General features: G+C 37.1%; 4 protein-coding genes across 8 annotated transcripts; 1 reads left to right on the forward strand and 3 right to left on the reverse strand.

Moving 5' to 3' along the window:
- Positions 1 to 2094: 2094 nt before the first annotated feature.
- On the reverse strand, positions 2095 to 8818 carry Amy (alpha-amylase). Its single transcript, XM_089729049.1, has 9 exons — positions 8593 to 8818; positions 7223 to 7394; positions 6012 to 6163; positions 5108 to 5288; positions 4860 to 4975; positions 4042 to 4549; positions 3583 to 3783; positions 2941 to 3102; positions 2095 to 2202 (listed from the first exon to the last, which is right to left on the reverse strand). Exons 2-9 carry the CDS (start codon positions 7391 to 7393, stop codon positions 2191 to 2193), a joined length of 1503 nt encoding a protein of 500 aa, XP_089585175.1. The 5' UTR covers position 7394; positions 8593 to 8818; the 3' UTR covers positions 2095 to 2190.
- Positions 8819 to 9717: 899 nt separating this feature from the next.
- On the reverse strand, positions 9718 to 28397 carry LOC149502489 (alpha-amylase 4N). 4 transcript variants are annotated; one of them, XM_089729045.1, is made up of 11 exons: positions 28174 to 28390; positions 24408 to 24593; positions 23711 to 23868; positions 22055 to 22226; positions 18750 to 18865; positions 17650 to 17839; positions 13709 to 13882; positions 13100 to 13231; positions 12333 to 12533; positions 11768 to 11929; positions 9718 to 9835 (listed from the first exon to the last, which is right to left on the reverse strand). In XM_089729045.1, the coding sequence occupies exons 2-11, from the start codon at positions 24588 to 24590 to the stop codon at positions 9806 to 9808; spliced, it is 1518 nt and encodes a 505-aa protein (XP_089585171.1). In that variant the 5' UTR covers positions 24591 to 24593; positions 28174 to 28390; the 3' UTR covers positions 9718 to 9805. The 4 variants fall into 4 exon arrangements, with proteins under 4 accessions (XP_089585171.1, XP_089585172.1, XP_089585173.1 ...); XM_089729046.1 differs by lacking the exon at positions 28174 to 28390 and adding an exon at positions 25055 to 25152; XM_089729047.1 differs by lacking the exon at positions 28174 to 28390 and adding an exon at positions 24953 to 25094.
- A 4847-nt stretch (positions 28398 to 33244) lies between these two features.
- Positions 33245 to 58773, reverse strand: Fbxl4 (F box and leucine-rich-repeat gene 4). Of its 2 annotated transcripts, none has more exons than XM_089729051.1 (13): positions 58420 to 58773; positions 57245 to 57338; positions 56262 to 56451; positions 55562 to 55722; positions 50065 to 50189; positions 44118 to 44270; positions 43193 to 43290; positions 39697 to 39806; positions 38646 to 38801; positions 37228 to 37393; positions 35499 to 35684; positions 35034 to 35103; positions 33245 to 34562 (listed from the first exon to the last, which is right to left on the reverse strand). In XM_089729051.1, the coding sequence occupies exons 1-13, from the start codon at positions 58642 to 58644 to the stop codon at positions 34452 to 34454; spliced, it is 1845 nt and encodes a 614-aa protein (XP_089585177.1). In that variant the 5' UTR covers positions 58645 to 58773; the 3' UTR covers positions 33245 to 34451. The 2 variants fall into 2 exon arrangements, with proteins under 2 accessions (XP_089585177.1, XP_089585176.1); XM_089729050.1 differs by having other exon boundaries at positions 56262 to 56454; positions 58420 to 58772.
- Positions 58774 to 64802: 6029 nt separating this feature from the next.
- Spx (spliceosomal protein on the X) lies at positions 64803 to 68827 on the forward strand. Its single transcript, XM_089729052.1, has 6 exons — positions 64803 to 64943; positions 65221 to 65304; positions 65386 to 65483; positions 66601 to 66777; positions 67717 to 67901; positions 68334 to 68827. Exons 1-6 carry the CDS (start codon positions 64910 to 64912, stop codon positions 68782 to 68784), a joined length of 1029 nt encoding a protein of 342 aa, XP_089585178.1. The 5' UTR covers positions 64803 to 64909; the 3' UTR covers positions 68785 to 68827.
- The last annotated feature ends 75352 nt before the right edge of the window (positions 68828 to 144179 follow it).

Consider the following 144179-nt stretch of genomic DNA (forward strand, 5'->3'; position numbering starts at 1 on the left):
TTGTTAGTCGTTTGTTTTGTGTCTCGTTAATTTGTTAATAATCTGTTGTGTATCGTGTTGTCGTAATATAGAACTATTTCTCGTATTGTTTCGTTTAATTTTTTATATCCAGTAAACTCCAGTCGTGCGTCGGAGCGGACACACACACTTTTTTTTTTATTGCTTGGATGGGTGGAAGATGTCACAGTCCACCTGGTGTTAAGTTGTTATTGGAGCCCATAGACATCTACAACGTAAATGCGAAACCCACCTTGAGATATAAAGTTCTAAGGTCTCAAGTATAGTCACAAAATGAAAGAATAGCAACTATCCTGACAGCAGCGATCATACATCCTACTAGTCTCGGATTCGTTGAACTTTACCGTTGAACTTAAGCCTTATCTAGTCATTTCAGGCAGACGTTCATTTGCATGTAAAAAGAAAACCTAGCAAAGGCTTCTGCGAATTTTTTCCCAAAATAGCCCATTTATTTTAACTGACAAAAGTGAGACAGCTTGCATAACCTTTACTGTTGGATTCTTAAACATTTTTGGTCACAGCATTGTTTGATGTTCTAATCATAGAGTGTGCATATGGAGCTAAATTATCATTCAAACGTGCACGATATATGAATCGTGCACATTTGAATGATAATGATTTGAATGATATATGAATATCGTGGAAATAAGTGCCGATAGTTGTTTTAGATTCAGGGCCTCCATTTTGCTATATTATTTACGGTAAGGAGAATGTGAGTAAAGCGATGTTTGAATATACTTTTAATGAATACAGCGGGGTTCATCTATTCATATGCCAAAGCCATTTTACAATGAGATTATTGGCGCTAGATAGAGTTTGGATATTTTTTTTATAGAAACTTAAGAACTGATTTTGTGAAATTTTGTGATATACTTACTCTAAAAACAATTTTGGTATCGAGTCTCATACCGTACAGCTAACACCTTTTTATAATCTTTGAAAACAGAGCCCGACCATCACCGTGCTTCACCGACAGGTACCGTTAATAGAAGAACAGCTTGGCTTTAATTAAACAAGCAGATAACTTTGTTTGTTATCTTCAATTGATTCATCAAACGCTATAATGACTAATAGGTTTCACAGTAACATTTTTTTTGTCTAATTTGGATTTTCGAAGTCATAATAATGTATCCTATATTCTTATATTGATATTGGGAATTACAATATGAGAACTCAAATGAAGCACTCGACCCAATACAGTTAAAATTAAAATTTATCAGCTTTTCTATTTGTTTTTTTTTTACTGTGGATATTGCGGCCTACGGTCCACTTGGTGTTGAGACTTAAGGTCAAAGTCGGAGATGTATTTAAAAACAGCTGATCTACCTTAAAAGATGAGGCGAAGTAGTCATGCAGTCCGGTTTTTAAACTGGCTTAAACCGGTGCATGAATGCATTCAGGAAAAATGCAGGATGGTATTATCTACATGTGCGGACTTACAATACGACCAACTAACAGTAAATGACGGTAGCAGTACGTTTGTATAAAACTTAAAAACTCTTCTTTCCATTACTCAGATGCCTTAGTCATCTTTAACCTTTAAAATGTTCCATTAGCCCGGTTTCCAATCGTAAGCAATGAATTCTGTTTGTTGTTGTGGTTATCATAAAATCTGGTACGCAATATTGTGATGATATCATCGGCAAATAAGTTGATAAAGTATTATATTTCTTTAATAAATCGATTTGTAATAATATTGAAATATATCCAGATATGAAGTTGTAAGTGTTTTAATTTCATGTAGGAGAGTTACAATACATTGTGTAGTGACGTCAACGTTCATATGTGCTATACAAATACTATATGAACACTCGCTTACCAAAAAAAGAATTTAAATTTCCTCAGAAACCTAACTAAAACTTTTAAAAGATTTTTTTATTTCTTTAATGTGTGGACGAGCTCACGGCCCACCTGGTTCGAAGTGGTTACCGGAGCCCATAGACTTTTATTAAATTTTAATATTTTCTAAAAAAAAATTTAAATATTTATATGTACTTATTAAATCTTATTATTTATAATCTTAGAAAGCAATCTTCTTGATAAGAAGAAAATCGCTTAATCATAAAAATTAAAACATTATTTTAAGAAAGACATAAATGTATTTCACAATTATTCATATTTACAATTTTCAGATTTCCAGTCTTCAAAATATTTGCCAGTATGGTTCCCGTTTTACAATCTCGACTGTAAAAAATAAGAAATAATTAATAAATAAAATATTTAATGCTTAAAAAAAATCTATTCAATTGCTTTGAGCATTAAATATTCTGCACACAGACAACTATACTTGTAAGCACTTAACACCTATTGTAACTATACTTGAGACCTTAGAACTTATATCTCAAGCTGGGTGGCGCATTTACGTTGTAGATGTCTATGGGCTCCAGTAACCACTTAACATCAGGTGGGCTGTGAGCTCGTCCATCCATCTAAGAAAAAATTAAAAAAAAATCCACTGAGTTTAATCTCAGTATAGTTACAACGACTGCCCTACCCTTCAAACCGAAACGCATTACTGCTTCACGGCAGAAATAGGCAGGGCGGTGGTACCTACACGCGCGGACTCCCAAGAGGTCCTACCATCTGTGTCTATGGGTTAATTCACTCGTCAAGCCCATCCTCGCAAGCGACGCGTTTCACCAGGACGCTGACCGGTCCTTGTAGTACCTAAAAGCACCGTTAATGGATCGGGATGACGTGTTTAGGGCGACATCGATGTTTACCATTAGGGCTACAAGATCGGGTATGTGGGCAGTCAGTAGCTACATTAGCTACATATAGCCTATATTGACGCGTATACAGATTGGCCACTCACACAACGAAGGGCGGCGGGCAGTCGTACTTTGCAACAACTATACTTATGATTACTTTTACATTTACTTAGAACAAAGAAGAAGATTTAAATCAATAAAAAATACTTACGTCAGCACCCCTATGGATAGCAACCATCATGTCATACTCGTTGCTGCGGTGGATGATACGAGCGCGACCATCGCTGCCTACTACAATAGATTTTCCAGTGCAGCGGTTACCAGACCTGGCGCCGGAAATAATATCGCAGTATGTTCCGGCGGGGAGACAAGTCTGAAACGGAGACATTGAGTTATGCTTTACCGGTACGTAATATAACCTATGAGGTTTAATTTTTAGGTGATTCCTTCTAAAGCGAATGATGAATGCAAAACATTTTTTTTTACAATAAATAATAGCTTTAAAAAAAAACAAAAATAATACGCTTTTATCGAAAATCTAACTAAAAAATAGAAAATAAATTGCAATCAATTTGAATTAAAAAAAGTGTAAGAAAAAATGATTTTACTGTAAAAAAAAGCGTAGGGTGCTTTTCAGGATATTATCAAAATAACCCTTCTATTCATATATGTTCATAAAATATTTATAACTATTGATACCATGCACTATTAAAAAACAAGTTCAACTGTCTTATCTGTGTCAAAGAGCTTAAAATCAAAATGATTTGATCAATTCTCGTCATACTTAATATATCTACCAAACCGATATCACCTACGATATCACCCATTTACTTAATAAAAATAAAATAAAAACCTGAAGAGTCTGGTCCATGTCCCATGCATCGTTGTTGAAAGCAATGAAGGCCTGGTTGCCGCGGCAGAAAGCAATCTGGTTGCTGCCGTTGTCCCACCAGTTGGTAAGGGCACCGTTACCAGCGGTGTTCCTGAAGACAACCATGTTGTGGATCTGACGCCAACGGTGCTCGCATATCCAACCATTGCCGCAAGTATTATCCTGTTTCGGATAAAAAAATACCAAATAACCCGTTGTAAAATAGTTGGTCACTAAACACTAGATCGATAACGCGATAAAATTGATTTTTTTCTTGGTGGATACAAAGCAATCTTAACTTTATCTAATCGAACGATAGCACAATTATCCGTTGAATAAATGTAAATTAACCTTTGAAATGTGAAATAGACTTGATTACTTAATATTAATGAAAAATGCACTAACATATGACTTTTAATGTAATGTCATGTCAATACGTACAGCGTTGATAGTAGGAGAGGTGATATCACCCCTGCTGTTCATTGGAGGTCCAGCTTCGGTATCCGTGAAGGCGAAACTACTCATCAATTGAGGGTAGCCATAAGGATGTGCCAACATGAAAGCGATAGCGCCCTTGTATTGTCGGGATTGCTTGTATGTCAAAATGTTTCCACCAGCGCCATGACCTCTCTGGTTGTCGTGGTTGTCAATGAAAGTCAAAGCGTCTCCAGAAGCGAGAAGGCCCCACTGTGGACCCCAGTTAACCAACCATCTAAGCTGGTTTCTTCTTTGGAAAGCTTGACTGAGTTCCAGTCCAAATCTGAACTCAGTAACGGCAGCAAGTGGAGTGTATTCGTTGCGACTGATAGCTTCACCACCGAGGTCGATGACTTCTTGGTAGATGTAGGGACGAGCACCGGATGGGAAACCGTGAGCAGTATTTAAATTGCGGAGACGATCGTAGATCACTCGCAAATCGTGAGGCCACATGTGCTTTGCAGCATCAATTCTGGAGAAACCATAATTTATTTAAACCAGTAAAGTTGGGGAAGGTAAATTATAACAAACTAACAACTGGTGGTAGGATCTATTGTGAGTCCGCACGGCCGCCTTACCTATTTCTGCCGTGAAGCAGTAATGCGTTACGGTCTGAAGGGTAAGGCAGCCGTTGTAACTATACTGAGATCTTAGAACTTATATCTCAAAGTGGGTGGCGCATTTAAGTTGTAGATGTCTATGGGCTCCAGTAACCACTTAGCACCAGGTGGGCTGCGAGCTCATCCACCCAACTAATCAATAAAAAAAAGTCACTATCATACCTGAAACCAGCAACACCCATGTCAATAAGACGGTTCATATAATTTAGAATCTGCTGTCTAACATAATCAGAGCCCTGGTTCAAGTCTTTCAGACCAGACAATTCACAGTTGCGCACCTAAAATCAAATCAAATCAAATTAATTTAGGATTATTTAATTTTGATTCCCATAAAACTCAGTTCCCGTAAAGCTACATAAATTGAGCGTTTTCCCAAACATCACTACAAAAATAACATAAGATGCTCGTACTCTGTCAGGGCAGCAGTTGTAGTCGTTGCCAGATATGACACAATGAGGCCAGTTGAAGTCATTTCTGCCGTAAGGAACAGCAGGATAGTGCCAGTTTCCGAAATCGGCTGTGCTACCACCTGTACCAACATTCTCATTCCAAGTTCCAGTCATGTGGTTGATGATGGCGTCCACATAAATCCTGAAAGTCAAAGCGTAATTAAAAGTGGAAGCCGAACTTTCCGTAACATTCGTTTTTCCATGAGTACTTTAAAACCTAACTTTAAGAACACTCGTTTAAGGTTTACGATAAGATATGAGTAGTACCCTATCACTTAATACACAATTTTATTCGCTTTCGTTAATATCTTTTAAAGTTACAAAAAACTAAAACCAAAATTAAAAAAACTACAATTAAGTTTCTTTATTGGCATATTTAACGTATTTTTTTAAAGCATTACCACCCTGGACAGGACGTACGACTACTTTTCACTGCCTAAAAACAATTGGTACCTGGCTCAATCCCACACACCTTTATACCAACCCACCAGAGTAGTCCATGCATATTAGATTAATTATATACGGCCACTAATAGTAACCAACCCTAAATATACAATAGATGTGCATTGTTAATTGGAAAATCAAGAAAAATGTATGCAACGCAAACATACCATAATACCAAATGTAAGTAAGTAGTATTGTAAGCTATTAATTCTTTTTTATATCTATAGCTTTCGGTAATATTTTGGGAGCAGATAGTCTGTGACCACATTGATCTATCTAGCAAAAAAAAACTTTAATTGATGAGCTGGCTATTATATTTTTTATATCTATGATTTGTATTTTAGGCCATCTCTACGGTGTCTTATAAATTCTATCAATTACTAATTACAAAATTTTGAACCAAAGTCGTAATGCAACAAACCTGACGCCAACATTGTTGCAGCGACGCACCATATTCGAAAATTGATTTTCATTTCCAGATCTTGTTACTAGACGGTAGGAGATTGGTTGATAGCGTTCCCACCAAGGACGGTTGCGGGACCAGATTACCAAATTTTCGTTTGGTGGCGAAACCTATGAAAATGAAGATCAAAAAATATTGAATGAACTTTCTTTTTATTGCTTAGGTGGGTGGACGAGCTCACAGCCGACCTGGTGTTAAGTAGTTACTGGAGCCCATGGACATCTAAAAAGTAAATGTGCCACCCACCTTGAGATATAAGTTCTAAGATCTGAAGTATAGTTACAACGGCTGCCCCACACTTCAAACCAAAACGCATTACTGCTTCACGGCAGAAATAGGCAGGGCGGTGGTACCTACCCGCGCGGACTCACAAGAGGTCCTACCACCAAAACTATCTATAACTGTCTTAGAAGGGAATATTGAAGAGAAGGTTTCGATCTTTATGACGACATTCCTCAGCTACGATATACTCATATATCCATATTATAACTAGAACTTGAACGTACTGGTGATAAGATAGGCTATGAGCCGACATTAATTAGTATCATGGTTTTGTTTCCGCAGCGAACTAGTGCTTAATGACTCAAACGGTAGGAGAGCCGTTTCAAAAAAAGAGCTTATTAAAGAGTCCCACAAAGACATTTGGATAATGGATTATACTTTATGATGCTTACGGGATCCAATAACTGATTTAAATCATCTGGCTTGTAAGTGTGCCTTTTTAATAGGTTGGGGAAAAGTTTCTTCGCATTTCAAAATTCACAACATTTTTTAATATAGTTTATTTACATTTAACTAAAGTATGTAGGTACCATTTTGTTCGATAGCTTTTTATCATCTTTTAGGTAGAGACATGATCCGATTGCTATAGAAATTTTGGGGCCTCTTATCAAAATACCTCGACAATTGGTTTTGGCAGTCATCTCGTAATGTTAACCTTACACTGCCTAAAGAATTCTAAAGAGACCGAAATGGGTAGAAATTTGAAGGTGCAAGGTCAGGAGTCAGAACTATACGGCGGATGCATTATTATGATAATTACAGAAACGATATTGATGAATGATAAGACGAATAATAAGAACGTCATCATTTTTTTATTTAGATTTAATGTGACGTGCACGGTTTTTAAATTTTGAATTTATGAATTCATAGTCTTTGTCATTGCTTACCTGAATACCACCAAATCCTCGGGGTCCAAGGAATCTTTCGCATTCAGCAGCGATGTCATCCCATTTCCATTCGAAGAGATGTACCATGGTGGTGCGACCCGATGCATAGTGAGGGTTTTTATAGGCCAACGCCAGAGTCACGGCCGAAAGCAGAAGGATGTACCGAAACATCCTAACAAAGGGAAAGTTTTGAAAGGTTTCATCATCATCATCAACAGCCCACAGTCGTCCACTGCTGGACATAGGCCTCTCCCAACCACTGAGCCCGGTCTGCTGCTCTCCTCTGTGGCAGTGGGCTGGCCATATATGCCGTAGGACTGACGATCGCTGGAGCAGACGGGTCCTCGAGTGGAGACCACGCAGCGGAAGACGTAACGTGGGACGCCCCCTGGCTAGATGGTGCGATGACCTCCGCACGGTGGCCGGCAAGAAGTGGATGAAAGGTTTAGTAGTATGAATATATGTACTTGTGCTTCTTCTTTTTCTCTACCTTATCCCACTAGGTGGGGTCGGTACAGCTAATTTTTCTCTTCCATTCTCTTCTATCAGCTGTCATCTCAAAACTCACTCCTCTCTCTCTCTCTCTCATATCGTCATTCACACACTCCATCCATGTTTTCTTCGGTCGACCTCTTCCCCCTCTACCTTGCACTACCATTTCCATACAAAAAATAGCGCATGAATAAAGTGCCTAATCTAGAACTAGTCTCAGTAGCTTAGTTATAATTATTTTTTTATAATTTCCTTCGTATAATATACACTTTTTTTCAATAATATAACTTTAAGCAATCAATATAACTATACCTATTACTAAGCATACTAGCATGAGTAATATAATTCTTTTCATAAAACCTGAGAACTAATTCTTCAGCCTGTAAGCATGTCCCAAATCAAGAGAAAAATATTTGTATTATAATATAAACGAGATGTTTAGCCGAAGCCCTGAATGTTCTGGTCTTATGAAAATAATCCGTCATTTTAAAAATTATTACTCATACATAGTATACACAGATGCAAATACTTCTTCATTTTAATATCAATTTTTATTCAATTTTAATCCCCTTATAAAGAAGAAGTTATTTATCCAATGCGTATATTTATTTGTGTTCATTGAGAATGCGAAAGTGAGTGAGCGCATTTAGTGTACTTGATGAAATTAGTCTTAAGTCACACAGTTTCACACTTACAACTTAAAAGCGCTTTTCGGCTAATAAGTGAAATTTATAAAACTAGCTGCAACTATGAATAAATTGCGATTCCAAATCCGATACATGATAATTTATTGATTTTTATGTGCGCACATTTTCTCTATAACTATATGAGAGTTTAGTCCATGGAATTAAATAATATTTATAATTTAAATTGCTCACCTTATCTAATATACTGGACCTCCTGTCGTGTGATATAATTAAATAAATCTGATAACAGCCTCCCGTACCCAAGTTATATATACTTGAAGATAAAATCTCAGTCTGTGTTGCGATACACGAAATTTATCGACATAATGAACATAATCGTTCGATAAAAGTTCAAAAAAACATTGATAAATATTCGGCGCTCCGTATCCAAGATGATTTTGTACGATAAAAATCAAATTTTCACACCTAAAACACATTATTTCGGCCAAATGATTCATTCGTGAAATCATTTGTGTTTTGAAAGCGGTTATTTGAAGGAACTGTTTTTTAAAAAAAAATGGCTTTTCACAACTTTGGAATGTTGACTTCTTGCTTATAAATAATCCTACTAATTTGATTTTATTAAATTTGTTATTTTTAATTTTACTATTCACATTTCTTCGTGCTCGTCCCAATGTACCGTATAAAAATAGTTATGTATCTATGCTGTGATTATTAAAAAAAGTCTGTGAGCTCATCTGCCCATGAGATCTGCCCAAAATACGCAAGTTTCAATTTAACTTATGAGCATTCTCCACCTTATCTGATTAATAAGATTTATTTTTTACTATTTTCTAGTCTACGCAATAATTATTTCATTATTTTTGAAGTGAAAACTTCTTTAGAATTGTTGTGATTTCAAACCGGATGCAACGGCAAAAACGACAGGTAAGAGACACAAATACAAAAATGTGTAGGATGAAGCCAGCAAAGAATGAGACAGAAATATACATACTATTTAATACAGCGCCATCTGTGAGATTTTTTAATACTAACGTGTGTATGAAAGCTGTTGTAGTGAATTTTAATTTAGGATTATACGTGAAATTAAAATATCAATTCACAGAGGGCGCTACCTTACAATTATTTACTAATGACAAAATTTTACATATACTTAAGACGTTTAGGATAATTGTATTTTAATTTTGGAAGGTTTCACTTCTACCACGTGTGAATTGCACACATGTATTTTTTTTTTTTATATTAGTTTATATCTAAAAACCACAAGCAACGTTAACGTCAGTTTTTTTTTCCTTAAATAATCGATTTTTAAATTGTAGATTTGTTTTTTGTACCTATAATTTAAATTAAAACTCATTTTCAAATTAATCATTTATTCACTAAACAATCTTAAGCTTGAAAAGTCGTCTTCAATTTGTTCCAAATGAAAAACAGGCACCCGCTATCATATCTTCTGCTTGATCTGGAGTAATGACTGTATTGAAATTTAAGTACGTCAATAAAACAGATTAAATCACACACACTACTTTTGACTCACACACACTTTTGAAGTTGTCGTGGCCTAACGGATAAGACGTCCGGTGCATTCGTGTTGAGCGATGCACCGGTGTTCGAATCTCAGGCGGGTACCAATTTTTCTAATGAAATACGTACTCAACAAATGTTCACGATTGATTTCCACGGTGAAGGAATAACATCGTGTAATAAAAATGAAACCCGCAAAGTTATAATTTGCGTAATTACTGGTGGTAGGACCTCTTGTGAGTCCGCGTGGGTGGGTACCACCACCCTGCCTATTTCTGCCGTAAAGCAGTAATGCGTTTCGGTTTGAAGGGTGGGGCAGCCGTTGTAACTATACTTGAGACCTTAGAACTTATATCTCAAGGTGGGTGGCGCATTTACGTTGTGGATGTCTATGAGCTCCAGTAACCACTTAACACCAGGTGGGCTGTGAGCTCGTCCACCCATCAAAGCAATAAAAAATAAATAAATAAAAAATTACTGTGTGCAATTCACACGTGGTAGAAGTGAAACCTTCCAAAATTAAAATACAATTATCCTAAACGTCTTAAGTACAGTCAAACCTGGATAAGCGAGAGTTCAAGGGAGCACAATCTCATTCTCGCTAATAGAGGTTTCTCACTAACCCGAGTTTCTTGCTAATGCACCCTCTGAATTTAAATTCGCGATTTTCCGGATTCAAACGCATCCAGTATTTTAAGTTTATCACTTATTGACAGTACTTTAATTTTCCGTTTTGACATGATGGAAAACAAAACTTTCTTTGCAATTGATTAACGATAAACTGAGTAAGTCCGACAAACAGGACATTACACAGGGACACGTGTCCATTCGAAAAGAATGCGATAAAATAACTACGCTATTTAGTTCCACGAAATAGAATAGGTTCAATATTGACGAGAAAACAATTCAAAAACAATGTTATGAAGTTCCACGAAAGTTAAGAACGAGTCATAAAATAGCAGATGTTAAATTTGTAATTTGTTTTGTCATTTGTTCCTCCTAATAATATAAATAAATAAAGCTCGACTGTCGCTTATAGAGGTATAGATAAGTAGCAGTCTCACTTACAGAGGTCCATGAGGGAAAAATGACTCTCTCTTACAGAGGTTTCTGTTTCTCGCTAATAGAGGTTTTAGGAGCTAAAAATGACGGGTCCTGGCTATTACTCTCACTTATAGAGTTTTCTCACTTATCCAGTTCTCACTTACCCAGGTTTGACTGTATATGTAAAATTTTGTCATTAGTAAATAATTGTAAGGTAGCGCCCTCTGTGAATTGATATTTTAATTTCACGTATAATCCTAAATTAAAATTCACTACAAGAGCTTTCATACACACGTTAGTATTAAAAAATCTCACAGATGGCGCTGTATTAAATAGTATGTATATTTCTGTCTCATTCTTTGCTGGCTTCATCCTACACATTTTTGTATTTGTGTCTCTTACCTGTCGTTTTTTCCGTTGCATACGGTTTGAAATCACAACGATACAAAAAAAGTTTTCACTTCAAAAAAAAATTTCGTGATATTGATATTTCATTTTAATATTTTTTTCATTTCCAGTTCTACTTGACTAAGAATAGTTAAAGAAGACGACTACACCTATGAAAATGAATCCCGGCGCTCACCTCAAACATATGATCAAAGTTTCAATTATAACAGTCGGTTTTTCTACCCTTCAACCTAATGTATAGTTACAGCAAAAATGGACGAAAATCTGGACCCAATTATTGATTATTTTATCACCCTCTTGTGGATATTAGAGCAGACTTTGCAATAATAAAATTTCGACTAACCTAAACGACGCCCAAATTAATAGCACACAAAATAGCATAACATCAAAATAGGACGAACTAAAAAACAAATATTCTAGTTGATATTACCTCCGGCCCAACATGTATGGCAAGATGCATGTCCTCCCCGTCTTTGGATACATAAATATGCGCACGACCATCACTGCCAACTGTTATTTTTCTTCCGGAACATTCTTTGCCTTGAATTTTTCCGCTTATAACATCGCAATAAGTACCAGATGGAAGACCAGTCTGCAGACCAATAAAATAAAAAAAATCAACTGCCTTTTTAGTTATATTTGATGAGCAAACAAGCTCGCAGTCCGATTATCAATAGGTTATCGGAGCCTATAGATTTCTCAAGTTATGATTTCATTGGCTTGCGGTATAACATGTGTGCTATAAAATATATGTCTTGTTCCTTAGAGAGCTAGAATATTTCGCATCGAAATTGGCAGAGTGGTAGTACCTACGTCTACGCGGGCAGACAAATTTTTCGTAACGCCAATAAAATGAAGGAGAAATCAAGGGGAAAGATTGTAACATCGAGAGGTAGCCGTGGTCACTCATCTATCTCCAATGATGTACAACCGTTGCCAGTTCAGAATACTAGCTCTAAAAACTCGTTAATTAAAAAGTACCGCAAGCAAATTACCTGTAAAATAACATCCAAATCTCGACCCTCGGCGTTAATGGCGATAAAGCCTTTATTTCCTCGACTGAAAGCTATCTGATTAAGACCGTTGTCCCACCAATTTTCAACTCTAGTATCCCGGACGGCATTTCTAAATGCGACCATTTGATAGATCTGTCGCCAACGATGCTCGCAAACCCAGCCATTGCCGCAGGTGTCGTCCTAAAATTGCATAGCACTACTATAACCCGTCTGCTGGTCTAGATTAAGGCAGCTATAGTAAAAAATATATATTTAAGGGCTTGACTTTTATGTCCCGATGCCGTTTTTTCATGGTGGAAGTCGTCGGTGAGCATGTGATAAGTTTTCGCTCACAAAAATTCGTAACCTCCTGGTGAGTTTGAGTCTCAGTACAATCGTATCGCGAGTAATATAGCGGACATCGTATGTTTTAGGCCACAAACGCTTCTAGACTTTGTTACCAGTCCACAAGGTAAATTTTTGCCAAACTGTTATTTTTAAAAGTTGTTCTCCATTATGTCTTTGAGTTTGTTATGTTCATTTTATAGCCTCATTCAGACTGCTTGTCTGTGATTGTGGTGGCTCTTCTTATGGCACTTTCCATTCTATTATACGACTGGTGACGTCATCGATGCCAGACATACAGTGGCACGCACCGCTTTATCGTAAAATAGGTTCATAAAAATTTAAATCACACAATCATTGATATCTTTAACGATCAACAAAATCTCAAATATTTTATAATTTAAATTTCATTTCGTACTCACATCATTTATGATTGGAGATAAAATTTCCTCGTTACCGTCGCTTGGTGGACCTTGGTCGGTTCTGTCGAAGAAATAACCGCTCATCACGCGAGGTTCGCCATATGGGTGTGCCAGTGTAAACGCTATAGCAGCCTGGAATATGTTTTAGTTTTATTAATCACACACAAACACACACACAAAATTTTCGTTGGAGCATTTCATTTATATCTACTCGCTAATTTATTTAATTATTTCAATTATCCCTAGAGAATATCCACATTATAAACTCTGTCGACCAAGTACTAAACTAATTTGAATTATTATTACAGTCAGTTCATCTCGAGTTCAATGATTGAAATCGAAGCTATATTAATATTCTTAAGCAGGTTTGGCAATTCAGTATTCATATATATACGTAATTAGATAGTAGGATCTACCGAATCTGCAATAATGGAGTAATAGCTGAATTATTTTTCACATGTAATAATTATTACAGTGGACATCGCTGCTCCGTGTTTTCAAAGTGGAAAAAATACAATAGAAGAGTACTCAATCCAGCATTTAAACAAATAATTTTTTTTTTTTTACGGGATTACCCTCTTACAATACAATAATTAACTTTAAAAATACCTTATAAGACTTGGCATTTTTGTACGTCAAAACTTCATTCGACCTCTGCGTGTCGTGATTGTCAATGAATACAACAACGCGGTCACTGGGTGATAAGTTCCAATTCTCGCCCCAGGACTTCAACCATTTCAATGGATTTTTACCCTCAAAAACTGGTTTTAGCTCGTATCCGACCTGAGAAAACAGAAGGCTGAAAAACGCTGATCAATGACAATTTTATTTGTAAATCTCAAATTTGTCTTTTTGAAGTCAACAATGTAAGAAAGATATCAAGTATGCAAATAATTTGTTTATTATCAGAATGGGGGTTAATTTTTGTAAAAGCTAAGCCAAGGCCAACCTCGGTCAATAGAACCGCACGCAGCTTAGGCTATCACGCTGCCTCAAAGTCTTTCATACAGAGATATGACTTTAACGAAAGCTCTAGTTTATAACTCGAATATAGGCACTGATAGGCAAATAATGTCTTACAAGTACACCATCGCCATTTTTCAAAAGGTAGTGAAGTCCGCGTATATACTTGATCCCTCAAAAAATACTTTGTTACTGCTTCTAATGGCTATTTGTTACATACAATACACGTCTACAGTATGATAACTTAAAAATAAACAAAAGGATGACTTTTTAGACATTTGTTAATAATAATAAATATTATATTTAGCTGCGCAAATTCCTCTTTTATCTTAAGTACTTTTGAAATATTTCGAGTTTATTACAAGTGGTCTCAAACTTTTGGCCGGCAGTGTACATTTCATTAACCACATTTAAGGCAAAGAACGCTTGATCTTTTCGTCATCAATTAGATAAAATTAAAACACTTTGTGCGAATAAAAACTGTACTCTCTCATTTAAATTAAATTATAAGACTGGCTCGTATTTCGTATTCCTCATAATAAAAGCTAAATATTATGAAGAGTATTGTAACAACCGCATTTTAGCTAGCGCTGCGTCACGTCTCTGAAATATGGATCTTACATTACTTACGGTGATCCATACCAGAATGAAGAAAAAAAAAAAAAAAAATTTAAGCATATCATGCAACTTTATAGAATACTAGCGACCCGCCCTCGCTTCGCTTCGGAAACATTAAAACACACATGAAACCAAAAAAATAAAATAAAATAAAAATTAAAAAAAGTAGCCTATGTTCATCAGGGACAATGTCGGCTTCTAATGGAAAAATATTTTTTCAAATCGGTCCAGTAGTTTCGGAGCCTATTCGAAACAAACAAACAAACAAATCTTTCCTCTTTATAATATTAGTATAGAAGTATAGATTCTCTCAACTATGGATTCCAAAACTTTAAATTCTACTAAGCACTATAGCGAATTTTGACGAAATCCCTCCGCCACGTAAGCAACTGGTTGCTCCTACCTTCGGAGATGCCCATGAGAAATGGTGACCACTATCAGATGGCCCGTATGCTTTTTTGCGCATAGGGCAAGTCGTCGTGGCCTAAAGGATAAGAGAAGTCGTCGTGGCCTAAAGGATAAGACGTCCGGTGTATTCGTTGTTGCGATGCACCGGTGTTCGAATCCCGCAGGTGGGTACCAATTTTTCGAATGAAATACGTACTTAACAGATGTTCACGATTGACTTCCACGGTGAAGGAATAACATCGTGTAATAAAAATCAAACCCGCAAAATTATAATTTGCGTAATCACTGGTGGTAGGACCTCTTGTGAGTCTGCACGGGTAGGTACCACCGCCCTGCCTATTTCTGCCGTGAAGCAGTAATGCGTTTCGGTTTGAAGGGTGGGGTAGCCGTTGTAACTATACTGAGACCTTAGAACTTATATCTCAAGGTGGGTGGCGCATTTACGTTGTAGATGTCTATGGGCTCCAGTAACCACTTAACACCAGGTGGGCTGTGAGCTCGTCCACCCATCTAAGCAATAAAAAAAAAAAAAAAAAAACATTCACCCAAATAAGATCCAGCCTACTCAAGAAAATCAAGATTTTAAACCAAAGGACCGTGCAAAACCCCGCTATTTGCTCAATGAGTTATATGGCAAAGTGAGGGTCGTTTTTTCTAAAAAAGTTCTCTTATGCAAGCGCATGTCGATCTAAATGGTTTCCTAAATAAAAATTATTATTGTCGGATTTAGGGCCTAGAAAATCCTCACGAGATCCACGAGAAGCAGATGAATCAACAACGAACAGCTTTCTATTACGAATTTTGGTAAGGCGGTGTGATTGAACCTCATTTTTTGGACATAAGGCAGATATTGCTTTGACTAAACGGCATTCGATACAAGAAAATGACCATGGAAGGACGGCGCCAACTGCTGTACCGCAAAGATTTCCAGACCAAATCATCTAACAAATTCATAAGTCAACTGGCTACAAAAAGTTATTTTTTTTATTGCTAAGATGACTGGACGAGCTCACAGCCCACCTGGTGTTAAGTGGTTACTAGAGCCCATAGGAATCTACAACGTAAATTCGCCACCCACCTTGAGTTATAAGTTCTAAAGTCTCAGTATAGTTACAACGGCTGCCCTACCCTTCAAACCGAACCGCATTACTGCTTCACGGCAGAAATAGGCAGGGTGGTGTTACCTACCCGCGCGGACTCTAAAGAGGTCCTACCACCAGTTTCTCTGGGGTGTAGTAAAATTTCACGATTACGTGAATAAATCAGATACAATTATTACGCTCAAAACCGAGATCCAATACGTCATTGGTAAGATATAGCCACATTTTTGTGAAATAATCATCGAAAAATTTATAGAAAGACATGCCGTCAGTTCCGCACTAGTAATTTGCCTAATATTTTATTACTAAATCAGACATATTCTGGTTCTTACTTCTGTTCTACTTTACAATTTTTTATTTTTAAAAGAAAGAGTGCCATATCATTGAGAAGGCCTATATTTCCGACTGGCTGCGCTAAATCATTTGTCATCGTTTTTCACTCCGTTGCATCGTTAACACCAACAAGTTAAATCATATCGATCAAACAAAAAGTTAAATTACCTTAGACACTAAAGGTTTGTTTTTATGAATTTGTTTATTATTTATTCTTTCCTACCTATGTTGATAGCCTTCAGAGGCTATTTCAGCTTCTCCTTGACGTGTAGGTGAGCTCACAGGGCTCAAACCGGAGCGTTGCTAACACTGGCCCTACCAGGCAGTGCTTTGCAAAATCTACCACCGGAACGTGACCCACTGAGAAGATCCGGCAAGAATCCGGAGGAGGAATCCGGTTTATGGGTTAATTTACTCGTCGAGCTCCTCGTCGCAAGCGACGGGTTCGGCGCGGACGGTGACCGGTTGTTTAATAGCACTAAACAATTTTATACTGTATCGTAATGTCTACAGCTCAATACCTGCTTCATTTTCAGAGATGAATCGTTTGTCATTCTTAGCTACTAAAACGAATTATTTATTTACGTCGACTGACAATCGAAAACGGTTCAAGACTCAGCGATAGAAAATAAAATTACATTATTACATCCATGTCTTAGAGATAACCTAAAATAATTTGTTGGTTAATCCACAATATACTTGTGAAGTCATGAAAGGGATCTTTGTGGCCTATAACTCGCTTCCCGTACAGAAAGGGTTGCTTGGAAAATTTTGTTTGCCCGTGAAATGTTTTGTTGGTGCTCTGAAAGGATTTAGGTCTGTTTGAGATGAAAATTAGGATCGTGCGACATAACGTTACTTACTCGTTAACCGGCAGAGTTCGTGAATATTTTAGAACAGGTAACAAATGAAAGATTAACGTAAGGGAACGTATTATTAATGAATAACGTAATTTCTAAAGTACTACTGCACCAAAATGCTGAATATACTGCATTACCTAATAATATTATAGTAACAAGAATAAGCCATTTAGTTAATTAATTTTAATATTATATAGAATTCGTAACGTTATCAATATTGAGACAAAATATAATAAATAAAATCAAATTTACAAAAACATGTACTCACCCGAAATTCTGTGACGTCACCAAAGGGTGTGTATTCAGTATGTTGGATAGGCTCATTCCCTCTATAAATTACTTCTTGGTAAATGTACGGTTTTGTATTAGGTAGGAAACCAAAATCTACATTGAGATTATTAAGTCTATTGTATATCTCTTTGAGGTCGTTTGGCCACATATGTTTTGCTGCATCCACTCTAAACATTAAAATGCTATTGATTAGCTATTTTTTTAAAACTAACTCGTGTGGAGTGTAGTATTTTAATCTGGATTCAACGTTTTTCTTTCTTTTCTTTTTCTTTCAAAAACAGGAAAAAAGATGGTCTCCGCTCTGACGTCAATCTTGTATTTGCTGAATTGTATGTACACGTTATTTCTTGTCATTTAAGAAGAAAAATATCAAATAAAGATGAGTGTATTATTTATTACATAATATAAAATGGGCTTAATACGTGTTCACGAATGACCCCCACGATGAAGAAATTAAGTACATCCGTAACCCTACACGTGTAGGTACTACCATCCTGGCTATTTTTGCATCAAGCATTCCGATTTGAATTGTAGAGACAGTCACTAGTCACACACAGTCTAATACATCAATTGTATTCGGTGAGCAAGGTTTAAATTCGACGTCCAACTTGGCCCAAAGACACAGCCTACTGAGTTCTCGCCGAATCTTCTCAGTGGGTCGTGATTCCGATCAGGTGGCAGATTCAGCGAAATATTCAGCTAGTGACTAGTTTTAGCAATCGTCTCAGATTTATCTCTACAGTTAACCTATCCGCGGGTTGCTGGAATAACCCCTTAAGCTACCAGCGATTCAGAAAAAATGGTTGGAGAGCTCACATCCCACCTGGTGTTAAGTGGTTACTGGAGCCCATAGACATCTACGACGTAAATGCGCCACCCACCTTGAGATATAAGTTCTAAGGTCTCAGTATGGTTACAACGGCTGCCCCACCCTTCAAACCGAAACGCATTACTGTTTCAGGGCAGAAATAGGCAGGGTGGTGGCGCCTACCCCTGGGGACTCGCAAGAGGTCCTACTAACAGTAAAACGCACAAAAAACACAAGTTCGAAAAGTTTCATAAAACAAATGTCGTTACCTGAATCCGGCAACTCCTAACGCAATAAGCTTGTTTAGGTATTCAACGATTTTGTGACGAACATACGGCAAGTTGTGATTCAAGTCCTTCAATCCAACTAAATCGCAGGCCCTTACCTGTGGATTCAAACAATTTGTTTAGTAACTTTGCAGCGTTCGAAAGTACGTCTAACAAGAAATACAATATAACCTATAAGTACTACGGGATATTTCAGGCGTGGATCGCTAAGTCCCCAAAAACGATTTCATTACTTTCGATTGCTTTTGACATTTGTTCGAACATTTGTCTGTGCTGATTTGAAGATTTCGATAAAACCATTACCGACGATATGGAAAAAACTCTCTTTTCAACCCTTCCCTAATGAAAGCTCTTCATATCACCTCTAGTCAAGCTATAAAAGGTAATAAAAAAATTTGAAATCCACTTAAGGTTGCGACAATTCTATAAACAGAACGATAGACTTAAATTCGTACAATACAAAGCGCGTAATCAATTCCCATACATGAATTATTAGATATTTGGCAAGATCCGGTTTACCCATCACGAAATCTGAGACAGTTATATTTTTTTTAAATACAGTTATCCTTTTTGAAAAGCCAGAAGAATCCAATGAAGGTTTTTTTTTGTATATTCTGACCTACCAAGTGGATTCGACATAAACGAATGAGATCCTGTAATAAATTTAAATCAACAAAAGTTAGCCATATTACAATAAATTTACGACTCGACCTCGCCAGGGGCGAAGGCATGGAGATTCTGATATTAAAGTCAATATCCGATAACCAATTACACTAGGTGGGCAGTGATCCAAATTTTTATAATATCATTAAAAAAATACGGGCGTATTTCCGATAAGTACTGATAGCTGAATGGAAACTTTAATCCATACATTCAAACGATTAAAACGAAACAATTTAATCTAAATATATTATGTTATATTCACTGACACTCGATGGTGCAAAGGATGCAAGAGGATAGAGAAGATCCGACGAGAAACTCAGTGGGCTTCGTTAGTCTCTGGTACCTATAACACAAGGAATCCTAAATGGGGGTGTGCGTGATTTGTTTCCACTAATGATAATTTTTATTATATCCATCTGAAACTTTCTCGTTTATTTTCTATATCTATACGTTTGTTGGGTATCCCTAATACTACAATTATTATTACAGAGTGAGCTTGGTTCTGTAAATTTATTATGTAGTTGACAATCTTGTTGTAAGCCGTAATATTGTTTTATTTTTTCAAATCTCCCTCCGCAAAATTCAAATTGTAGTTTCAAAAAAAAAGAAAAAAGAAAATTCCCAATGGTCACCGAGTATTGAACACACTATTTCATACAGGGTGTCTCAAAAGAAAGTTCACATTTGTCTTGGTTATTGCGTGAACCCAACTATCCTGAGGGGCGCGGGGGGGTCTCAATCGGTAGCCTGACTCTTGGGAATTTTGTCGCTATGGAGCGTTACTCTGGAGCGGACCGTGCGTTGGGCGTACGCGAGTTTTATAAAAACGGTAATTCGGCGACTAAGCGCGTAGAAAATTCTGCAGCATTCGACATATTCGTCACTTGAATGATGCGCCAACCACTCGACTCGACGAGAAGTTTAAAGAGACCGGTTCAACACTGGAAAAACCAAAATTCGGGCGTCCAAGATCTTTGAGAACGGTCGAAAACGTAGACAGTGTCACCCAGTCCACGCCCGGAAGCGTGCTGTGGCCTTAAACGTGCATATATCGTCGTTATGTCGCATTTTGCAAATGAAAATTAAAACTGCACCCGTACAACATGTTGTGATGCAAGAATTAAAGCCTCAGAGTAGTGGTCAGAGCTCAATTTTTTCCTGGCAAATTGATCTCCAGGAGAGGTGACATAAGTTGGCCTCCACGCAGTCCCGATTTTACACATATGGACTTTTTCCTGTGGGGTTATGTCAATCCAAAGATTACGCCAACAAAACGACTTCCCTGGCACAATTAGAATAAAATATCCGTCACAAAAGCGCAGCCATCACGGAGAGCACCTTGAAATCGCCGGACTTCCGCCCTTTTCTGGGGATACTGGGCGGGGTATGTCAGAGTCGAACTGACTAAAACCTCCTGTCGCTCAACAACCAACGTCCAAACCTCGCATGAGACAGAACTCATGACAAGGCAAAGGGGGGAAAGTGAAGCGTTTAGTGCGGAGCACATCTCTCCCATCACCCTCTCCCTCGGGACGCCGGACTGGCGGTCGTCGGCGCCACGACCACCAGCCCTCTCGGTCGGCAGCCGAGCCGTCATAGGCAATTTTAGTGCTCGATTAAACGAATGCCGCAAACGCAACGGTTTACATTTGGATGATGTCATTTTTAAAAAATAAATTCCCAAGCAATGTATTTTAATAAGTAATACACATTTTTACTCCTTACTTTAACTTCTTTAACTCCTTACTTTTTTTTAAATTATAGTTTTAAATATGTCATTTCTTTTGAGACACCTTGTATCTATTTTGAAAATCTGTGGGTTTGAATAATATGTATATTTTGTTATTATTGAATTTAAAGTAGATTCAATACATTAAAGTATATGATTTAAAATTATTTAAAGTTTTCCTCTTGTGAGTCCGCACGGTTAGGTACCACCGCCCCGCCTATTTCTGCCGTGAAGCAGTAATGCGTTTCGGTTTGAAGGGTGGAGAGGCCATTGTAACTATACTGAGACCTTAGAACTTATATCTCAAGGTGAGTGGCGCATTTACGTTGTAGATGTCTATGGGCTCCAGTAACCACTCAACACCAGGTGGGCTGTGAGCTCGTCCAACCAACTAAGCAATAAAAAAAAACATAAATTAAGAAAGACGTAATAAAAATCAAGTTTGTGTGAAGTCATCAACTGTTTCACTGGCCCAGTCCGAATTTAAAACCCCATATATGTAAAATAGGGATCGCAGAGCATAAAATAAAACTTCCACTCTTCTAAAATCTTCTATTATAATAATAATTAATAATTAATGCTTATACATAATACATCTTGGTCAATTTTCAGCCGTCCTCGCCGTCTTCCAATTCTCTGTCATTGTCTGTCATTCTCTTCTCCCTTTCTTTCCGTTTTCTCTCACTCACATCTTAACGCTCTGTTTCACACTCTGTCATACGTTCCGTTCTTACCAATCCTATATATACTTAGTCTGGCCATAAATACTGTTACAATTAAAAATAAACAAAATTTTACATTTGAATTTGGAATCTGTCATTTTTATATGATTGCTATTATATGATTGAGGTATATTATATTTTATGAGTTTAATATTCGTCCAATAGTTACATACCTGTGCAGCATCATTATAATTATTAATAGAGCAGGACGGATGATGGAAGTGGTCTCTCGTGTACGGCACAGCGGGGTAGCTGTACTCTTTATAGTTGGCTGTACTACCCCCTGTACCAATAGATTCCCTATTGTCACTCGTCATATGATTAATTACCACGTCAGCGTAAATTCTGTAACATCACAAAATTTCCGAAAAGTTCACATTCAATTTCGCAAAGGCGATTCTTAAAGTTTTTATCGACTGGTAAGATAGTTCGAACAATGCTATACATGCGCTACTAAAGGAATAAATGTTGTCTCATAATTAAATACATTAATGAAGCTTTGGCCCTTATTTTAGTAATTATTGTGTATGTATCACAAATGTTGACAAACAATAAGTAACAAGAACCCAAAGATTAATTAATTAGCAATATTATGACACAAATTATGCGTCTCTTCTATTTGCAAATTGATATTTCTCCAATGCTATGATATCGCGTTCTAGATTTAGCAAAATGTTCATTGTGTTATAATACAGCTAATGCTAATGTTATGTGAGGGATACACAACACGCGGCTGCGGTCCGCGTTCCGTTGTCGTTGTCGTCGCCGAACGTGCTATGGACGAGTAACCCGGTCGGTGGTATATCGCATTCCAACCCGGCAGGCTGAACAGAAATACGTACTCAACACATGTTCTTGATTGACTTCCACGGTGAAGGAATAACATCGTGTAATAAAAATCAAACCTATTTTAATTTGCGTAAATACTGGTGGTAGGACCTCTTTTGAGTCTGCGCGGGTAGGTACCATCACCCTGCCTATTTCTGTCGTGAAGCAGTAATTGCGTTTCCGTTAGAAGGGTGGGGTTACCGTTGTACTGTAAAAGCTGAGGCTTTAGAACTCATGTCTTACATGAACTTACGTCGTTGATGTCTATGGGCTCCAGTAACCAATTAATATCAGGTGGGCCGCGAGCGCGTCTACACCCATATAAAGAATTAAAATAAACTCTGGTAAAAACGGTTGTTCACTAAAAACCTCTTACCAACAAATTGTCTTTAAGACTAATAATATTTTTATTGTTTAATATTATTTGGCGGATGTTGTTGCAATTTTCCACTTTTAATCGCTGATCGTTTGATTATCGATTTATTCAGCGCGATCGAATTGTTTTCGCAAGATAAAACATACAACATAATAATAATTCCATTTACGTAGCTTATTTTTGCATTGTTAAGCATAAAGTACTCAGAAATATTAGAAGACTATGCTGCCGTAAGCCTCGATACTTCATGAGGAAGAATAATTGGTGCAATCATCAATGCTGATCGTTAACGGTAATTGACAGAATTAATTGGTAGAAAAAGGGAGGACACTAGTACTTACTGTTCACAATATATGACAGACCATGTGACAGATTAGGCAGACTTTTATTGTTCACAAATACACAGATAGATCCTTCATTGTAATCATTTGTAAGCTTACTGGTGGTAGGACCTTGGTTAGGTCGGTGACGCTTTTACGTTGTAGATGTCTATGGGCTCCAGTAACCACTCAACACCAGGTGGGCTGTAAGCTCGTCCACCCAACTAAGCAAAAAAAATCGCATTCCGGTATATAAATGCATCAGAATTAATAACTAAACGCTGACATGATTTGTCCGTATTTACCTTATCCCAACATCATTACATCTTCGAGTCATATTCAAAAATTCCTTTTCATCCCCTGATCTGGTGATCAACTTGTAGGACATTACTTGGTAACGTTCATACCAGGGTCGAGTACCGTCTGATAAACGAATGATAACATTCTCCGAAGGTGGAGATACCTGTGAATATATTCCATTCCCAAATATAAAGCGAAACTGATAGTTCATTTTGTAAAACAGAAGCTGACGTCCGTCGTTTTCAATGACTTGTTTGATTCCCTTATGTTCGCAAACCGTGCGACCGTGCGATTGTGTTAAGTGTCTCCTAGACTTGGCTAAAAAGGACCTCTATCTCTGGACTGCGAACTCTCAAATAACAATGTGTCGTACATCAAATCTATCTTCTATTTAAATAAAAATAATTGCTGTTCGTTAGTCTCGCTAAAACTCGAGAACGGCTGGACCGATTTGGCTAATTTTGTCTTGAATTATTTGCGGATGTCCATAGAAGGTTTAAAGGGTAGATAAAATATGAAAATGCTCGGAATTAAATAAAAATAACATTTAGTTTTCCCTTTGTTGTGTCCCCCGTCGGACGAATTCCTTTTGTTTGTTTTAAGTTTGATTTTAAGCTTTTATTTATCGATTGAGGCACTACGAAGTCTGCCGGGTCAGCTAGTGTTAAATAAAAATATTAAGTCGAAACTACCAGTGCTTACTTGAACTCCACCGAAGCCTTTCGGCGCAAGGAATCTCTCGCATTCATCAGCAATGTCCTTCCATTTCCATTCGAAGAGATGCACAATTGTCGACCGGTTGAGATCTTGATTCGTCCTTTTATGATGATTGCATAGCACGTAACCCAAGATTAAGCACAGGAGAAGCAATCGCAACGGAGGCATTTCCTAAAAAACGACAAAAGAAATACCTACAGCTAAGAACTATAAAATATCTATTGTAAATGTTTTTGATATTATTGATAGGATAAGCTAATCGTATTTTATAAGACAACTGGTAAGGCTTTTCCGTTTACAATAATTGTCGGTCAGGGGGATTACTTCAAAATAATAACATTATTCTATTGTCACAGGTCGCTAATAAGTGTGAAAATTTTCAAGTTAATCCGAAGTCTTAAATATAGTGAATATTGAGTTGAAATATTCAGTCAGATAAAAAAATAGAGCTGATGAAAGTTTTCATAGCATTGTCTGACAGACAAGACGCAACATGAACTTTTTACAGGAGAAAATCACCGGATCCTCACCCTATAACTTAGGAAAAAATTGCACCAATATTCTTTCAGTACTTCAGAAGTGTACAAAAGTCTGTCAATTTAAGTAATTTTAAAACAAAATGAAATACATACGATACTTTGATACCGCTTACGTACTTATCTAGTGCAATATAATGTAGGGTTAAGGTAAAAGTTCACCTGCATGTATTTATACTAATTTATCTAACTACCGTCTAATTATTATAAAATTAAATGTTATTTCTTGACACTTGCGTTTCGTTTTACTCAGAGAGAACTAGCATTATATTGAGGTCTGGCAGTTCAGTTTTCATTACGATAAGAAGATTTCAAGAATTAAATAAGCGTCAACTATCTTCTCAATAAATTTGGTTATTTTTAATTTAATTGACTTCACGTATAGGTATAGTAAGTAATACGTAGAATTAATTAGTTTTGTGTATTGTCAAATCTTATATTGTTAGCACAATATTTAACACCTTAGTTCTTCGTAGGCTAGAAAACGATATACAAAGCGTCGGAAATTAACTGTCTTTACGGCTTAATCTCTCGTTAAGTCGTAAAGGCAGTATTAATTAAGTTTGTTAATTATCATAGACTGAAAATGAAAAAGGCTACTAGCGACAAGTATTGTTTTTATTATTGCGTAGATGAGTGGACGAGCTCACAGGCCAACTGGTGTTAAGTGGTTACTGGAGCCCATAGACAACGACAACGTAAATGCGCCACCCACCTTGAGATATAAGTTCTAAGGTCTCAGTACAGTTACAACGGCTGCCCCGCCCTTCAAACCGAAACGTATTACTGCTTCACGGCAGAAATATGCGGTGTGGTCTGAAGTCGTCGTGGGCTAATGGATAAGACGTCCGGTGCATTCGTGTTGAGCGATCCACCGGTGTTCGAATCTCAGGCGGGTACCAATTTTTGTAATGAAATACGTACTCAACAAATGTTCACGATTGATTTTCACGGTGAAGGAATAACATCGTATAAAAATGAAAGCCGCAAAATTATAATTTGCATAATTACTGGTGGTAGGACCTCTTGTGAGTCCGCGCGGGTAGGTACCACTACACTGCCTATTTTTGTCGTGAAGCAGTAATGCGTTTCAGTTTGAAGGGTGGGGTAGCCGTTGTAACTATACTTTAGACCTTAGAACTTATATCTCAAGGTGGGATTTTACGTTACTCAACGCATTTTACGTTGTGGATGTCTATGGGCTCCAGTAACTATTAAGCACCAGGTGGGCTGTGAGCTCGTCCACCCATCTAAGTAATAAATTACCCGTGCGGACTCGCAAGATGTCCTACCACCAGTAATTACGCAAATTATAATTTGGTGAGTTTGATTTTTATTACATGATGTTATTCCTTCACAGTGAAAGTCAATCGTGAACATTAATTTGTTAAGTACGTATTTCATTACAAAAATTGATACCCGCCTGTGGGATTCAAACACCGTTGCATCTCTCGATATGACTATATTATTATAATCCTCTATCACGTACACATGTCAGATGTTACACTTTTCTCTTTGTTCTGATACTACTTACATTTTGATACATCTCATAGTTCCTAAAATAGACAAGCTAAAGCAAAACTAAACTAAAAAATATGTTAAGTATCAGAAGTTTGTAAATGCTTTTTTTTTATATTAATCAAGCACAAAATACAAATAAAACGTATGTTCTCGTAATGTAATCTTATAGACTGTTCCAATTTAAGAGTCCATTAACGCTACTAAAACCCTAAACATATTAATTAACTTTGGATTAACAAACTAAGGACTTTATTATCTAATCTGTCTTGTAAATTACTAGGTGTCTTTATCTCCGGATTTTTAATAGGTTATTAGCATGTGTACTCCCTTAATGATAGTAAAATACAGCATTCATAGAAATAAAACTAACACCCATTAAGAATGAAGTATCATCTAGCAAAACATAAATAAGTATGAATCAAGATCTAAAAAACATGTATCAAATCAAACTAAACCAAAACCAAGAAATACTCAGAAAAAAAGATGCAATTGACAATAAAATTAGTTATACCTAATAATATTAACGATAGGCAACGACTTGGCAGTACCCCTAGCATTCCTGACGTGCATGGACGACGGTAACCACTCATCATCAGGTAGACCGTAGGCTCGTCACAAATTAGCTTTTTAAAAAAAATATGCTTAGGCACCTGAATTTTAATGATTAGAAATGATGTGGTATTTTTTGTGTTATCTGTATTGAGTTATGATTTATTTACAATGAGTGCTCAAAAACTTCATTCATTACGTGTAGTGATTTATGGTAGTTTATTAGGTATATTATATATGTAAGGGAGTGGCTGCCGGTAACATGATACAAAGCGCACTAAATATGCCAATCTCTCTGGTTCAAAATATAAATTTAGAACGAAACGAATCCAATTCCTCTAAGTCATTGTGGGCTAAAGAACAAGACGCAAGGCGCCTGATGCGATTGCGCCGGTGCTCAAATCCACCCGCAGGTATAAATTTTTGTAATCTCTTTTACTGGTGGTAGGACCTCTTGTGAGTCCGCGCGGGTGGGTACCACCGCCCTGCCTATTTCTGCCGTGAAGCAGTAACGTGTTTCGGTTTGAAGGGTGGGGCAGCCGTTGTAACTATACTGAGACCTTAGAACTTATATCTCAAGGTGGGTGGCGCATTTACGTTGTGGATGTCTATGGGCTCCAGTAACCACTTAACACCAGGTGGGCTGTGAGCTCGTCCACCCAAATAAGCAATAAAAAAAAATAAAAAAAATGAAACTCAAGTTTCACGATCGACTTCCACGGTAAGGGAATAGTATCGTGTAATATAAATCAAACCCGCGAAAATTTGAATTGGCATGATTAATGGCGTCAGGGCGTGTTATGAGTCCGCACGGTTAGATACGAACACCCTGCCTATGTATCTCGTGAATCGGCAATGCCTTTCGATTAGAACTGAGACTCAGATCTCATGTCTCATGGTGGGTGACGGTATTCATGTTGTTGTCTATGAGCTTCGGTAATCACTTAACACCAGGTGGGCTACGAAATCGTCATCCATTTATATAATAAAAAAATAAAAAAATCCATGTTACGATTTAATTATATCGTTGTCACCTAGTAACTTCTCTTTATCAAATCGATAATGAACGCATTGATATCATTGTTGTTTTTGTATACCAATTGTGAAATTCATCCTAATAATTCAATCTATATTTTGTTACTTACCCAAAATGTTCACTTTTACTTGTTTCAGATCTAATTCGTTATTATATTTTGTTTAAAACACTTTAGTAGTTTCTAACTTACTGATTTCTTAAGAATCCAAACGTTTCTTAAAACAATGCACTATCGGCTTGGTATAATAACATAAACAACACAAATAAAATACACGCTCTCGCATTAATAAGCTGCGTAATGCGTAAATATGTAACGTTACATTAAACACTGAGACGTGGCCAAGTTGAGAGATGTGACAAACGACAATCATTACAGACGATTTAATCTTATTTACAAGAGCGCGTAATTTAATTACTCCACAATATCGCATTACGACAGTAAGACACTATGCAGAAATCGTTAAAGATATTTTTTTTTTGTTGCTTAGATGGGTGGACGAGCTCACAGCCCACCTTGTGTTAAGTGGTTACCGAAGTTCATAGACAAGAACATGAATGCCGTCACCCACCATGAGACATGAGATCTGAGTCTCAGTTCTAATCGAAAGGCATTACCGATTCACGAGATACATAGGCAGGGTGGTCGTATCGAACCGTGCGGACTCATAACACGCCCTGACGCCATTAATCATGCCAATTCAAATTTTCGCGGGTTTGATTTATATTACACGATACTATTCCCTCACCGTGGAAGTCGATCGTGAAACTTGAGTTTCATTTTTTTTATTTTTTTTTATTGCTTATTTGGGTGGACGAGCTCACAGCCCACCTTGTGTTAAGTGGTTACTGGAGCCCATAGACATCTACAACGTAAATGCGCCACTCATCATGAGATATAAGTTCTAAGGTCTCAGTATAGTTACAACGGCTGCCCCACCCTTCAAACCGAAACGCATTACTACTTCACGGCAGAAATAGCTTTTTTCAATAAGAGTACTGTAAAAGGGTAAGTACATTTGTAACAAATGGATGTTTTTCAGACATTAAATGATTGTCATAGGGGAATGTAGTTAGATTTTAATAGTTTTAAATGAAACACAGAATAATTGTCATGAACATTTTAATCAAAAAATACATTTAATAACTAAAAACATCTTTCTAAAACCTATGACTGATAAATAACATTTATATTAGACATTCTTACAAACAATTACTCATAAAACATATTTTTTCATTGAATTAGTTTTATTAATTTGTATTCATAAACATTGTATTTATTATCTTTTCAACGAACATAGAATTAAAGGTTTTGTATTGCCGCCAGGAAATTGTATTATATTTATTCCATTATTCGAAGCGAAAAATACGAACTTTTCAAATTTTGGAGATCATTTATATTAATAATTTTTAATTTAATAATTTATTTGAAAGTTCTGAAAATTTTTAGTTTAGACCGGGAATGTTCAAGCTAAGGATTTTGAGGAACCAAAACAATTGTGATTGAAACTGGGGGACCATATAAACTAACTATTGATTAAAGTATTCAAGAAGGATAATCAGTTCAGCCGATAATTTCTTACATTTTCATATTGAAAACTGAGCTTTATAACAAATGTATTATATGTATTACGTTTATTCGTTTTTAAGCGAGTTTTTAATATGTCCTACGGGCAAAACTGTGATGCGTGCCGCATGTTTCCCGAGGGCTGTGCCTGGGTTAGCTCTGGTCAAAACTAGAGGACCCCAGAAACAGACACAGCATCTGGACAAGGCTGAAAGCCAATTTTTCGAAACATACTTTTAACCTTGTTCTTGTGGTTTTGTGCTGTGACATTTCATATATAGTGTGCACATATGGACCGTTTATTTTGAAAGTGGTGTAAGTCCATTTTTGAGAAAAATGAGCTATCACGTAATTTATGCTTAATTTAATGTATTTTTTTTATATATAACTAGTCCGTGTTTAATTTTTCAAAAAAATCCCATGTTTTGTACAACTTAAAATCGGTCGGTAAATGAAATTGCATAAGCATCGATTATGAAAGTGGTGTAATTCCAATTGACAGAGGTAGGTGGCATAGCCAGACCTCATATGATTTGCCTGTATTTTTAAATCAACAAATATAGTAACCTTTAATTTTCTCGAAATAAAAGAAAATGGACCACTTTCAAAATAAACGGTCCATATCTTTGTATTTATTGTCTCAAATTTTAAATGATCACTTTTGTCAGTAGGGATGCAATACGTATGTATACCTTTTATTTTGTTCTCTAGATAAACGGCTTCACTGCCTTCACGGTATTAGTTGTTACCGGTTACAAGCAAGAAAATGAGAACACGGGCTTTTAACCAACCAACTTTGTACCACGAACTCAAGTGGAACTCTCTACAAACCGCAACCCGTAAATGCTTCGCAGCAGTAATAAGACGGTAATAACAAATCATTCCGCCTGTCCTAACTAAAACTTTTTTAATGACAAAATATCCAACTGCCAATGCCAATTCATCGATAATCGCAAACGACAGTCTACTGTAGAAACTTTCGAGATAAATGTCACTCACACGAGATATGTGTTGGTATTATAAATTGACTTTTGGACGAATTTATTATTTTTATCTAATCATTAAATATCATTTAATTACCACGGTAATTATTACAATTGTATGAATAATAATTAATCGTTAATGAGACTAATTGCTTAATAAATCAAAACAAAATATGTTTTTGTACTACCCACTAAATACGCCGCTGCAATAAATTCGATACGATTATTTAAGTTTTTTTTAATCAGTGTTGAATATTTTACGATAGATAACTCTGTATCTCACAAAATAATTAATGTTATCAGGATTTTTTTTTCCTTATCATCTGAACCGTTGGTCAACCAGACTTTACCATAGCATAGTATATAAATAAACCTCATATATTTGTTAAGCTAGATCGTATACCTACGTAATATCATTATTTAATACTAACAATTACCTTAAAATATAGATTTTTACGATAATTTTATATTATAAACGTTGGCATTGGACAGATTTTTCTTTAGGAGTCTTAGTAATTGTCAGCGCAAAGTTTGTATGAAAAAAAGGTTTTTTTTATAGTCCAGTTTACGTTTTTCATATAATTAGATATTCACAGGGGACCGTGTTTTATAAGTATAATTAAAATCAATACGTAACCACTAAAATATTAAATAAATAATTCTTATTTTTATTGGCGTATAGGCAGACGAGCATACGGCCCACCTGATGGTGAGTGGTTACCGTCGCTCATGGACGTCAGCAATGCCAGGGGCAGAGCCAAGCCGCTGCCTACCATTTAATACTCTCCACAAGCCTCGTTTGAAGAAGGACATGTCATAACGCTCGGGAAACACCGTGGAGTGGAGCTCATTCCATAGCCGGATGGTAAGTAGCAAAAAAGACCTCTGAAAACGCACTGTAGATGACCGCAGTGGCTCCAGGTAGTATGGATGAACTCTACTCCGGTGGCGGGCGGTGCGATGGTAAAAACGAGATGTCGGTATCATCTCGAACAATACGTGTAACAGTAAGTGAAACGTTAAACAATAGAAATTTCTTCAGTTAATTTAAAATGGGAATTACACGACATACCTATTTGAAACAACGGAATTTAGTCAACTAAGCATCCTTGAATATTCCTTGCTGTATCTATTCCATAACATTTGTACCATTACAAAGCACAAATTGAACTATTCTCTTCATAGATCCAAAGGTTTCCAAAAATCGTAAGCCTAATATAATTGATAAGCCGATTTTTTTGTATTCCATTGTCGAGTCAAATGACTTTGAATTGCATTGCGTGCCGTGAATATTTTTACGCTATCATTAAAATCACCGACACTGTTTCCGGAATATTATAATTGATAAGCTAACATCTAATTATGGAATAGCAGGTATGAAAACAATTAGCATCCGCGGGAAGGTTGGCAGATGTTAAGCAATGATATTATTTTGTACAGGTTTTTAGCTGCATATTAATATTAAGAAACAGCCGCATCCGTATGCCTCGTCACAACGTACACACCTACTTAAGCTCGTAGACTGTATATTTATACGATCATATAGCCTGGCGACGCATCGCCACTGTTTTATATATCGACGCTTGAAAGGCAAACGTGTCTAAGCGACAATAACTGCTTTGTACATAAATGATAGGCAATAACCATATTCAATGCGCAAAAAAATATATTTCTAGGTCTATTAAAATCATTTCAATCCTACAGCTACTAGCTAGATTCTACTACAGCTAGATTCGATAAAATAAATTTTGTTTTCAGGTATTTCAACTTTAAATTAGTCTACTGTAAAGTTCACGCATTGTCGCTTAGTCACGTTTGCCTTTCAAGCGTCGATATCAAAACTAAGCTAATTATTAAGGAATTCTTAAAACGATACAACATGTCATCACAACGTTATGGAAACTTAATTATGTATGGTATAAGGCTGTTTCACTGGCCTTTTTCTCGGTCTTTGTGGAGATAAATTTGTAATTTTATTTTTAATTACTTAAGCTTTACTTGTCGTGTATTAACATATTTTTAATTGCATCCGTAGATAGACGAGCAAACGGATCATCTGTTTGTGAGTGGTTATAGTTGTTCACGGACATGAGCAATTTGCGGGACACTACAAAACCAGAACCCACGATTTTGTCAGGGGGAAATCACCGGACTTCCGCCCTCAACCCACGACTAAGATATTTTCTTCGGTTAATACATGTTAAAAATGGAAGAATTGATAACGTTTAATAATATAATACCCTTATAGACGTTTCTTTAGATTATATGCGTTCGCAAAACCCTTTAGTGGATTAAGTTGAAGCTTCTTCTAGATATTGTTGACATTTCGAAGGTTCCTATCACAAAATCGACAAAACAAAAGATTAACGATCCTCGTTCATTCAATATCTACATAATATGGTTATTATGTTATTTATTATAATATCAATGTCTAATATACAGGATATCAAAGGACAATTGCTAAAGCCACAAACACGGCATGCCAAAAATTAAATTATTATTTTCATATCAAGCGTTATTATCGGTCTAGTAAACATATTTTGGGGCCCGCATTGGACGCGCGCAAAACTTGGGATCAACGACCGCTGGAATTTAAATGGCGGCTGGGGAACGAAATAAGCACGGAAACAGTATGTAGTAAAATATATTTTTCCATATATTTCTCATATTTCCGTGGATAATCGTTTCTGGTAGCATTCGAATAAATCATGTATTAAGAGCCTTTCCTATTTTCATATCATTCTTTCCATACAATATCAGTCTTTTAGTTTAAGATCATTTTAAAGCCAAATTATAAAATTAATCAGTTATTGTGTTAATGTAATACTATTTTCTTTGTTAGAACAACACATCAACATTTTTCGTACATTACATTACTTATTACGAAAAATCATACCAAATTCTACGAAAGTAATTTGTGATAAATTTAAAGCAATCTAAATTACGTAAGATGTACATTCAATAACATTCGTTTAGTTGCACTTTTTTTCTCAATTAATTACAGTAATCCCCACTATAACGCGGTAGATTGGTTCCGCGTTATAGAAAACGCCTTATAAGGTTATTCCCGTATAACGCGTTTTTGCGACCTCGTATAGCGCGTTACGTATAAATGATTAATCACGTTTAAATTTTAATGGTTAAAATATTTTTATTTTAAATTAAATTTATAAAAATAAAATTTAACCTACACCTTCTAATACACAAATTTAATAAAATAAATTAATTTTGTAATAACACAATGGACACATATGCAAAGATACGCAAAGCGAATTATGAACTGTACAAATCATTATAAATTTCACAGTAAAGAAATTTGTATATGGGAAATCGCTGCGTTATGTGGGGTAATGCCCGTGTTATACGGGGGATTAAATCGCGTAATATGAAAACGCGTTATAACTTTACCGCGTTATAGGGGGGATTGCTCTATTAATGAGTTCTAAGTACGAATTGAAGTACAGAATCATAATTACTTACCGCTACTACTAACTTACCGCTTTAAAATTTCAAATTTGACATAAGACATTTCGAAACGTCATGAAATGTCAAATTTATAAAACAGAACGTGAATTAAAATTTTGTAATCTCCTTCCATAACCGATACAGTCGTTTCAGGCAAAACAAGTTCGCTTAAAAATCGGAACAGAGTTACGTTTTTGGAACGAAGTTCCTTATGGGACGATGCGGAGGGGTACCCTAACCGGGAAAAAACGTCCGTAACGTAAGTTTTTTTTTTAAAAGAATGTTTTACTGAAACACAGATATACTTAACCTAATTAGTTACATATATAAAATTTAATGTTCATAACAAAACATAAATGCGAATTTGTAATCGATTTATTCTAAGCTGGGCGCTAAAAATAAAGGATTAGGATCGGTATTCAAGTTGGCCGACTGAAAGGACCTTTTTATATTGACGTGAGGATATTGTTCTCGCCATTCTAATACCTGAAACCGAAAAGAAATTCAATGTGGATCATGATAAAATAATAATGATAATCATTATAAAAATACTATTGGTTTACTGGTGGTAGGATGTCTTGTGAGTCCGCACGGGTAGGTACCACGACCCCGCCTATTTCTGCCGTGAAGCAGTAATGCGTTTCGGTTTGAAGGGCGGGGCAGCCGTTATGCTGTCAAAAGTCAACTCATGTCTCGAGGTGGGTGGCGGCGTTTACTTTATAGATATCTATGGGCTCCGATAACCACCATAGCACCATAGCATCCGGTGGGCCGTGAGCTCGTCCACCGACCCAAGCAATAAATAAAACCATCATACTGCGATACTGGAACTGACATTTCGATGGTGGAATGCGCTTCCCACATGACCACAAATTTTATTCAAAAATCAAATAGTTTTTATGTGTTCTAAAATTTATTGTAATAAGTTTATTGTATGATTATTATTCTTAACAGTACCTGAGACTCTTGAATCTGATCGCAGAAGCTAACGTCCAGAAGCCTTAACTCGCGACACTCTGCTAATATTCTGTGTACAATAAGGAAAATTATTTAAAATAAGTCAGCATAAGGATTAATACGTAAAGTAGTTACAATTTTATCTACGACTCGCAAACACTAAAGATAATAGTATTATTTTTTTATAAGTTTTTCTTTATTTAAAATTAGATAACTATTAAAAGAGTAAGTATATAGGTAAGCAGTCTTTCTCAAGACCTTCTCTTTTAAGATGAACACTTCGTTGCAGGCATAACATGTTTTTTATTTCACGGTAAAATGTAATAGTTTTTTTTTCTCAAAAGCGCAGATTTATGTTATGTAAAATTCAGATTTTAAAATATAAAAAACAATAAATAAATAAAACGCTTTCGCGCGCACCAGTACTCTGTCGACATCGTTATCGAATAAAAAAGGAACACTCACGAATCGCACACGTCCGACGTGACCGCCCTGACGCCGAGTAGGTCGAGCTGCGTCAGCTTCGGCGCTCGTGGTAGCAACGAACGCAAATCTCTATCGCAGACACCGCGCAACGCGCCGAGGAACAACTTACGTAGCTCTGTGCCGGCGAGCCACGCCAGCCATTCGCCCGAGCCGCCGGCCTGTAGACTGCCAATAAAATGTACAGTGAACACCAATAGTCATTAAGCTCTGACGGCCATAAAATGTACAGTCAATACCAATAGGCATTTAGCTCTGACGGCCAATAAAATGTACAATCAACACCAATATGCATTAAGCTCTGCAGGCTAATAAAATGTACAGTCAACACCAGTAGGCATAAAGCTCTGACAGCCAATAAAATGTACAATCAACACCAATAGTTATTAAGCTCTGACGGCCAATAAAATGTACAGTCAACACCAATAGGCATTTAGCTCTGACAGGCAATAAAATGTACAATCAACACCAATAGTTATTAAGCTCTGACGGCCAATAAAATGTACAGTCAACACCAATAGGCATTTAGCTCTGACAGGCAATAAAATGTACAATCAACACCAATATGCATTATGCCGTAACGGTCAATAAAATGTAGTCAACACCAATAGGTATTAGGCTCTGACGGTCAATAAAATGTACAGTCAACACCAATATGCATTAAGCTCTGACGGCCAATAAAATGTACAGTCGACGCCAATAGGCGTTATGCCGTGACGGTCAATAAAATGTAGTCAACACAAATAGGCATTAAGCCCTGACGGCCAATAAAATGTAGTCAACAACAATAGTCATTAAGCTCTGACAGCCAATAAAATGTACAGTCAACACCAATAGTCATTAAGCTCTGACAGCCAATAAAATGTACAGTCAACACCAATAGTCATTAAGCTCTGACAGCCAATAAAACGTACAATCAACACCAATAGGCAGTAAGCCCTGACGACCAATAAAATGTACAGTCAACACCAATAGGCATTTAGCTCTGACGGCCAGTATACAGTCAAATGTAAAGTCAAGTCATTAAGCTCTGACAGCCAATAAAACGTACAATCAACACCAATAGACATTAAGCCCTGACGGCCAATAAAATGTACAGTCAACACCAATAGGCATTTAGCTCTGACGGCCAATAAAATCTACAGTCAACACCGACAGGCATTAAGATATGACGGAATCCAATTTAGGACGGCCGTGTAAAAGCTAGACCATTCAGTGAAATTTAGCAATTTTAATGGTAACGAAATGTTTATTTGAATTTTCGTGCTAAAAAGTAGCCTATGTCACTCTATTGACTTAAAGCTGTCGCTTTGTATCGACGTAAAAGAGACAGACAAACACAATAATTTACTCATTGCAGTATTAATTAAAGTCAAGCTAAAGATGAATAAAACTCACGCGTCAGTTCTGAAGAAACAAGAGCTCTCTGGCCCGTCATTACCAATCACATCCTTTACAATAAATAAATAAATCAGAATTAATTGCAATCAAATCTGACATTAGGTCTCGAGCAACGAAATGCAAAATCAAATATTGTCTATTGACTATTGGCATCGGTGAAGGGATCCATTTTATTTCCCTCCATTTGCCTACCCACTAACTAATATCTAGTTCCTGTAAATTGTTATGATATAGGTTCCAATCGCCTGATACGCTTATATGTCAGAGAGCTCGCAAAAAACCCACATTCAACTTCATAAAGAAAACTTACCACCATCCGACATCCAATTCTTGTAGTTTCTTACAATTTCCCAAGGCCCTTATTCCGTTTGGAGTCAAAGAGTAGGATTTCCAGAAGTCGACCGATATCAGGTTCGGGCAATTCGCTCCCAAAGCTATGGCCACTTCGTCCATGGCCGATATCATCTTGCACGAACCTTGAATTTGTTTTAAATTATAAATTAAAGGCCTGAAACGACTCTGTGGCCCCACAGTTATGGATCCTAGCAGATGGACTCAAGGTCCTGGATTAGATTACTACATCGTATCGTCTTTTATATATAATTAGTCTTGTATAATAATATATATTGTAAGTGCAATAAAATATTGACTAATTCACACAGCCATATACACAAGCTTTAGGGGCACAAGGGTATATATACATATACGATGACGGCTCGAAGATCTTTAGGGTCAATTTTTGGCAAATTATACTATTAATATTAATAATACGTGAAGCAAACATTTTGTACCCCTTTTTACGAAAATTGCGCGGACGGAGGAGTATGAAATTTCCATAGAGAATATAGAGAAGGAGTGCAGAATGTCAATATTTTTTTTAATTATATATTAATACGTGAAGCAAAAACTTTGTATCCCTTTTTACGAAAACCGCGCGGACGGAGGAGTATGAAATTTTCCACACTTACAGAGAATATAAAGAAGAAGTGCACAATGGTAATATTTTTTTTAAATAATTCATAAAAGATACAATAAATCAACAAAGAAAACATTACACACACTACATACCATGTATTTGACGCACACACGCATACATACTATTTATTGTCAAACTTTTGTTCTTGACATTTGTTGTCAAATTGAGAACAGATTAATATTGTTTGTCTTTGTTAATATTTTTTATAGTGTAGTCTTGGCGAAATTTGTGATTATAGAAGTATAAAATACAATCATAATAGTGTACAAACTTACAAGTCCAATTAATTATAGTCGAATTTCGACTACTGCGGGACCTCTAGTTATACATAAAAATACATTAAATCCTTCGATATAATTGTTGATCGAAGATTAAATCAATAAAAAAAAAATACACCGACAACCATGTTTTTGACACACGTATGCATACTATTTGTTTATTCAGTTTATTGTCAAACTTTTCTTATTAGAGAATAGATTAAATATTAGTTATTACCATTAAAAATAAGTAATCTTGGCAAAATCTATGATTATACAAAATCTATGATTATAGAAGTATAATAGTCTTTGACAATAGAATCATAATAGTGTACAAGCTTAACTTCAATTTATTAATTACAGTCGTATTTCAACCACCACTATTATTATTAATACTGCGAATGGATAATTTTGTAGTAATTTTCGCTTCGCTTAATTTCGTGGAAGTTATGTTAATATGGAACAAGAAATCATTATGAATAAATTGATGCGTACCGACGTTAAGGTGCTCCAAGCCGGGATTGAACCTAATGATGTTGACAGCTGCCGCCGTGTTGATGTCGGTTCTGTATAAGTCTAAGCGTCGTAAGTGCCTCAAAGACGCCAAACAGATCCAATCGGTGCAGCCGACTACTGAACGTAGGCATAGCTCTGTGTGTATATAATATATACATATATAGGTTATTCAAAAGTAGTCTTTATGTAGTCCATACGAAAGTATTATTTTAAAAGCTTATTTCAACAACTCAATATTTATTGCGTATCAATATGATTCACTTGTTATGTTAATAAAATACGATAATAGTCTAAGAGAAGGACTTTTACGTGTTTAAAAATTACATTTTATTTTATACACTTGTAGGTGTGCTATAGACTTATATGGTTTTTTTTTTAACATGAAAAGAAAGCGGATTTCCTTTAAGGTTAACTTTTTCCGCGCTTGTGTTGTTTGCAAATCACTCAGACTTAAATAAGACTTCAGACCTAAAAATTATATCGATAACTACAATTAGAAGTTCGTAGATCTTATACACATGTAACAAGTGGATCATTGATATGCTTCGCTACGATTTCCGCTTTTACGTTATATTAAGGTAAGACAAAAAAACAAATTTGTAGATGAGTGAACGACTTTAAGCTCTAGTTTGAGCTAAGTGGTTACTGGAATCCACAGACACCACACTCTACTATAATTCATCATTCGTCATTCGTATTGTATAACGGCTGTCTCAATCTTCAAACAAGAACATAATCATAGTTGCATGACAGAAAAGAAGCAAAATGTTTGTACCTACACATGCGAGCTCGCCATACAACCGGTAATATCTCAAATAACCAACGCGACCCGCATCGGCATAAATAAAACAGGCCTAACACGAATCACCTAAATTACATACAAAATAGAAATATGTGGTTTGTTAGCCTACCTACCTCCTAGACTACGCTTATGTAATCACATCAGAAATCAAATCCGTTTTTTTTTTATTATCAATATCACCTAGCAAATTTACATATGGATTTAATAATGTAAATTGCAAACACGTACCTTGTAAGAACGGCGCTATGTCAACAATCGTTCGAAGCACGGCGTTGTCCACGAATTTACAACAATTCAATCTTAAGTGCGTTAATTCTGTGCCGCTGTCTTTTAGGAAACTGCAAATTAATACGATAACATGTCAATGTTGCTACGTGAACGTCAAACGTCGATATTGCATCTTGAACCTTAGCAACGTTTTGTGCGTTATCGGTGGAACCCATTGGGAGCTGGTGTGGGCACGTCCTGTTATATCCTATAATGCTTAGAGGACCATAACTGAAGTATATAAATACTCCAGCAGTTGCATGTGAATGTAGTAAGTCCTAATGAAAGGGATTGAACAAGGTCAGCTTTTTACAGGTGGTAGGACGTCTTGTGAGTCCGCGCGGGTAGGTACCACCACCCTGCCTATTTCTGCCGTGAAGCAGTAATGCGTTTTGGTTTGAAGGGTGGGGCAGCCGTTGTAACTATACTGAGACCTTAGAACTAAAATCTCAAGGTGGGTTTGAAGGGTGGGGCAGCCGTTGTAACTATACTGAGACCTTAGAACTAAAATCTCAAGGTGGGTGGCGGCATTTACGTTGTAGATTTCTATAGGTTCCGGTAACCACTTAACACCAGGTAGGCCGTGAACTCGTCCACCCATCTGTGCAATAAATAAATAAAGCGTTTTGGTTTGAAGAGTAGTGCAGGCGTTGTACTGTAAAAATGAGACTTAAAACTCATATCGCTAATTAGGTGACAGCATTTACATTGATGTCTTCCGACCTAACAATAAGTGTCAGACTGGTCCATCCATCTTAGCAATAAAAAAATAATATATTAAATAAATAAATAAATTAAAAAATAAATTATACTAATATATAAATTTGCAGTGGTTTTTACGGATGTTCCGTTATAACTACTGAACCATGCATCCGATTGACTTGAAACTTGGTATCCATGTAGAAAATACATGTACTTAATGGATAGGCTAATATTTATATGAGTGTTGGACTCTCTACACCAGTTGCGGGGGCGTTAATGATGAGAATATTTGTAAGGGTGAGAAATAATAATGTTAATTTTAAATGGCCAGCGAAGGGGACGGGTACAGCTTGTCTCTATATATAAAAATGAATTGCTGTTCGTTAGTCTCGCTAAAACTCGAGAACGGCTGAACCGATTTGGCTAATTTTGGTCTTGAATTGTTTGTGGAAGTCTAGAGAAGGTTTAAAAGGTAGATAAATATGAAAATGTTCGGAATTAAATAAAAATAACAATTTTGTTTTTCCTTTGATGTCCCCCCCCGTCGTTTGTTTTAAATTTATTTTATACATAAGTTTAGGTATTTTATTTATCGATTGAGGCAATACGAAGTCTGCCGGGTCAGCTAGTAAACTTATATAAACCGCCCTGAACCTCTATCCACGGAAGCAACACTAACCACAGATCGACACAAGTAGCATCTCTTAAGTTTGAAGACCATCTGTAGCTGAGACGGTAATAACGCGAAAACCTACTGGAAACGTCATTAATCGCGTGATTCCAACAAAACTGATCTAGATTGTTCAAAAAAAATTTAACTAGTACCTAATTAAGCAAATTTTATTCGTGCCCAATTATTTTAATACCTCTTCAATTATAACCTTAGCGTGTTTTGTGACGATTCACTGATAATCATAATTATTTTTGCGTGAGAAAATAGATCAGTCTTTATATCGATTCCTTTGATTTAATTATGTAAACGAGCAATATTGAAGGCAATCTGTTTTAAAGTCACGACCACTTTTTGGAATGTGTTCAAATTATTTTCGTGATAGATAAAGAACTCTAAAGGTAATCTGGTATAATTCAAATTGTATAGAACGTTCTTCAATGTAAAGTATATTTACTACTGTATTTCTGCACGCAGCTTCGTTTGTATGCCTAATAATTTATATCACATTGTAGCCACTTAAGACCGGTACTCAGAAATGGGATGAAAGCTTATTCAAACCACTGAGTTTCTCGCCGGATCTTCTAAGTGGTTCGCGATTCCGATCCTGTGGTAGATTCTGCGATGCACCGCCCTTGCTGGAGCCAGTGTTAGCAAACTTTCTCATATAGCTTTCTCTTTCTCATAGCCCCTGTGAGCTCACTTATCAGCTATAAAGTAACTGGAATAGCCCCTTAGGCTCCGAGAAAATAGGTAGCGAAAAAAGGGTTAATTTTTTTCGCTGATTTTAGGCTATATCCATACCGAAGTAAAATCTGCAACTTAGTCGAAAGTAGAGGTAGGCAGCGGCTTGGCTCTGCCCCTGGCATTGCTGAAGTCCATGGGCGACGGTAACCACTCACCATCAAGTGGGCCGTATGCTGCTCATCTGCCTACAATAGCAATAAAAAAAAACAGTAGCATACGCAATCATATTTGAATTTATACTATTAGTATCGATCGAGAGGAAGAGGTAGACCTAAGAAGAAATGGATGGATTGTGTGAAAGACGATATGGGTAAGAGGGGAGTGAGCGAAGAAATGGTATATGATAGAAGAGTATGGAAGGAGAAAACATGTTGCGCCGACCCCAGGTGACTGGGAGAAGGGCAGGATAATGATGATGATGAGTATCGATTGACATTCCTGTGCTATCTGACTCTTTGGGAGTTTGCAAATAATTACCCAAAATTTCGATCGTACATATGTTTTGCGGCATTCGTGAGGTTTATAATATAAAACAAAATTTTAGAATACGTTACTTAAATTTATAATTTTTTTTTTTTTTTTGCTTAGATGGGTGGACGAGCTCACAGCCCACCTGGTGTTAAGTGGTTACTGGAGCCCATAGACATCCACAACGTAAATGCGCCACCCACCTTGAGATACAAGTTCTAAGGTCTCAAGTATAGTTACAATACAATAATACAATACAATACAATAATTCTACTAAAAGTTCAATCTGGTCGAACATGTACGATATTAAAAACAAAATTATCTATTAAAAAAATTCTACTTCGTTTTCTTAAACTATTATTCGTTTTGATTTGTATTTTTATGGGCACATTAAAATTATGTAAGCCGGCAGACAATCTCAAGGTCCACTTAGTCAGTATTAAACGCTATCCAAGGCCGCAATTTCTTAGCAAAATTAGTACTGAACTGCGAGATTTTAACCCAAACGATTGAGTCATACAAAAGTTAACTACAAAGAAACATATCTAAAGAACCGGTAAAATTAATCAAAATGTATTAAAAACAAATGAGGGTATGTTAACATTTTCCGTCAAAACAAAAACTAAGAACACGTAATCAACTGAATGACAGGCTCGTCACTCTTCTAATTATATATCTTTCTCTCTCTCTCTCTCTCTCTTGCCTCTTTCATAATTTATTAATGTTATTAATTAAATGAACTATTAATTAAGTTAATTAATTATTACTAATTATTAGAGAGGGTATTTAAATATGCATTTTTTTCAGCATTACCTACTACAAAACCCGGTACACCACCTTAAAATAAATTAGAGACACTCAAAAACTTACTTGACAACGTAATGTGAATGTATCATGCGATGACTCCCGCACCACGAGAGGTCTAATTTCTGCAGAAACTTGCATCTCAAGGACAGCGTCACCAAAACCTGAAGTCGATACGCACATTCTAGTTTGAGAAAATTTCACAAATTTACAAAATACATACACACTAGATTCATTACAAATATTGTTTGTAAACTCAATTATTTGTACAAATTAACATGGTCTCACCAAAAGGAACTATGTATAAAATGTTTTATTAATGCTGTGTCAAAAATTTTTTTTCATTCTTAAAATATTTCTTCTTTCCACTATAAAAAGCCAACGATGATGTAATTTTTATAGTGCTAATACGTGCAAAGCAGACCAATTTTATTATGCTTTATATGTCGCAATACATAAATTCTCATAGGTCCGCGTAACATGAACACCGGTGCCCATTGATCTCAGCAAAACCGTCATTTGTTTTTTTTTACACTGTAAGCAGACGAAAATGGTAAGTTGACGCCGTCAGTCATGGAAATCAGCAATGCCATAGGCACTATTAGGTCGCTGCCTATTTGTGAAGATTCTCCTCGAATACGCCGCATAAAGTCGAAGGACAGGTCCTATTAAGGCTCAATTTGGTGAAAGCGAGATATTAGATTGGTTGAGAACAAGAAAAAAAGCCCAGATTCGAACCTGTTTATTTAAAAAACGAACACCCTGTATTATATTACCAAAATTTTACTGTGTTATAGATTCTACTTATAATTACTCAGAAAACAACTAATTGTTCTAATCTAACATCTAAGCTTCGTCTAACCTTTGTTACATTATATTGTTTTTAAATTCTATTGTTTGCGATTTATTGTTATTAATAGATTAAGTTTGTCGTAATAAAGAAATCAGCGATCCATTACAGATTGATGTTGAAAGAAAAACTTAGCCTTACCTTCGATTGCACACAATGCCAATATGGCCTCAGATCGATGCTCCGATATAGTATAGAGTCGTAGGCCAATCTGTTGAAATGTCTGTTGACTTGTGCGCATCTACAAAGAGATTGCATATCTAAGAACTTCATTACCGATAGTATTGTTTCGTCCTGAAATGAATTAAAACTGATTACAAAAAAGTTTTTTTTTTTTTTTAAAGTTGTTGTGGGTACGTCTAATTATCATCCTCCCTCGTGGATATCAGCAACGCTAAAAGCACAGTAAAAATGCCGTTATCTAAAATCAAATCCGAATAATCCCGTGCGAAATTGACGTTTACATTCAATTTCGATTTAATGATTTAAATCTGGGCGACTGACAATTTTTTTTATTGCTTAGATTGGTGGACGAGCTCACAGCCCACCTGGTGTTAAGTGGCTACTGGAGCCCATAAACATCTACGACGTAAATGCGCCACCCACCTTGAGATATAAGTTCTAAAACGGCTGCCCCACCCTTCAAACCGAAACGCATTACTGCTTCACGGCAGAAATAGGCAAGGTGGTGGTACCTACCCGCGCGGACTCACAAAAGGTACCACCAGTAATTACGCAAATTATAATTTTGTAGATGTATATGGGCTCCAGTATTCACTTAACACAAGGTGAGTCGTGAGATCCTCTACTAATTGGGGTTTAAAGTATGAAATTGCTACGTATAAAATGATTATAAATAAAAAGATTTGTACTGAAAAATTTAAATTCGTTTTTTTTTTCCATTGAACATAATTCTGCAGCGTTAATTCCGGCGTCGGAACCCGTATTCAAAAATCACTAGAATTTTCAAACTATCCATCTTTCTCATATAAGCTGAATAAAAAAAAACAACTGAAAGTCCATTATCGAATGTTGCCCTTTGAAAAAGTTTCACTCAAAAATCTCAAACCATGAAGGTTTTATGTCAATTCGAAGTACATATTACAATAAAATGGCAATTTCATACTTTAATCCCTATTATCTAAGAAATAAAATAAAAAACAATCACAAGCTACACAATCACAATCATGACCTTATTCGATCTCATATCATACATTTTCTACCTAGCTGAACAAAATGCGCGTACAGCCGTTCGTCTTACTAGCTAAGTGCTAATTAAATATGCAACACTCTACATACTCGTTCATATCGTCTTTTCGCATTAAAAGTGTACAATTTCCAATAATATTCGAAATTGAGTTAATATGCGGAATCATTTGGCATCACCAGTATTTTTTTCATAAATACTGTCAAAAGAGGGTAGTTTAGTTTTTTTTTTTTTTAGTTTACCTATATTTTGACTACTCCTAACAAAATTAATTCATAATTTTATCTTACTTTAAAAGACAGATAATGTAACTGGTAAATAATAAAAAATAAATGTGCTGCAAAGATGATTAATATTAAAAATATCACAGTCATGTTAAACCTTTAAAACACCCTCCTGTAAAATTAGTAAGTTTTGAGATTATACAGTTTTAATGCGAGAAGACGAGTTATAACATTTTGATCAGAAAATCTCGGGCAACATTTAAGTTGCCGATTATTCATCTGCCAGAATCGCGATAATGCGTTTCGTACTTTCTTGCAACTTTCTTATAGCCCCGTGAACCAGTATAATGTGTATATACACGATAATAAAGAACAGAATAACAACAGTTCAATGTAACAATGAAGTCACGTGAATTACCTACACTAAGTCACGTTTGCGCAGATTCTCCTTTAATTAACTTATCAACGGACGTCATCGTTAATTAGTTTACCCGGCTTGATGCTACAAAGCGGTTATATCGAGCCAATTACTATGAGATTATTAAGATCTAATATTAATGTTATTACTGGGCGTTTTTTTTGATACATTTTTGGTTCATTTTTTTCGCATTAAATGACATGGCCATACATTTACTGGTCGCAGGACCTCTTGTGAGTTCGCACGGGTAGGTACCACCACCCTGCCTATTTCTGCCGTGAAGCAATAATGCGTTTCGGTTTGAAGGGTGGAGCAGCCGTTGTATCTTTACTGAGACCTTGGAACTTATATCTCAAGGTGGGTGGCGCATTTACGGTTGTAGATGTATACGGGCTCCAGTAACCACTTAACACCAGGTGGGCCGTGAGCTCTTCCACGAACCTAAGCAATAAAACAAATTAAAAATACGAGGTTCGCATGGTGTTGGCTACACAAGCACCAACACGAATGAACCCCGTTGCCAACTGAGACGAGATCGCTAATCTCCTCTGCTGAAAAGCAATCATAGAAGCAAGGCAGTCCATTTTATAGGAATGTTGTTTTGATCGTACACTTTTATTATAAAAAGTATCCATGTTTCATTCGGTTACATTTACCGAATACAATCAAGACGAACAGATCGTCTACGAAAAAAACAAACTTATATCGACAACTTAATTTTAAAGTTTATAAAAATACGGCTCAAAATAATACAAACGTTTTACGGCTTTGTTTATAAATAACTCTGCACCCTAAGCAAAAAATTCAGAGACTTAAAGAGGCATGATTATCCTCCCATTAAATTTCTAAATTTATAATACAAAAAAAATTCAAAAAGGAAACCGACTTCAAATTACTCAAAATAAGAATATCATCAATTTAGCCGTAATAAGCTTTCGCAAAATATTTTTTTATTAATTTAAATTAGACAAATAATTACTATAATTGCAGGATAATAAACAATAACAAAAAGGAAATCAAATAATAATAAATAAATATTTACTAACAAACACGCCACGTTAACTGGTCCCGTGATAAGTTCGTAAAGAACTTGTGTTACAGGTACCAGGTAACGGAAATAAATGTAAGATTTTTTATTATATACATACATATACCTAGTCAGGTCATAAATTCTGTCACATGTTTAATGTAAAATAATTGAAACAAGTTTATTCATTATGTAACCATTCATATACCAAAATGAACTTAACAAAACATAGATTCTTATGACACTAAAGTTTATTCAAAATGACCTCCGTATTTTGAATACAGGCCACCTTCAATCTGCGCGGCCAGTCGTCTATCGCAGCACGAACGAGGTCCATGTCAATATCGGCGGCTGCCTTAATCAAGGATGTCTTGAGTCACTCCAAATTGGGATGAGGCTTTGAGCACGCCTTTTCCTCCAAGTGTTGCCATATCTTGTAATCTAGCGGATTCAAATCTGGACTGGAGGAGGGCCAGTCTTCGTGCCGGATGAAGTCGATTTCACGCGCCGGCAGCCAGTCTTGTGTGCTCTTCGCTCTATGAGCTGGCGCCGAATCTTGTTGGAATACCCAGTGCCTGTTATTGAACATGGTATGAGAAACAGGTTCCACAAGGTTCGTCAGGACTGTATTTTGATACACAACTGCATTCGTTTTTACACCTTTCTCACAAAAATGTACCTCTGTTAAGCTCCAATAAGAAACTCCAAACCATACCATGAGCGAGGATGAAAAATGACCTCGCTGGACACGCGGAATACGGTTGCTCGCTTCTTCACTACTGTGTGCGTACACCTTATCATTTTGTTTGTTGTAGCTCTCTTCTACGGTAAAAAATTTTTCATCCGAAAAAAGAATTTCCCGATATTTTTTTCCCGCGTACCGCTTCAACAAAGCGCGGCATCTCTTCAGTCTCAGGTCCATTAGACGAGCATTTAAACGATGTCCTGTTTTTCTTCGATATGCCCGAAGCCCTAAGTCTTCATTTAACACCCTTTTCACCGTGGTTCTGCTTAATCCCATCTGAAGGGCCAACAGTTTCTGCTTACGTTTGGGATTTCTTTGAATTCGCGCCTTCACAGCTTTTATCACTGCTGGAATCCTAACAGACCGAGGGCGACCACTTCTTGACCTGTCATCTACACTAGAGTCTTCATTGTATCGTTTGATGGTATGATAAACGAATCTTTTGGTTATATTCAAATTTTTCAGTATGTTAAAATTTTGAATTGCCGCGTAACCGCAACGATGCAACGCAATAACTGCAACACGGTCTTCTTTAAGCGTCCACTCCACATTTAAAAATGAGTAAAATTCTAAAAGTATACATTTTTATTTTCATGAACAATACGAAATTCGAATTCAATAAACTTTTTTGGGGCCAGCATTCTAAAAGAAAAGTTTTTACTGTGTGACAATACTTATGACCTGACTAGGTATTTAATATACATCCATAACCCTGGAAAAGACATTTATATTTACCATACAAATATCTTCCCTTGGCGGGATTCGAACCCGCGACCCCCTTGTGTAGTGACCATGTCACTTACCACTACACCAGAAGGCCGTTGCTCAGATACCGGATTTGCAGAGTTAGATATTTAAAAATTAAGTAACGGTTTGATATTAACATAACACTTTCGCAGCACGGACTCATTATATAAAAGGGAACCTTGGAATGTGATTTACTTAAAAGAAAAAACAATGATAATATCATGCACATGTCGATCAGATATGATCTGATTTGAAATGTGCATATTTCTTTTTGGAATACGTTTTTCTTTACGAATTCCGGTCACGTTGATAGGAAATTTCCGAAGTGCCGTTGTTGTCGCGTTGGATGCGTCACGTTTCGCGGGGGAAGATGTTATTGAAACAAAACTTAATGTTGTTCGATGCTTTTTTTAAAAATCTATATCTATACTAATATATAAATGTACAGTGGTTTTTACGGATGTTCCGTTATAACTACTGAACCATGCATCCGATTGACTTGAAACTTGGTATCGATGTAGAGAATACATGTTCTTAATGGATAGGCTAATACTTATATGAGTGTTGGACTCCCTACACCAGTTGTGGGGGCGTTAATGATGAGAATCTTTGTGGGGGTGAGAAATAATAATGTTAATTTTAAATGCTAAGCGAAGCGGACGGGTACAGCTAGTAGTTTATATAAATCTTCAAATCAGGAATTAATTACTCTCGTTACTTTGTGCTTTAAATTATTTTTGCAATTAGTGTTATCGTGAGTTATTGTACAGCGAGATTCAATGTAATGATATGTTATTATTGTATTGAATGTTGTTTTGAGATAACACGCTTTGGTAGGTACCTACTGGTATCGACCAATGCATTTGCAGAGTTTACAATTCCCCAGGCCAAATTTATTTAACCAGATACGTACTTAGCATATGTTCAAGGACGATTTCCGCGATAGAATAAAAATGAAGTTTATAAATTCGAACCAGCAATATTGAAACATTTGCTTTATTGCTGGTGGTAGGACGTAATGTGAGCTCGCGCTGTATCACCGTCCTGCCTATTTCTGCCGGGTAGCAATCACGCATTCCGATTTGAAACCAGACAGCTGCTGTAGAATTTTGACTTGATTTTAAGTCTCAGTTTAGATTATGGTATTAAGGCTCCTAATGAAATTTTACGTGCATGTTACGTGGGTCATAAAATGGTTCAGAGTCGTTCTAAAAAAACGAAAAAAATCATAACATATGCACATTATTCAAATGCCTAACAAACACTGTTCACTCAGTCTTATTGTGATATGACATTTTCAAAACAGTGTGAAAATATTGCTTACTGCAGTCAAGATCTGAAGGCAAAAAAGTGTTTTGATCTGTTTATTCTGATCATATCAAACCATTCTTAAATGCTCTACGCTTCACTAATCAGCTTCGAAAAGTTCCAATCAAATCTCACCCTTCGTAATTTGTTTTTTTTTTCTTACTTTCCTTTTTTCCTTTCCTGTGTGTAGGTGAGCTCACGTGGCTCCAGCCGGAACTGTTGCTAAAACTGGCCCTAGTAAAAGCAGTGCTCTGCCGAATCTACAAGCGGATCGGAAACGTGACCCACTGAGAAAATCTGGCGAAAAACTCAGTGGGCTGTGTCTATGGGTTAATTTACTCGTCGAGCCCTTCGTCGCAAGCTACGGGTTCGGCGAGGACGGTGACCGGTAACGTAATACGTGATAACTTACCGGTAATCGTTGAAAATCTCCAAGCGGCGGTCCCGTGTCTGGTTTCGCTTGTATGCGTTGCATATTCATTCGCGAGGCAACGCTTTCGTGGAGATTCGACGCGATGATTTTGTTGAGAAGTTGACCTGGAGTATTTAAAAGTCGTTGGATTTTTTTTTTTAATAGATCAGCAGACGATCTGACCGGCAGTAAAAAATATAGAATAGACCTTAAATTTCGACTTTATAATCATAATTACTTATTTAATCCTTGTCCTTGTGTTAACTACTATAATTTTTTGTGTAAACGTTAACTACCATAATACCTTGGGTATTTTTATACAAAAAATTATGGTAGTTAAAAGTTAAAAAACTATGGTAGTTAAAAAAAGTTAACACAATATTCAAATGCAACAAATAACACCTTACATCTAGAAAATTTAATATCTCAAACTGAATAACTAATAGGGGGTGTCGTGGGCGGCATGCATGAAGTTTTCTTATTTAATCTCGAACATATAAATAAAACAAGACCAACGGCATTGTTTTTTGCTTACATATTATTGCTGTTTCCTACACGTGAATTTTCACTATTAACCAACATATTACGTAATGTAATATAAACTTTTTTTTTATGTCGCTTGTGTTTATTTATAATGCATACTAACTAAATGAACACGTCCCATGAAAACTAGGTCGATTGCGTAACTGTTCTTTCATCGGGCTAATAAAATTTAACGAATCTGCTTACGCCGGACACGTTTTTATTTACATTGAACGCGCTTCCTTATCCCAACCACATCGAGTCGGCAAAATATGTTACAGCCCATAATAAATTAGTAGGTGAATGATAAAAAAAATTAGCCGCCTGTTTAACTGTATTTTTGAAGTTATACCTCTTTTGACGCTTTTTTTTTGTCTACCTAGTGCTAGTAACCCCAAGGGGTTGTGCTAGTTTCACAGATGTGTAGGGGCTCAGCCTGAGATAATTTGCTAACAATAGCCCTAAGAAGGGTAGTGATTCGTTGAGTATACAACCGAATCGCAACTGCGACCCACTGAGGCGATCCGGCGAGAAACTCAGCGGGTTGCGTCTATGGGTTATCTTGCTCGTAGTATTTGAGAAGTTCGAGGAGAACGGTGACTGGTGCTTGTATAGCCTAAAAGCACTAAGAACGGATCGGTAGGATCCGATAAGATGTGCTTAGGACGACGATGACTTTGCATTGCCTCGTAGTCTGGGTCGATACTGCAATTAGAGGCGGCCACGACAAAAGCGCTTTCGTGTCGCGCCGCTTTATCGAAGAAGCGTTCTGATGATTTCTTCGAATTTCGAATATTTCTACGGGTTCAGCGAGAGCGGTGACCGGTGCTTGGAATGGAATGCCTAAAAGCGCTGAGAGTAGATTGTTTGGTCGTTTGGATTGGGTATGTAAGTTGAGCTTTTGACGCATTTGGGAAAAAAAGGTCAGAATGAATTTTCCACGAGTGACAATTTATTCTACTAGAAATATTAAATTTCAAGATTTGAAGCTATATTCATGGTAGCCTTATCATGAGTACAACTGTATTATTCTAACACAATAAATAAATAAATTACGTGAATGTTGAATTGATCAATTCAATGACGCCAAAAACGTACGTGCGTCCATAACACAAAAGGCTTTTAACTTTTATTTAAGTTTTTTTTAGACCAGACTATTTTACAATATACGAATGCATTATACTTCCTAGTAATGACTAAATGAAAAATGTTCTACAATCAAGAATACAAAGATAGGATTTCATCATGTTTATCTTAGACTTGATGTCAAAATGCGGCGGCATTCACTTCGTGATGAGCTCCGTTGACCACTTCACATCAGAACGTCCGTGAGCTCGTTCACATATCTAAGCCAAAAAAAAAACAGTCCCCGAACCCATACCTAATATATTTAAGACACCGATTGCAACCGAATCAAACCCGGACCCCGGAGTACAGACGATAAGATCGCTAACAACTAAACTAAGCAGGTGATATAAGTAATTAGTAAAAAACGTACAGCAAAATTTGTAATATCATCTGTTTTCGTGCATAACTATACATATTACGCATTACCTTGATTTGCATATTTTTCTTATTAAAGAACGGTCGTTAATTGAGTACTACAGTTTATATCATTAAATTAATTAAAAACAATCAATTGTACGTTGCACTTGCCGAGGTCAACGTTTTACGAGCTGTAAGGCATTTATATTTTTAATATCAATTTGCACCATTTTGACCTGATAAAACCTATTTATAACCAACGAATTAGACATTTTATAATAAGTAGGTACTAAGATAATCGTGAATCGTTTCGCCTCAAGCTAATGAAGCACGAAAGTGACAACTGCAGCACGAATGGAAAATACCTAAGAAAAAATTAGTAATCTATATTTAGATAAAAAAAGCGAACTATATTTTTTTTTATTTGCATTAATACGAACCGCCCATACATTTTTGATACTCATAAAATATCTTCGCTGACTGTTCGTAAATCTCGAAAAAGTCAATCGTAAAATATCCGAGATTCGTAAAATATTTTTTAAACAAAACAACGGTGGTAGAATAAATGAATTGTATTGTGAAATAATTTAATATCCACGGAGGAAAGAGGAAAATAAATTTGTATAAACAAAACGCAGCCCGAATTTCTTCACGTGACCAAAGGAACATTAGCTTATCGCTACAACACAAAATATAACAATATGAAATAAACATTGGGTTGTCCGTGGAGACAAATTAATTAACATTTCGACGGGGTATAAGTATTGTTTTAATAGAACTTATATTCGTTGTCTGACCCTTTTGCATTATTTATGATATTTTTTCCATAGGTTTTATCTACATATAAGTGTCTAGTGGATATTTTTTTTATGGTTTCGTCAACAAATACGTACATTTAACAGATTTAGAACGATAATAACGGACTCATGACCGAGCCATATCAAGTATGCCTCAAAGACGTTTGGTAGCAGATTCGATATTAGGTAAATTGTGTTTGTTTCATAAATAACCATAACTTTAATTTTTTCAACAACAGAAATTTTACTGTTGAACAAAACAGTGTCGGCAAACAGGAGTTAGTTTTTCTAAGCATATTAGTACACAAAATGCATTTGACGTAAAAATTATTACTTGCTATCTAATGTCACAAATAATAGTATAACCAATTTAATGCCTAAACTGTTATTAATTGACACTTAAATAAACATAAGACGAATATTTTTGGCTTCGTAAATATCTGTTACGGTAAAAGTAGATAATTCGGCAAATGTACACATTTTCCGGTAAATGTGCACATAGGCCTCCTCGTTTGGGTAATGTGCATTCAACTAACATTTAATTTTATGTAAGCTAACATTTACCGGTAAAAGTGTACATTTGCCGAGTGTACATTTACCGTAACATATCTAAACATAACCAAAAAAAATTATAAGACCCGCTTCTCAAAAAGTTAAATGGAAATTAAAGTACGGGAAAACTTATTATTCACGGCACGGTGTTAAGTTTTACTTTGTTTTCAAAGTAAAACTTAACTCTAGAGGTCTTGAAAGTTTCCACTCGTGCGTACTTAGTTTCGAAGGAGCGGTCACGTGTATGAAGAGAAAGAAGGTCTTCATAATAAGTAATTGAAAGTTATTTTGAGATTTCAAAATTGAATTTCTTTGAAGTACGAATATATATTATTATTATTATTAATACTTTATTTCAGTTTTTTTAAACTATAACATTTTGTTAATAAGTATTACTTATAATCTATGTTAGTAACTTAAAAAATCTAACACATAACTATCATTATGTACATTTTATACCATAACATTTTTTTTTCCTCTGCTTCCAAGTCCCTACTGCAAAGGCTATTGATCAGCAGTCCCTCGATCTTGCTCGATATGATTTTCAAAAGACTGTATACCTATACGTGCTTTGGTTTACGCAAAACAGTATATTAATTAATTTTAGATCATTAGAAGCTCGTGTTGTTTTATTCGACTTTCAATCGAAATGAATGCAGTCATAGTTCTAATTATAGTTTTAAGCATATATTTATTAATTACGCACCTGCTTATATTGCGCTCAGAAGGACGTTCCGATTTAGCAGATTAACTCTTTACGCAAAGAAAAGAGTAAATATCTCTAAAACCGTCTTATCAATGATTAATATGGCCACGGTTAGGTAGACGTAATGCTCAATCCGGTTTCAATAAATAACTTTAGATGATAACGAGGCTGGGGATTCTAGGTTTTTCTTTTCACTCACACTTCACCCACTTTCGTAGACATAATTATTATATATATATATATATATATATATAATTAACTCTTAATGTACCTATTAAGAGTTAATTGAGCGTTGAAGTACGTGATCAAGGCAAGACTCAAAAAATTTGCTCTGTTAATTTTTTTATCATTACAAGATAAACAATTTAGAAGTTTTTAAGCATGAAAAGTAAATTAGGAACAGAAAAACTGTATAAATACGAGTTTCTAATTGTTTTGATCATAATTTTCGAGCGGACAAAAATAGACATAAAATTATACTTAAATGAAAAATAGAAATAAAAGAAAACTTTAATATCAAACCGAAATTAAAATTAAACTTATAAAATTATTGTATTGTCATCGGTACATAGACAAGTACAAGCTAATAAAATCGTGTTAAAAATAGACACACATAATTACAATTTAAACGTTTTTCTGGTCCTCTGTGTGTTCAATCTATGACAGCTTTAAAATAGTGTAGAATTGTAGATATATAAATATACGATACTTTTTGTTATGCAAGATTCTAAGGCCGCTTATCATACAAGATTGGGTTGTAAATCCAATGACACTGTGATTTATCTCGTCGATTACGAAGAGTTCGACGAGCGAACTAACCCATAAACACAGCCGACAGCACCTTGTCAATGGTACTTTTTATCTAATCACTAGCTTTTGCCCGCGGCTTCGTCCGCGTGGCATAGTTCACTAATAATGCTTTATTTTAGAACAAATTTGGTTAGCATAAAAAACGTTATAGTGACCCAACCTTAACATATAGACATATGGTGTCACGGATTTTTTTTTAGATCTTTTAAAGGGGAACTATTCTGTAATAAATTATTTTAGCGAAACTATAACCGTTTCTGCAGCGCACGCAGCGGAAGCTCTCAAATGGGAAAAAAACGATTTTGAAAAATTATTTATTGGTGCTCCGCTTGTGTTGGTCTTGGCGTGATGTTATATAGCCTATAGCCTTCCTCGAAAAATGGGCTATCTAACACTGAAATAATTTTTCAAATCGGACCAGTAGTTCCTGAGATTAGCGCGTTCAAACAAACAAACTCTTCAGCTTTATAATATTAGTATAGATCAGCACTAAATGTAGGAGTACTACCGCCCGGCCTATTTTACATTGAAACAAATGCGAGTTCTGGTCTAAAAAAATCTTGTGGTGACATACTCGTCTAGCTATTAAAGCGGAAAATAAAATTGAATAAGATCTATCTCTTACCCTTTTCAACGGCAGCCTGAGTTTTCGGATAGAACAGACTCGGGTATGCGAAATTATTCTTCATTTTGACAAAATTCGCGGGCAGTAAGCCTTTAAGTAGCACTGCGTCTAATTCCGTATAGTATGGCAGTAGTTTGTGGTTGAACTCCAATCTTAATATCCTGTCGAGAAAAGCTTAAGGTTTTTTTTATTTATAACTGTGTAGATTAATCACCTTCGAAGTGTGCAGTGGATGGTGTTATGCATATAAAACTAGCACCGATCGCATTAATTCGAAAGGATTCTTTATGATAGATGTTATGGGAAAATTATTGTGTTGAGATTTTTTCGAAGTTCAATATCATTTCAAATAAAATCAGGTTTAATTGTAATCAATGAAAATTCTAAAATCTTTAGTTTCTAAGGTATGTTTGTAATGAGCAACGATAGATGACGTTCTCACCATTTTAAGCAAGCATAATTTCTGGTTTGAATGCTAGAAATGCATATTGAGAGCCAAGAGCTTCGTTTTGGTGGAGAAAAACATTTTTCTCTCTTCATTTTGATAAATACATTTGTATCGAGTTTGATTTAAAAATAATTTTATCGATTCTCGCATTCTTTATCATCATTAGCGCCATTCCATATTTGAATAAGTTGTCGTCATCAATGACACTAAGCATCCCAATCACTCTCATCTAGAATATTGACTTTTACCTACCTTGTTGGAACATTCAATTGTCGTATTGGAGGGCTGAATATCCTCGGCCGGTCGCCTACATACTCTGGTTCTCCTTCCCATAGCAGCATCCAAGATGTGGGACCACGAGCCCATATCCTGACCAACGCTCCGGGGTTATACGTTTCGAAGACAGACACCTCTAGGGGGTAAACCGCCCTCTCGAAAGATACTTCTGCCGGAAATAATAGTTGTTTGCAAAAAATAAACCTTTATTAACATGCTTTTATTAGTCTATTTTTTTCCCCTCCCTATTTGGTAGTAGCCTAAGTAACTATTCCAGCTACCCGCGGAGGGGTGGGTAAGGTTACGGGCTCAACTTGATAGAATTTGGTAACGCTAGCTCTGGCAAGAGCAGTGCTTTGCAGAGTCGCCACTGGATCGAAATCGCTACCTCCTGAGAAGATCTGGTGAATTGACTTGTGCATATTTATCTATCCAATGTATCGAATCTTTCGACATAATTGTCTCCAACATATACATGTATATATCATTATATACATTAGGGACTATGACCATAATATTAGTACCATATTATTATTTCGGCCTCATAAATAATATATACTGTCCAGGATCACCAGAATAAATAACTATTATCTTAATTTCACAGATAAATACAGCGACTATAAGTGTGATTCTTTTTTAACGTTATAATACGATATAATATAATATAATATGAGCCAGTAAGAAAATCTAGAAATTGTATTCCTAGTACACCCACGAATAGTTTCATCAATGTCGCCCTCTAAAAGATTTCAGATTATTATTCAATGTGGTCAATTCGTGCAACTACTGGTTTTATTAATTTCAATATTGCTAATTCTCACGATTATCAAATTTGTATGTGGTATATCGCATTTTTATTGATATAGGAAGTCATGATATAAAACCCATAACATTCAATAGCAGTTCACAATTATTTAATTATGATTGAAGTTTCTCATTTAATCATTGTTCATACATACCTACAAAGTCTTGACTTGTTATAGTGCTTGCATTCTGTGGCATGTAGTCTTCTTGTGCTGATGGAGCTTCTTCCCACCAGGTGCCATAAGTCCTCTAGAATGTTTATGCTGAATTAGGTATTTTGAAAATTTTACACACTAAGTATATTTTTCATAATGTTATGTCTAAAGTAAGCAGAATCATATTAAGTCCCATTCAAAACTAATTTAAATGCATTATGCTATAGATCACAGGTTGTGAATGACTTAGAAACATACTCTCACACTGCGTAGGATGATTGAGTGTAAACAGAAAAAGGTTCATAATAGGATATTGCAGCTTACTTAAATAACAAGCTTGTCTTTCAGCCTATTCAATAAACAAAAGCATATACAAGACCACCCCCTAAAATAAATCCTACCATGTTGAGTTATGACTCTATGGAACAAATTTCTAGAAAAAGTTACTAAGACACCAACATTAGTATTAAGTATTAAGAATTTTTTTTTTTTATTTATTGTTTAGATGGATGGACGAGCTCACAGCCCACCTGGTGTTAAGTGGTTACTGGAGCCCATAGACATCTACAATATAAATGCGCCACCCACCTTGAGATATAAGTTCTAAGGTCTCAGTATAGTTACAACGGCTACCCCACCCTTCATACCGAAACGCATTACTGCTTCACAGCAGAAATAGGCGGGGTGGTGGTACCTACCCGTGCGGACTCACAAGAGGTCCTACCACCAGTGTGGTATTTTGACCACCAATTAATATTAATTATTTCATGTCATATGTACCAATTTTGAGAATTGCATTGTTACTTTATGTGGTACAAGTTCACCAGTTTCTTGCAGAAAAACAAATGCGATTAATATGTTTTTTTTTTTCTGTAGATAAGTAAGTAAATTTACAAGTCGAAAATATTTAACTTTTAAAATGTCTCAGCATTCCAAATTATATGGCCATTTTCAACCACAGAGTGGAATTTAAATATTCTAATTTTGAGCAGCTAGTTCAAAAACATTTCCTCCAACCTATAAAATTAATTATTGGCTACCCCATTTTATTTTACGAATTTATGAAAAGTTAAGGTATACTAACTAGTGCATATAAGTTTATGAGCTTAAGGCAACATAATTTAAATTGAAATTGAGATTGAAAATTATTACTAGTAATTTTGTAATAAATTTACCATAACGAAGGCTTGAGGGTAATCTCCGTAGTCAGGAAAATTGGATGGTGGACCCCGGAGGTTGAAAGCTGTATATGAAACACTGATTTCACTTCCGTACTGAGAGCTAAAGTCTTCAACGTTTTGCACAAATTGCTCTACAATTTGTTGTTCTGGGTCTTCTTCAATATCACTATCGTCTTTAAGCCAAAACAACGATGATATTACATCAGACGCACTCTGCATTTTCACTATTTTAATTAACGCAATTTACGGACAAAATATTAAGAACGATACAGTACACTGAACGACAGTCAACACAACAATGTTTTGATTTTTTATTTTGGTTTCTGTTTTGACGTTGACAATGGAAAAATTTTCACAGATCCAAAACAAAATCCACGGTAGTTAACTTTCTGTCAAATGATTCACTGTCATTATACATTGAAGTCAAGCAATTTTTTTTCAAATTATGTACTAACGTACCTACTACATACATAATAATATTAAATAGTATTTTTTCTCACTACTCTTTGGTATTTCTTTGTCAACCTACCTACTCAAAAGAAATAGATCTACATTTTTAAACGTAAGCATCACACTTCTACTAATCTCTGGTCAGCATACCTTTTACCATTCCGATCCAAGCACTCGCCGCGTGCTGACGTGCTCATTGTTCGTTCGATCGCCCGATCTCGGTTCGTGGCACATCTGGCGTCCAAGTGTTTTCTCGGAAGTTACTACCTGTGCTAATTGCGTCGCACCGCCGTTTGTGAACGGGCGGACCCCTAAATTCCTGGAATTCGTTCGGCAACTTAGTGGCCCGTTTGTAAGCGGGCGGTTGTGTGCCGTAATTATCGTAATTATTATAATATTGGGGCCTCGCCGTAAGGCGAGTGTGTTTAAAGTCCCGGGGTAGCCCCCCCTGGGCACGTGATAGTTACAATGGAGTCCACGATCGATCTGTTCGCGGAATTCCTCCGTCTGAGGTACCTGACATTATCGGCCGAATTTTTAGAATTTAAAGCCAATCACGCCGTGAACTCAGAAGCGGTCTCCGTCGCGCCCGCCGCTCCCGTGTCTCCAATATTCGCGAGCAAAGCTCCCGCGTCGATCGCTGCGATCTCGGTTCCAGCCCTGCACTCATCCGCAGCACACGTCGCGTCCACGCGTTCATCCGCGGCCTCCGTCGCGCCAGCGCCGTCCTCTGCCCCCGAGCGATTGTCCGTGGCCTCCGTCGCGACCGTCAACCCCGCGCCCTCTAAAACGCCCGCCTGCGGGTCGCCCGCGCCCTCCCTTTTCATCCGACTCGGAGTCGGACATGGAGGTCGATCCTTCCCCCGCCCCCTCGACTGATGGATTCACAGTAGTCCAAAAAGGTAAGAGGCGCGCTGCGGAAGCCCGAGCTCCCGCGGCCGCCAAAGTAAGCAGAGCCGCGAACGCGTCGCGCCTCCGTCCACCGACCCCCGTTGCTCCCCCTGCCCGTGCTACATCGTTGCCGCGTCCAGTAGTACAAAAGAAAATCCAAACCCCTCCCCCGGTAATCCTTCAAGAGAAGGCAGCCTGGAAACGAGTTTCCCTGGCCCTTAAGGCCAAAAATATTAATTTCACGAATGCCCGTAACCTCGCGAATGGCATTCAAATTAAGGTTCAAACACCCGACGACCATAGGGCCCTCTCTTCTTACCTCCGTAAGGAGCGTATAAGTTTCCATACGTATACGCTCCAGGAGGAGCGCGAACTTCGTGCCGTCATACGTGGCATCCCTAAAGAGTTGGATGCCGAACTCGTCAAGGCCGACCTTCTGGAACAAGGCCTACCAGTAAATTCAGTGCACCGCATGCACACCGGCCGCGGTAGGGAGCCATATAATATGGTTCTAGTCGCTCTCCAGCCTACCCCCGAGGGTAAGCAAATTTTTAACATACGGACCGTCTGTAGGCTCTCCAGTATCGCCGTCGAAGCCCCCCATAAAAAAGGCACTCCTAGCCAGTGCCATAACTGTCAACTGTACGGGCATTCTTCCCGTAACTGTCACGCGCGCCCCCGATGCGTCAAGTGTTTAGGCGATCACGCTACGGCCCTTTGCACTCGCGATCAAAAAACCGCGACGGAACCGCCTAGCTGCGTCCTGTGTCGAACACAGGGTCACCCCGCAAATTACCGCGGATGCCCCCGAGCCCCGAAAATAAATCGCCGCGTCGCCCGCCAAAACCGCCTCCGAGCTTCCCACCCAGACATCAAAGCCTCGGCACCCTCTGTGTCGCAGGCTAAGCCAGCGTTCGTTCCGGCGCCGGTGCCCAGTGGCTCGGCCTGGGCGAAACCGCTGCCGTACACGAACACGGCTACAACTCCCTCCTCCGCGATTCGTCCCGCCCCCGCGACTCGTCCCGCCCCCGCAATACGCCCCTCCCCCGCGAATTGCCCTCCGACAACGTCCGACAATCTTGCTCTAGCGATCGACTTCTTTCAATCGATTAACTTTGAGCGCGTTAACGCTTTAGGTGACGCCATCCGCGCCGCCTCCACTGTACAGCACTTCATCGCCGTTGTGCAAGAATACGCCGACGTATACGCGTCGTTAAATACGTACGTCCTCCCCTCACTCCACCGGTAATCAATGGCGTACAAAAGTAGGCTGAAACCCCTATCCGTAACGATAGGATTTTTTAACGCATACGGTCTCGCAAATCAACGTGATCAGGTTTGTGATTTTTTGCGTGACCATCAAATTGACATATTTTTAGTACAGGAGACTCTACTTAAGCCCGCGCGCCGCGACCCTAAAATCGCGAACTATAACATGGTTAGGAACGACAGGCTCACTGCTCGTGGTGGTGGTACCGTCATCTACTACAGAAGAGCCTTGCACTGCATCCCGCTCGATCCCCCCGCACTCGTTAACATCGAAGCGTCAGTATGCCGAATCTCACTGACGGGACACGCGCCGATTGTTATCGCGTCCGTTTATCTTCCACCGGATAAGATCGTTCTAAGCAGTGATATCGAGGCGCTGCTCAGCATGGGAAGCTCTGTCATTCTGGTGGGCGACCTAAATTGTAAACACATCAGGTGGAACTCACACACCACAACCCCTAATGGCAGGCGGCTCGACGCGTTAGTCGATGATCTCGCCTTCGATATCATCGCTCCGCTAACCCTGACTCACTACCCGCTAAATATCGCGCATCGCCCGGATATACTCGACATAGCGTTATTAAAAAACGTAACTCTGCGCTTACACTCGATTGAAGTAGTTTCAGAGTTAGATTCAGACCACCGTCCCGTCGTTATGAACCTCGGTCGCTCTCCCGATTCCGTCCCCGTCACGAGGACTGTGGTGGATTGGCACACGCTGGGCATCAGCCTGGCTGAATCTGATCCACCATCGCTCCCGTTTAGCCCGGACTCTACCCCGTCTCTTCAGGATACCGCTGAAGCCATAGACATCCTAACGTCACACATTACCTCGACATTAGATAGGTCATCGAAGCAAGTTGTAGCGGAGGACTTCCTTCACCGCTTCAAATTGCCCGACGATATTGGGGAACTCCTTAGAGCTAAGAACGCTTCGATCCGCGCCTACGATAGGTATCCTACCGTGGAAAATCGTATTCGAATGCGTGCCCTACAACGCGACGTAAAGTCTCGCATCGCCGAAGTCCGAGATGCCAGATGGTCTGATTTCTTAGAAGGACTCGCGCCCTCTCAAAGGTCTTACTACCGCTTAGCTCGTACTCTCAAATCGGATACGGTTGTAACTATGCCCCCCCTCGTAGGCCCCTCAGGTCGACTCGCGGCGTTTGATGATGACGAAAAAGCAGAGCTGCTGGCCGATACATTGCAAACCCAGTGCACGCCCAGCATTCAATCCGCGGACCCTGTTCATGTAGAATTAGTAGACAGTGAGGTAGAACGCAGAGTCTCCTTGCCACCCTCGGATGCGTTACCACCCGTCACCCCAATGGAAGTTAAAGACCTGATCAAAGACCTACGTCCTCGCAAGGCTCCCGGTTCCGACGGTATATCTAACCGCGTTATTAAACTTCTACCCATCCAACTCATCGTGATGTTGGCATCCATTTTCAATGCCGCTATGGCGAACTGTATCTTTCCCGCGGTGTGGAAAGAAGCGGACGTTATCGGCATACACAAACCCGGTAAACCAAAAAATAATCCGACGAGTTACCGCCCGATTAGCCTCCTCATGTCTCTGGGCAAACTGTATGAGCGTCTGCTCTACAAACGTCTCAGAGACTTCGTCTCATCAAAGGGCATTCTCATCGATGAACAATTCGGATTCCGTGCAAATCACTCATGCGTACAACAGGTGCACCGCCTCACGGAGCACATTCTTGTAGGTCTTAACCGACCAAAACCGATCTACACGGGAGCCCTCTTCTTCGACGTCGCAAAAGCGTTCGACAAAGTCTGGCACAACGGTTTGATTTTCAAACTTTTCAACATGGGCGTACCGGACAGTCTCGTGCTCATCATACGAGGCTTCTTGTCTAACCGCTCTTTTCGATATCGAGTAGAGGGAACCCGCTCCTCCCCGCGACCACTCACGGCTGGAGTCCCGCAAGGCTCCGTTCTCTCTCCGCTCCTATTTAGTTTATTTATTAACGATATTCCCCGGTCGCGCCGACCCAGCTAGCCTTATTCGCTGACGACACAACCGTTTACTACTCAAGTAGAAACAAGTCCCTAATCGCGAGTAAGCTCCAGAGTGCAGCGTTAACCCTCGGACAGTGGTTCCGAAAATGGCGCATAGACATCAACCCAGCGAAAAGCACAGCAGTGTTATTTCAAAGGGGAAACTCACCGCTTATTTCCTCCCGCATTAGGAGGAGAAATATCACACCCCCGATCACCCTCTTCGGCCAACCTATACCTTGGGCTGGGAAGGTCAAGTACCTGGGAGTCACCCTGGATGCATCCATGACATTCCGCCCGCATATAAAAACAGTCCGCGATCGTGCCGCATTTATTCTCGGCAGACTCTATCCCATGATCTGTAAGCGGAGTAAAATGTCCCTTCGGAACAAGGTGACACTTTACAAAACTTGCATAAGGCCCGTCATGACTTACGCGAGTGTGGTGTTCGCTCACGCGGCCCGCACACACATAGACACCCTCCAATCCCTACAATCCCGCTTTTGCAGGTTAGCCGTCGGGGCTCCGTGGTTCGTGAGGAACGTTGACCTACACGACGACCTGGGCCTCGAATCGATCCGCAAACACATGAAGTCAGTGTCGGAACGTTACTTCGTTAAGGCTATGCGTCATGATAATCGCCTTATCGTTGCCGCCGCTGACTACTCCCCGAATCCTGATCACGCAGGAGCAAGTCACCGTCGTCGCCCTAGACACGTCCTTGCGGATCCATCAGATCCAATAACTCTTGCATTAGATACCTTCAGCTCTAACACTAGGAGCAGGCTGAGGAACCCCGGTAACCGTACTCGTCGAACTCGACAAAGAGGTCGACGTGCAGCCTAACCCATGCATCAGCCCGCTGAGTTTCTCGCCGGATCTTCTCAGTGGGTCGCGATTCCGATCCGGTAGTAGATTCATTCGCGAAGTAACTGCTCTTGAGTTGTTAGGTCTCCTTCGGAGGCGCTCGGGCAGTTGTTAGCAAATCCCACCCCTCCTGGCTGAGCCTTTGCTCGCCCACCTGTCCTGGTGAAGCTGGAAAGGCCTCCGGGCCACCAGTAATCTCTCAATCACAAAAAAAAAAAAAACATTCCTTTAAAATAATCTGTTTTTCATACAAGCATGGTCACAAAAAGATACATTTGTATTATTTTAAGAAATATTATGGTAAATAAGGATTTATTTTTAGTATGACGTCAGGGGCTGCGGTTGTAATGCTGGCTCGTTAGAGAGTGAATCAAAATGAACAAAGGAATAAATGTGGATCATACAACAAAATCGTTAGAATCCCAGGAATTTAAAAAACAAACACACTTTCACAAAATACCCCTAAAGGCTCAAAATGATCCATAATATCGCGGCTATTGCCGTTTATGGATATATTTAAATTCCAGTATCTGATATTTTAGAGTACGTATTTAATTTGAAAAAATTTTGAATATCAGTTTATTCTCATACATTTTTAGTAACATTATTGTACAGAAATCACAATTCAACTGTTGGTAATAATGTTTAATCAACTCAAATGCTCGGTTTTATTCCGCAACTATTAACTTTTCACTCTTTTTCCCATATTTTATACTTTAGTGGAGCAATATTTATAATTTCCGAATTAATTTACCTTTTCTGAGAAGTATTGTTTAAAACTAATAGATTTTACAATTTCTTAAACACAAGCGATGTTATGTGTAGTATCTAATATATAATGAAATATTAAGCGCTTGCGTTGCGTCATAGACCTATATAATATTCCTACTTCAGTGCGTTGCGTGAACTCCATTGAAAAATGTCAATGTCAAACCGAAGAAAACAAACGCTTCGCGGTAGTATATGAGCTGTCAAATCTTTTGAAAAAATGGCAGCGGGGCCTATTGCTGAAAGAAATCAAGGTAATTCTTCAAGGAATACTATAAAAAAGCGATTGTTCATCATTAAAGTGAACTGTCTAATACTATTATTTTAAACTATCTTGAATTTTTTACTTTCACAAAACCGCCAAAGTTGAGGTTATGTTTTCAGTCAAACTTCTTAATTCATAAATATTTAAAAATTTTCACTTATGAAACTAGTTTGTTATAAACTTATTGAATGATAGCATGAGAGCTTTTACTGTTTATAATTTTAATACGCTCTAGTGTTGTGTAAACACCTACAATTTCTTGACAGATGCAACCATTTACGTTGGCGGTCTCGATGACAGGGTAACTGAGAGTTTGTTATGGGAGCTCTTCGTGCAGTCGGGGCCTGTAGGTAAGTTCAATTCACGCTGAAGCTAAAACCATAAAAACTAACAGAATACATATTAAAGTTTACACGGTTCTGCCATTTCAGTAAATGTTCACATGCCCAAAGATAGAGTGACTCAGACACATCAGGGCTATGGATTTGTTGAATTTATGGGTGAAGAAGATGCTGACTATGCAATAAAGGTAAACAGTTTTTCTAAAGCTATTCTGCTATAAGTTATTTTTTATAAAAACATTTGCAATCAATCCACATATTTTACAAACAATAGAGACTGCCTATGACTTAAATGCGTTGGTCCTGTCATGTTCACTGAAACTTACGAATACATACATTATTGATTAGCTAGCTGTTAATTGTTAACACATTGGATGCCAAATGAAAAGTTGAGTATTTTCAGACCACGGTGCTCACTGGTGAACCTTATTTGGGCCATCGCAGTCACCTGTGAGCTGTTTGAGGGTTCCAATATAAGTGCTTCTTACAAGTGACATATTTTTTTTCTTCCATACAAAATATCACATTTTATAAATTTTTGATTAAAATCTCAAATTGATCAAAATTACTGAATCCCTGATTTTGGCTTGGCCCAATATGATAGGATGCTAGGCTCACCGGTGGGTCGAAAAGTCTTGAACATGTTAAGGAGAAGTTCTTTGATCATGCAGCTGAAGCTACACTGTACTTTCCTGTGGGAATGTGTTTTTTTAGGATTAAAGGTAGCCTATGTCCATACTATCACTTCAATAAATATATAAATTTGTTGCTTTGTTTTGATGTAAAACAAGGATAGGCAAATTACAAACAAATACACTTTCACGTTTCTAATATTAGTAAAGAGTATGGTTTCTATAGTTCTAAATGTATATTCATTATTGATATAGTAGCTAGAGTAATAGAACTATAGTGGCAGTAGCCATCATAGAACAAGATATCTGACAGATGATTGAATTTTGCCAATAACATTTTCAAGATTAACTTGCATTTAAACATACAAGTTCTGAACAACAACATTTGGACTGTTAGTCTACTGAGCAATTTTATCTGGTCAGTGGAAGATCTTCCTTTTGATGTTACGTCCCAAACCATCTTTATTTGGAAATTTATAATTTATTTCATATATCCTTATTGGTTTTAGGGCTTTTATAGAGAATGTAACTTTTAATAAATATGTTCTAAATAATAAAGTAATTTATTTGACAGATAAAGAGAATAATTTACATAAATAAATAGTATAGTAAAAAATGCTAAATTCATCTATTTCCCCTAATAAACACTATTGAAATGTATTTAAAATTTTAGGTCATGAACATGATAAAACTATATGGAAAGCCTGTAAGAGTGAACAAAGCATCAGCACATCAGAAGAACTTGGATGTGGGAGCAAATGTGTTCATTGGAAACTTAGATCCTGAAGTAGATGAAAAGTTATTATATGACACATTCTCTGCATTTGGAGTTATATTACAGACACCTAAGGTAAAGTTTTATCTTCATTTGTGTAAGTAATAGTTACCTTAGTTAGTTTGATGCCCCTGGCATTGCTGACTACCTTGAGCAACGGTAACCACTTACCACCAGGTGGACTGCATGGTTGTTTGCCTAGAAAGGCAATAAAAAAGTGTGTCTTCTAGATTGAAAGATAGAAGGCAGATATTGTAAAGGCCGTAGAGGTTTTGTCCCCATATCTTGAAATTAGTGGTAGCATTAACATTATGGTGTTTTAAGTTATGTTTAGTAATTAGTTATGGTATGGTGCCAGTGTATGCCATTGTACAGCAACATCAAATCGATGCCTCCAATGAACACTACTCTAACTCAAAATTTTGAAATTTTCGTTTTTCACGCAAATCGCTTCACTATGTTAAAAGTATTACAACTAATCATTATTGATGGAGTTCGAAGCAAGAGTAGATCAGCTAGTTACACAAAAAAAACATAAATATATCTGCAATAATAAAGATTGTATCAATTTTTTTAGTTAAAACGCTCCTCCTGTAAATCTACGAATTTGGAGTTAGCGTAGTGTTCATTGGAGGCATCGAAATGATATACACAAGAAAACCAATGTGATATTTAGTAGTAGTAAATGGTGGCAAGGCATTATGAACCCAGTAGTAGTAGCAGTTGGCACCACCACCTCCATGCCTATTTCTAGTGTGAAGCAGTAATGCATTTTAGATTTAGGGATCATTGTAGGGCAACTATTGTAGTATAAGTGGTGGCGACATTTTCATTGTTGCTTCCTATGGACTCCAGTAACCACTTAACACCAGTTGGGCTGTAAACGTTCACTCGTTCGTTAAAACTCCTTTTCCAATTCACAGAAACGGAATAGAATACTGTGTATAGTAGAACAGTTTTGTTTTGACTTAATAATCTGAAACTATGATTACCATAATCATTTTAATTTTTCAGGTAATGAGAGATCCTGAAACAGGAAATTCCAAAGCTTTTGCTTTTATTAACTTTGCATCATTTGAAGCCTCGGATGCAGCAATTGAAGCAATGAATAACCAGTATCTATGTAACAGGCCGATATCAGTTTCATATGCATTTAAGAAGGATGTGAAAGGGGAGAGGCACGGATCAGCAGCAGAGAGGTATGTCAACATCCTCTCAGCAGACATTCTGTTTTAATAGGACATGTGTTGTATATTGACAGAAGAAAGCAGAATTGTAACTTGAAAATCCCGACTTTACACCAGAGCCATAAAACTATTTCAAAAATTTATAACTCATATTATATTTATAGAGATCGAAAGTAAAAAAATTGGTTTAAAGACTATCTGATAAATATAATGAGCTATGAATTTTTTAAATAGTTCTATGGTGTAAAGTTGGGTTTTTCAAGTATGCAACTCTGAAATTGGACAGTCATCAATACAATACAATAAAGAATTCAAATTTCAAAACCAAGAGGTGGAATTCACATTATGATGTGTTTAGGATTCAGCCTGTTTATCTAAAGAAAATAAAATCATTGAAATAGATGAAATTTACCACAAGTACTTAAACTTTGTGTATTTTTACAGATTACTTGCTGCACAAAATCCACTATCGCATGCGGACAGACCTCACCAGCTGTTTGCCGATGCACCACCTACGTTGATGGGGCCTGTGCTAATGGCACCACCGCCGCCGCCCACACCATCCCCTATGCCACCACAAGGACCTCCAATGAATGCGCGACCACCACCACCATTGCCTATGTCAGCGCCGCCGCCACCGCCATCTTCGATGCCTCCTCCCGGTCCACCACCGCCTCCAGGCCCTCCACCACCACCTCCACCATTCCATCATTTCCCGCCTCCGCCATTCGGTCCGCCAGGGTTTGGACCACCACCCCCACCTGGTGCTCGTCCTCCACCACCATGGAGACCACCACCTCCATCATTCAGGCCGCAGTTCCCTCCTCGTGGGCCTCCGCCGTTTGGGCATCCCCCGTTTCCGCCGCATCCACCTGAACCAAACTATAATTATTGAGTGCTGATAGGGAAAGGACTGAAATAAATAGTGTAATTTTGCATAGTTTTGTTTTAATTTCGACACAAGCATAATAAAAACGGTCAAAAAGCTCAAGGCTTTTTAATGAACCCACATAAAAAATGTGGAGTGTGGTGAGTTAATATATCGCACATACGGTGCTATAAAGTCACTTATGCAATTTTTGTTAACGTTGAACTGGGTATGAGAAAATACATTTTTTAATAGTTATTACTGAGACGAACGAGATATTTGCTTTTACTGATGAAGTTTAAAGCTGTAGTTTGAATATTATCATTTTATTTCTATAGCCTAGCAGAACTATAAAAATTATTTAATAAGATGTGTAATTTTTCAACGTTTCTCCTGAAAAATTACATAGTTTGCATAAGTGACGTGATCGTACCTTATGTGCGATATACTCCACTTCGAAACATGAGATCTATTGTTTATAAGTAGATATCTGGTATTTGCATAAAGTAGGTACGTTCATGCAAATACCAGAAAAAATCGTTGCATAAAGTACGAGTTTACGTCTCAAACAATGAACTAAATAAGCACTAAATACATAGATTATACACTTAATATATTATTATTCGAGACTAAATACGCAATTTGCGGAATTAATTAAGGTATTTTATGACCTGGTAACTGAGACCTTTAAGTCATGTCTTATTTTAATTTATATTCTTATTTTTATGAAAAATGATAATATGGAGTGAAATGAAATGAAAATGATTAATTTGTGACATTAATCAACTGGGGTGAAATTAAATGAAATGAGATGATATGGGATGAAATATAATCTTAGTAAAATGGTGGTCATTTACTAATTCTTCGCGATTAGGGACTTGTTTCTACTGGAATAGTAAACAGTCGTGTCGTCGGCGAATAAAGCTAAATGGGTCGGCGGCGACCGGGGAATATCGTTAACGAATAAGCTAAATAGGAGGGGTGAGAGGACAGAGCCTTGCGGGACTCCAGCTGTGAGAGATCGTGGGGAGGAGCGGGTTCCCTCGACTCGATATCGAAAAGAGCGGTTCGACAAGAAGTCCCGTATGATGAGCACGAGACTATCCGGCACGCCCATGTTGAATAGTTTGAAAATCAAACCATTGTGCCAGACTTTGTCGAACGCTTTTGCGACGTCGAAGAAGAGAGCTCCCGTGTATAACGGTTTTGGTCGATTAAGCCCCACAAGAATGTGCTCCGTGAGGCGGTGCACCTGTTGAACGCATGAGTGATTTGTACGGAATCCGAATTGTTCATCGATGAGAATGCCCTTGGATGAGACGAAGTATCTGAGGCGTTTGTAGAGCAGACGCTCATACAGTTTGCCTAGAGACATGAGGAGGCTAATCGGGCGGTAGCTCGTCGGATGATTTTTTGGTTTACCGGGTTTATGTATGCCGATAACGTCCGCTTCTTTCCACACCGCGGGAAAGATACAGTTCGCCATAGCGGCATTGAAAATAGATGCCAACATCACGATGAGTTGGACGGGTAGAAGTTTAATAACGCGGTTAGATATACCGTCGGAACCGGGAGCCTTGCGAGGACGTAGGTCTTTGATCAAGTCTTTAACTTCTATCGGGGTGATGCGAGACTTTACGTCGCGTTGTAGGGCACGCATTCGAATACGATTTTCCGCGGTAGGATACCTGTCGTAGGCGCGTATCGAGGCGTTCTTAGCTCTAAGGAGCTCCCTAATATCGTCGGGCAACCCGAAGCGGTAAAGGAAGTCCTCCGCTACAACTTGTTTCGATGACCTATCTAATGTCGAGGTGATGTGTGACGTTAAGATGTCTATGGCTTCAACGGTATCCTGAGGAGACGGGGTAGAGTCCGAGCTAAACGGGAGCGATGGTGGATCAGATTCAGCCAGGCTAATGCCCAGTGTGTGCCAATCCACCACAGTCCTCGCGACAGGAACGGAATCGGGAGCGCGACCGAGCTTCATAACGACGGGACGGTGGTCTGAATCTAACTCTGAAACGACTTCGATCGAATGTAAGCGCAGAGTTACGTTTTTTAATAACGCTATGTCGAGTATATCCGGGCGATGTGCGATATTTAGCGGGTAGTGAGTCGGGGTTAGCGGAGCGACGATATCGAAGGCGAGATCATCGATTAACGCGTCAAGCTGCCTGCCATTCGGGGTTGTGGTGTGTGAGTTCCACCTGATGTGTTTACAATTTAGGTCGCCCGCCAGAATGACAGAGCTCCCCATGCCGAGCAGCGCCTCGATATCACTGCTTAGAACGATCTTATCCGGTGGAAGATATACGGACGCGATAACGATCGGCGCGTGTCCCGTCAGTGAGATTCGGCACACTGATGCTTCGATATTAGCGAGCGTGGGAGGATCGAGCGGGACGCAATGCAGGGCTCTTCTATAGTAAATGACGGTACCACCACCACGAGCAGAGAGCCTGTCGTTCCTGACCATGTTATAGTTCGCGATTTTAGGGTCACGGCGCGCGGGCTTAAGTAGGGTCTCCTGCACTAAAAATATATCAATTTGATGGTCACGCAAAAAGTCAGAAACCTGATCACGTTGATTTGCGAGACCGTAAGCGTTAAAAAATCCTATCGTTACGGATAGGGGCTTTACTCTACTTATATACGCCATTGATTACCGGCGGAGTGAGGGGAGGACGTACGTATTTAATGACGCGTATACGTCGGCGTATTCTTGCACAACGGCGATAAAGTGTTGTGCAGTGGAGGCAGCGCGAATGGCGTCGCCCAAAGCGTTAACGCGCTCAAAGTTGATCGACTGAAAGAAGTCGATCGCTAAAGCGAGATTGTCGGACGCGGTCGGAGGGCAAGTCGCGGGAGAGGGACGAGTCGCGGGGGCGGGACGAGTCGCGGGGGCGGGACAAATCGCGGAGGAGGGAGTTGTAGCCGTGTTCATGTACGGCAGCGGTTTCGCCCAGGCCGAGACACTGGGCACCGGCGCCGGAACGAACGCTGGCTTAGCCTGCGACACAGAGGGTGCCGAGGCTTTGATGTCTGGGCCGGAAGCTCGGAGGCGGTTTTGGCGGGCGACGCGGCGATTTATTTTAGGGGCTCGGGGGCAACCACGGTAATTCGCGGGGTGACCCTGTGTTCGACACAGGACGCAGCTAGGCGGTTCCGTCGCGGTTTTTTGGTCGCGAGCGCAGAGGGCCGTGGCGTGATCGCCCAAACACTTAACACATCGGGGGCGCGCGTGACAGTTACGGGAAGAGTGCCCGTACAATTGACAGTTATGGCACTGGCTAGGAGTGCCTTTTTTATGGGGGGCTTCGACGGCGATACCGGAGAGCCTACAGACGGTCTGTGTGTTGAAGATTTTCTTACCCTCGGGGGTAGGCTGGAGGGTGACTAGAACCATATTATATGGCTCCCTACCGCGACCGGTGTGCATACGGTGCACAACATTAATCCGTTGAAGGAAGAAATTGGTAAAAGGGTGTGATAAAGAGGTTTAACTATAGCACAAACTTTTGAGCTTTTTATTTCAAAAGTAAGTACCTTTAGTTACCATTTCGTTGCAGAGTTTACTTTAATAAAAACCTTGAAATAATATTTCAACATCATTTTTGCAAAGAAAGCTGTTAAAAATTTCTATTGTGCATTTTATTGTTTCCGAGGAAGATTTGCAAAGGCAGCAATTACGCGGACAGTCCAGTTTTGTATTGAGGAAATTGCATTCGTAAACTGCGGATTCTGCAAAAAGAACGTTGTAAATTGGATCTGAGAAGTTTCTTATTTCTTGGGACTTATAATACCTAAATAAAATGCATTTGAGATAAAATACATTTCGTTACTTTAGTGGGTGCTTGTATGGGTGGGTTCTTGGGTGTAGCTTAATGTTTTTGTTATATTCAGCATACTGGAGGTCAACGCTTAGAAAATACCGATACGTATCTAAATTTAAAATATAAAAAAAGGAGACATGTAGATGATTTTCCCGTCTCTGTAGATCACCTGAGGGGCGACCTGAGGGGTTGAGACCGTGCGGCGCGCTACCAGCACTCTAGCGCGCTGCCGAGGAGAAATATCTTTAATATCGATAAAAAGAGCAACTGGTTGGCGGTGTATCGCGTCCCGACCCAGCAGGCTGGTTCAGGTTCAGCAGGGTATTCCGGGACACCAGCGACACTGTCTGGGCCGCCGTACCGAGACGGCCGATTTCGATTTGCCTCGGAGGCTCCATCGGCCGGGCGTCTTTGGGGTGAGCTGCGCCGTTTGGTTGTAGTGTTGACCGTGATAACCCCTTACTTTATCCGGGTTCTGACCTCGGAGGGGATCGGACGCTTGGGCGAAGAGTGCAGGGGAGTCGTTTAGTGGGCCCTGAAACTTGGTCCCGCGGACTCGCAGTCACGGACCGAGGTTCGGCCCCCGGTCCGAAAGTTGATTTTCCCGCTCCTCAGGTATGTACTTTGAAAATGCCGAACTTTCATACGATTGTTAAAAGGCAACTGTCAAAATTTCATATTTGTAGCTCCAGTGATTGGTTTTGTGTTATAAACCATTATTACATTACAGTATTATACAGCAAACCCTCAAATCAGTAAAATTTAGGTAGGTAAGTAGTGAGGTACCTAACCAGATTTGTGAAATACTTTGCTCTCACTTCTCTTTTCATAATAAACTATATATTTATTAGAGCCTTAACAAAAAATTACTAGTTTGAACAAAAATCCTGGCAATATTATAAAAAAAAAAACAAAGCCTAATGGATGCATCCAGAATTCCCCTTTGCAACGATAATAGTCGACCAGCTGCGGGGATTAAAAACATCGTTACCTCACAAAATGAAACACAAATATTTGCGTTATTCAGCTGGTTTTATGCGTGTGTATAAAGGATTATAGTTGGAATTAATAAGCGTTTGTGTTTTGTTATTTTAGGTTGGAATTTGCCGTAAAATTTTGTTAGCGCGGTCTTTTACTGGTCAAAATGTAAGGTTATTTGTCTTTGGCTCTAAACGCAGAGACACCTTATAAATGCAGGCACCATAGTGCAGAGACAACATAAATGTGCTATACAATTCGAATCGATTTATATTTTTTTCCTACCTAAGCTAGGTACCTACCCTAGAGGGTTATGACCTCATCGAGCGAGTAGGTGAGCTCATAGAGCTCTAACCTGAGGATCGATTTAAGAAAGATACGTTGAACAGTGAAAGAGCACTATTGAAACTGAACCTCGACATTGCGATATTCATATGTCATCCATTAATTAGAATAACATGCAAAAACTGCGGGATCGATTGCATAACGTAAATCGCACAACGCGAATACCAAAAGGACACAACGCGCCCTGTAATTACATATATTTTTCGACTTTGATTTTATTACAGAGAGTTCTTTATTCTTTCAGGTCGTGGAATTTAATTGTGATGCAAAGTATGATACAAATTTCTTAAAAAAATTGGTAACCATTCGCTGAATTGAACATCGGCACAGGTGCTTCGACAGGTACCTACACTGTGCGTCTGTTCCTTCTGGCCCCGAGGACTTCCCAACTCATAGTGATCCAAAATATAAATTATTTTCCATTACCTTTAACTTTAAGCCATAAATAGAATCATCTTTTTATAAAAGACCTTTTAGAGGGATGTTTCATCATCATCATCATCAACAGACCACAGTCGTCCACTGCTGGACATAGGCCTCTCCCAATCTACACCACTGAGCCCGGTCTGCTGCTCTCCTCATCCACTTCAAAGGGATGTTTGTATAATTATTATTCCGAATATAATTTATCGATATACTTACAAAAAAACTTATACTAAAATTGTCGTCATATCTAATCATAGCTTAAATGAGACATATACATAAATAAAATATTCTAATGGTAAATTAGGATAGTGGTCATAATGGATCCTTTAATATCGAAAAATGAGTTCATCAATACATACTCTTGACTTGCCTACAAAATACTGGTAGCTCACTATGGTTTTTGTGACTTCAACAATGATAATACCGATACGGATCTCATCTTCAAATGGCGGATTACTTGTGCCATTCTCGATTCACGTAAAATATTATTCTCAATACATTAGGGATGTGTAGGTACTCGCATTATGTAGGTACGTAGCCCTCAAACGAATCTGCTGGGTGCACCATAAAGCGATCGTAACTCAGGATTTCGTTTGATGTGTAGGCTATTTAATGAAATTAGGTTAGTGTAGAGAAAACGCAGTTTGTTTACCACAAAACCTATATATATACATATATATAAGTAAGACTGTGCTGAAATACTGAGCTTTATAACAAACACAAAACAAAAAAATTGTTCATTAACCGCCATTAATCAAGTCAGCATGCTCTCCTCATACATTTAGGAGCATTTTAATAAATATGTTTTTATTGATATGCAATTATTTCTCAATCATTTTTACACACAAAAACTTCCACCATTCATCGTAACGTAAATGTTGCCATCTTCTTCACACTTTAAATGCGAAACGAGACGCGTCGTCCCTATCTCCCTAAAAAATCTACCTTCCCTTTCGTGCGAAGGTCTTACATTTAATTTCAATTAGTATAGAGTAGAGATGAATATTATACCTAAGAAGTCCTATTAAGTCAGAATGCCCACTGTGAATTAGTTAAGAGATGGAACTAAATTTGGAATGGAACCAAATGTTTTGTGGTAGGTAGCAGCTGTCGTATCCTTTGAACCGGTACGAACGGCTGCTTAACGGTAGACAAAGAGCACCTCTTTCTAAATCCTGTACGCACAAGCTCCAAATACTCAGAAAATTTCAACAGGCAATGCTCTTATCTTGTTTATATGAATGATATGAATTTAATCAATCAATATGAATTTAATGCTGAAGTTTTCGGCTCACGGGACTTTTTTTTTTTTTTTTTTATTGCCCTTGTAGGCAGACGAGCATACGGCCCACCTGATGGTGAGTGGTTACCGTCGCCCATGGACTTCAGCAATGCCAGGGGCAGAGCCAAGCCGCTGCCTACCGCTTAATACTCTCCACAAGCCTCGTTTGAAGAAGGACATGTTATGACATTTTATGACCATTCCTTTGCGATTGAAGCAGTCCGTTTATGGAATGCACTACTACCCTTAAGCGTCAAACAATCGTCCTCGCCGGAAATTTTCAAGTCCAGATTAAAATCGCACTACCTTGCACAATAATATGGCTCCTACGATATAACTGCATAAGTTACCACTTATTTTGTATTTACTTGCATATTTTTAGTATTTATTTGTATTTAATCGTATTTAAGTCTATCTTATATTGTATTTATTTTTCACATGTGTATATAAGTATATATTTTTATGCGAGTTTATTAAGATAGCACCGTCCATGCTGCTTGCTTATTCCTCTTCCTGCAAGGTTGCCTAGAAGAGATCGGTTTCCGCGATAAGGCCGCCAATTTATGTCACCGTCTATTTAATTATTATTTGTTTTATATGCTTACTCTGTACATGTGGTGTTAAATAAAGAGTTATATTATTATTATTATATTATTATGACTATTAATAATGTAAGTATGCTTTATATGTAAGCTACTTAAATAAAACATATTAAGGACAATGCGTCTTCGCATTTCACCGTTTATAAACACCCTACAAGGAAAATTGGTAAGATACGAAATACAATAATACGATACGAATGATTTTTTCATTCCACGTAATTTCACGTTACAATACTTGAGGAATATAGCGTTATTGAAAACAAAATAACGTATCACGTAATATGATAAATTCTACTGAATCGTTTGATGGCTTGGAATCTACTTGAATAGTACACGTAGATACTGTCTTGTCTAGCTGTTATTTCTAATGGATACTAGAGTATTATTAGATAGTGGACTTTATTTGAATGACTAAATGTATACACGACAAAATACTACATTTTTCATATATCGTACGTATATTTATAATGAAGAGTATTAAATAATATTAAACAATGAAGCATCAATGTTTATATTCCTTTTTAGTTTTGCGAATATTGGAAAAGAAAGATGAAAGCAGCAAATTACATTATGTAGACATTTAGTTTAGCTGTAAATATTAATGCATTTATTTTTAGCAAGTATTTTAATTGGTATTCCTTATATGCCGAATGGAAAAAGCTGCAATTATATTATAATCGTAGGTGTTGCTTGCGTGGATTAATCAAAATGTTACTTATTATTGTCAACCTCTATTCATATTTCAAACCATTTGTTCATAACCTATAAACGAAATCATAAACCCAGATGATCGTCTTCTATCTTATACCCTTAAACGAGCAATTCTTGTATATAATCTGAATCTCGGAAACGGCTCCAACGATTTTCATAAAATTTAGTTTACAGGGATTTCGGGGGCGATAAATCGATCTAGCTACGATTTATTTTTAGAAAATGTTGTTTTATTCGTGTTTTCAATAATCAACTCTTCCCGACATCTATTGGCGAATAATAATACTATTTTTCTTAATTTAGAGCAACTAACCGCTTTAAAGACACAACGAGATGGCGTTATAAAAAAAAAAAAAACATCTAGTAATGATGAAATGACATTAAAATTCATGGAAACAGTTAAAAAAACTATTACAGCTCTAATAATTATGTAATTTTGTTTTTTTACTGTCCTTTAGTGTTTTTTCCTCCCGAACATTCAAGGTTCAAGATTCAAAGTATTTTCATTTCGAATCTCGGCAAATTGACTCAGTAGTTGGTCGTGAAAACTTAAAACTTACTGGTGGTAGGACCTCTTGTGAGTTCGTGCGGGTGGGTACCACCACTCTGCCCATTTCTGCCGTGAAGCAGTAATGCGTTTCGGTTTGAAGGGTGGGGCAGCCGTTGTAATTATACTTGAGACCTTAGAACTTATTCTCAAGGTGGGTGGCGCATTTACGTTGTGGATGTCTATGGGCTACAGTAACCACTTAACACCAGGTGGGCTGTGAGCTCGTCCACCCATCTAAGCAATAAAAATAAAAATAAAAATATAATTAAAAAGACAGACAAATTTACTGTCGTAATCATCATAATACTATTAGTGATGATTTGCTTTAATTCAAACGCAAATTTTATGAATTGAAGATTGAATGAATGAAAAACCTTCACGTCCACTTCCGATCACTCAGTTTGTTCTTTCCAGCTCATTTTAGGACTTACTTATTACGTTAAAACTTTTTAGTATTTAAAGTTGTCTTAAAGGTCTCGTTACCGGTCTAAAACCTTAAAAAAAGTACCTATTTAAAATTAAAATTGTTAGTATCATATTTAAATGTACCTACAGTAGATTTGGGAGAGGATAGAGGGACCTCTTGTGAGTCCGCATGGGTAGGTACCACCTCCCTGCCCATTTCTGCCGTGAAGCAGTAATGCGTTTCGGTTTGAAGGGTGGGGCTGCTGTTGTAACTATACTGAGACCTTAGAACTTATATCTCAAGGTGGGTCGCGCATTTACGTTGTAGATGTCTATGGGCTCCAGTAACCACTTAACACCGGGTGGGCTGTGAGCTCATCCACCCATTTCAGCAATCTTTTTTTTTTATTAAAAAAACCTATTGTTTTTTTAAGCATAGATGCCTGAATACGTTTTGTACTACTCGTATAATATTTCATTACAATCTAAATCAATATGAATTAATTTTTTTTTGGAAAAATCCTTCATTAGATTAGAGGTTTCATAAATAATAGTTTCTCTAAATTATATTTTTTAAACAATGTATGATAGGTATGTTTAAACAGTATAAAAAACATATAAATACGATTGCTGAATATAAGAATGCACATAACTATAAATCCACTGATATCACTGGACGTGATGCTGTCCATAACTTCCATTATAAGGGTTAGGTTTGTGATACAATGAGATTCTTGTCTGCAGTATTTTTCGAAAAAAAATTGCAATTTTTCTTTATTACAGTATATTTTACCTTAAAGTAACATATGGACGTTTTTTTAAAATAAAATCTTTGTAAAAATTTAATGTAGCTGATTGCAGTGTCCTCAAAACAAACGGTCGGATTATGACAAATAAAAACATGGTTTTAAATGTCTCAAGGCAGTTTTGTTGCGTTTCTAAATATCTATTATTGATATATATTGATATATATTAATGATATATATATATATATATATTATTGATATATATATTATTGATATATTCTATATTATTGATTTTTATTATTTTCAGCCTATGATATCCCACTACAATAAAAAAAAATATGTCTTCTTTCTTCCTACTATAATGTCATTTAAAATAGAACAATTGAATGAAGGAACAATTGGATACAGTTTAATATTTAGTTAATATGCTGACACCAAGATCTCTACAGATAAAGATAAAAATCATGAAGAATGATATTCAGTATACCACAATCTTTTATGAACGAAGATATTTTTAGCATCAAGCCCCTGGAGTACTGAATTTTCAGTGATCCAATAAAACTAATGATAAATTTTGTTGTGGCATTCGAACTTCAAATTCTATTTATTTATAGAAATTTTAAAATGAACATTATGTACTACACCTTTAGAGGTCACAACGAAGTATAAAATTTATAAAATACTTGAAAACTTTAAGCGCATGCTGGTTTGCCTATCTAAGGCATTATAAAGTAGTGGTATTATTATAAGTATACCTTGACTTATATATAATAATACCATATATAATAATAATCAATCGTCAAAATTAAATGTGACCAATAATATTTACACTATCGGTGGGGTAGATAGATGACAGGCGCGTAAAAACGAATGTTTTAACTTTTTTTAAATCGTCTTTTAAGTACAATGTGTAAAGTGTAAAGTGTTAAATGTGTTTTATTTCTTGGATGAGTCGATATGATGTTATCTTTCAAGTGAATATTGATGTATTAAATATTTTCTATCGTGTTAATAATAGTCATGACGCTAGAGAGAAGTAAATAAATTGTTATATTATCATCGGTCCTGATGCGTCTAAAACTTTTACGTTAAACTCATCTTGTATTCTGTATCAATCTTGTTCAATCATTCCGTTACATGCAAACATGCTTATTCGAAAGCCTATGATTTTCAAATTTCCGAACTGATTTTAATTTTGTTTCAATTCATTGACCTCATTCGATGGTAGTTTATCTCCCAAACTAAAAAGTAATATCAAACGACTTGTAAATTCATCATATTGACTGTAGTTTAACACCAAATCATATTACTGGTACACAGAAATCAGATTGTAAACACCGATTTTGATGCTATAAAAACACGCGTAGAGACACCGAATTACGTAAACTTTTCACAGCCAGTCGAAAGAAGTCATTCGGGAAAACGTTCAAACTTTTAGATAGTTTTCACGATAACACATCGCACAAATTGGTTTTACCTCGACATATTTGCTGAACTAGTTTTATATTGAATTCCCGTTCGGTTATGTTTGCGATTCAGGAAGGTTGATACCGCGAACTTGTTTACAAGTGCGTTGCTGCTCTGTAATAATATAGAATACGTAGTGGCAATATCGTAAATGTTAGTAAAACCTTTATTCACACTTTTTGCGTGATATCTAAGATGACCGCTGTGCCAGCAGCTATTCACTATTTGATCTTGAAACATGAAACTATTACTTCCTTACATATGTAGGGATGCATGGATAGGTACAAGCACCCTACCTATTTCTCCAGTAAAGCAGTAATGGGTTTCAGTTTGAGGGGTTAAGCAGTTGTTGTAAGTACTATAAAACGAAGACTCCGAACTCATGTCTGAAGGTGGGTGGCGGCATTTATGTTGTGAATGTCATGGAATCCGCTAACCTCTTAATACCGGGTGGGCCGTAGGCTCGTCCACCCATTTAAGCAATAAAAAAGATGTGTGGTGTCGCACCGGATAAGAACGAAATTCCTTATTATAAAAATATTAATTTAAAGTTCTATTCGCGGTATAAAGAAAATGAAAGTGGAGGTTTCGCAACAACCCACGGTCATTCAGTAACGTGCGAACTTATTGTGGTACATTTCATTCACGGTTGTTTGCATAAGAGTTAGTGTATTGCGCAAACGAATGCTCTGAGATCGTGGTCAATGAATGATAAAAAAATATGTTATTTTTTGTACGATAATACAAAGTTAAGTCGTACACTGTGTGCATTACTAATAAAAATCTTACGTTACGGATGTTTTTTCCCGGTTAGGGTACCCCTCCGCATCGTCCCATAAGGAACTTCGTTCCAAGCCTCTCAAGAATAGTGCTTATTTTGTTGAAATGTACCTACTATACGCTTGACAGTTTGTATGCAAAATTTCATGATAATCGAAATACTAATCAAGATGTGAAAACGAAACAAATATACTCACTTTCGCATTTTTAATATTGTATGATTATAATTTGGATTTACTTCGGGTTTTATTTTAAGAGATTAATCGTTCTATGAAATCCTTAAGTTATTTACAATTTAACAACTGCTGTCTCACTGTAAAGTTACTAAGGAATGAAACTTGGAAAAAAAACTCGAAAAAACCGGAAGAAAATTAATTAGTTGTCTTTCTGCGAATATGTTTTTGTACGACCGAAACGGGAGCGACATCTTTACGATTCCCTTTTCACATTACGTTATTTGAATGTAAATACAATTTCTAAGAGAATTTTCTAGTAACGTCTTGATTAAAATTTTTATGCGATGTTTACTTTGTTAACGCTTTGATCGTCTTTTCTGACTAGCTTTTTGTTCGGTTTCTGAATGAAACAAAATATTCCTACAAAAAGTAAACGAACATTGAAAATTTTAATGTTAAAACAGAAGCATAAAATTCATTGACAAAGATCAAAAATTACTGGTGGTAGGACCTCTTGTGAGTCCGCACGGGTAGGTACCACCACCCTACCTATTTCTGCCGTGAAGAAGTAATGCGCTTCGGTTTGAAGGGTGGGGCAGCCGTTGTAACTGTACTGAGACCTTAGAACTGATATCTCAAGGTGGGTGGCGCATTTACGTCATAGATGTCTATGGGCTCCAGTAACCACTTAACACCAGGTGGGCTGTGAACTCGTCCACCTATCTAAGCAATAAAAAAATAAAAAAAACTCAAAGCATGTTTACATTACAGAGGGAGTGAGGAAGAGAAATCGTTCTTAATTTTTTTTAATGTACAAAGCTAAACACAGTTTTATTTGGATTGCGCAAAGTAATTCTGCAGCATGTTTGTTTATTTCCGTACGTGTAATGACTCGAGCTGTTATTAGCCCAGCGTGGATCGAAAATTTAACGAGCACCATTTCCTGAATGCATCCATCTCTCCTAGTAGACTTTTATTGACTCTTTAATTCAAAACAGTACAACAGTTCTTTAATGTTGTGATATCATTGATACCTATTATTATATTTTTTTCGAACGAAGTTCGATAACCAAGCTCACATTAAGGTTTAACTGATAGTAACAGTGGAATACCTAAGTGGAGTACCTAATAACACATAAAATGCTTTTGCGTTTGACTCTTCCGAGACGCAACTATTGTTTTTCATGCTCTATCCCAGGGGGTTTGATAGAGGAGATGGTAGAGATAATATTTTATTTATTAACAGCTATCAAAGAATGTACTATTGGACACAAACCTTGAATATACACTCGTACATAAATCGTTAAAATCATTACAGTTAATTACAATTTCTCCGAGGTCTCTTAAAATCTTTTGGTGTCAGTGATCCTAATCATAGTAGGAACATTAATCAATTTAAATTTACTTTTTTTTATTGCTTTGATGGGTGGACTAGCTCACAATCCACCTGGTGTTAAGTGGTTACTGGAGCCCATAGATATCTACAACGTAAATGCGCCACCCACCTTGAGATATAAGTTTTAAGGTCTCTGTATAGTTACAACGGCTGCCCCATCCTTCAAACCGAAACGCATTATGCTTCACGGCAGAAATAGGTTGGGTGGTGCCTACCCGTGCGGACTCACAAGAGGTCCTACCACCAGTAATTACGCAAATTATAATTTTGCGGGTTTGATTTTTATTACACGATGTTATTCCTTCATCGTGGAAGTCAATCGTGAACATTTGTTATGTACGTATTTCATTAAAAAAATTGGTACCCGCCTGCGGGATTCGAACACCGGTCCATCGCTAGATACGAATGCACCGGACGTCTTATCCTTTAGGCCACGATGACTTCAAATGCAACGATTTATTAATTATTCGACAGAAGCTGATTAAACTTAAGAAAAACAAAACAAAAAACCCATCACACCTTTAAAGTTGTGTTTCAAAACCATCATTGAATAGGATTGCATTTTTAATAGCTCTAAAGGAATTTCAATGACGCGTTATAATTAAAGTTGAAGTGTGCCACGAACGATGCCCCTGAAGTACTTGGTCAAAAGCGTACGAATTTCCATTAGTGACTTTTGGACGTTGGCCAGTTGAAGTAGTTGGAGGCTTAATAACGGGATGTGTTGTAGACGTCAAAGATTTTGATTTTAATCAGCCTTCATGTTATGATGACTACTGCACGACCGAGTCGGGTTTGGATCCGCTGTCTTCCGGCATATCTTTCATATTTGTTAAAAATATTTGATGCTCGAGGTCTAATCTGTACTAATATTATAAAGCTGAAGAGTTTTTTTGTTTGAACGCGCTAATCTCAGGAACTACTGGTCCGATTTCCAAAATTGTTTCAGTATTAAATAGCCCATTTATTGAGGAAGGCTATAGGCTATAATATCACGGTAAGACCAATACAAGTGAAGCACCAATAAATAATGTTTCAAAATAGGGTTTTAAATAGCTCCTTAACATGCTATAATTCAAAAATATCTTAAATTTTGCGTTATGCCATAGTAACTATTCCACGCGGATGGAGTCGTGGGCAAAAGCTAGTTTAATTTATATGAGACGATACTAGTTTGAAGCCTATCGTAATGAGGTTGGTGTAACTGTTTTCTTATTGAAATTACGTAAATAATAGAGGAATATACAATCACACCTAAAACACTGACGAAAATTTAAGAATCTAAAACAGCTCTAATTTCCTTGGAGGTATAAAGTTTTTAGGCAATCAAAAGTAATTTCACATTACTCACACTCGTTTGACCTATTTGTCTCCTCTGCACATTTTATATTCATTGGTCGACCCGGACCCCGACCAAGCGGTGGGTAACTGGAGGCTTCGAATTAAAATTTACTGTCCCTCTCCATTCCCGATGAGTGGACAACAAATTAGACGATTCAAAGTGTACTGACATTTCCGATTTTATCATTCCAAAACACGTAAATTACGTAGGTAATAAATAATACGGTGTTGGATTCGACCAATATTTTTAATGTAAGCGCGCATTTGATAATTAATGGAAATGTAATTTCGCAATTATTTTTTGTGTATGTGATAAAAAAAAATTTGAGAAACAATGAAATTATTGCAAAACTGTATGTAAAACATTTTGTGCTTTATTGTTTATTGGTTTTTGTGATAATTTTAAATAATGAGATATAGGGTGTAAAAAAAACTGTTTTTTTTTTGCACGTGCTTAAACCATATTGTTTAATTACAGTATTTTAATCATTTATAAGAATTTTGTACATTAAACCGTAGCTTTATTCGTATAAAGAAAACCCAGGAGTGCTCCTTTCTGCAGCACATAGCACTGAATATAAAATTTATCATGTTTATTTCCTCGAATGCGCGAATCACATAAAGAAAATCACTGGCGTTTTCGGCAAACATTTTAAATTGAAAGCCTTGCAGCCAAACGAAAGAGCTATTCAATTGGCTTCGCATTGATAAAGATTTTATGTTTATGTTTACGGTTCGAGTTTCACCGCCATTTTCCTTTTGAGTTCTCCGGTCGAGTCGTAAAATGTCCGCCATGTTTGACATAGCCTCCTAGATCTATAAAGCTGGAGAATGACCGAATTTGAATAGAGGTTTTGCTAGGTTTGAGCAGTTGATTGAATATGAAACTTGAACGATCGGTTTTCATTTACCGAAAAATGGGGTAAAGCATAATTAACTTTCTCTTTTTAATATAAGATGGAATAGTGTATCTATATATTAATACGTAAAGCAAAAACTTTGTATCCCTTTTTACGAAAATTGCGCGAACGGAGGAGTATGAAATTTCCCATACTTATAGAGAACATAGAGAAGGAGTGCACAATGATAATATTTTTTTTAAATAATGCAAAAAAAATATGTACATTAAACCAATAAAGAAAACATTACACACACTAACATGTATTTGACACACACGCGTATATATACTATATATTTTGTTTATTGTTAGTCTGTGGTCGAGTTGAAAATAGATTAATAATTATTTCTTTAATATTATTTGTCTATAGTGTAGCCTTAGCGAAATCTGTGATTATAGAAGTAAAGTCTTTGACAATAGAACCATAATAATGTTCAAACTTATAATTTAAATCAATAATTATAGTTGAATTTCGACTACAGGGCGACCACTAGTTGGAACTAAATAACTTAAGGCAGATATTTGACTAAACTTACTAATAAGTTCCAAGACATTTTTAGAAATAATAATCGTAACAATAATGTCCTCGAGTCGTCGTATTACTAACCGTCGCAATTTATATGACGTTGAGTTCTGTTCAAGTCCACTTTAATGGAAACTAGCCATTTATGAATTATACATCACTGAATACGATACTCACAATCTGTCGAAATAACCAATTTTATCAGACCTCTTAAAGCAAATGAAATACAAAGAGCTACGCTCCAAAGTAGTATGGAATAGCTGAGTATGTACCAGATCAACTTGAACTGTGAAGCTTCCATAAAGTATATTTGGTATGAGCTCTTCATAAAACGGTATATTTTATCGTCCAAATGCGCTAGAGCTGTATCAGGAAAACGGATGTTTTAAATGATGGTTCTTCGAAAGATGGATTTTAGGCTTATGTTTTCGATACAGTCGAAAGTTTGACAAATAGCTTGCGTTGCAGCTACAGTTAGATAAGTCGATACGTCCCTTTTGGCGAGAATGTTTTCCTATCTGGACTTGTTTCGAGTTTGTCCACGGGGGAGTGATTTATGTCGTTATCATTCATCTTAACTGCTTCGATAGTGGACAGTTGGTCTCATAGTCGATGACATTTCAATACCCATCCGATTTCATTTTTGGGATTGATGACTAGCATACTATTAAATTGGTGTGTCGATGATTTGGAAATTACATATTACTTATTATCTCCGTTTTCTTTGTATGTTCAGTGTTGTTTGATTTCTTTGTTTATGTTATCAGACGTTGAATGCATTCCGACATACGAACAATAACATGATTAATTTAAAATAGTATCTAGTAGGTAGGCAGTATCCATTATTCATTTAAAAAAAAAATAACATGATATTAAACTTAAGAAAAAACGTAAGCATTGATTTTTCATTTCTTAAAATAGTAATAAACAACAATATGTATAATAAATTAATATTATAACGGTTAATTAATTAATTTAGAAGACGGGAATCCACAAGGACGAAGTCACTATTCAGATTTCGCTTAAAACGAGAACAGATCCGGTATCAGGAACAAAATACTCATTGAGTACTTTCTAACAAATTCATTTATTGAAAAATCATGTAATCACACTAATTTAGATCTACTATATGATTTTTTATTTCTAGATTGATCGAATATAGATCAGTTTTTTCGATTTTATCATGGACTCTGCCTGTGAAATGTGTATATATTGTGGACGTAGGATTTTAGGGTATGGGATTTTTGAAAATTATATTTATAAGGAACGCTACTCTGAATACGTGCTAAATGGAAATCGGATACGAATGGTGGTGACTTGGTAATTTGGGAGTGAGGTAACGAGGTATACCGCTAATCTCCCGGCGGAGAATCCGCTTACAAATTATTTTTAGTTACGACATTATGAAATAAGACCTTTAAACCTAATTAGGAATTTATTATGCGTCTTAAATGGTTTATTGTTATACGTTTTATATCAAAGTTAGTTTGTATTAGAGGCTTAGTACTGATTAATCATTGTTGCTTTTATCGTAAGGACAAGGTAAATGTATGTACAAAAATCCGTACTTTGAAGTACATACTAAGGATTGCAGATTCCTAGATAGGGATTTATGTGAGTTGTTTATTGTGTTTATGAGAAACCATGTCGATTTGACTTTTAATTATTAAATAGCCGATGATTTTTATTGGCAAAATAGGCAGTCATGCTCAAGTCTGTTTCACTGGAGGCCACATAATAGGGTATCCTATTATGCCACAAATGCTTCTGAAACAGCGGATAAATTTATGTTTAATGCATACGAATTCGTTTTCGAGTAAAATTCGAATCTTGTAAAAATTTTACCATAATTTTAGTTTCATGCAGGAAAAATTATTATTGACAAATTTTGATTAGGCGGACTGTCATTATTGTATATTGCTTAGATAGGTTAAAGAGTTCACGGCTCATCTGCTGTTATGTAGTTATTTGACCCCAGATACATCTACAACGTAAATGCTGCCACCCACCTTGAATTATAAGGTCTCAGTTCCAGCTGCCCCACCCTTCAAACCGGAACACATTACTGTTTTACGGGAGAAATAGGTAGGGTTGTAGTACCTATCCGTGCTGACTCACAAGACGCACTACCATCAGAAATTACGCAAACTATATTTTTCACAGATTTGTTTTTTTACATAATGCTTTTCCATCATCGCAGAAGTCTTTCGTGAACATTTATAAAGTACGTACTTCATTACACAAATTGGTGCCTACCTGCAGGATTTCAACATTAATACAGTCCTCACGTTGGATACGAAGGCACCGGGCGTCCTATTCTTTAGGCCACGACGACTTAAAATTATTACTTTCACATTGAAAAACAAGAAACCGTTTTTTGTGCCAACCACGATAAATACTATGAAGCCATACACCATGTCAATCAAAATGACAATACCCATTTAACAATAAAGTTAATATCATATCCAATAACCACGCAGCCTTAGAGAAACGTACGTAATAAAAGGAATCACGACCTGTTCCATTTCGTATTAATAGTAATAAGTTATCGAGCGGACCACTACGGGAGGTGATTCCCGTAAAGGCCTTCCCAATAATGGCAATATGTTCGGAAGGGGATAATAGGGGACGACGTAAATGGGACTTAGTGACCTTTCTGTTGGACTTTTCTCGGGACCTCATTGGGCGTACAGGAGATTAAAGATTATGGAGACGAGACAGGGTTTAATTTGCATGTAAGGTGCCTAATTTTGAATGTCCGCTCGAAATTGGTGGCTTTACCTTGAGTGAAGTGTTTCTCTGGGTTCGCATTTCTGATTGACAGCATTTTTTTATTTAATTTAATTTCCTCAGTAGAGTAAACGAGTTCATGGTTATAGAACTATACACAGCAACATCTGAAGGCTAACACCCATCTTGAGACATGAGGTTGAAGTTCTCAATTGTATGGCAGAACAGCTATCTTTATTCTTTATTGTACACACAGTTAATATAATACAGTAATTGCGATAAGATATAAAAATGGCGAGCTTAACTCAACAATTGAGTTATCTATCAGCTAACCGTTCTTAAAGAAGGAAAGCTTTACATGAGTGGGTAGAAGGAAGAGTACAATCTAATTAATTTTAAATAATTTACTTATTGATACAATACACAATAACAATAATAAAAATAAAAAAACACTAATATATAATATATCAGACTATATAAATACACAATTACACACTGTCATATCCAGCTATCCTACTTTTGAAAACAGAAATACACTACTGCTTTATGGCAAAAGTATCGATTTACAAATACCCTATCACCAGTAAATTCCGGTCACAGTGCACTAATATAATGTAATACTTAGAGAGCGCTACTGCTCTTTCTCCACTTTGAGAACTTCATATATGTTATGAAGTTGAAAGTCCGCAGGATATTCTTTCAACTTCATTACGGGCAACTGTTATCGAGATTATAATAACAGTCATCGTATTACCAGAGATTAATTTTAATTTTTTAATTTTTTTTTTTTTTTTTTATTGCTTAGCTGTGTGGACGAGCTCACAGCCCACCTGATGTTAAGTGGTTACTGGAGCCCATAGACATCTACAACGTAAATGCGCCACACACCTTGAGATATAGTTCTAAGGTCTCAGTATAGTCACAACGGCTGCCCCACCCTTCAAACCGAAACGCATTACTGCTTCACGGCAGAAATAGGCGGGGCGGTGGTACCTACCCGTGCGGACTCACAACAGGTCCTATCACCAGTTAATTAAAATGTATTATCTCTCAATGATAGAATTTGCTTATCAATCTGGTCGAATCGATAAGTCCATTCTGTGAAGTATAAATATATTAGTTTTACTCTGTACTAGAAGCTAGGTTCTGGCTTGAGATACGCAATTAAGGGTGGAAACTTTTAATAACCAAGAACAATTTTACTGCACATGATATAATTTTATTTGATTAATGTTTATGAGTCTATAAAGACTTTTATTGGATACTTACACTAGTTTATGATCTTTCGGCGAATTCTTAACGGAAAATTGCTGTTACGCGGTAAAAAGTTTTAAGTGAAATTTTAAATAATGTTTATAACTTACTCCATGATGCTGTTAAACATTTTAACTGTTCCGATGCTGATATTAAAATGCATTTTTGATACTTTAAGTGATTTTTTCTAGATTAACTTTTTATCTGTCGATGATAGTCGTAGCAGCCTATAAGATAAGATGCCTAGTGTAGGTACTTTTATCAAACCGACTATGCTTGTGTTCAAATAATGCTTAAACGTGTTCACAATTACAAAATTGATGAAATATGATTTTATATTATATTCTAGTTACGTAGCACTACCCTGAATGATTTCTGCCACAATAGTCATGAGTTCAGGTTTTAAGGCTGGATAAGGGCATCCGTTTATGGGTTCCGGTAACCACTTAAGATCAAACGGGCTTTGCTAAGTTTCGATTAATATATATGTAATAATATTTATAGCTTATTATTTGTATATAACTTATTTAAAATCAAAATACGAATTTTAGTAATTTACATGTTTTATTACGCGAGTTGTAACATAATTGCTAATTACTTTTAAAACAGCAATAAGATCAGCAAATTGACTGCAGCTGTATAATCTTAAATGTCTCCTGCTAATACCGAGGCCGGATGTGGAGACACGCCGCTACGGCTTCACATCTCAGGATTACGAGTTTATTCATGAAATTTAAGCAACTTCATTTTCGTTAGGAAAATGACAAAGACTTCCCTATCCTATCATTAACATAGAACATTAACATACTTTGAAGACTTTAAATTCGACTTTAAAACGATAAATTAAATGAGTTTATATCCTTTTTATCAACGATCAAGCTGACAGGCTTAAGAAAATTTTTATTGATGTTCATAGACAAACATATTCAGGGTCTACATTAAATGGTTTTCGTTTCTTACTTACCTTGGGAACTTAAAATCAAACACTCCATTTTATTGAATTGGCTATTGTCTTAATACTCATACGGGAACATTCGTACTGTAATTGCTCTGTAATTCTCCAGAAATCAGCAGTATAGCTGTGTAGCTTACTCCAGTGAGCTAGTAAAACAGCCTGTCATGATTTAAGCCAAAGATATAAAATCTCTGACTGGTTTTGTGCTAATTACTTTAATAATATTCCATTCACAAGACGTGCCATTAATTGGATCATATCACATCCCACAGATTGAAATCAAACAGAGCTTGAAATAGAGTAGCAAGCTCGCTCTGTTGCGGGGCCTTTGTGAAAGTGTCGTTCTAACTTTCAAATCGCTGGAGACATCTCGTTTAAATATCGTACGATACTCATTTACTGGCAACCAGTCTGATCAAAGGACTCGTGATAATGAGTTATCTGGAATTTTATTTGCCTGCAATTGTTAAGGTACTTGTAGTTATTCAGTTATGAGTGTTGTTTTGAACATTACTTCTTGATTTATATCATGCGACATAACTGATTTACTACTCGATTCTTGTGTGTTTCGCTCATAATACAGAGCATGTAACATTTTGCTTTTAGAAAGCGTATTCACTATAACTTGAACCTGTAAGGGACAGGTGGTAACTTTCGACTAATCTGGTCGTAGGACCTCTTGTGAGTCCGCACGGGTAGGTACCACCACCCCGCCTATTTCTGCCGTGAAGCAGTAATGCGTTTTGGTTTGAAGGGTGGGGTAGCCATTGTAACTATACTGAGACCTTAGAACTTATATCTCAAGGTGGGTGGCGCAATTAGATTGTAGATGTCTATGGGCTCCAGTAACCACTTAACACCAGCTGGGCTGTGAGATCGTCCACCCATTTAAGAAAAATAATAATAAAAAAAATATATCTGAAAACAATAATACGACCGAAAGAATCAATCGTTCACCGCGTCTGCCATATTCAACTATAGATAATATAGGCAATACTATTATTTATATTTCTTGTAGTTTTTTTTCGTTGGTAGCTGCTACCAGTGAATATCTATACTAATATTGTAAAGAGGAAATATTTGTTTATTTGTTTGTATTGAATAGGCTCCGAAACTACTGAACCGATTTGAAAAATTTTTTCACTGTTTGGAAGCTACACTATTTCCGAGTGACATAGACTATAATCTTTTTTGAAAAAAATTAGGGATCTTTACTAAAACTCAAATTATGTAACCCAAGGTATAAAAAAATTACCTAAAATATTCTTTACACCGCGTGCCCTGCGAAAATTATTGATGTTAGAATAAAATAATGTAGTACGACTTTGTGGAACACATTATCATTTACAAAAAGTGTCGCGAAAGCATATGTCTAACTACTATAGTGGTAGGGCGTCTTGTGAACTCTTGTGAGTCCGCGCGGGTAGGTACCACCGCCCTGCCTATTTCTGCCGTGAAGCAGTAATGCGTTTTGGTTTGAAGGGTAGCCCTACCCTGAAGGCTGCCCAGCCGTTGTAACTATACTGAGATCTTAGAACTTAATCTCAAGGTGGATGGCGCATTTACGTTGTAGATGTCTATGGGCTCCAGTAACCACTTAACACCAGGTGGGCTGTGGAGCTCGTCCACTTATCTAAGCAATAAAAAAAAATTGTTCTTTTACTTAAAAAAATAAAACAACGTCAAATATCGTTGAAATTTTTGTTAAAGACCCGAGCGGAGCCGGATCGGGCCGCTAGTAAAAAATAATCCCGTGCTACGCAAATTAACATCGATCTATCTTTGATTTTCTGAACATAATACTCAAACTAAAATAAAATTACGGGCGAAATGCTTTTTATACCAACTAGAATAGAACTTCCGTTAACTACCTAATGATTTTATCGCGAAAATTCATCGCGAATGCTAGTCTAAGCCCACAAAAGCATACAACAAAGCGTAAATCGACCTTTTTCACGTCGTCAAATGCGTCACGTAATTAGGGAGTCCCGGTCCATAATTAAAACATTGAGGTAACATAGAAAAGAAAATCACTGGTAAACAAAAAAATTTTACTAAAAAAAATGCACTTAATATAATATTGATTTAAGGTATACAGGATATTTTGACTACGTAATTTTTTTTGTTTTATGAATTCACCCATTTGGGATGTATACTATTCCTGAAGAAGTGTCAAAATTTTGTTTACGTTTGCGACAACGTGGGTTGATAAGAAAACTGCCAGTGAATAATTTTAACTATTAGCCTGCATTTAAGTCCTAATGATAATTCCTAGGGTTTATTCGGCTGTTAAAATTCGATCATAATGTACTGGTAGACCTAAATAGTGAGATTTATATTATCTATTGCCCTTTCACGTTTTTTAAATTAAAACTTATTACTAGTAGCTATTAAAAGAGAATTAGTTGGCAAATGAAGGAGAAAATAGAGTTGAACTAGTCATTATCATCAGCCTTGAACTTTTACCATTGCCAAATTAAATAATGATATGGTCAATGTTCAGCTGTGCTTAACAACAATTTTTCGAGGCCACAACTAGGTTCCGTGTATTTATTTTAACGTCCATAATGGAAGCGTATTTCGACACAAAGCGGACCCGGGTAAGTTTGCACATTACCGGACGCCCGTCGGAGTTAACGCCTCCTGTATATGCCGAGTCAGTACCTGGCCAGACAATGGTAGCCTTAGTACGAAAATAACTGCATTTCATGTTATATAGTTGAATAATACGTAATTTATGACGTATATTTTGTTGAACCCTATTTTTATTTGCTTAGCTTTTCAATCGATTTAAAGTTAACTTTGGTTAAAAGTGATCACTGTAGTAATTTTTAAGCAGTAGGCAGCGGCTTGGCTCTGCCCCTGGCATTGCTGAAGTCCATGGCCGACGGTAACCACTCACCATCAGGTGGGCCGTGTGCTCGCCTGCCTACAAGGGCAATAAAAAAAAATTGAGATTAAGTCTGAGTTTTTCTGACATTACAATAGTCGCCTCTGGTTTACTCTAAAGATACTTTTTATTTTATTTTTTGCTTTAGCAACAGACGAGCGCACAGTCCACTTAATAGAAAGTAGTCACTGCCGCCCAAAGACGCCGATAATGCAAATTTCTTCAAAATCAGGCAAATTCTGCAAAAATTCTGCAAATTCTGTCAGGCAAAATTCTCGTGACGTCTCGTTTGAAAGAAGATATAGTATGTCGTAGTGATCTAGAAATACCGAAGGTGGAGTTTATTTCAGAGCTACGATGTAAGTGGAAACAAAAACTGCTGAAAACAGAAGTGAGTTTAAGCCTCCAGTTAATGTCAGTGAAATACGAAGCAGAACTTTAGTAACAAGTACGGTAAAAAGGTGATAAAGGTATTCAGACGAACCTGTACACATATTAGTCTGTCTGTCAATATTGTGTTATCGAGCAACACTTCCGGCCTCACATAATAAATTATTTTCGAACTAGTTAAGGTACACCCTAACGGTTAGGAAACATATAGAACTTATTATTATTATTATTATTATTAATTCTTTATTTCAGTTTTGTTTTTTAAAACCATAACATTTTGTTAGTAGTAATTACTTATATCTATGTTAGTGACTTAAAAAATCTAACACATAACTCTCATTATATATATACATTTTAAACCATTACATTTTTTATTTTATTTTTTTCTCCTTCCAAATGCCTACTGCAAAGGCTATTGATCAGCAGTCCCTCGATCTTGCTCGATATGATTCTCAAAAGACTGTTGCCACTGTCACGAACTCGACGCAATAACAATATTGTCTTATCATATAATTAGTAATTTCATAATCATTTTTTTTTTATTGCTTATGTTGGTGGACGAGCTCACAGTTCACCTGGTGTTAAGTGGTTACTGGAGCCCATAGACATCTACAACGTAAATGCGCCACCCACTTTGAGACATAAGTTCTAAGGTCTCAAGTATAGTTACAGCGGCTACCCCACCTTTCAAAGCGAAACGCATTACTGCTTCACGGCAGAATTAAGCGGGGTGGTGGTACCTGCCCGCGCGGACTCTCAAGAGGTCCTACCACCAGTAAAAAGTTCATTCATATTTCTTTATACTTATAATATTTTGTTGGCGCCTTCCGCTTGACAGCTTCCGGCGTAATAACCTTAATGTTATTTATGTTACATAATTCAATATTATTAAATAATAATTTACGTCAATAATCAGCAGAATAATTAAGATAAACAATGTTTAATTATTACCTACTAAGTTTGTATTAAAGTAGGTCAAGATGATTGTATAAATACCGGCGGTTAGCATATCTCTGTTGCATTCGTATTCTACCCGCCGTAACGTGTACTAAAGATAATATATTATTTCGTGTGGATGTAAAGTGTCTCAATTGTCGCCGCCACCCTGAGGATACTTTAATAATTGTTACCAAGATTAGTTTCACTGTAATTAAAGACAACATTGTCAAAGTGAAACTATCTTTGAATCTGTAGATCTGATATAGTCTTAGTAAAAAAACGAATTATTTTATAACTGAATCCGTTGCTGGGCGTGCAGGATAACCAGAAGTTATTTGAGCAGAAATATCTGAACCGTAACTGCGTGGTTGTACTTCAATTAAAATAGTATTATAGAGATATGCAATGCGCTCTCAATTCCGAAAATGTTTATTGCGCTCGCTCTTGATTGGCCGTTTTTATTTTATTTTCTGCTTACGTTAATAAAATAGCTTTTGGCTTAATGTACATATATACATCAGTCACCTAGTTTGATTCTTTTTATTTTTTATTAAATTGGGGAATATCTATACTAATATTATAAAGCTGAAGAGTTTGTTAGTTTGAACGCGTTAATGTTAGATAGCCCATTTATATATATAGCTATATAACATCACGCTAAGACCAATCAATACAAGCGAAGCACCAATAAATAATGTTTCAAAATCGGTGTTTTTTTTCCCTTTTGAGAGCTATACGTTTTTTTTTACCTAACTACTAGTATCCCCGGGGCGCTATTCTGGCTTCGTCTTAGTTGGCGGGCAAACTCACCAGGTTCAGTCTATGCAATTTATTATATTACAGAGGATTAGATAACTTCTGCCCTAGCTAGAGCAGTGCTTTGCTAAGTCTACTACCGTATCGAGATCGCGACCAACTGAGAAGATCTGGCGATAAACTCAGTGGGTATGTGTCTATAGGTTAAGTTGCACATCAAACTCTTCGTCGCATTCGACGAATTTGACAACAACCAGTGCTCGGAATTCCTAAAAGAACAAAGAGTAGATCGGGAGAATCCGAAATGATATGCCTAGTGACGGCGGTTATTTGTTGCCCCATCTGGGCTACAATAAGAGGGCTATTGCGCCCTGCAGCTTTCTTGAAAAGCTTTTACGAAAGCTTGTACCTGGTGGTAAGACCTCTCCGCATGGGTAGGTACCACCAAACCGCCTATTTCGGCCGTGAAGCAGTAATGCGTTTCGGTTTGAAGGGTGGGGCAGCCGTTGTTGTTGAGACCTTAGTACATTATATCTCAAGGTAAGTGGTAACTCCAGTAACCACTCAACACTAGGTGGGCTGTGAGCTCGTCCTCCCTTTTAAGCAATAAAAAAAGTACAGAAGTACAGAGAGTCAGATAAAAGTCACGTGAACGTACTATGTACGTGTGTACGTATTGGCATGAATTCTTAGGTTAGGAAATATTGTTTTTCGTTCGCTTTAAGGTGATCAATTATTCTGACTTAGCCTGTAGTGGTAGTTCAGTGGTTACCAGAGCTAACAATTTGGAGGCATGAGTTTTAAAGTCTCCGTTTTTACAGGGCAACGATTGCCCCACCCTTCAAGCCGAAGCGCATTACTGCTTTACGGTGGAAATAGGCGGGGTATCTACCCGTGCGGACTCATAAACCTTCACCATTAATTAAGCCAATTATAATTTTTGATTGTCTGATTTTTATCACACGATGTTCATATTGTATATCCCTACACTGTGAATCGTGACCATTTGTCCGAAAATTCGAACACCGGCACATCTTCATGGCTGGATACGAATGCACCGGGCCTGCATCTTATCTTTTAGGCTCTTATCCTTTAGGCCTCGACGACTTCAAAATAATAATTTTAATAAAGTAAGTTAGATTTTAAAGTATGCATTTCTTAAATATCTAATCATTTAATTGAAAACAAACTCGGCAAACAAACAGGCGATCACTGTTTTATCAGCATCTGTTGTAGCTCGGATACAAAAGTTAATTAAATTCATTGGGCACTTTGATCTCGTTTAGGCAGCATTCAAGGGAATTCCATTAACCGAAAAATATTATTTTGGAAGAGTCAAATTATAGCCGCTATTGTTTCCAAAAATACGTTTGTTACGTAGAACCTGCGTGTTTTTACTGGTGGTAGGACCTCTTGTGGGTCCACGCGGGTAGGTACCACCACCCTGCCTATTTCTGCCGTGAAGCAGTAATGCGTTTCGGTTTGAAGGGTGGGGCAGCCGTTGTAACTATACTTGAGACCTTGGAACTTATATCTCGAGGTGGGTGGCGCATTTATGTTGTAGATGTCTATGGGCTCCAGTAACCACTTAATACCAGGTGGGCTGTGGGATCGTCCACCCACCTAAGCAATAAAAATATATATATGTAAGCGTCTTGTGTTATTTCAATTACTTTTCTCTGCTTTACAGTAATTAAAATATAAAATTTTGGAAAGAAAATCAAGCCATTATATAGTAGTAGTTATAGTACTAAAGATTAGCATTCATAATATTAACTAAACTGTGAATCTTATTACTAAATCATATTATTATTAGCATAATTGTATATATAAATATAAAACTTTACAAAAACGAGAATTTTCTAAAATAATTTCATTATTATAAATTATACCGTGCATTAAAGGATTGTTTTGCGGATCCAAGGTCGCAGTTGTTGCATATTCAGCATGCAATTATAAATCATTCGCACAACGCACGTGCTTAGCCAGCTTAGTACATTTAAATTTTATTATAATTTCGGCTTTTATAGGCACCATTGCATAAGCTGAGGCTCTATGCCGAACGTGCCCGAAGTTTTCGTGAAACGTATTTGTTAAATCCTTTTCGCGTGCTTAATGTGTTGGGCTTGCTTGTGTACGAGTCAAGAATGTTGCTTTAATATTATGTTATTTAATGTTTGTTTTGTTTTTATTGAAGTGAAACTTCTTTAGGCGCATGAGGGTAAAAATTTTACAGAACGTCACGCAGGTATGCAATGGAAGTGACATCAAACTACTATTGAAATTAAGTACCGGTAAAATGGGGCGATTAGGGACAAATTCCAACTTTATGACCAATTTTAAGGTAGTTGTTGATGTATATAATGCTATATCAGGATGAAAATGATTGAGTCTTGGGGGCATATTTGTTGTCCAATTTAAAACTACGCAACTAGCATTCCAGTTTAAGCAAAAAAAGCAAAAATAGGTGTAATCCCTATTTACCCGGAAATTGCGGTTAATTGGGACGAAATGAGAAATTTGCTAGGGTTGTAGGGTTTTAATTAATTTATTTAGTAGTACATGGGAGATGTCACCTCTCCTCCACTCTGAACAAATATTAAATATTTTATTATGTATTGCTTAGACATTTTTGTCCACCTTGAGATTTCATTGTTCTTGTTACATGTCTGTGCAAAATCGACTTACTTATATTAAATTGCTTAGCTATTTCAACTAAAGACTTATTCCCAATTTCATAGGCTTCTATTGCTGTTTTTAATATTAAGGGATCATATCTCTTATAAGGCTTTGCACTCTTTGATAGACACACGCGAGGCATATCTAATAATAGAAAACAATACTTAACTGATAATATAAATATTTACCAAACAATAAAATAACACATTGATAATTTTGAATAAAAGTTCTAGACAAAAACATCATGAATAAACCAGATTTTTACCAACAAATTTAAAAAATATTGTTATAACTACATAGACAACCCTACAAACCTGTACCTATTTATACTTAGGTCGTTTCCATTTCACGTATTCTCATCCCAATTGACCCTTTTTTCGTTGTTATTTGTACCTAAGACGTCCCCAATATCCCCAAAAACAACAGATTTTGACATGTATTTTTATTTTATCAAATACATTAAAACCAATAACAACTGAGACTTACCTTTAATATATATGATGGTTCAAACACTAAATAACGTTTATAAATCACAGTCGTCTTCTATTATTATCAAATAAATAAAAGAGAGCAAAGTTTCTAGCACTAAAATAATTACCACCACAGGAAGTTAATTTGAAACGTGATTTTTTATAAGTTAGCAGCTATTATCATGCATATTCAGAGTTGTTTTGTAAACTTTCAACATTCTACTATTAAACTACAAAAAATGGAAGATTTTGCAACGAATATAAAACTAATATTGAGCATCGAAAGATTTTCCCGTTTTTTTCCCGATTCGCCTCTCAATCCCTAATCGCCCCATTTTACGGTACTTGTCAAATGTCAGTAGTAGTAGTTGTTGTATTTTTCCAACTCGAAAGATAAATGTATCATACCATACAGCCTAATATTTTATAATTTTTTTGTAAAAAATGTTAATAGAAATTGAAATGAAAAGAAAATAATTTGGAACATTAATCAGATAGCATGAAATTAAATTAGTCAATTCAATTGGCAAAATATTAGTCATTTACAATTTAGAAATCTAAACATAATGTGACTGTCAACACTGAGGCTTGAGATTGACATTTGACAGACTTTTGGCGGGAACATATCTTCCTATTTCCCTTCCTCTAAGTCTCGGAAATCTAAAGTTTTAGATTTATATAAATATAAGTAAGACTTATAAATTAGTTCGCCAAAAAAGTTTCACTTCTGCCATGTGTACTTTGTACGCACGCACTTTTTTTATTTTTATGTTGTTGTTTTTAAGGTTCCGTGACCTAATGCTAAAAACTAGATCTCGATAATTTTATTTAACTGTCCGTGTAGTTTGTACATAATTATGTTTGTATAATTAAAACAATTGCCCCAAGCGCTATCGACGTTACGAAGATATTAAGTGTGATGGCACTTTTTTCAAAATTAAAAATAACAGAGTACCGTTAGGGAACTCTTGGAAAATTATTTGTATATTAAAAGTTGTTGAAACTTTCCCTTCTAAAGCCTGAAGAGATATATTTTTGCCTGTAACTCAAAATGAATGGTATCTGTGACTCTTTTTATTATAAACCTGATGCCAGAGCTAACTAAATGTTTTGAGTTTCAACAAGTGTGTCATAATGACCTATTTTCACTTTTTTTTGGAACGATGTTCCTTATGGGATGATGCGGAGGGGTACCCTAACCGGGAAAAAACGTCCGTAACGTAAGATTTTTATTAGTAATGCACACAGTGTACGAATTAACTTTGTAATAAAAATAACATATTTTTTATCATTCATTGACCACACGATCTCAGAGCGTTCGTTTGCACAATACACTAACTCTTATGCAAACAACCGTGAATGAAGTGTACCACAATAAGTTCGCACATTACCGAATGACCGTGGGTTGTTGCGAAACCTCCACTTTTATTTTCTTTATACCTCGAATAGAACTTAAAATTAATATTTTTATAATAAGGAACTTCGTTCCTATCCGGTGTCCCACGACACCACACATTTTTTTTATTTTTTTATAAATCATTCAATTTTTATTACTATTCAAAAACTTCCTAGATCTCGTCCTTCCTAGAGAAATCTGAAAATCAGATTAACAAAACTGACATGAATAAGATATATAGCATTTAGTTCGTTTTTATTTAATGTTTTAATTTTAAGCTTACTTTGTGTAGTGATAGCAATCTTCAAAGAAGTTCCCCGACTTCTTCTAACAATAGCCTGTCAAATATAATAACGCTCACTCAAATAAATTAGAAAACTGGGCCATAAAAGACCGAATGGTGAGATGTAAAATAAAAGAAATTTAATCTCGTTTGAGTCTTCCGCTAATCGCCTACAGAAGTTTGTTTAGGGGCACCCTACTAAAACTACACAGTATATTTAAAATTCTAATGAAAAATATTTATTATAGATTAACAGTAAAAAAGTTTTATTATTATTATTAGAGTACGAAACCAATAACTGCGTATCGTAATTTTTATTTTGTTTTAGTTATAACGATTGTCAGATAGGCTGTAAACAAGACGTCTGAGAATTATTGAAAAAAATACGTAATTTGGTAAGTTAGATATATTTTTTAAAAATTAAAACATTTGGCCTTGGTAACGGTAAAGAATAAAATCTATCTGTTAATATTTACTTTAGTGTCGTGATTTAGGGAGGAAGCAGGGAAATACCTTGGTATAGACAAAACGAAGCTCGCGTTTTGTCAAATTCTACATAGAAGTTCCGTATCTAAAATTGGATGTGCATTTACATAAGGTTTTCTCAAAATATAAATAAACGGTTTTGCCTTAAATGTATCCGGTATAAAAGCTTTCTTAGTCCTTTATTAAGTTAAGAGCCTATTCCTGCCTACAACCATAGGGTAAAATAATTAAATTAACTAGTAAAAAATAGATTAAATTAAGTACTTAGTTTAGTCAATATATCATCCTAAACGTAAATTATTTTCCCAAGAACCTACTTGCACTCAATGACATACTATCCATTGATGGCATGGACTGCTATTTGGATGAGACTGGTGGTAGGGCCTTTTGTGAGTCCGCACGGGTGGGTACCACTACCCCGCCTATTTCTGCCGTGAAGCACTGGTGCGTTTCGGTTTGAAGGGGGGCAGCCGTTGTAACTATACCTACTTGAGACCTTAGAACTTATCTCAGGGTGGGTGGCGCATTTGCGCTGTGGATGTCTGTGGGCTCCAGTAACCACTTAACACCAGGTGGGCTGTCAGCTCGTCCACCCACTTAGGTGCTTGCTTAGGCAATAAAAAGGATAGTACGGGGAATCCGCGATATATCGCCAACAGAATCTCTCTCGAAACGTGGTGCCGACAATGCGATCAAAACTTGTCCGTAAAGTTAGGAATGCTATGTTGTATTGTTTCAAATCATCCCATCTTTCTTTAATCTAACAGCCTACAGATTTCCACTGCCGGACAAACGCTCCTGCAAGCCTCAACGCAGAGATCGGTCCTGGGTTACAAATCAACTCATTATCGGCAGTTATCAATAAAAAATACTATAACATTTAATAATATTCAAATAATATGAATAAGATAGTATATCATATTTCAATATTTATCTTTCAAGCAATTCATATTATAGTTTTACAGGTTGTGCAATATGATTCAAATAGTTTCAACGACCAAGCAAATTTGAAGCACTGTTTGAATATTATCTGCGTGCCAAGCGGCTGTGACATGGCGGGGGCCTGAAATTAATGAAGTTGTTCATTAAGCTTAAGTGGCATTGTCGCTAATGTCAGACCGGGGTGAAAAAAATTATGTAACAGTCAAACTGAATAATTTGAAGCTCTAGGTAGTGACTTCAGAAATAAAAATCTACATAGTTTTGTTGTATCATTAGCTTGGACAAAACTTTATAGAATAAAATTTAAATTTTAATGATATGTTATGACCACTAACTAAGACGATGTCTTTTACAATGGTAATGGCCGAATTGTTAAGGATACACAGCGCGCTTGTATGAAACGATGCGACTTTGCCGGTGTTCAAATCCAGTAGGCAGATATTAACTTTATAACGAAATTGCGCGTGTTGCTTAGTCACGTTCACGAATAAGGTTCCCCGATGTAATAATAACAAATAAGTGTAAAATATGGAGTATAAAAACTCGAACCCCCAAATTTTATTAATTTGCGTAATTAGCGCCGGTATGACGTGTTTTGAACCAGTTGCTAAGTTAAGAGAAGAAACTGTATTCCGATTGTGTTTGAGATGTTTTTATTTTTTTTATTGCTTAGGTGGATGGACGAGCTCACAGCCCACCTGGTGTTAACTGATTACTGGAGCCCATAGACATCCATAACGTAAATGCGCCACCCACCTTGAGATATAAGTTCTAAGATCTCAAATATAGTTACAACTGCTGCCCCACCCTTCAAACCGAAACGCATTACTGCTTCACAGCAGAATTAGGCAGGGTGGTGGTACCTACCAGTGCGGACTCACAAGAGGTCCTACTACCAGTAATTACGCAAATTATAATTTTGGGGGTTTGATTTTTAATACACGATGTTATTCCTTCACCGCGGAAGCCAATCGTGAACAACATATTAATGGGTTTGTGTGACGTATTATAATGGGTTTTGGGAAATATTTAAGACAAGGTGGATTTAGGGTCTACGGTGGCTTTTAGAAGAAACTTAAATAATCCTCGTAAGAAAGTTAGAAATGTAATAACTGGCCTGACCTTACAGATCGTAAATAATTTGGGACATTTGCAGTTTTCATAAATGTTTATTTGTATTGGTTATTTCAAATAATTTTTAATCTTCATTACTAACTGAGCAACATATTCTTGATTTAGATACTTCTTTATAGTGTTGATAATAAATAACAAGACTTATTGTTCTCATTAATTCTCATATTTCCTTCTTGCATAGATAATCCTCAATGCTGAGGATCGTGGCCTTCCTTAATAAGTTTCTCTTGGAATTTTTTTTTTTCTCCACCGGTGTCAAAACCCGGCCAGAGTAGGCGAGTTTCCGCGGTCAACACTACAACCAGACACGCGGCGCCACCCCGAGGACGCCCGACCGACGGGTCGTCGAGGCGATGCAAGGCATACCTTAACTTTTAATTCGTCTTAGTCGAGTTTAGTTTATGGGCAACCACTTGGTTAATTTTTTAGATCAAAATTTCTATGTAAGAAGCTTTTTAACCGGAATCGTACGTTCGTTTGTAGAGTCCACTTCGTGCACGTCATTGATGCTGTGAGCCGTACCTGCGGTATTGCTACTGCAATGGATCGCTAATTATATTATTACTAGTATTTTTATCGTACCCGTATTAATGAAAATAACACGAGTGTACTGAAAACAAAACAATAATTAATAAACAAATGATTGAATATGCAAATATAATTCAATGTTTTTTAAATAGAATTTATTTCAATACAGAATTTATTGTCAGCCATACGTTATAAATTACGTTTCAAATGGCCAGTTTCGTAAAACGATAACTTCGTGGATTCATACGATTTTTTTACGGCACAAGTCATACTTACCTAATGTAACCAAATTATCAGTGGGCCGAGAAATCTGAATGGTCAGTTGGGCCCGATTGTTGCAAAAGGTGATCAGCCTCGATTTACCCACGTGGGGTTTACGGACCGTCGAGGCGGTTTATCTGATCTTTGACGACTGGGTGAATCGTTGCGGAGGACGCCTCACCTTTCGTGTGGTGCAGGTGCTGACCGGGCACAATGCTTCGGGAAGTACTTGCACTGGATAGGAGCTGAGCGGATGACGAGTGCCTTTATTGTGGATACGACCTAGACATGGTGGAGCATACGCTCGCTGTCTGCCCCACTTGGGAGTTGCAGTACCGTATCCTGGTCGCAAAGATAGGAACGGACTTGTCGCTGCCTGGCGTCGTGGCGTCGAGGCTTGGTGGCGACGAGTCCTGGGAGGCTGTTCGACTTTTGCGAGTGCATCATCTCGCGAAGGAGGCGGCGGGGCAAGTGAGGTAAAGCTCTCCTCACTACGCAGAAATCGGTCGGTCGGGACCGCGGTCCCATCCGTGATCCGGCTCCCTAAGAGCTTCGGGCTTCAGCCACCTTGGGCGGGGAGGGACCCAGAAGTGAGGCGGCGTACTTGGCTCGTCATGGGAAACCGGGTGATAGTAGACTGCGTTGCCCCGACTTCTCCGGGGAAAGGTGCAGCGCGGCGCCATCAAGGCGGGCTCCCAGCCCTTCGACCGAGAAAACCAGTGGTTGTGTCGCTGGCGGCCGCCGATCCGGCATCTGGGGGATGACGGGATGGATGTAATATGCTCTGCGTCGACCCTATCTCGCCTTCTTAAAGGCCTCGCGTGGGCTCCGGCGCGGTCCGGCGTTATGAGCGACAGGAGTTTTTGGTGAGGTTCAATTATCACATACTCACCGGGTCCCATAATCCGGATCCGGTGATTTTCTCCTGTAAAAAAAACCCTCGATAAAAGACCAAACAGATTTTGTATTCTTCAACAATTCTTCTTTAAAAATATAAGTATTAAGCAACGATGAGAACATTCAAAATAATACGAACGAGCGTTATGTTCGACTTTATTTTACCCGGCCGTTGTAAGCGTATTTCCACGGTGCTGTGCTGAGGCAATTCTACCGTTGGAAATTTCATTATCCGCGGCTTCATCAAATAACGCGTGTAATGGAAAGGTAGAGCTGCGCGTTCGTGCACTTTCCGAACCTCTGTATATGCAGGATTCTATATGGTCGTGTACTGTATCGTTATGTACACAGTTCATCGCATGTTTTGATCAGGTGAGATAAAATTATTTTATCAGTCACAGTTCGCAGAAGACTCAATTCGCGATGCGTTCCCACGCTGTTTAGTTTAACTTACAATTATGGAAAGAAAAAATATATATTAAATCATTCGTTTAATAATCAGAGTCAGTTAATGTCGCGATATGATATTACACAGAATAGCTTATAATAGCACTTCCTCATATCTGCGTGAGTGTCATATAATGCGACTAGGATTCAACGGAGAGTTCCAATAAACTTTCACAGCGTTCTTTGAAGTTTTTTTTTTTACTTAGATAGCTGAATGAGCTCACACAACCCCCCCTGGTGTTCAGTGGTCACGGAAGGCCATATGCATCAACAACGTAAATACCGCCTCACACCTTGAGACATGAGTTATAAGTCTTGAATTTTATAAAAAGCCCACTTACTACTGCACTTCATAAATAGGCAAGGCGTCCATGTGGGCTCACAAGACGCCCTACCACCAGTAAAAAGTGTTATGGAAGCATTGGCATTGTCATTCTATCTATGAGTTCCGCTAAACACTTATCACCAGTTGCGCCGTGAACTCGTTCACCCACCTACCTAAATAAGTTAAATTTATATAAAGTTTATAAAATAAAGTGAATTTTAATAAAGTTATACTAAAAAAAACATTCTTTTTTTTAAAATGAGACAATTATCGTATTACACTCTCAGGGTTAGTAGCAGAATTAACGTAGTTACTATCTAAGAATTCGATCTGGCAATTTTATTTGCTTTTCCGTGTGTTTTACCTTGGAATACAATGGCCTAACTGTTAGCAACGAAAAAAAATCTATAAACAGTACGTGTCTAGTGGTAGTTAATACTCGGTGGGGCAACTAGCAGTAAATAATAGGACACGACTTAGGGTTGTCCAGTTCATAGAAAATATGACTCCTGTATGATTTGATTGAGCACACAGTATATATTTTGGGATATCTTGTTGCAGTAGACTTTGATTGCGCCCCTGACATTACTGACGTAGGTAGGTAAGAACTCACCATTAGGTGAACTGTATGGTTGTCTGCCTTTGAAGGCTATAAGTGAAAGTCAGGTGTTTTGTTTAATGTTCTTTTTCTTTTCTTTTTTTTTATTGCTTAGGTGGATGGACGAGCTCATGGCCCACCTGATGTTCAGTGGTTACCGGAGCCCATAGACATCTACAACGTAAATGCTGCCACTCACTTTGTGATATAAGTTCTAAGTCTCAGTATACGAGTAATTACTACGGCTGCCCCGCCCTTCAAAGCGAACCGCATTACTGCTCCACGGCAGGAATAGGTAGGGTGGTGGTACCTACCCGTGCGGACTCACAAGAGGTTTCTACCGTCAGTAAAGTTGTTCAGACGGATAAGCTAGTTCACAGACCACCTAGTAGTAAGTGGTTACCAAAGACCGTAGATATCTACAATGTTAATGTTACATTTTGAGGTATGAGGTCTAAAACTCGGTTGTGCATTAGTGAACGCCCCATGACTATTGCGCTGAGACTCGTGGGTTCAATTCCCATATCGGACAAACATTCGTGTGATTAACAGATTAATTTTTTCTTCGCCAGGGTGTTTATTATCTATACATATTATTTACATATTTAAATGTAATTAAGTATGTATGTTAGTTTCTGGTAACCATAGCACAGGGAATCCTAATTTGGGGCCGAATGATTGTGGGTGATTTGTTTCCAGTTGTGATTTATTTATTTAATGCTTATTAAAGATTTGTCCCGGACAGCCCTATTGAAAGGGGCTGTCGGCCGTCACATCCGTGCAGCGACGGCCTACGTCGGAAAATTGAAAAGTTAACGAACCTATTTCAGCATGCTCGCGTTACACTAGACCACCTTTGTATGACGGAACTTCGACTACAACCTGGATTCTCCTGACAGAATGTGCTTTACTTTACGTCAAAATCAATGCAAAGAAACAACTGAACGATTAAAACGTTACCGGTGGTAGGCCCTCTTGTGAGTCCGCGCGGGTAGGTACCACTGCCCTGCCTATTTCTGCCGTGAAGCAGTAATGCGTTTCGGCTTGAAGGGTGGAGCAGCCGTTGTAACTATACTGAGATCTTAGAACTGATATCTCAAGGTGGGTGGCGCATTTACGTTGTAGATGTCCATGGGCTCCAGTAACCACTTAACAACAGGTGGGCTGTGAGATCGTCCACCCATATAAGCAATAAAAAAAAACAAAAAAAAAATTCGGTATCGCGTTCCTGTTTGATTAAAATGTATTTAATTCTAAAAATATTGCACATTTTCGTCACGTATTCGAATTAAATAATTTAATTAAAAAACAAAACATCGAATGAAATCAAACGACGAAGCTCTATCGAGACATTGAAGTGTTCCTATTTCAAACTCAAGTAATTAAATTATTATTTTTAGACGAAAATTAACACTACAATGGCATTCCGGTAACAATTAACTAATGACCTTAATTCTGGAGTTATTTTGAGGCATAAAGTTGCTTAGTTGAGTATTGTATCCAAGCTTTTGTTTGACTTGGAAACCTGGTTATTTATGCAGCAGTAACGCCTACGGCTTCAGGCCCCAGCTAAACTTCTTTGAATGTTAAGAGCTTTTATGAAAACGTACGATGCTGTGCGTGGGATGTTGTGTTGCACGGAATATTACTTGCAGATAATGAGGCGATTTTCTTTGAACAGCATTTTGATAACAATGCTTATTTTTCAAGGCTAATTGTGTCGTGAAAAAATGTTGTGTTGGAAATATATTTTTTTTTTGTTTCGTACTGCATATCTATATATATAATAACAAAATTTCTTAAACATAATTCTATGGCTATCTAGTGTGCTTTTGCGTAAAACGAGTTTTATCACTATACGGCTAAATGATCAAACTGCGTATTGAAGGTGAATATCGCTTTTCATAGTTAATATTTCAAATTTTAAGGCTTTATTAAATTAATGGATATAAACATTTAAAATAGTCGTTCAATTTTATACGATTTTTTTGACGTGTAAGACATTGGTCTATTTCGATTCAGCCGGCTGCACGCACGAAAAAACAAGACTCATTGAGGCGTTCCATTTACGGCTTGAAGTGCGAGCGAGAGCGCGCAACGAGCGACAAAGAGGCACAATCGGCCTCCGCGTTCGGCAGCGTTCGACATATGTCTCTCTCCTACTTGAGTGAGCGATACATCCGCGTGGACAGCTGCTATACAATAATACATGTACATGTTTTCGACAAATATGAAGCTCAGTGAAAAGTGAATGTGGTGTCAATTGTCTATAGCTACGATAATTGCGATAGTTGAAAAATGAAACCATTCCATCAGTATTTTCTTATGACGTTGTCACGTTCAACTATCGTCAGTAAACCGACTTTACAGGCAACCGATTCTTTTTAAACTATAAATGGAATAGCTTCGCAATGTCGTACATGATATCACATAATTCAATTGTATACCAAAAGTAGCTTTTTTTTCAGACGATGTCTTTATGAAAGTGAAGCAACATAAAATTGTAAATGTACCCTAAAATAGTATTGAATAAAACTAAATTTAAATTCCTGAAAAAAGACAATAATTAGAAACAAACACAGGTATAATTAAGCGCCTCTTAGCCCGTTAATGAGATACGTGACGTTACGTCTATGAATGACAACAGACTACTCGCACTTAAGAGAAAAGCCATTAATTTTCGAAACTCTTGTTAACCTGTCTTAAATGTTTGTTCGTCGAAATATCTCTTTTATATTATTTTATTCGTATATAATAATATTAGCAATCCCACGGTTATATTGTAATGTTTGTTAAATTTAGAAAATATCTTAATTAATTTTAAAATAAATTAGTTAGTAATTAGTCTCAGCTGCTTTGAAATTACTTCAAATCAGAGAACATGATCATTTAAGACAGTATCGACGGGTCCTACGTAGACTAATGTAACCGACAAAATGACGAAAATCGTTTTTTTTTTTTTTTTTTTTTTTTTTTTTTTTTTTTTTTTTTTTTTTTTTTTTTTTTTTTTTTTTTTTTCCTACCTATGCTGATAGCCTTGAGAGGCTATTTCAGCTTCGCCCTAACGTTTGTAGGTGAGCTCGCGGGGCTCAACCGGAGTGTTGCTAACACTGACCCTAGCAAGAGCAGTGCTTCGCAGAATCTACCACCGGATCGGAAACGCAACCCACTGAGAAGATCCGGCGAGAAACTCAGTGAGCTGTGTCTATGTGTTAGTTCGCTCGTCGAGCCCTTCGTCGCAAGCGACGGGTTCGACGAGGACGGTGACCGGTGCTTGTGGTGCCTAAAAGCACCGTTAATGGATCAGGAGGATCCGTAATGACGTGCTTTGGGCGACGTCGACGGTTTACCATTCGGTCTACTGGGTCGGGTATGTAATTTCCAGCGGCTACGATGAGAGGGTTCTCATGTCGTGCCGCCTTCTCAAAATGGCGCAGCGATGCCGACTGTAGATACTTACTAAAAGAGTCGAGCTCCAGGTCGTCGTGGAGATCCACATTCCTAAGGAACCAAGGCGCTCCGACGGCTATCCTGCAGAATCGTGATTGAATAACCTGAAGGGATTTCAAGTGGGTGCGGGCTGAGTGAGCGAACACTACGCTTGCATACGTCATGACGGGGCGTATACAAGTTTTGTAGAGAGTTACCTTATTACGGAGGGACAGTTTGCTTCGACTACAAAGCATTGGATAGAGTCGTCCTAGAATAAACGCGGCGCGGTCGCGTACCGTTTTTATATGGGGACGGAATGTCATCCCTCTGTCGAGGGTGACGCCTAGATATTTGACCTTCGAGACCCACGGTATGGGCTGGCCAAAGAGAGTGATGGGACTAACGGCGGAGGTGTTTGCGCGCCTACTACGGAGTGGGATGCTCGAAGTGATGTTCGGAGGGCGACCCCTTTTGAAGAGCACCGCTGCGCTTTTCGTGGGGTTGATGTCTATTCGCCACTTCCGGAACCACTGTCCCATGGTGGCTACTGCGATCTGGAGTCGCCGATGAAGCAGCGACATCTTCCTACACGAGTAGTAGATAGCCGTGTCATCGGCGAAGAGCGCTAGATGGGTCTCCGGAGACCGGGGTATATCATTGATATACAAACTAAATAATAACGGGGAGAGCGCGGAGCCTTGCGGGACTCCGGCGGTCAGTTGACGGGGACGAGAACGAGTTCCCTCTACTCGATATCGAAACGAACGGTTCGACAAGAAGTCTCGTATGATGAGCACGAGTCTGTCTGGCACTCCCATGTTGTACAGTTTGTAAATTAAACCGTTGTGCCAGACTTTGTCGAACGCCTTCGCGATGTCGAAGAAGAGGGCGCCGGTCGGGATTTGTTTACGCCTATTTAGTCCTATCAGAATGTGCTCCGTGAGGCGGTGAACTTGTTGTACGCACGAGTGTTTAGAGCGGAATCCGAACTGTTCGTCTATGAGAATTTTGTTCGCGGTAACAAAATCCCAGAGGCGTTTCCTAAGGAGCCGTTCGTAAATTTTTCCTATCGTCGAGAGGAGACTAATCGGACGGTAACTAGAAGTTTCGTTTGTCGGTTTGCCCGGCTTATGTATACCGATAACGTCCGCTTCTTTCCACACCGCGGGAAAGATGCAGTGCGTCATAGCGGCATTTAAAATTGTAGCCAACACTGCTATCAGTTGGACTGGCAAGAGTTTTAGCGCGCGGTTGTGGATGCCGTCGGAGCCGGGTGCCTTCCTAGGTTGGAGGTTGTGGATCGCGTCTCTAACTTCGTCAGTGGTAATGGGGGGTAACGCGTCCGAGGGCGGCAGGGAAGCTCTGCGCTCGACCTCCCTGTCGACTAACTCGGTGTGTTCGGGGTCCGCGTGTTGAGTGCTGGTGGTGCACTGCTCTTGCAGTGCATCGGCCAGCAGCTCAGCCTTGTCATCGTCATCGAATGCCGGTGGTTGGCCTGAAGGGCGTATGAGGGGAGGCATAGTAGCGGTAGTTTCGGATTTGAGAGTCCTAGCTAGTCGCCAGTATGCTTGGTGGGAGGGCGCGAGTTGTTCTAGATAACTATGCCAATTATCGTTACGCGCGTCGCTTAAGCGGGAGTGGACTTCGCGTTGTAGACGACGCATCTGAATCCGGTTTGAATGCGTGGGAAGACGATCGTAGGCCCGGATTGCCGCGTTCCTAACTCTTAAGAGATTCCTAAGATCGGGGGACAGTCTGATGCGGTGGAAGCTGTCCTCCACATCGACTTCTTTTGAAGATCTAATGATCGCGGAAGAGATGTGATCGGTAATGATGTTTATGGATTCGACGGTGTCCACGGGGGTTTTTGCATGAGCAGCCCTAAAATAAATTTATATTTTCATATGAGAGAGAGAGAGAGAGAGAGTATTCTTTATTGTACACCAAAAAAACAAATAAACAGTGCGATACATGAAAAACAAAAAAGTACAATTGGCGGTCTTATCGCTAATAGCGATCTCTTCCAGACAACCATCAGGTGGACAAGAATCATTTGGAAACGAACTACGCGCGGTGTACTATTCCAGTGAAATACATATTATACATATATGTACACATACATATACACATACATATCGTAAATATGCTGAAACAAAAAAAATTAACGTCAATTAATTTCGAAGATATAAACTTGTATCCTAGTGCAAGTGACGCTGTTTTCAGACAAACGACTGTCAACGTTGGTGTAAGTGCTTTGCACCAGTGTAGGCAGTGCAATAGTGATCCTCGCACCAGTCGCACCAGCACGCGCGCGCAGACAATCCCTTCTAGACAACGGCAGGTCGACAAGCAGAATCATCTAATGTAATTTATTAATTTTATGTAGGTACTTAATCGGCGTTCTTACCGATTTGAATAAAATCGTTAGTTTTAAGTTATCGGATCTTAAATTATTACGTACCTAATTATTATTAACTTTAAAATTCCATGTAATCACAAAACACTATTTAAACATAAGTTTATATAATTTTCAAAGCCATAGATCAAGTTTGAATAGTCCTGAATAAAGTCAAAAGGTAATAATATAAAGTCACGTTAGGCAAACGAGTTACCAACTTAATGACTTAGTACATTAACCGTAACGCCAGTTCAAGGAGCTTAAACAATTTAATATGAGCATAAAGAAAATTAAAACGTGCTCAAATTTACAACGATCTTACTGGTGGCCGGGTGTTTTGTGAGTCTACACGTGTCAAATTGTAATGACAATTGTCTCAAGAAATTTCCGGTGTAATACTACCGGTGTAAGCTCACGAGTGTAAGTACAAACATGTTGTTAATTTTTAGGTTTTTTTATATAGAAGAAGCTATGGGTGGTTAATAGCTGGTGGCTCGGAAGACTTTCCAAGGGCGAAACCAGGAAGTGCAGGAATAAGGTGATATAATTAACATCGCGTGTCAAGTAATTGATAGTTTAGAAAAAAAAACAGGAAAGTTTTTGAAATAATCTTTAAAAAAATTACGTCATTAACCCTGATGAAATTTAATTTCTATGCAACAGCCATATACTGTTGAGTAAATTTGAACGATTAGAGTTGAAAAATAATAGCATCTAGCATAATGTACGATTTAATTTTCGCCAGATCTTAATAAATGAGTTTCTGAAAACATTCAAAGGTTCACGTTCTGCTAGTAATTAGGCACCAGACCTTTCGAACGCCCCACGTAATCAGTACCAGCAGACGCCGAAGGGTAACAAAGAAGGTTTTATTACAACCAATAGTAAGGGAATGTTCGAAGTTTGAATGAAGCTCTAAACCTTCCCAAGTTCCCATAGTACAGCTCCATAGCCCAATGAAATGTTCAAAGGGAATGTTTTGTTGTCGAATTCTTGTACTAAATGTATACTACGTTACGAACAGATGCTCTACGGATATTGGAAATGCCTTTATCACAAATGAATTGAGTGTTTCGGGTTTCGAGTTACAAATAAAACTGATAGCACTCATTTTTTGTTGACAGAGGATTTTAAAAGGGACTAATTGTTCGAACGTATCTAAAGTATCTTTGCGATAGTAGTCATTCTCATGTTTATTTACAAATTGTCATTCTAATTTCTATCATGAGTACTGTTAGGTAGTATTTTTCTTCAAGGCGATCTAAAAGTCCATCTAATCATAGAGACTGACCATCGTTGACAGAGATCATTCAAAGTCACTCTGTATACGTGTATGTAATATTACCATAATCATCAGTTCAACAGAATCAAAGTATCGACCTCATAGCTGATGAGTGGAGTGTCAATAAAATTATAAAATTGAATCAACACACTCATGTCAATAATATTGATTTGTTTTGTATGAGTCTTTGATATTTGATCGTTAACCAACTTTAAATACAAAAATAAAGTTCTAAAATTACTTCATTGAAATGTAATTTTAATTTCGCTCCAATTTATTATGTTTATGAAACTTCTTCGGGTACGATGGGGTGATTTTTGGTACGAGTCTAATTGGATATAGGGATAAATAAATCAATTAAATTGTTACGCTCACTGGGTACTCTACTGGCGTGGTATGGTGGTTCGTGAAAACGACCTTCGTTGACCCTCGCTTCTTATTATAGACGGTAAATATCGCTAAAAATGATTTTTAATAATTTCTGTTTCTTTTAACTTAAACTCAGCCGAGTGTTTTTTAATTTAATATAGACAAATGACTTAGCAGCCTATCTTGTGTCAAGAGATACACTTAACGAAGTGAGAATTGTGGTGAACAACTGCTCCTTCCAACCTTCAAATTGGCACGCGTCTTTGCTTTTGGCTCCCGTGACTTATTCGTGACGTTTCATACCAGTAAATGTTTACGATCGCAGTACACTGTTAAAATATCGAAAGAATTCTTTTGCCTGTTTTCTACGGCACTTAGGTACATATATTTTTTTATAAATAGGTGAATTTCATTATAATACATTTAGCATTCAAAAAATCGTACCCGTGTTTTCTTTTCTAATTCGCTAAATGTAAAATATGTTTGTTCTCGATATATTGATTCGAATATCTAAGCTGCGAGTCTTGACGAACTTTTTATAAAAATAAACCCGCCAAATTATAATTTGCGTAATCACTGGTGGTAGGACCTCTTGTGAGTCTGCACGGGTACCACCACCCCGCCTATTACTGCCGTGAAGCAGTAATGCGTTTCGGTTTGAAGGGTGGGGTAGCCGTTGTAACTATACTGAGGCCTTAGAACTTATATCTCAAGGTGGGTGGCGCATTTACATTGTAGATGTCTATGGGCTCCAGTAACCACTGAACACCAGGTGGGCTGTGAGCTCGTCCACCCATCTAAGCAATAAAAAAAAAAAATAACTAGGTGGCCCGGCAAACGTTGTTTTGCCATATAAATTGTTTCTAGGAAAGATACCGACTGCAGCGCCATCTGCCGGGCTGATTTGTAAATTTTAACCATTCTCGAATCCACCTGAAGGTACACAGAAAATTTTACAAAAATCGGTCCAGCCGTTTAGGAGTAGTTCAGTGACAAACACACGCACAGAATCTTAATATATAACTATATTAATAATCCCAAATTAAATATTATCAACGGTATTGTTATCGGGGACGAGGTTCAAAACCCTGAACATGTCATGAAGTAGAGACTGAAGAGTCGTTTATCAGAGCCCGGTCGAGTAGCGACGCGTAATTAAACGTTACACATTACACATACGTGCTTTAAATTCGGTTCACATGTTTTGTTGAATCGAATTAATATGTCGTGTTGTTACAAGCATTGTTAGACTTAGAGTCGTGTTTTAGCCACTAGAAATAGTTCTAGCAAATTCCATAAACAGACAAGAAAAACAATTAATGCCACCTACTGGTGGTGGGACACCTTGTGGTTCAGCACGTAATGCGTTTTGGTTTGAAGGGTGAGGTAGCAGTTTTACTGTAAAAACTGCGACCTTAGAACTCATGTCTCGAGGTGGGTGGCGGCGTTTACGTTGTAGTTGTCTATGGGCTCCGGTTACTACTTAACACCAGGTGGGCCGTGAGATCGTCTAACCATAAAAGCTATAAAAAAAAAACATTATATGAAATAGACAAATGAGACAGAAAGTTAAGGAAAAACAATAGATAAGAAGCGATCCATCTAATCTAGAATGATGACATGGAGTGAGTACAAAACAATACTATGTGACTGACCTCTTTTGTGATTTTGATTTTTCGAGAACTGTCAATTAACGTGGGTTTCGTTAAAATTGAATATCGAATACCATATTATATCGTGAACTAGTTCGTAACAAAGTTTATAATGTGCTCCAAGAATTAGATTTTATGCTACTTTTTATGTGTCATATTTTTACCATTGCACTGCTTGCCTCTAGGATAGACACAAACCTTATATCTGGAACGGCTGTGTTCGTCGATAGTGCGTGTATATAGGTTTTTATATTATTATCATATACCATCTGGGTGTGCAATTAATTTTCCTCAAAGACGTGTCCTGAGCCCTATTTCATGTTCTTATTCAAACGAAATTTGAGAAGAATAGTCAGTGGCAGCAAGCAGCATTGCGGACTTCCATAACCGAAGGTGACCATACGTCAATAAGTGGGTTGTATGCTTACATGTTTTGTGCAAGAAAAAAACATTTTCAAAAGATAATCATCACATAATTTGCAGTTTGTTTTAGAGCGTTCATAATTATTAACATTGGCAATGGTGTAGTCGATTGCGTTTTAACTTATTTATAAACATCGCCAGATAATCGTAGCAAGCAACATAATAAAAGTAACAGTAGCAGCAAATAACAGGTTAGTACCAGTAACATAACTAATGTTACTAGTACTAATGACTACTACTAATAACAGGTTAGTTAATTGCTCATATTTTCACCTTTTACTATTAAGATCTTAAAATGGGATTTAAGTACTTATTGATGTCAGGACATCCTGTTATCAAATTGCTTATAGCCGCCGAGAATCACTCTAGCTAGAAACATAGAGTACTGATGTTTTTAAAATTGAAATTAAGCTGTATGACTTGCTCGTTAATTTAGTCTCCCGTATGTATCCGCGATTTCGAACAAACGGCCTGTTTTAGACAAGCGAAATGAAATGGATATGAACGAAGTTGTACGAGATGTCGTTTCTAGTGTAGAACTCGCCTATATGCCAGATTTTCCTGTCTCAAAACATTTTAGTATCTTGGTGACTTTATTGTCCGCCTGCTTATAGCTTTGAGACGAAAGGTCAACAATTTTTGGGGACGATGAAATTATCAATCGATCGTCTTAACAAGTTTTGTTAATCGTGAAATCTGAACAAGAAACCCTAAATCTTGTAGTAACCTACAGATATATTTACCTAAGCATTTTTTTTTGCAAACTAGTTACAACATATATAATTTTATATTAGCGCTGACTAAGCCTTTAACAAAGTATAGTCCTTTGTTATTTGTTTAAGCTATTTAAACTTAAATATACCCAAATAATAATTTGTTGTAATCAATCAATGCAACTTTTTCTCTATATTTACGTATCCACCTGATTTGGTTGAAAACTGAAAACTGAAATTTGGTTGAAAACTGAAATTACGTAAACCTGATTTGGTTGAAAACTTTTATAAGTCTAACTCAGTGTTTGTCGATATAATGTTTATTTTTTAGGTTATTTGTAAACAAATATTTCATCTGTGATCTCTCATCAAATATTAACATTAAATCAGTTATTTTTATTTTCAACTAGCTGACCCGGCAGACTTCGTAGTGCCTCAGTCGGTAAATAAAAGACCTAAACTTTTGTATAAAATAAACTTAAAACAAACAAAAGGAATCCGTCCGACGGGGGACACATCAAAGGAAAAATAAAATTATTTTTATTTAATTTCGAGCATTTTCATATTTATCGACCTTTTAAACCTTCTCTGGACTTCCACAAATAATTCAAGACCAAAATTAGCCAAATCGGCCCAGCCGTTTTAGCGAGACTAACGAACAGCATTTCATTTTTATATATACTTCTTTTATATATATAGTCTGGCCATAAATACTGTTACAATTAAAAATAAACAAAATATTACATTTGAATTTGGAATCTGTCATTTTTATATGATTGCTGATTGAGTTTTCTTATTTTGGCGCCAATACATTGTACAATATTTTGCGATATTAAAATGGAGTAGGGTGATAAAGAGAACCGAATCGCTGTGATTGCATTACACAAAGTAGGTATGGAGCCCAATGCTATTTTTAAAACTCTCCATACGCTTGGTATTTGTAAAATGTTTGTGTACCGGGGTATTAATAGGTACAATGAGACCTCCTCTGTTTGTGACAGAAAAAGATCACACTGTAAAAGTAATAAATGTAATTTACAATAGAAATTTTTTGTTTTTCCTTTGTCTCAGTATTTATGGCAAGACTAGGTATAGATATAGATTAAAGTTTTAAAACTGACCTGACCTAAATAATGCTTCAAAATGTTAATGAATAATTCAAAATTAGTAAATGCAATGTGAGTATATTATTACATACATTGTAGTACACTACGACAAGAGGAAGTTAGGTTGAGAAATAAGGTTAGGTTGAGTAAGTAAAGTAAGGTAAGGTATAATAGGTACTATTATTACGGACTAATTATTATCGAAATCGAAACAAAAAAAACGGATCGAACTATTTTATTAGTTTTTTTATTTGTACCTTAGATGAGTGTACGAGCTCACGGCTCACCTGATGTTAAAGTGGTTACCAGGGCCCATAGACATCAGTAACGTTAATGAAAAGAATTACGTAAAAAAGATAATAAAACACACATTTTTAGTTTTAGCACTACAATGGCTGCCGCACCCTTCAAACCGAAACGCATTACTGCTTCACGGCAAAAATAGGTAGGGTAGTGGTACCTACCCGTGCGGGCTCACGTCCAACTTCCAGTAATAAATAATCATAAATTAAAAAAAAAATATATTTATAATTAATAAATTCTTAAAACTAGCCCGATATAATATAATACCTATATAACCATGGACTTCTTTATAGTAGTTCATATAGATTACCGCTTCGCTTATGTTATCGGATTGAAATTTTATAGATTTACCAAGTGATATGAAGCAATTCAGCAAATACATAACCAGATATCTAAAAGGCTCCGAAGATAGATGCATTCCTATATAAAAAAAAAAAAAACAAAATGTGTGCAATTCACACGTGGTAGAAGTGAAACCTTCCAAAATTAAAATACAATTATCCTAAACGTCTTAAGTATATGTAAAATTTTGTCATTAGTAAATAATTGTAAGGTAGCGCCCTCTGTGAATTGATATTTTAATTTCACGTATAATCCTAAATTAAAATTCACTACAAGAGCTTTCATACACACGTTAGTATTACAGCTGGCGCTGTATTAAATAGTATGTATATTTCTGTCTCATTCTTTGCTGGCTTCATCCTACACATTTTTGTATTTGTGTCTCTTACCTGTCGTTTTTTCCGTTGCATCCGGTTTGAAATCACAACGATTCTAAAGAAGTTTTCACTTCAAAAACCCAAAATTCTTAATGTACAGTCACAAAAGCATAAATTATTAACCTCATACGAGACCCAACTTTACACGTAATCATTTTCTTGTGAAAATGTACCGCAGGGAGCATTTTTCGTGAGATCACTCCAGTGAATGTTCAACTTAAGTGATATTAAGTCGGAAACGTCTAGACGTCTGTATGTCTACCTTATAGACTTTCTTACAAATTGCTTTTCCCTAATATACTTAACGATACATTTGAGTTTTTTTTTTCATTAAAGCTTCGGGACTGTATTATAAGGAATTGTGGAGGAAAAGTAATGTTCTTATTTATCACACAAAATCACCAGCTATGTGGCAGATCTCCCCTCCTCAAAACCTCCAATGTATTATGTATGACGAAAACTTATTGAGCGTACCAATAGTAACTAAGCAATATATAATACACTTAATGAATAAACACGCAATAGTGTGTCTTAAAATTTCATATAGGAATGATTTCATTACCATTCTATTTTTATTGCAACACAAAAAAGTAACACCATCTTTAGGTCTCGTAGGTTGTTTGACTTGAGATTTCATCATCGCAATAAGAGGACCTCAGCTGTTAGATAAGCATCAACCATCTTGTCTAGTAAAGCTAGGATACGCTTTAGACCAATGGTTTCGGGCATCATACTTGGTATCCGGTTGTTTTCTTTAGCTATTATTTGGAATAATAGATGGGATATATTTAAGAATAATATAATAATAACAAATAAAGAATAATTATCAGTGGTGTGGATTGGGAGAGGCCTATGTCCAGCAGTGGACGACTATGATGATATGATACGATAATGATTATTATATGAAATATATTGGATTATGAAAAATTTGTAACATCCGACAAATATTATAAATTCTCGTTTGCGATAAACGTGAGATTAACTTGTAAAAGCAGTTTTAATTAAGTCTGTGACTGACAAAACCCAAAGGAGTAACTAAAATGCGTAAATTCACGGAACACATTTCCGCTTAACCTATTTCTCTTGAAGAGTTCATGCTCTTTCTTCGATTAGTAGGGATTTTTTTTTTCAAGATTATCTATTGCTAGTTTAATCTCACTTCCACGCTTTAGGGTGACCTTCTTATATTTGTTGTTTTTTTCAGTCGATAACCACGGAGAATGCATTGAGCCGTGAGCTTCTTCAGCAAATTGACAATTGCATACGGCTCTTAAAGAGAAAAGTTATAAATCGATTGCAATTTAGAATTCAATTAACAGATAGCACGTATTTCTATAGCAAATTCTAACAAATAACACCGTCATCTGTCAAATCATAACAACAGTATTGTTTTCGAAGCGTCAACAATTGTAGAGAAAATAAACGCAAGAATAGAAGTATGCTTTTTAATTAAGTCTGCGACTTTCTAGAGCTTCAGAAATAACTTTGCACTTACTCTATTACATTTTATTTTGTTTTCCGTCGACTCGTTTATTCGTTTTTACTGTACTAATATTTTCATTACAGTTTCAAATCTATCAAGTGGCTGCAGCATATTCATTATTCATTTTCTCTTCGTCGTTTGAAAATTGCTCGTAGAAGAAAAATGGTGTGTGTTTTACATTCTCGAATTTAAACCAAGAAACCGCTGCTGCTGCGGATAGATTAGGGTGCGATGTATATGGGTAAGTTGTATAGCGTAAACAGACGGTCGGAATCAGCGGCAAGTCCCGTGGTTGCAGACTTGCAGACTTTGCAGCTAACGATATATACTGAGAAACGTTTTTTTTTTATTGCTTAGATGGGTGGAAGAGCTCTCGGCTCACCTGGTGTTAAGTGGTTACTGGAGCCCATAGACATTTACAAGGGAAATGCCACCACCCACCTTGAGATCAGAGTTCTAAGGTCTCAGTTACAACGGCTGCCTCATCCTTCAAACCGATACGCACTACTGCTTCACGGCACGAATAGGCAGGATGGTGGTTCCTACCCGTGCGGACTCACAAGAGGACCTGTATGGACCTGTACCACCAGTATCACATCAGGTGGACTGTGAGGAGGACTGTCCACCCTTCTAAGCAAAAAAAAAAGAAGTGATTACAGGAACGGATTAGCGGCATGGCAATGTGTATTTTGTTATGTACCTTAAGACATAAGATCGAAGATCCAATTTTATTATGTATCGGCGATCCTTCCTGACCCCAAATGGAAGTTCTTTGCAATCTGAAATAATGGGAAAGTGGTGATTTTTGTGGAGAGAAACAGCTACAAACGATAGTTTTTCAGTCCAAATTATGTCTAGACAACAGAAGAATATTCTACATTCCAATATACTAGAAGATTATTTCTTTAAGCATTAAAACACGTACAGAGAAAGACAACAAATAAAATAAAATAAAACTAATGAAACCATCCAGCGCGGCAAGCGAAGTTATAAAATTTGTTTTTAAAACTGCAGGGAAATTGAATGCTTGTATGCGAAATATTTTTAGAGAAAGAAACACGTTTGCTTAGGTCGATAAGTGAAATATAATAAATTATGTAATGTTAATGTTGGATGAATGAATTGATTGTTAAGAGAAGTTGATTAATGTGTATTGGTTTTTATTAAATTTGGCTACGTTCTATTGTTACATTTTCCAGATCGATTTACTAATGAAACTTCTTTTGAAATGTAGGTTTTCAATTACGTTTGAAAGGTAAGTAAATTTTTAGAATCTGTTAAATTTTTTAGCAACTTACAGTATACCCTTGCATCATCATCATCATCAGCCTTTATCTGTCCACTGCTGGACATAGGCCTTCCACATAATGCGGTCCTCCGCCTTCCGCATCCAACGACTTCCCGCCGTGCGCACTAGGTCATCAGTCCACCTGGTTGGATGACTTTCAGTAATTCGGCCTAAGATTTAGACATATTATTATGTTATTAAGCTATGTAGTCATGCTTTGGTAACAATTTATCTTTTTTGTAAATGCTACTTTCAAGTGATGATCCTTAATTAAATGCCTTTAATTAATATCGCAATGAAAATGACTCATAATAAATATAATAACAAAATTTAAACTTGGTTATTATGAGTTAGAAATTCATGAATGGCTCCCACGATGAAGAAATATTGGATCCACTCTTATTACATGATGTTATGCCTTAAGGTAAGCATAAGCAGTACTAACTATGGTCGGATATCTGTTTTTTTTCCTTATTTCATTTAGTTATATTAATTCACACGAGTTTATGTATGTGCATATTTTGCCATATTTTGAGAAAGAAATCGACCCGCAGATTTAAGAGTTTGCATATTATGTGAGATATATAATTGTCCACACGAGTAAACGTGTTGCAATCGAAAAATTGTCATATTCATTTGTATACAAAAAAAATATGCGTCTACAAAAATATTTTCTGAAAATTCCCACCGAAGCTGTATGGACATCAATATCACGCTTCTCATAGTAAAGTACGTATAACGTAACACTTAGCCGGGGGCTAACTTATTTAACTGAAAGAAGGGCCGCTTCAAACACCACAAAGTAATCTTTGGCATCGATCATTCACAAAGTCCTACGGAACCCTTTAATGTCTTCGTGTCTCCAACATAAAAGGGTTCACTGTGCGTCGTGACATGATCACACAGTTTTTAGGTCTTTTATACGCATTTCATTTAGAAATAGGAACAGTTTTTCATGATTGTAACGTGAGCGATAAAACGGAGTAACGAACAATATTTATCCGATATTCCCATAAGGGGTTTTCATTTCAATTTTTACTTCTTTCAATTGTATCTTGATTAGTAATGGACTGTGAACAACGTTCTTATTTAAAAATCTTTTATAGGGTAGTACGAAACCTATAGATATAATTATTTATTGTTTTACTCAAATCCCATAAATGAAGTAGGTACTATATTTTATGACAAATTTGCGAACGCCTGGTCATAAGTTTGTAGTTTTTGCTATGGTTTACTATATGAAAATAAAGACACACGAATAAAATGTAGTATTTTTAACTTTGGGAATCTAAATTTTAGTATAAATCATTATAATAATTAAATGCAAGTCTTAGAATTAAAAACGGATGGAGAAAAGAAACATAAGGAGAAGAAATAGAAAAAGTTCCTCTCTATGAAACGTTGGAATAGATATATTATTATGAAGATATAACCCAAGAATGGATGACGTCAGACAGTCGACCGGTCGAGAAATTCTTGCCAAATCTCTATGCTGTGCATCATGATAAAAGAGCATGTTGCGCTGGCAACTGAATTTTTAGGCTCACGTAATTTACGAATGCTACTTGTATCGCTGTGGCTCTGTTGTGGTTATGGGTTATCCATCATTGACACAAGTAGGCGACCCCAGTCTTTTTTAACTGGTGTTCTCAACCTCTCATCAATTGCTTTCTTCTTTCCAAATTGTCTCTGCAGCTGCCACTAATTTTTTTGGTGGTAGGATGTGTTCTAATCTTCTTCTGCCCTGTCCCATTAAGTGAGGTCGGTGTTGTATATTCTCTTTTCCGCCTGAGACCAATCATACGTCATCTCTGCACTATCGCCATTGTCTGGCATAACGTCTTACACTGTGCTTCCAAGTCTTTTTAAGATACCCATTGTGTTGCTCTGTATATTTCTTTTGATAAAGGTGTTTTGCAAAAGATAGCACAACCGTAGTATATTTACTATCTCAAAGTAAATGGTCTTCATTTTATTATGTTTACCTACGATCATCAGTAAGACCATGAGCTTGTCTGCCCGGCCTATAAAAATAGAATTTGATAACTTTATTGATGAAATAAGTAGTAATAATAATCAATAGACTGAATTAAGTTAACTAATAACCAATGCATAATTTGAGTTAAAATCTACAAAATTTCTAACTTTATTCGTAATTTAAACTCACGCTTTATTACCCTCAACATTAAACTTTTTTTTGTTGACTCTAATGTTCATCATTTAATGTTTAATTGAAATGAAAATGTTCCGTGCTGTGATGATAAAATAAATAATTAGTAAATATATATTTACTAACGATCACGCCACGTTAACTGATCCCGTGCTAAGTTCGTAAAGAACTTGTGTTACAGGTACCGGATAACGGAAATAAATGTAAGATTTTTATTATACACATACATATATATAATATAGATCCATAACCCTGGAAAAGACTTTATATTTATCATATAAATATCTTCCCTTGGCGGGATTCGAAGCCGCGACCCCCTTGTGTAGTGACCACCACTTACCACTACACCAGACGGCCAAAAATAAGTTAAATTTTCGATTTCTTATTTTATTTGTCTTTCGTCGAGGTTACGACTCTAAGTATCTATCCACGAAAAGTTCACCAGACGAATATATAAAAAAAAAATAGACACCGAAAGGTCTTTGAAATTTTCATTGAAAATAATTCAAATGTTTTAGCGTCTAAAATTTAATGGTGACAAATGAAAGATCTCCCGTTTCGATCTGAGCTCGTGTGCATCGACCTCGCATTCCCCGCCGGCTGCTCGAAGAACAAATTTACACGAAACCTGCGTGAATTAAGAGCTGCAAACCCTAAGAATGGAATATCGCCGACATAATTATTTGCACAAAACGGTGCCTAATTGCATACTCTGCTGGCGACACTTCCGAGCGCACGTGATGGGACCGATTAAATTGAGCTTTCTGTGCTTAAAATAGCGATATACGAAATGTAAACCTATATAGATGTGATTAGATTATTTATGATTTATTTTAATACTTTATTCGGTTTTCATGAGTGTACACATAATTAAAGCGTATAATAATATGTACTTTTAGGTTATTAAGCTACCTTGCATTTTGATTATAAAATAAATAATAATTAATTTTTTCTAAATACATACCAGTCAATGAAAACTTTTAGGTCTATTAAAATAATTTCAATCCTACAGCTAGATTCGTTAAAATATTTTTTTTTTCAGGTATTTCTCAGGTATATTTTAAATTAATTTCAACTTTAAATTAGTCTACTGCAAAGTTCACGTATTGTCGCTTAGTCACGTTTGCCTTTCAAGCGTCGTTATGTAGGTTTTTTGCTTAAAAGTATTTTATTTTGGGATATATACTAATTTTGTAGAGATTTTTGTAGGTGATTTATGGAAATGATAGTGCAAGGTAGAGGGGAAAGAGGTCGACCGAAGAAGACATGGATGGAGTGTGTGTTGAGATGACGGCTGATAGAAGAGAATGGAAGAGAAAAATTAGCTGTGTCGACCCCACCTAGTGGGATAAGGTGGAGAAAAAGAAGAGATATACTAATTTTGTATTGATCGTTAATATACTCAGCGTTTAATTATATATTTATATTGTTATTGTGAAATTGAAATTGAAGCATTGATTTTGAAATACACATAAAAAAAGAAGTAGAATTTAAACAGAGATTAAAATTAAACAGTACTTCTCTTAAATTACCCTATGAACCTTAATTTATGACTATGGAGGGATGCAAACGCAATTTGAACTAACAGGATATCACAAAATCAGTATCTAATTAATTAAATTGGTGAATTTGGATGAATGAATTATTTTACAAATTTTAATCAGATTAACATATAAGTTTAATTAATCTAATAAAAATGATTGCTTACAACTTATTTGACTTTATCAAAAAAATTATCACATAAATAGGTACAGTTGGCGGTTGTTTGCATGAGTGTACCAGGCTCACCACAAACCAGGAGAAGTGACGATTGCTCATAGCATCTGCCCACAGCAATGATACTGAATGACGACTGGTGGTAGGACCTCTTGTGAGTCCGCGCGGGTAGGTACCACCATCCTGCCTATTTCTGCCGTGAAGCAGTAATGCGTTTCGGTTTGAAGGGTGGGGCAGCCGTTGTAACTATACCTGAGATCTTAGAACTTATATCTCAAGGTGGGTGGCGCATTTACGTTGTAGATGTCTATAGGCTCCAGTAACCACTTAACACCAGGTGGGCTGCGAGCTCGTCCACCCATCTAAGCAATAAAAGAAAAAGAAAAAAAAACGATCGCGACCGCTCTGACAAGAGTGATACGACAAAGGAGAGGTACAATTGCTATTTTTAATTTTGTCGCTTTGCTTATCAACGAATACGCTGTCTAAACTTTTACGTTCGAGTTTATAGGACGTTATGAAACAAAACTCCGTCGGGACATTGTAGCGAAACAATTTCGCGCGATAGTTTTGACACTTCCGCAGTTTGTAAACAACATACTGCCACTATAGGTGACTGGTATGGAAATACATTTAAATTTATCGTTTCCTATAATACTTGTAGGCAACATTTTAATTAGTTAAAACTTGCCAAACTTAGATATATATCGACGCTTGAAAGGCAAACGTGACTAAGCGACAATGCGTGAACTTTACAGTAGATTAATTTAAAGGTGAAATACCTGAAAAAAAATCTATTTTAACGAATCTAGCTGTAGGATTGAAATGATTTTAATAAACCTAGAAATATATTTTTTTTGCGCATCGAATATGGTTATTGCCTATTGTTTATGTACAAAGCAGCTATTGTCGCTTAGTCACGTTTGCCTTTCAAGCGTCGATATGTAGTACGAGTATTCACGTTATATAAGATTTGATAGCGGAGTCCACATGAAGGTTTTTCTATTTTGTTTTCTATATTGGTAAACACTGCCAATACGTTTAAAAAGGTCATACCGCTACCAATGAAAATGTTTAAGAAACATTAAAACTAGTATTTTCTTGGGTTTTTGCGAATCGCGAACATAAATGTGTTTCGTGATCATAAAAATTGTAAAGGAAATCCAACTGCTAACCGCTTGACTAGTTGAGCAGAACCCACAATTCGACCCTTGAGGAACTATTGTGTCATTATCTTAATCCCTTCATCTCCAATTATCGTTCCAATAAATTTTACAATAATTTTAGGAGATAGAGACCTCTGAAAATTTACGTTCAGAAAGACAGCACCTAAGACCTTTCATCCTTGTCTTTACCAGGCCATTGCGCCCACGAAGTATGTGTTTCGTAGTTTTTATTTGTAGCTTCGAGAATCTGCAATCGAGTCATTTATTTTTTAGATGTGCTCCCAAACCTGAATTTTTTTTCGTCATGCATTTGTAATATTCTCTCGATTTGGCTCTTTCTTGTGCCTGATTTTCAACATTATTCTAGAGCATGCTGTGACACAGCAGGGTACAGTAATCTCCCGTGGAGCAGTTATACGTTGTAGTTTGAAATAACGATTATTATTAAAATACAAGTAAGACTTTGATCTCATATCTAAAGGTAGGACCCGATATGTTTGTCTTGACATCTATCTATCATCTATGAATCATATGATACAAAAATGCTCGTGTACTGCAATAAAAAAAGCAAATACTTAAACGTTAAAGTTGAGACAAACAAAGCGATTTTAAAGTCACCGAGCGCCCCCTAGCGAATACAAAAGCAATAAAAGTTACAAGGAAAAATACGAGTAAACAAAAAAAAAAAACTTTTCTTAAAAACGCGAGTCGAATACGGAATTCGCGCCGCAAATTCTTACAAAGCGTTTAATTTTATAAAAAAAAAAAAAAAAAAGTTACGTAACTTTCAACGAGGATTGAATAGCGATTGCAAAATACTCTGTGTAAATAAATTCAAATTTCCGAAATACATCGAAGACATCAATAGCATGTTGAGCGTTTATGTCTTGAGTGTTTTTTTTATTGCTTAGATGGTTGGACGAGCTCACAGCTCACCTGGTGTTAAGTGGTTACTGGAGCCCATAGACAACTACAATGTAAATGCGACACCCACCTTGAGATATAAGTTCTAAGGTCTCAGTATAGTAGTTACAACGGCTACTCCACCCTTCAAACCGAAACGCATTACTGCTTCACGGCAGAAATAGGCGGGGTGGTGGTACCTACCCGTGCGTACTGACAAGAGGTCCTACCACCACTATAATTAATTGAATTTGATTAATTTGCAGAAAAATTGAGAAAGAATCAGATTTACTTGGACTAAAGAACTTTTTTAAGCCCCTTTACACGGGAGTATATTTTTTGGCACAAACTATAGCTTTTCAGATGGGTACGCTATATCTATTGAAGATGCCTTTTGAAGATTACACCGAGTGCTTATATTAAAAACAAACACACAGCGATAACGCTGATAATACAGAAGTAAATACAAAAATACGTCAAAATATGAGGCGGTTGTTAAGCGAATACTGTATGTGATCATTCCAAATTAGAAAGTTTAGTACGAACAATTTGATTTTCATAAATATTATCACTAATTAGATTGAAGCTTACCTCATATCAAATAACGCATCAAATAACTGTGTAAGCTAGAACATCTATATATCTATATATATGAAAAGGAATTGCTGTTCGTTAGTCTCGCTAAAACTCGAGAACGGCTGGACCGATTTGACTAATTTTGGTCTTGAATTATTTGTGGAAGTCCCGAGAAGGTTTAAAAGGTAAATAAAAATATGAAAATGCTCGGAATTAAACAAAAATAACAATTTTGTTTTTCCTTTGATGTGTCCCCCGTCGGACTTATTCCTTTTGTTTGTTTTAAGTTTATTTTATACAAAAGTTAAGGTGTTTTATTTATCAATTGAGGCACTACGAAGTCTGCCGGGTCAGCTAGTTCTTAATAAAAATATCATTAATATCTATTAAAATTGAATACGTCATTAACATTTTGAACTGAACCTTTACTTTTATTACTGAGTTAGGAATTCACGAAATCAATAAATTAATATTTTCGTTTACTTGAACTTGTAGTTTAACGTCATTTCGACTTGAGAAATGGTTTATTAACACCCAATGAGTGAGTTTCAGGACGATGCAACACACTTTTATACGAGTCATTTTCATCATAGAAGTTCTCGCTAGTAAATTAATAAATTCTATCTGCCCGCAAGCCGCAAGCACACTTGTCACCTCCGACACATATTCACACGCTGCCACAAATAGCCTGCCTTGTCCTAGTAGAATGATACTAGATAGATATATGATATACTCGTATGATGATACTAGACAAATGAGATACATAGATATATGACGATACTAGATAGATACTATTCCTAGAAGTAAGAAAATCAAAATACATTCATTTCGTAAAAAAATAATAATGTTACATGTCACTTGATCTTTACCGACGTGCAGCTTTGAAACAGCAATCACGAATCTAAGATAAGTTCTAACTTATCTTGGGATATCCCAATCTATTGGGATTCACTGATACCTGTTTGACATAATATAATATTTTCATCTGTAAGCATAGGGGTTAAATATTTATCATATATTATAGTAAATATATTTTATCTTTTATCATTATAATAATTATATTATATATGCAGTGCAAACCCTAATTATATTAATTAAATCAAAGTTATACGTGGTAGTGGGCACCTTCAAAATTTCTTTTTTCTTTTACAAATAATTGCAAATAAAATAAGTATAAACGCTTGATATATAGATTAATATAACATGTATAGACCGAACGTAATAAATTATAACTATTACTTTAGGATAAAAAATTTACCCTCCAGCTTTAATAGCCCGTAAATGGCCTTTGAAAATGCATGTTTTTTAATGAGGACATTTATATGATTCTGGTAAAAGCTAAATGTTATTTTGAAGTCGACGCGCAAACGGGGACTCAATGAAAAAATTATTTAAATATCAGATATAATTAAAAAATCACTTCCCTGTAAATGAGCATAGCTTTCACAAACAAAAAAAACTAAATTAAATCGCATAGTTTAACCAGTTTCTGGCGTACGTAAGGTAGAACCGGACAAAAGACAGTAAGTTAACTTCTGTTCCATTTCGCATTTCACCTAATCGCAACTTGTTTCTTTCCTTTGAGTAAACAACGCCACCGTAACGGGAAGGTTTATTCCGGTTTGGACCTTCCAAAGTTTCTATTGTCACGAAGCAAGAGATTGTCATATTGTTTAGTTCTAGTGTTTGCACTATTTTCGAAGCAAAATTGTATGATTTAACTGCTTAACTGCTTCAATGCAAAGTTATATAATTTAACTGATCCAAATTTTCCATTAATTATTCCAAATATGTACAAGGAAGTATAAGTAGCACTTCTTATTACGTACTAAGGTGAAAAATCTCATGGCCCACTTGATTAACGGAACAGTTATCCCACTCTTCAGAGGAAACGCATAGACTTTCGCGGCAGAGATATGGAAAATTGCGGTATGCTACCTGTGCGGGCTAGCAATACGTCTATCACTAGCGAATTCTTCTTCTTCTTCTTAGTCGCATACTTCATTGCTGAAGGTCGTGTCCTTGAAAGCCCTTCGTGGCTCTTTGTACCATCAGCTTCCATTTCCTTCGGTTTTCGGCTTCTCTCAGGGCGGTCGCAACAGAGAGTCCAGTGACCGCAATTATCTGATCTGACCAACGGTTTGGTGGCCGGCCGGCAGGTCTTTTCCCTTCTACCTTGCTCACCACAGTCAATTTTTCAAGGTTATCTGGTGGCCGGGAATTACGAGACAAATATTCTCATGTTATATTATAGTAATGAATGAAACGGTCCCAATAGGACTGTATCATCGCGTGGGGTGCCATTCTCGTATATAACCGCTAGGACGTCGTAACTCTCTGTGATGGATTAGCGCTTTTCCGGCTTTTCAGCGGACCCCTAAATGGACGGACCCGGAGGCCTGTATGCCCCACACTTCCCCCGCATTAAGATGATTGACTCTCAGGTCTAATATGTGCGAACCGGCTCCATTGAAGTCGATTGCTTTTAAAAGATTCTTGACAAAATGTTTTTTATTCAATCACTAGATTGTTACGTAAATATTTTTTTACGGAACCGGAATTCAAAATACTCTTCAAAGAGTAAATCGAACGTTTATATTGTGGTTTTAATGATGATTTGTTTAATTTTTTTTATATTTTTTACATTTAAAAACACCGATATCTTCTTTTAATGTATTTTTTGTAAATTACAAACGTGTCTAAAGAAGCTCACAGCCTAGTTACCGGAAGTCACAGACATATCACAATGTGAATACCATGGCCCGGCTTGAGATATAGAGCTAAGTCTCAATAGTACAGAATAATGGTTGTCTTACGATTCAAAATATAATGCATTACTGATTAATGGCAAATATAGGCAGGTGGAAACTACCCGTGTAGACTCACATGTTACACACCTTACAACTAATCTATATCATAGTGTTACGCGCTGGGGTTCGGGATAAATAAAAATTCTACCGAAGTGCAAATTAACACTGTATTAACACTCACAGAACACTTTAAATTCTTAATTTACTTCTTCCGCTGTTTCGATTACTAACTGCCTTCATGACATTCCTGCAATGCTTTTATAGTATATACGACATCCCTAGAATTATCGAGAACATTCCTCACAAGTCGAGTAGCGAGAGTAGATAGAGTAAGCGATTCCGCCATTTGACAATAAATGGCGTTGTCTTACTGGAGCGTTCTTGACTTTACTAGGTCTTTTGATATTCACTTCTACTATTCGACGATAGATGGCGTTGCTCTTACCGGCGTAACAGTAGTATATACCCTCGGCTCCGCCCACCTGATCAAGGAAAAGTGTCAGTCATTTTTTCTAGTGTCTAGTAATTTTTAAAAGAGTCTCCTGTGAGGAGCATGTTTTTTTTGGAACAAAAGGTAGCCTATGTCTCTCCTTGGACGTAAAACTGTAAATAAATCATGTCGACCTATTGCTTCGTTCCAACGTGAAAGAAGGACTAACAAATACACAAGCAAACCCGTTTATAATTTTGAAATACATACTATGAATGAATTTATATTTACCCGTACCGTTGTGTTAGTTAACAATTCGTTTGAAAACAAAGTTAGCGATTTTTATCGCATTAATAAATTATTATGCTAAATTCGAAATATTCCATTACATAAACTAATTATAAAAACCGTTTACTTTTAAAACAATAAATAAAGCCAACCACAAACTTTACGCGGCAGCAATAAATTACCAGAAACGGTTAAATATTTTTAATCTTTCCCTCAGAAGGTAAAGTTTTAAAAGGACAAATTTAATTACGTCCCTTATCTTTTGAAAGTTTCGTTTGAATGGAATTTTATAAAACATAGGAAAGTTTTATCGAGCAGGCAACCGGAATTAGGGTAGGTGTGAATTAATTTCCATGTTTTGATTCGCTTAGATGGGGTTTTATGTGAAAATTACGAGGAAATAGGTACAATGAATGTGTTTTTTTTACTTAATTTCATAAAGGTCTCCATTATAATAAGGCACATGGTACAACGGCTATTGAGTTTTCTTGTTGACTAATATCGTATGCTAGATAATATCATCATCAGCCATCACAAGCCACAATGAACGGCCCTCTAACTTCCACATCCAATCTTCTCCAGCATATCGCCGCTAGTCATCGGTCCACCGGGCAGGAGGACGCCCAACGCTGCGCTTACCGGTACGTGGTCTCCAGTCCAGAACGCGTCTGTTCCATCGGCCATCGGTTTTGCAACACGTATGTCTAGCCGTCTAGCCCATTGTCACTTCAGCTTGCTAATCTTTAGGGCTATGTCGATTATTTTGGATCTTCGATATAAAATTGACAAATAATATATGTATATTGGAGTGACTGACGCCAACAGAGAGATGCGACAATAGTAACTTGTAATTATAGTAGAATAGTGGGGTAGTTTGCTCATAGATTTTCCTGAATATTCCATCTTAAGCAATTGTTTACATGCGTTGGACTTATAACAGCTATCTTTAACAAATCTTAGTTAAGTAAATAGCAGTGCTGCGCCAACATATCATCATTCTCCTGCCCTTCTCCCAGTTACCTGTGTCGGCGCAACATGTTTTCTCGTTCCATACTCTTCTATCATATATCATTTCTTCGCTCACTCCCCTCTTACCCATGTCATCTACCTCTTCCTCTATATCCTTCCACATTCACAGTTAACATTTTCTTACCAACCTCATTCTCATTTCGTCTCATCACATGTCCATACCATCCCAAACGCGCACTTCTCAGCTCCTCTGTCACAGGTGCCACTTTCCGACTTCCTCTAACATATTCATTCCGTATTCTATTCATTCTCGTTACTCCACACATCCATCGCAACATTCGCATCTCTGCTGCATGCAATCGCCTTTCATCCGCCATTAGTGGTCCAACAAGCTGATCCATACAAGCATATGTATACAATAATACCTTTATGATTGTTTAAGTTTTGAAGACGTGAATATTGTATTTTGTTAGTACCAGTATCACTCGATAGCGAACACCCCATACAGATAAGTAAGTTATTGTTCGTTATAAGCGAAAAAGTCCTAGTCACGCTGGAATATTAATGAAACAAAAGAAAGGTCAACCTTATATGCGGTTACATAGATGCGATTTTGTCTGAGACGTGTCGGAAACGTCCAGTTTCCGGCCGTGACACGGTCCGGACGGCACGCAACGTTAAACGCTCCCTTCGTCTTCAAAATGAATTGGGATTACGTTTCATATTATACTACAATTTTATGAGTAATAATATTTTTCGGTTAATATCGTTATTGAATTAAGCTGGGACCCAAAAACTATGTTATTCTCAGAATGTTATGGCCAGAACTGAATTCAGTCTCTGTGACCTAATACTTCTTACTGGTGGTAGGACCTCTTGTGAGTCCACGCGGGTAGGTACCATCACCCCGCCTATTTCTGCCGTGATGCAGTAATGCGTTTCGGTTTGAAGGGTGGGGCAGTCGTTGCAACTATACTGAGACCTTAAAACTTATATCTCAAGGTGGGTGGCGCGTTTACGTTGTAGATGTCTATGGGCTCCAGCAACCACTTAACAACAGGTGGGCTGTGAGCTCGTCCACCCATCTACAAATCAAAATTTTTTTTGCTAAAATGGCTTTGTGAACACTTATAGACTGATGAAAATATTGTCGCACAAAACCAAATTTTCTGCCTAAAACGTATTGACGATCAACTTCCGCGGTCAAGGAAAAACATCGTATAATATAAAAATATTTACCACAATTACTTTAAATATTGATGAGAAGGACACATATGAAGAGTAGGGCAATGCAATTTAGACCATGACTTTATTCTTATGATGTATAATATGTGTGTTTTCACATGCAGTGTATTCTCTCCGTAATATTAAATGGCTCATTAACACTTATAACCTTCTAAACTCATCTGATACATTTCTTGAAATGTGAGTGTCAATAATATTTTCTTGAGGATAATGTAGCTGAGATCCGTAGGTTCATCCTGAAAAAGTGACGGGGGAAACAACTGGTGATTTGGGTTTCAAAATAAAATTAGTTTTTTTTATTTTTATTGCTTAGATGGGTGGACGAACTCATGGCCCACCTGGTATTAAGTGGTTACCAGAGCCTATAGATATCTGTAACGTAAATGCCACCACCGACCTTGAGATATGAGTTTTAAGGTTTCAGTTTTTAAAGTAGGTACAAAAACTGCCCCACCTTTCAAAACCAAACGCATTACTACTTTACGGCAGAAATAGACAGGATTGTGATATCGACGGTGCAGACTCAAAAGACGTCCTACCACCAGTAAAAAAAGTGTTTTTTACAGATGTCAATACTACTGCAAACTTTACATGAGAAATCTATATTGTTATTGTCTCGCCATTGAATAAGATTCATTTGCCTTGCATGGTAGTACATGTATATTAGTAGCTCATGGAAACGAGCAGTATTAGGGTAGCATAATACATAATGGGAAACGTCTTATTTACGAATAGGTGGAACGCGGTCTTACAACCTTCGATGAAAAGTAATCCATCTGAAAATGTCTCGAATATTTTTCGATTCCAACCAGTGTTTTTTTCGTACAAAAAAATCACCAGAAACACTATTCGTACTGTACAAACTCGAATAGATCAATTAATTTTATATTATGAAACGCTAATGAGCCGTCCGGGCTTGGGAACAGCAATCACGAACGCAAATGAACCGTCGTAATTACTGTTTGTGAAATCATTGCCGGCTCATAGTCGCTCCAATGTTTCGGATGCGCTCGTACAATAAATGGTATTATAACTTGTGAAGATGGATACCGCTCATCAAAACAATCATTTGTGTGCTTTAAGACTAAATTTTAATACTCATTTATACTCATTAATACTCAAAATATAAATAATAGTTTAAAAAAACTAACAATCTACGATTTTATAGAAAATCCAACTAAAAAATAGAAAATAAAATTTGAATTAAAAATATTGTAAGAAAAAATGATTTTATTTTAAAAAAGCGTGGGTTGCTTTTCAGGATATTATCAAAATAACCCTTCTATTCATATCGGTTCATAAAATATTTATCACTACTGATACCGTGTATCCCACGCTTTTTTTACAGTAAAATCATTTTTTCTTGCACTATTTTTAATTCAAATTTATTAAAATTTATTGTCTATTTTTTTGTTGGATTTTCTATAAAAGCGTATTTTGTTATTCTTTTAAGCTATTATTTATTTTACAGTTTTTAGTTGAATTTAAATTTTCTGATTTTTTTCTTTTTTCAATTATTTTTTAAATATTCAATTGTCCTCGGTCCTTAATAAGTATACCAAATTTCTAGCTAATCAGACGTTTTGAAGGGGATCAAAATCATGTTAAAAGATTCCGTTACAAACATACATACGTCTCAAGCTAATAAAAGCGTATTAAAAACATGTAAATCCATTCCATATATTAATTTGGTAGTCATAATTATAGGTTGTATATAAGCTCGGTACAAAACAGTAATTGTTGTACACTCACTTCAAGTTATAGTTATAGTCAAGAAGCATCAGTTGCTTTGGAATTACTCCAACTGCCCTTGATTCGTCTCTAAGTTATATTACGCTTTATCTCATAGTTTTCTCAGTACAACCAGGACTGCATAGGCGTCTTAGGGTTGAGTTTATGGAAGTCATTATAATCGAGACCCTAAATCATGTGTCAAATATGGAAATTAATATTAAATCGGGCGCGTAAATACCCTAATACCTCAAGGGGATTTACGGCAAACGTTATCGAGTTTCAAACTCCCTAATCGATTTGGAAGTTACTTTACCATTAATCGAACATACTCGTAGGTGGGCACGTGGCCCCTAACTCAAACAATAACAAACACGTGTGAACGACTCAAGTGTCAAAATGTACGAATGCAAAATTATTCCACAAGCTGTGTTACTGTACAGAAGTCTCAGTTGAAATGGGAGGTGAATATTTCAGTAGTGTCGTAATACGGGTACCAGAGTAGGATATACGAATGTGTGTTATTGTTAAAAGAGGTCACACTAGTAGGGCCTTTTAGCTCAAACTGCCTTGATTATTTGAAAATTTTGAATGTTTTATAACTATTATATGAGCATGAGGAATTTAAAAAAAATAATAGATATAAAATGTACAATTCAATCGTGATTCGTCTTTAATTCGTAATATTTTCAGCTATTTCAATTTTTTGTTTATTGTTAAATAAGTTACGGAAGCCAGAAACTTGTACCATTGACATTTCTGTTTTCCAATACTTATCTCAGGACTTATTAATGATTTATAATAATTTCACAAAAAAAATAACACGACCATTGAGTCTTCTGTACAAGACTGTTGCTATACCGAGCGATTATTTCAGAGTGCCGCACCGATATCTAAAGGCAGTTAATGAAATTCCTGTAAAGTTACCGTCGTCGTAGAATGTCTCTAACTTTCGATCCAAGTCGATATCTTTGAGAGTTTCCAACTTACGTCATGTCAACTGGATGGAAACTTCAGGAAACGAACATCGTAAATGCATCTCGATTGAGCACGTTCGCGCTTTAAATCGGCCCTTTGGTTCAATAGGTTTTTAACATAAAAGAACTTTTAATAGTGTTAGTACCATACATTTTTCTAAAGAAATTATGTCCAAATAAGCTCTAAGAACCAAGTTTAACGTATTTATCAAATTTATGTTTTGCAATCAATAATTCGATCCATTCTTACGAAAATTTTCCATCCAAACGTACTTCTGTTTTACGCAAATAATGCTTTAACTTCTCTTAAGGATTATATTCAATAAAATAAATAAGAGTGATCGTTTCATTAAATTGACTATTACAAACAACTTCCAAAAAGAAATAATTCGATAAACGGTTCACTTTAACTTCAAATAGTTTTCGTAAGTAATAGTTTTGCATCATACTGTAACAATTAAAAAAAATGCTATTTAACTTCCGCAGAATATCAAAATTTCAAAAGATTCAAACTAGATTTGAGGAGAGTCCTACCATATTAGTGGTAATCTACTCACTCGTATACATATCTCCCTTCAACGGTAGTAAACATAAACATATTATTATATAGTACGATTTGGTAGCGTGCTATTTATGCCAGTGTTGACACTAAGCCTATGTTGTACTCACTCTAACCGTCGCCATCTAGCCTGTCGACCGAGAGGGCTGCTGGTCGTGGCGCCGACGACGGCCGGTCCGGCGTCCCGAGGGGGAGGGTGTTGGGAGATGTGCTCCGCACTAAAAACTTCACTTTCCCCCCTTTGCCTTTTCATGAGTTCTGTTTCATGCGAGGTTTAGACGTTGGTTGTTGAGCGACAGGAGGTTTTAGTCGGTTCGATTACGACATACTCCGCCCGCCATCCCCAGTGGAGGGCGGAAGTCTGGCGATTTCCTCCTGACCAAAAAAAGCCTATGTTGTAGCATAATCGATATATTTTATTTAACTTTGTGAACGACGTTTCTAAATAATCTCCAAGTAGATAAGCAGAGAAAAAACAGTTAAGAATGTTTTTCTCCTAGGTCATACGATTTTATATTTTTATTTGAGTTCTAGTCTAATTAATAAAACACAGTAGTTTTATTTTTCAACATCTCAAGGACAAAACCAAAAGAGATATAGCCAGACATAAGTGAATTTAAATGTTGAGGTGTCGCTCGCTAGTCAGGGCCTAGTAAAGGGTTTAAAAGAAATGTTACTATTGAAGTGAAACTTCCTTAGAATCGTTGTGATTTCAAACTCGATGAAACGAAATGAAACGTAACGAAAAAATAAGTCTATAGAGACAGAAACACATAAATGTATAGGATTCAGCCGGCGAGAGAATGAGATAGAACCTACGATAGAACACATTATACGTGAAGTTAAAATATCAATTCACAGGGGACACTACCTCATACTGTAAAAGATGATTTACAATTATTTCTATGTAGTTTGTTATCAACAGATGTCGCTGCAGCGTGCACGTAAATTCAACAATTCCTGAATCGTGACGAGATTGTACAGTAGATAGACGTTCTCGTATTTCTCTTGCTAAATCATACTTACCTGGGGTAGGGATACCATGATCATGCAGGCGGTTCCCCCAGAGGGAGGCTGCTCCATTGCCCTGCGGAGTGTGTGACCCTTGCGATTATTTTTAATTTGTATAAGTTTTACTTCTACCGCGTGTGACTTGCACACACACACACACTTTTTTTTTTACTTTCTATTAAGTTTTGCATCACCAACATTAAAATGTAACACAGAACACATACCGCGAATTTCTAACAGAAAATATTAAATGTTCGCGATCGTTTAATTTTTTAAATTCCGAAACAGATTTTCGGGCACGTACCATTAAAGAGTATACAAGACCGATTAATTATAACACTCGGCAGGGTTTATCTGACAGGGACGTATTAAAACATTTTATACAGGCTAGGTAGGCTATAGGATTTTTAATAAAATTTTTGTAAGTTTATGTATCCGATTTTTTTTATTTTTCATTTCTAATAGATAAATACAAGCCTTTGTTATATTTGATATGTTTACTTCATGAATTGCTTTGTTTGTGCCACTTTCTAATTGGATAAAAGCACGTATTAAAACGTCAACTACCGTGAATCGAATAGGTTTTTTTTTCTCTTTATTAAAGCCATACACCTATTAGGTTAAGTCGCGAATACGTTAATTTACAGCAATTTTTGTTTAGGTTTATTTACGATATGTTATAAAACCGAATGATTCTACCGAATGCCTATTTGAGTGCACTAGGTCATTAGTCGATGGCAAGACCCACCTGGCATTAGAATGGCGTAGAGCATAAACATCACGACGTGAATGCCATCATGCCACAGAGAGACAATTTGAGACAATTTGGCGGTAGGACATCTTGAGTCCGCACGGGTAGGTACCACCACCCTGCCTATTTCTACCGTGAAGCAGTAGTTAATGCGTTTCGGTTTGAAGAGTAGGGGTAGCCGATGTACTGTTAAAACTGAGAGTTACAACTTGTGTTTCGAGGTGGGTAGCGGCATTTACGTCGTAAGTGTCCATGCTCCGGTAACCACTCAACACTAGGTGGGCCATGAGCTCATCCAACCACCAAAGCAATAAAAAATAATAATAATATAATAGACGACGAACTTGCGTTGCTTAACAGTGTTCGAGATTAGCTTTTAGAGATTAGCTGTTAGCTTTTCATTTTTCGCGCAAACAAGTCTAGTACTCTGCGTAGGCATATAGTGGAAAGTCTAGTTTTAATGTCAAGTTATTTTAGGATCGACACATTAGTGTCGATACACACGACGAACTTGCCATGCTTAACAGACACAGAAACGAAGGGATTTTGTACCGCTTAAGCATTCGCGATGAATAATTTGATTCTTTTTGTTAATCGTAAGTATTCATCATGTTGGTTAGATCCTTCAGCACTTAGGCAATAGCGCCTACGAAAACTTTTCTCTAAAAATTCATGGTCATTTTTAGTGCCCGTTTAATTAATCACAGCTTTTGACCAAATGCCACCATCATTATTGCGAATGTGTACTGTGAGGCACGAGACACAATGACAAAGAAGCCAACGAATACATGCGTATTCACTTTAAAAAAAAAAACCGTTTCTATCTTCGATAGTTAATCCTCTACTCGCATCACTGGATACGAATAAACTTAGCGTCTTATCTGTTTTGCTACGAACACACAAACATTTTTCTCGTATCTCTATCTGTTCGTAGCGCACAAAACTAAATTCAGTCCTGTATCGACTAAAGCGGTACGTGACGAAAAATAATTTACATGGAAACACGTCATTTATGTTTCCGAATTTAGCTTTGAAATGTAATTGGATATCCGAATATTTTCTAATTTATATAAAATCATACAAAATTAATTTAATATTGTTACGCGCGCTGGGGTTCGGGATAAATAAATGTTCCACCAAAGTACAACTTAAAACTGTATTCAACACTTAAAACACACACAGAACACTTTAAAACCCTCAGTTAGCTTCTTCCGCTTCGCTTCAGGTGATCCGTCCGCTGTTTCGCATCGAGTTGTTCCGATTACTTACTGACTGCGTGCCATCTCTACAACGCTTTTATAGCCGATACCACCTCCCTAGAATTATCGAGAATGTTCCATACATTTCGAGTATTGTGTTTGACAATAGATGGTCAGACATGAGGTGGAAGTCTTACGTGGTGCCACGGTACATAGCCGATCCTGCCAAATGGTACAAAATCAAATGGTAAACAGTCAACGTCGCCCAAAACACGTCATTTTGGATCCTCCCGATCCACTAACGGTGCTTTTAGGTACCCCAAGCACCGTTCGTCGTTCTCGGCGAACCCGTCGCTTGCGACGAAGGGCTCGGCGAGTAAATTAACCCACAGACACAGCCCACTGAGTTTCTCGCCGAATCTTCTCAGTGGGTCGCGTTTCCGATCCGGTGGTAGTTTCTGTGAAGCACGGCCTAGGTTTCGTGTTAGCTACATCGTCAGGCTTGAGCCCCGTGAGCTAGCCTACTAGTTAAGGTTACGCTGATATGGTCTCTCTAGACCATCAGCTAGGTAGGAAAAAAAAACTTATATACATAATTATATAAGTTTAAATATACGTTTATTAGAAAGATATAATACTCAGAAAAGTGGTAAAAAAATCTGCTCATCACACGATTGCTTGGCGTAGGATTCGAGCCCACGACCCTCGGCCAAGCAGTCAGTGGTGCTAATTACTACACTAATGATACAATCAAAACCGCCACCCACCTTAAGATGTTAGGTTTAAGTGTCAATTTTGTAGTATAACGGCTGTCCCCCCCCTTCAAACTGGAACGACTCATCGCAACCGAAATAGGTTCAACAAACGGATTAGCCGTAAATCTAAGCCTTGGAACCGCACTTCCCTAAATCCACTCATTCAATTGAGCGTTCCTTATTGACTTTTCCTTTTTACTTCATAGATAAGCACTCGAACAATAGACCGAAATTCTTTGTTGTTCAAAATATATGGACAAAAGTAGCGATATATGTAACAAATGACCCGAGTTCACTGCATGTCACACAGTTGATTTGATCCGCAGAATCCTCGTTATGTTCCGACTATGCTGTATCATTAATTGATTTAACCAAATTGATATAATGTGTTAAATTGAAAATAAACATCACCAAACATTAATGACTCATCCATAGTTAACTGAAGATAGCATTAAAATGCTACGAAACGCATTACTGATTCACGGCAGAAATAGGCAGGGTGGTGGTACCCACTCGCGCGGACTCACTAGAGGTCCTACCACCAGTAATTACGCAAATTATAATTTTGCGTTGTTATTCCTTCACCGTGGAAGTCAATGGTGAACAATCGTTACGTATTTTATTAGAAAAATTGGTACCCGCCTGAGATTCGAACACCGGTGCATCACTCAACACGACATTCCTATGGACTTGGTAACCAACGGCCCTATTCAAGGGTATACGGGCAGATGTTAGCAAACTGTCCTCAAAACTCGTCCACTCCTTCCCCTGAAACTGGTAAGACTGCAATACTTCAATTCCACAAAACATATTAACTCATTTGTTTATTTGATACATTTAGTTCTAATTCATTTTTAGTAAGAAGCTTTATTGACTTAATCGTGAGTTGTTTAATGTAAAGCCTTAGGTAGCTAGGAATTTTCCTACGTATTTCTATATTTTTATGCAAGACGGCGCCGCGGCGGTGCCGAGATGGGGCACGCAAAATTTTACTGTACCTATTTCCCAATACCCTGTCCAGTTACAATGCGAGGCAGTGCCGCATTCCAGTTTAAGGCGTGGGACAGTATTTACACAGTAGAATTGAGACTAACCGCAGGTCTCAAATTGGGTGGCGGCATATGGCGCCATGTTTATAGGTTCCGGCAAGCACAGGGTCGGATAGTGAAATTGTCCGGCTCTCTAACCAAAAAGTGCTTAATTTAACCACGATTGTTTATTAAGCTTTTTGTTTATGTTTGATATTTAGATCAGCCTCATTGTTGTTGTTTCATCAAAATGAAAGTCTAAATTTTGTAACTACTAACAAATCTAGTAATTATCAGAAATCAAACAGATAGTTGATATCATCATCATCAATCTTTATCTGCTGGACATAAGCCTTCCCCAATGCCTTCCATAGAATGCGGTCCTCCGCCTTCCGCATCCAACGATTTCCCGCCGTGCGCACTAAGCCGTCGGCCCACCTGGTTGGAGGACGCCCCACGCTCCTGGTACCAATCAATTATATTTGATATCAAAATGATGAAATGGAAAATGAAATACATATTTTTTATTTACAAAAGCTTACAAATATAATTTGAGATTGCTTGATTGTGACGACTGAATCCGCAAAACTGTGGTTTCGTCCCGGCCTACAACACAATTTATCCGGAAAGAGGGACTTGTTTTTGCCATTAACCTAATGTGTAAATAAATGTGTGCAATAATTAAACACAAAACGCGACTGACACCGAACTAATTAGTTTTGAACGTACTGCCTTATTTTTCGAGCTCTCTAACAAAAGGCGAATTCGAATTTTAATGACTGCGTATTATGATTAACACGAATGAACCCGTGATGAGATTTTATTTCTGTTTTAACGGAAACACGAAATATTAGATATGAGTTGTTTAGTTAGTTGGACACGCTTTAGTGTTTTCATGTTATAACAAATGCAGCTAAATCTGTAACAAATTCAGTTCAAAAAAATTATTTTTACTCAGTACTAAGTACTAATAAACGAAGTTTTATCATTTAAAATTCAGATTATTAGTAATATTCTCATTCTTTATAAAGCTGTTTTAAAATAAAGAATATCTTAGCTATTCGAAAAAAGTTATTTCAGCTTCTCAAACCGGGAGCGTTGCTAACACTGGCCCTAGCAAGAGCAGTAAGTACTTCGATGGATCGGGAGGATCCGTAATGACGTGTTTAGGGCCGATTTTTGTAGTTTACCTGAATATTTGACAGACTTGAATTTAGCTGCCTTTGATTTTATAGGCCTCATATGATACATGCATAAGTCGGTGGTCTTGCTTTTTTGGTCATTTTGTGATTGCCCTACATGCCATACATCTGATGGTTGAATTAAATAGTTTAAACTGCTTTTCAGCCTTTTTTATAGTCGTCGTGGCCTAAAGGATAAGACGTCCGGTGCCTTCGTGTTGAAGCGATGCAACGGTGTTCGAATCCCGCAGGCGGGTACCAATTTTTCTAATGAAATACGTACTCTACAAATGTTCACGATTGACTTCCACGGTGAAGGAATAGCATCGTGTAATATAAATCAAACCCGCAAAATTATAATTTGCCTAATTACTGGTGGTAGAACCACTTGTGAGTACGCGCGGATAGGTACCACCGTCCTGCCTAATTCTGCCGTGAAGCAGTAATACGTTTCGGTTTGAAGGGCGGGGCAGCCGTGGTACTGAGACTTTAGAACTTGTATCTCAAGGTGGGTGGCGCATCTACGTTGTAGATGTCTATGGGCTCCAGTAACCACTTAACACCAGGTGGGCTGTGAGCTCGTCCACCCATCTAAGCAATAAAAAAAATCTGGAATCATCATAGCCCTGCCTAAAACAATATATCAATCTACATACAATTTAATTCATGATATATACCGATTTCAGTCTTAACTTGAATCAACGATTAAAATTCAACTATCACTATCACCACTAAAAATAAGATAGAGACTAGCTTTGTTCAACAAAAGTAATATAAAGCAACCCTTTTTCAACATCAAGGCATGCTTGTAAATGTTAGTATTACTTTACAGAGTATCCCACGCCATTGTATGACTATAATGGACACAATTTATATGTAAAACAGTCGTTGGCACAAGAGAAACATTCGACAGAAAATTTAAAACTAATGTGATAATTAATAAGTTGAACATTCTAGTACTTGTAATACTATACATAGCTGCGTGGGCTGAAACAGCTGAACGTAGAAACAGTAATGTGTTCTAAGAACGTTTTATATTACAATGAAAACCCATTTCTATTTTTGCTACAAAATAAATTTATATTTGAGGTGCTTCGAATGTATACTCATAACAACTGGTATTCTATTAATAATTAACGGCGCCTTTTGTGCCAGGACTTCAATAGCTGGATAACTCCACGTGTTGTATTAAGTGTTGTGAGGTCATGTCCCACGGCGCGCGGGGACCTCGTAGGAGGTTCGGCACACGGGACGGAAAAAAAAAAGTAGTCCCGTAGTTCGGAAATGGCGGGTAACTCGAGGAAGACAACGCTACTATTCAAGTGGTATTCTAACCGGCGGATGTCGGCAACAAAAGTGGGTAAGCAAAATGTGTTGGTTTTGACATAATGACAATACATCAAACCAGAGCGTTATATTGTCATTAATGGGTAATTCGATGGTTTCCAAATTGATAGCTAATGGCCATCTAAAACACTAGGGGAGCAAGAGCTACCGGGAATGGGGACCCAAAAACACGACTCGTTAAATGTTTCAGATGAGCTAGGTATCATTCGAGGCTCAATACGGGTGGTTGAACGACAGGGGGCTTTAGTTGGTTAGGTTCTGCCATGTCCCACCCAGCTTCTACAAGATTTTAAATAATAAAACAAGATAATAAAATAATTAAACGTTCGAATAAAATTGTCTAATGAAATCTAACGCTCAATGAAAAAATAAATTGAAACTCGTACGCCCGAAAAGTGAAAACGAAACGAAAAACAAAACACAAAAATTAAACTGAAAAAAAAAGACAATAAAATACCCATTTGCTTCCAGCCGTGCATGAACATTTGCAATGTAACCGACGTCAAATATTTACGCCCTACGAGTATTTGACAAGGGATGAACAATTGTACGGTACATATATCGCATCGAAAAGAAATTATATTGGACGATAGTAAAATCGCAAATATCACAGCAAAAAATTT

This window comes from Bombyx mandarina, chromosome 08, assembly GCF_030267445.1.
Source record: "Bombyx mandarina strain Sakado chromosome 08, ASM3026744v2".
Taxonomy (NCBI): domain Eukaryota; kingdom Metazoa; phylum Arthropoda; class Insecta; order Lepidoptera; family Bombycidae; genus Bombyx; species Bombyx mandarina.

Coding starts and splice junctions, on each gene's coding strand:
- Amy (XM_089729049.1), bottom strand. CDS start 7,393: ATGTTTCGGTACATCCTTCTGCTTTCGGCCGTGACTCTGGCGTTGGCC. Junction 4,550..4,859: donor ATGGGTGTTGCTGGTTTCAG/GTATGATAGTGA, acceptor TGGTTTCTCCAG/AATTGATGCTGCAAAGCACA. Junction 3,103..3,582: donor ACATGGACCAGACTCTTCAG/GTTTTTATTTTA, acceptor TCTCCGTTTCAG/ACTTGTCTCCCCGCCGGAAC.
- LOC149502489 (XM_089729045.1), bottom strand. CDS start 24,590: ATGCCTCCGTTGCGATTGCTTCTCCTGTGCTTAATCTTGGGTTACGTG. Junction 13,883..17,649: donor GTGACGTCACAGAATTTCGG/GTGAGTACATGT, acceptor CTGTTTTCTCAG/GTCGGATACGAGCTAAAACC. Junction 11,930..12,332: donor ATTTGGATGTTATTTTACAG/GTAATTTGCTTG, acceptor ATTGGTCTGCAG/ACTGGTCTTCCATCTGGTAC.
- Fbxl4 (XM_089729050.1), bottom strand. CDS start 58,644: ATGCAGAGTGCGTCTGATGTAATATCATCGTTGTTTTGGCTTAAAGAC. Junction 35,685..37,227: donor GAATTGGATGTCGGATGGTG/GTAAGTTTTCTT, acceptor TTTTATTGGCAG/TCTACAGGCCGGCGGCTCGG. Junction 34,563..35,033: donor ATCAGATTCAAGAGTCTCAG/GTACTGTTAAGA, acceptor TTTCGGTTTCAG/GTATTAGAATGGCGAGAACA.
- Spx (XM_089729052.1), top strand. CDS start 64,910: ATGGCAGCGGGGCCTATTGCTGAAAGAAATCAAG. Junction 64,944..65,220: donor TATTGCTGAAAGAAATCAAG/GTAATTCTTCAA, acceptor ATTTCTTGACAG/ATGCAACCATTTACGTTGGC. Junction 66,778..67,716: donor TTATATTACAGACACCTAAG/GTAAAGTTTTAT, acceptor TTAATTTTTCAG/GTAATGAGAGATCCTGAAAC.